This window comes from Cibotium barometz, chromosome 36, assembly GCF_041138505.1.
Source record: "Cibotium barometz isolate CiBa-2024 chromosome 36, ASM4113850v1, whole genome shotgun sequence".
NCBI lineage: Eukaryota > Viridiplantae > Streptophyta > Polypodiopsida > Cyatheales > Cibotiaceae > Cibotium > Cibotium barometz.
The window spans coordinates 17,365,718-17,503,605 of NC_141081.1; the positions used below are offsets into that span (position 1 = coordinate 17,365,718).

The window sequence follows — 137,888 nt, forward strand, 5'->3', positions numbered from 1 at the left end:
TCCACTCAAACACACAATTCAAATTCTAATGTCTAGAGGTTGCCACATGGTACACCTCTCTCCTTGCTATAATTATTATAATATTATAGAGATATAGAGAAGAGAAGACAGTTCTACCCTAAGCCCTTACAAATAGAAGAGAGGTGTACAAATTCTAATCTCTAGAGGTTGCCACATGGTACACCTCTCTCCTTGCTATAATTTATATAATATTATAGAGATATAGAGAAGAGAAGATAGTTCTACCCTAAGCCCTTACAAATACTTAACCTTGAGGCTTGAGATCTCTAAAACTTCAATGAAACACTCTCGTTAAGCGTAAAGGCTAATTTAAATTCAAAAGTGGACAAAGAAACGCTTTCGGTGATAAAGAAACGCTTTGCCATTTGTACCTGCCATAACATGCACAAGACTCCAGCTGGTTCCTTGCCATTGAGTCGCCCATGAAACTGAGGGTCTCGCCTTGCATCAATCGAAAGAAGGCGTGCATGGGTAGTTCACACCCATGTGGCCTCCACCTCCGTTTTTCGTAGCCTTTATATGACCGCCCATTGCCTTGGCAGTTTTGGGTCTCCATGAGAATAGGGCAAGAATTGTTCTTGTAGAACGTCTCCCCCATATCATCGGGCACCCATTGCCCCCCCTGAAAAGATCGCATTAGCCTGAAAAAGGGGGGGGGGGAATGGTCATGGATGGGAAGGAGAAAAAAAAGCAACCAAATTTCAGTCAAAAAATGTGGGAAAAAATGAAATCGAAAAAAATAAAACCTCTACCTAAACTATGAGAACTCTCATCTTCCTTAGATTTCTGAGCTATCTTAATCTAAGAAGGGCGATCATCACGACCATTCTTTGGCTCAATGTCGATGTTGAAGGGAAGCGCACTGAGATGATGAAGAGGCCCAAGGTGATCAGAGCAATCGACAAAGCAAAGGAAGGGGATGGAGCAACTACCCTTGGCCAAGAAAGGGAGGCCATTGGAAGGAGAACTGTAAACCATGATATCTTACATAGCTACCACAGAGACACACACATTATTTACTATGGAAGAAGTATACACTCTTTGTAAACATAACCAGAATACATACCAGTGGCCTTGAAAGGGTTGAGGCCAAATGAAATGATGGCATCTATGTGGGAGTATATTGAGAAGATGGAAGCACCCTATGTCTAGAAGACGAACTTAGGGAGCTTGGCTTGAGGAGGTTATGCCCAACGCAGTCACCCACAACTGGCCCTCGAGAGCCAGCATGTGAATGACTTCTATCGTGTGCCAAAGTTCATCGCTCCAAACGTTCCGATTGAAATCCGGTGGCAAGCCGTCTAGTATATACACCCACCTGTCTCACATGTGTAGCTTGGACACCTGATGGGATGTACGTTGATGTGAAGCTAGTGTAGGCGTTGTACGCTTATGAGGGATTAAAAAGTCATAGCGCGGACACCTAACGAGGAATGTATGTTGATGTGAAGCTAGTGTAGGAGTTATACACCTATGAGGGATGTATACGCATGTGGTGATGCGAGCATGTTGGAGTAAGGACAGTGAAGCGCAGGAGAGATGCCTGAGGCCGATGGAAAGCACTGGAGCAGTTTGAAGCATCCATAGTGAAGCGTAATAGGGATTGGGGACCACTGAGGCCGATGATGTGACGTCATAGAGTGGGTGTGCATTTTGAAATTGAAGCGTGAGCATCATGCTCACACCTAGGCTGCTGCCCACATGATGCTCCCAAAAATTACAAACGTGCACCTCAAGGCATTGTTATCTTTAAGAGATATAGTCTGCCCACCCGTGCTCAACACGTCTCTAAGTTCTAAAATTCAAAAATTACCCCAAGTTTCCCCAACCTCCTCGAACCTCCTCCTCCTCTTCCCAAACCTCCAAATTTGTGCCACCTCATAGCTTTGTGAAACTCTTAAGGTAATATATAAATTGTGTACTTGACCCAAGGCCAAATGCTTACTAATACCAGATTAAGAAGTTTGGAGTCCCCAAGAAGAGCGTGTTTCCATGTAAACTGGTGCTATGTGCCCTGACTTTCTAGCCACTTTCTTGTTCCTCTCCAAAGAGTGAACTATTGTGAAACTCTTCCTTAAGATAATATATAAATTGTGTACTTGACCCAAGGCCAAATGCTTACTAATACCGGATTAAGAAGTTTGGAGTCCCCAAGAAGAGCGTGTCTCCATGTAAACTGGTGCAATGTGCCCCGAGTTTCTAGCCACTTTCTTGTTCCTCTCCAAAGAGTTTGAACTATTGGGCATGCAACTGGACCCTTTAGCTTCGAGCTGCTGGATTGTGCTAAGCGACAACTCCTCAGTACTTAGCCTGTAGTTCACAGGCGACAGCCCACTTTTTTTTGTAATTAAATCATATTAATAATAAAGTATCCTTTCTTTAAAAAAAGGATAAAATATAGAGAAAAGCTTGACGAAAAATTGTTTGTGTTGAGCTGATATACATTGCAATTCGCTATGCCGAAGAAGAAATGACCGTGCATGTTTGTGTGACAAAATGTTGGGTGGGAAAAGGCAGTGTACGACTACTGTAAATATCAATGCAAACGGCCACATGTAGACAGATAAATGCTAAAGTGGCATTACATGCTCGGTTCGTCTCTCTGCGCCCCTCCCCGTTTTCCGTTCATCTTCAACCCCCCAAGTTCCACACACACTAACTAGGTTTATTATTATTATTATTATATTCCCATTCCTCCTCACCCAGGCCCCGGCGACCAGGATCAGCAGGAAAGTGCACACAAAACGCCTCTTTTCCTGGCAGAGCCCACCATCTCCCTGCCTCTTTGTCTATTTCGTGCGCACAACGCATTACCAACCTACCGCGCCATCGCCACGAAAGCAAGCCATCACCAGAGCTCCAAGCTTCAAAACTCAGGAACCCCCCCACATCACTACTACCGGTAGTAAGTACTGCTGTTAGTAGTTACTGGATCTACCCTCTTCCCCTGCCCTGCCCATATTGCGCGCAGTCTCTCTCTCTCTGTCTCTCACACACACGCACACACCCCACTCACTTCTGCTCCTCCCAATTCATTCTGTGATCTTGGCTCATCTCAGCAACGACCAAATCCAAAAGCGTATGATTTGAGCCCATCAGGTGCGCAGTTTTCCTCCAGTCTACAATGCGCTTTGTGTGTGCATTTGATCGTTGGTTGTTCATTGGAGCCCTTTTCTCTTTCCAACAGGGCTAATGCGTCTCTCTCGTCCACTGTTTATGAAATGCCATTTGAGGAATTGCTTTCTTGTTGATGGTGGCCCAGGCATTACAAAAGCTCAAGTCTGAGCCAGCTTGTAATAATGGGCCAGATTGCTGATGGGCTTGAGGGTAGACCACCACAGAATATCACAGCTTCTCAGGGATCCGCGAATAGAGATAGGATTTTATGTCTGGGGTGAGCCGCTGAGCTAATGTCTTTAGCTACTCGAATTTGTGAAAACCATTTGTTACAAAATGCCTGCCTCTGCTAATTGTCACTAGTGTATTGACATCCATTATTCGCCTCTACAAATTCCCTCTGGCCCCACCTGCACAGAATTTTAAATCTTCACAAAATAGAATTGTTTCCCCCTGATTTTAGAGCTGCGATGCTCACTTTGACTGGTTGCTGTTAAGCAAAAAAACAATTTTGTCAGGTATGGTTTTGGCAAACTGATCGACATTTAGATTTCAAACAGCTAATTTCGTGCCTTCACTGGTAAACTCCCTCGTGGATTAGAAGGAAAGTGTAAGCGGATCACAGAGCAATGTTGAACATGAGATTTCAGCTGTGTTCTGCTTGGAATTGATTCTGAATTCTGGGTACATGAATTTGTAGAGCCGTCACATGTATTTGAAATGCTGCTTAAAGTTTGATTCCCCCACTACTTGCGGTAGAAATAGAAACCCTTCTTTGCGGTTTAGATCCAGCTTCTGACAGGCTTCAGAATGCCAGTGGCATGCAAGCAGGCAGGCACATTTAGAAAGCTCGCGTGCACCTCCCCCCCCCCCCCCCCCCCCCCCCCCCCGCCCCCTGGCGATCCCCCCAAAAAAAACCCACTCCACACACACACGGGATACGCATGCATGAGGGTTAAGTCCAGGGTCTACATCTCAGCAGCCTGGTAACTAGGAGAAGTGCTCATCATCATTGCATTCTTCTCATGACTTTTAAACATGCTCCTTACACAGTATTGCGAGTGTTTCTTTTGTCTACTGAAAGGTCCACAAAATTGTGTTATGAATCAGACGGTTAGATTTCTGCTGCTTCTACTGGTTGAATACTTAGCAGCCAACCTTTTTTGAGAAAAGGGCTTCAGCTAGTGAATCAAAAGTCAAACATAGACGTTCTGGACAGAGAAACATGCACTCCCATGCATAAAAAGAGATTGTACAGAGACAAATTTCATTTTATTTTTGCAAATTGAGTTACGAGCTTAGCTTGTGAATTCAATGGTTATAGTTTGATTAAATCTATACTGGCAGGTCTCCCATACAGGACTCACTAACTGCTTCAGCCTATCAGTTGGTGAAAGATGGACAAGAGAAGTTGGCCTTGGAGGAAAAAGTCATCAGAGAAAATTATAGCTTCAAATGAGTCTTTTGAGTCAACACAATTTCATTCTACAAGGCATCTTGATGATCAAGTATGTGCAAAAATCTCTATCAAGGTGGTAGTATAAAACTGTTGCTTCATTGTATGACTGTATTTGCACCTCAATGAGGTTAGGTACTTGCACACCATACTGACATGGGGTATGCTTCTCATTCTCATGATTTTTATGGTTGAAAAAAATCCTAGGATGATTCTATTTGGCTGCCAAAAAGGCTCATCATTTGCTAATGCTTATTATCATCAAACTTCAAACACTGTTTTTGCAAGACTCTTCCTTAAAGTTTTAGTTTTAGTTTTAGCTTCTTTTTTTTTTTTTGTTTTTTTTGGGGGTGGGTTCCCCCCCCCCCCCCCCCCCCCCCCCCCCCCGGGAAAGAGATCCTTCTATTAGTTACCATGAAAAACAGCCATAATGGCTAAGTACAAACTTAGCTCCACAAAGGGGGGCAAGAATCAAGAAACAGAAAAAAGGGGAGGATGTTCTCCTCCTCCGGCTGGCCGCTCTAGGAGGAGAAGGTTATCTCATACAATGGGGGGAGGGGAGAACAACCACATAGGTGGTCTACAGTGCCAAGTGGGCTCACCACCACTATTAGTGAGAAAGGGACTGTGGCACCAAATCCTTAGGAAGGCCTCACGGTGCTTCCGCATGGGGTCAAAGCCACCTTGAAGCTTCCCCCACTCCACGGAGGGTATGAATGATATCAAACCAGATGCTCTGGATGGACTCCGTTGGTGGGGTGAGGGTGCCCTCGATGGCCTTGTTGCATCGAGCTCTCCAAATGTGCCAAGCAACAATACTGTTGCAAATCTCCCATCTCTAGCTAGAACTTGGACCCAATGACTAGTGGATGGAGCTGGGATTGGCACTATAGAAACATGAAGATGAGAGACCTGAAGGGCAAGTCCCCCACCCTCCTCGGCCTTAGTGGCCCAAGCAACTGTGCCCCAGGTAACTATGCGGGAGGGGGTCCAGTCCATAGTGAAGATGAGGAGAATCTGATGTCAAACCTACTGAGCATTCGGGCAATCCCAAAGACAATGTCGTTGGGATTCCTGAGGATGGCCACACCTCGAACAGGCTGCTGGCCAGCCAAGTGCCAAGTGCCGACTGCCAGGCTCCAATGTGATAGCTGCCGTAGAAAGAGAGTGATCTTTCACGGCCGAAAATTGTCCAGCATCCTCTTCCAGAAATCTGGGAGAAACTGAGGGGGGAGGCCTTGAGATTGCCTTTGTCCTGTTGTTGTTAAGAGTGCCCTCAACCTTTGGCATATGAATTTTGCGGTCGAGCCGTGTGTAGGCAAACAAGGGGGTACCAGGAGTCTCCTACCTGTCATCTGGATCGTGCCATGTCCACTCCCTCCGGTCCATTGGAGTCGCGTGTGAGGATGACCCTCCCAAAGCCACAAACGCCAAAATCTCTCTCTTGCCACCTTGGCCGGTGGAGGGTCTATGTGCCACTCATGCGCATGGAAACCAATCACCCTCACCTTCTCCAAGGTGCATCCACTGAAATCCACTATAGGGAGCTTTGCTCTCTCAAGTTTGCCATGAGGTCCAATAGAGAAGGTGAGTAAGGTGGAGCTCTCATCAGTGCCATGGACGACCAAAGATATGTCATGCTTGGTGAACACTCCCAACCATTAAAGGGAGGGGGAGTGTTTGGGATCGGGGTCAGCCACTTTGGGGGGGTGGAAAAATCAATGTTTGAGACTAAGTTTGTCCTTACTCGTATCCCGTGAGGCTCCTCTCCTGGGCCTTGGGGGGGAGTTGTTTGAAATAAGCCAATCTCCAAGCGTGACCAATCTCCAAGTGACCAAGCGGGACCTATACTCAAAGCTCCCCATGATACGCGTGGGTGAGCCCCCAACATTTGACCACCCCACCAGGGCAAACGGTCCATGGGTTCTAGATCAGAGGCTGTCAAAGATGTTCCTTCGATGCAATTGGAGCAGACTGTTGAAAGTGAAGATCCATCTTGTACTCTAGGACCAATAGCCTCCCAAAACCAGGGTGCGGGTAGAGATCCTAGCCAGGAGGAAGTCCCTCTAGGGCTCGCCACCCGGAAGAAGGCCACGAACTATTAACTTGCCGAAAAGAGCACGGCTCTGAAAGGAGGGGTTGATGATGCCTAGGTCCCTAGTGCATTGCAGTTGAATGATCACTTTCTAGGCCACCTTGGCCCGGGCAAGCCTCCCATCATTGCCAGTCCAAAGAAAGTTGCAGATCAATTGTTGAACCTGACCGATGCAAGCTCGGGAGAAGGCCCAACAGGAGGTGATGTCCCACATGGTGGTGAGGAACCTCGTTCGCCACCACGACTTGGCTAAGTAGAGCGTGGCTGAACTCTAGTATAACAGCATTCTTTCGAATGCTCAGAAGAAGAGGGGCTAGCTATTGTTCCGGGGAGATATTGATACCCACTTGGCATCCAAGATAACGAATTGGAGTGCCACTCAAGATCCACTGAAACGCCTCAATTGGACTCCAAGTCGGGCGGGCAATGAGCCAGCCCAGAATCCACACAACTTGTGCTAGTTGATGAACGCTCTAGATGCATGGCATAAGATCTCTATCGTCTTAGCCAATCTTTGGAGGTTCCCCTCATCTCCAGAAAGGTACGCTCTTGTGTCGTCGGCAAACTCTGAATCAAGCAACTCCTTGTGCTCGTGGATGCGAAGATGCAGTCCTTGGAGCCTTGTCTTGTGAGCGGAGAGAAAACTACTCATGGCCTTGGCAACAAACAAAATAAGGTGCCAGTGGACAGCCCTGTTGGACCGAGCGAGAAAGCGGAAATGTCTCGCCTTTGGCTCCTTGAATGAGAACCTGGCTGTGTGAAGACGAGTAAAGCCTAGAAACCCCTCGGACCCACTCCTTAGGGAATCCCATTCGGGTCATTGTCCCCTCCAAAAAGCCTCCGTCTATCTTGTCATAGGCTTTCTCAAAATCCAAAGGGGGAGAACAATAAGATCTTGCCGCCTCAATTTGGCCAAAGTGGTTGCCTCCCGAAAAGTGAGGATGTTGTCTAGGATGCTCCGATCTTGGACGAAACTTGTTCGTGTGTTGAGGATTAGAGAAGAGATTAGTCACAAATCATGACATTCCTTTATACTTAAAATAAGATCAAGTTTATATAAGTGATTGTTATCGTTGAAAGATCTCTTGAAGTAATTTTGGGTACTGTTGATGATCTTCATCACTTTGCCAAGCTGAATTGGAATCATCTAAATCTTTCCATTGTACTGAGAATTTTGTAAGAATCTTCTATTAGGTTTCTTTTTGTCAAACATCAAGAATCTTCCTTGGAATCAAAATCATGTGTTCAACTTCAACAACTTATGGAATATAAATTGGAACATTTGGTCTAGTCGAATCTTCAACAAATTTCTTGATCCATGATATGTGGAAAGTAGGATGGATTTTTTTCCATGAAGGTGGTAAATCCAACTTATAACTTAAAGGATAATCCTTCTTAAAACCAAAAAGGACCATAGTAACGTGGCCGTAACTTCAAAAAAATTGATTTCAATGTCTTATACCGATGAGGAGCTAGGAACAAAAGAACCGTATCACTTGGAAATTCATCATGTCAGCGATGCTTGTTAACTGTTCGTTGATACTGTTCTAGAACTTGAATCATCTGATCTCGAATCACATTCTTTAAACTATCTGATCTGCTAATGCCACCTTATGTTGAAGCACAAATTTGGATGTCACAAGTGGTGTATGACCATAAGCGGCCTGAAAAGGACTTATACCAATTGTTGTACGATGAGAATTGTTATAAGCAAATTCCACCAATGGTAAGTAATCTTTCCAAGATGCTAAGCGAGATTGAATATATTGTGTGAGGATTAATCCTTTTGCTTTGTCCATGAGTATGTGGATGGTCTGTTGAGCAAAATAGAAAATTTGTGTCAAGTGACTTGAAAAGTGAAGCTAAAAAATGTCTTGTAAACTTAGGATCTCGATTTGACATAATGGACTTTGGTAATCCATGTATCTTGAAAACATACTGAAGAAACAAGGGAGGCATATATGGAGCTTGAGCTGTCTTCTTGCATGGTATAAAATGTGTCCTTTTGGACAATCTGTCTACCACCACCATTATTTGTGTATTACCTTTCGAAGAGCAAGGTAAAGAAGTAATGAAATCGATACTTAAACTTTTCCATCATTCATTCGGCATGCGAAGTGATTGAAAAAGATCGGTTGGAACTTGTCTATTACCCTTCATTTGCTGTGACAAGAAAAACATGCTATAACGAACTTGATAACATCTTCATTTGTGGCCAATAATAGGAAGCTATTAGTAATCTATAAGATTTGTTGATACTAGGATGGGCCGCATAACGAAACTCATGTTCCTTGAGCAAAAGTGTACACATACTTGCTTTATGAGAGACATATGTGATCTTGATAATAATGTAATCCATCCATGAGAGAATAAGCTGCATAAATCTTCAAATCAGAAGGACTAGATTGCGGAGTCGTAATCATGTGAAAAGCATTTGCGAAGTCTCGATTATTTGCATATTGATCTTTAAAAGTTGCTCGAATGTCAATTTGAATTGTTGAAATTGTCATTGCTAAAGCGTGAGGCATTCTGCTTAGAGCATCGACAACCACATTAGAAAGACCAAGAACATAGTCAATAGTCATATGTAAGTTTGCCAAGTACTCCGCCAATCTTTCGTGTCTTGCATTCATAACCGGTTGAGTGAAAGTATACTTTAGAGAATGATGATCTATCTTCACACCAGAATCTACTCCTAAAAGATAATGTTTCCAGGCACGATAAGCATGAACAAATTATCATACATTGGATAACGTGATTGAATTGCTGAATGCTTATGACTGTCAAAGGCGATGGCTTGGCCTTGTTGCATGAGAACTACACCAGTTGCAATGTTAGAAGCATCAATCATGACCTCAAAAGGAAGATTTAGATCTGTGATTGCCATTACTAGAGTGTTGTCAAAGCAACCTTTAACTTATTAAAGACGTGAAAAGCAGTGTCTGTCACATGCAGCCATGCACTGAGGTGCTCTTTGCTACATTTGTACATCAGTATAACCTTTTTAGGGATTTATGTTGTGACCCCATTGTGAGCCCTAGTCCAAGGACATGTTAGGCACGAGCTACATAGGTCACATCTGAAGCCTTAGGTGTCGGTATGTGCCACTTAACCTACTTGGAGAACAAAGCATGTAGGTCATCTTAGGATAGATGCATATAGCAAGCAAAGCCTTACACTAACCTTGGGGCTAGTCATGAGTGGGTTCCCATAGGGCATATGCCCAAGAGCCACAAAAGGACCAGCCCTTTGAAGTTTGCATAGCATGGCTAGCATAGGGGAGGCTTGGCAGCCAATAGACAAAGGCCCGCAACACGTGTGAAAAAGTGATCACATACATGTCTATTTGTAGCGTGTCGTGGGCATTATCGATAGGCCGACAGTATCTGTCCTAGCCGACTTGCTGTAGGTGGTCATATATTAGAAGCCCCTCAGTCCCATTGATAAATCATCTCATTCTTACAACATTCAGCAATGAAACGAAGCAATTTCAATGTGTGCTTGAGTCTTTTGACTTGTGCATACATATTTTCAGCATAGCACCTTCATGTGCTTCAGTCCAAGGTTAGCCAAAAAGTTACCTTCAGCATTCAGCCATCAGTCTCGCATCCTCTCAGCAGATCTAGGTGTGCACATCGGCTCCCGAAGTGGCTTCTAAGTTGTCCTCTGATTGTTTGATGGTTTAGTTGATGTTTGGTCTACCTTGTCCTTGCGTTTGCCATTCCACAGACAGCCATCGTCAAGTAAGTTTCTTGTAATGTCTGCATTGTAAAGAAGTTCTCCAAAGCAATAAAAGTAAATACTCTTGCTTGCAGGAGGGGACCCTTAAGTGGGTAGTTGGGACTTATCTGGTGTTGACTCTCCATCTTCTATCTGTATAGCTCTATCTCCATGTTCAAGAATTAAAGTGGATTGCTTTAACTCACTCAAACATGAAGGTATAAAGAAGGCCTTGTTGTGTGTTATACGATCATACCAGTTGCATGCTACATTGATATCAGAGCTTTTGATCGTGACCCATCTTGGCTGCCTAAAGTGAAAGAAAGCATCTCGTGGATGGTAAAACTCAGGTCGGGAAAAACCCCAGCTGTCCACTATGTTAGGAGAAGAAGAAAGCTTCAAAGGAGAGAACACCAAAGAAAGTGTCCAAGAAGACACCACTAAAGAAGAAACAAAGCTTCCACAGATTTCATCCAAGGGCTGATGGAGCAAAACAGACTACTGAAGTTACAACTTCAACAAGCAAAAGAGGCAAAAAAGCCTAAAGAGCAAGGTCGCACGGAATTTTGAATGTATGCTCCTCTTGATGGAGTAACAAAGACATCGAGAACTTGTTGAGGAATAGGAGGCCGAGGAAGCCAAATGCAAGATTGAAGAAGAGCGGCACCATGTAGAACTCGCGGCTCTGGAGCATCAACACAAGGTGGATCGAGAAGCCATGCAACTCCAGCATCAGCAGACACAGGCAATCTTACAGGCCAGTTTGATAGCGACACTTCCCAAAATGGAACCTTGTTACAGTTCCTTTACCACCTCCAACCCATCCAACATCTATGCTCAATCTAACTTTAGTAAGTATGATGGTAACTGTGACCTTTCTGCAATTACTCAGTTTATTCATCAGTTTGTAACATATTTTCCATTGTCTAAGATTTTAGATACTCGAGACAAAGTCCACGTGGCGGCACCACATCTCATTGGGGAGGCCGTTACCTAGTGGCAGCATTGGTCGAGTCTTCATGTAGATCCAGCCAAAAGGGACACTGAATTATGCATGGGACACCTTTCTATCTGACCTCAAAACCAAATTCCTCCACCCCAATACATGACCAATCTTGAGGACGAGTTTTATTGATTCTTCCAAATTGGGTCACCTGTGCTACATACTGCAACAAGGTCATACATAGTGGGAAATTCGAGGAAAAAAAGTTGAAGCAGTTCCTCAAGGGGGTTGGATACTAACATCAGGTTTATCGTACGGAATTTCGAGTCTAATCTTATGATCGGGCTTTGACTCTAGCACAGAATCAGGTGATAATGTTGAATGGAGGCAAGCCCATGCAAGACCAGTCAAGCTCCAAATCCCAACACAGCAGCAGTAGTCATCATCTCAATAGGGTAAGGGAGCACAGAAGAACAAGGATAATAAGGACATCTCAATAGGGTAAGGGAGCACATAAGAACAAGGATAACAAGGACAATAAGGAAGATTCTCAGCACTCATCATCTCAGTAGGGTAAGGGAGCATAGAAGAACAAGATTCTCAGTAGTCATCATCTCAGTAGGGTAAGGGAGCATAGAAGAACAAGGATAATAGGGACAATAAGAAAGATTCTTCGAGCAACTTAAGTGACCAATAGAACAAAGGTTCAAAACCTAAGAAAACGCCTCAGGAGAAAGCCAAGGAGGGCATTATAGGAGGTTATCTCTAGCCAGAAGAGCAAAAGCAGTATCAAGCAGAGACCTGATGTTTTTTTTGTCATCATGAGGGGCATAGTAAGAAGGATTGTACCAAGTGGCAGGCTGAGAAGGCTGCCAAGGAACCATCTCTCTATTGCCGTTCAGCTTTTGCCCACTTTGAATCTAGTGCCTCCAGTGGTATTTGATGGTAAGGAGGAGGGAGATGGTGCGGGGTAGAAGAAAGCTTTGATCCATCCCTATGGCACAACAAAGGGATAACTGTTCATTGTCCTCTTTGACATGGGTGGCTCTGAGGATGCCATCTCTCCACAATTGGCCGCTAAGACGGGTTGTACCTTAGTGCCATACCATTTTCTTGTGGGCGGGTTTGCACTTGGTCTCCAGAGTCCACATGCATATCACTCAACAAACTCAGCAGTTTGAGTTCCAAGTTCAAAAGGCTATACTCCAACGAGACTTCATTGTTTCACCTCTCTTGGGGTTTTACATGCTTCTTGGCATCTAGTGGTCTAGGGAGTTTGCGCCCATTCCTAATTGGAGACAGGACTCTTGCACTATTGTTGAAGGTTTTCCTGAACGTTTTATGATTTGCAGGGATAGGAGCATTCCACTCATTTCTCATATCTAGGCCTGACGAGCAGTAAACAACAAATCAGGACATTAGGTTGAGGAATGACCTCCTGCCCAAGCTCCCACCCATTCATCCTGAGGATCATCGGATTGAGTTGGTCCCAGGGGCAATACCTTCTAGTAAGTTCCCCGGCTACTTGTCCAAGGCATTGGAGGGCAAGCTGGGACAAAAGTTCATCCAAAAGAAAGATACGACCGCATGTTTATGTGGACTACAGTGCATTTCATCCACCAATAGATGGTCAGACATAAGCACAAGAAGCCTACACCAGGCAAGCCAATGAGTCTAGAAGACATGTCAACTACAAAGAGGGGGATTGGGTATTTCTCGGAATCATCAACGGTTAAAGCAAGTGGGGAAGCGTTGTCCCAAGCTCTCTTTCCGAAGCTTTGGCCCATTATCCATTTTGAAGAAGATCTTTGATGTTTCCATAAAGTTGAAGTCACCTTGTCATGTGCATGACATGTACATGCTAATCCCTGGAGGGCAACACATAAAAATCAGATTTAGAACCAGATTCAGGAGCTACTGTAGCTGATATTGGCAGGGAAGTGGCTGTCATGAATTATTATCTTGCTGCCGGCAGCCTCTTGATAGGTCCTTCAACTGCTGGCCGACAGCAGGTCGGCTAGTCCATATATGCTTCCCAAGCCTACAGAAGGCGGCGCACAGTTCATTGTGATGGATCTTTCACCTATTTGGGTGTTAGGTCATAGACTAGGAACTAGATAGGCGTTACCACCTTTTCATGGGGCAGCCTAGGGCTTGCCAAGAGCATTTACCTTTTGGTACTAATTTGCTGAAACTCAGCTATCTCTCTCTCTTCACTCCATCTTTTGCTTGTGTTTTGCATCAGCGTGTTCCAGGAAGGTGTTTAGGGCTGAAAGAAGCTTGGAGCTTCCGCATGTGACACACTGAACAGTTGGACTATGCATGATTTCTCTCATGTCTCATGGTTTCTTAGAGCCAGAGCAATGACCATCGTTGTCTCTCCAGTGCGTGCTTTCCCTCCAGATTTGCCAAGCGGCGCCCCCACCTCCCCGAGTTCTCGGACAACCAATTGATTATAGCTTCATCCGATGCCTCCCCGTTGAGGGAGCCGGCATCTTCGAGAAAATGGTGGCCCCCATTTGTATATGTGTGGTTTTGCATCACTCCAGGCCTTCCACCCCAAAAAGTGGCATGATGATCTTCTCCTTCCCTCTGAGTGCAGTACCAAAGACGGATTGGAGCAGCGTCGGTGTCTGTTGTCGCTATTCATGGCTAGGAAATAGAGTTCTCACATCATCTGCATGATTTGCGTATCACTGACGTGCTCACTTACTTCTAGCCATTGGCACAGATGGAGGTGGGTGGCTTTGCCACAAGGACCCAGGAGGGGAGATGGTGTCCTCCAGCTTGGAGGTGCTTCTCTTTGTATTTCTTCATGTTTCGGTGGCAGCACCTCACCATCTCTCCTTGAGATACCTTCATTGTGACAGATGGAGCCCAGAGTATGCATATTCCAGGGCCCGAACAGAGTGGCTTCACATGGAGGGTAGGATTCGTGCCCATTTGGTGCGGCGTACCCCCACAACAGAGAGTGATTTTTCTCCATCGAAACCCATGCCTGAGGTTCTTCAAGTGGAGGGCAGTTTGGACAGTTTCGCCTCCCATCGCTCTTTAGTTATGCATATTGTCTCATGGAACATTCAAGGTTTGGGAGGACTGCAGTGTTTGTAGAAGTGCGGGATCTTCAAAGAGGAGCTTCACAGTTGGCGGGTCCATTGACATTCTCTTCCTCTAGGAGCATCATTTTTCCGAGGGTCGTATTTGACGTTGCCTGAAGATCCTTTAGGGTAGGAGTCACACCTTTTGGTCCCAGGCTTTTTGGCCCCTCCGAGGAACAGGGTGGGGTATGCATTTTTGTTAACGAGTTGCTCTTACCTGCATTGGTCGATTCAGGCACCATTATCACTGGGAGAGCTCAGTGGGTGGTCATCAGGATTGTAGAGGACAGTGGGCTTTTTGAACATATACGCACCAAATGCCGCAACAGGTAGAGCCACTTTCTGGAGTATGGTTTGGCAGTCCCTCCCACAGGCTGATTTTTGGTGCATGGGTGGTGATTTCAACATGTTAGAGTCGATAGAGGTGGCATGGTTGCAGTTTCAAGCACACGGAGTACTCGGCATGGGAGGAGTTGATTCTGGCTTTGAGGGGATAGGACCCTTGGCATTTACAAGAGTTCGGGAGCAGCCCCGGAAGTATGTGCTTCTCGCGATCCGAGTATGTGCTTCTCGCGATCCGACAGTAGTACAGGCCCCAACCTTTCTAGATTAGACCGGTTTTATGTGGATGAGTGGGGCTTGTGGACGAGGTGGCATGATTGGTATTGTGGAAGGCAAAACTTTCTCCGATTATGTACCTGGTTTTCTCTCCTTGGAGGACCCATGGAGGCAAGACAAACATTTTAGCACATGGATCCCAGGTAGCCTCATTCAAGATTCTGAGATTTGCAGCAGGATAGAGGAGATTTGGGAGAGTCTAGATTTTCACAAGTTGCAGGAGCTTTAGACGCAAGCCTTGGAGAGATCAACAATTTATTACAGGAGGGTGCACAGAGTAGAGTGGCTAGCTTCCGAGAGCAAGAGAGGAGGGATGGAGCCTAGCCTCATTGCAACGGCTTCAAGAGAGTACCCGGATGACCTGTGGATTGAGGCCTAGTTGGGTGCAATCGGTACAGAACTTACTTCCATCGAGGAGTGGAGGGTGGAGAATAGATAGTAGATACCATACTAGAGCCTCCTTTTGGACCCAAGCAGGGGACATGGTCACTTGAGATTTCGTTGAGATCACAGGCCCACATAGCCGGAGGGATGGTCTCCGCATATTACGTAGCCAGGATGGATCCATTGGTGAGGTGCGGGCCATTGCCACGGACTTCTTCTGTTCCCTTCTCACGGGTGCCCCCCCCCCTATCCTCTTAGGTGATGGAGGCACAAGTGGGTCTGGTGGCATTTGAGACAGGTGGTCCCCCCCGCTCTCTAGACTTTCTTGATTCAGTGAAGCTTGTGGAGGCCCTTGTTGGGATAAAGGCATTATGCCCACCCTTATAGTGTGTACAAGCCCATAAGTTTTATAGTACATAGTACACTTAGTACTTTTAATGTACTAAGTGCACTATGTGTACTAGAGCAAATAAACATGTGTGATAGGGGAGTCACACACTCATACTGTGAGTTGACTTATCCCCACATGTCTCTCTCTCTCTCTCTCTCTCCCTTCTTCTCTGTGTATGTCTCCCACATGAAACCTAACTCTCTTCCTTCAACTGGTATCAGAGCTTTGGTCCCAAGGCTAGAGTAGTCTTTTTTTTCTACATGTGTTTCACCTGGGCACTCTTAGGTGAGAGCAGGAAGTCGAGGGCGGCCGTAGCGCAAAGACACGTAGGTGGAGTGGGCGGCATCTAGTTCCTGAAAGCGAAGGGCCAGCACATTCTGAAGAACCCCCTTGTCGTGCAGAGCATCGTCCAGAAGGCCGGCCTCAAGAGCACGGACGTGGTTCTTGAGATCGGTCCCGGCACGGGTAACCTTACCCTCAAGCTGCTTGAGGTCGCCAAGAAGGTCATCGCCGTCGAGCTCGGCCCTCGCATGGTTCTCGAGCTCGAGCGCGGCGTGCAGGGCACAGCTTACGCTACCTGCCTTTAGCCACTGCACAAACTGCGCAGCCCGACTACACGGGTCTGGTCAGCCTCTCGACTACTGCACATGAGCCGCCTTGTTGCACCCGCCATAACTCTGCTGTCGCCACTACCTGCCAGCTCGTAGCCAGCCCCCCCTAATCAGCGCTGCCTGTCTACGCCAACCTGCACTAGTTGCTGCGCGCCTATCTACGCCAACTTCACATGCCTGACAATCAGCAGCATCTGTACCTGCACAGCAGCAGCAGCAGCACACGAGTCAGCAAGTACGACGCCCCCTCCTTTTCTGCAACAGAAATCAAAAATTCTTAGAGGTATTTGCTTCAATTTTGGGATTTACATGTCCATTATCATCAATTGAGCAGGTACAGGTTCTAATGGCTCACAATTGGCAACACTGGGTGACATTGGTCACATTCCGGGTCAATTGGCAGGAAATTGGGTGTCAACATTTGGGGCTTTTGATGTAATTGTGCCATTGGGCATTCATACATGCTGTATGATGTGAGCAATCTCACATTCGGGGCTAAATTGCAGGAAATTGGAGTGCAAATCAAAGGGCTTTTGTGCCAATTGGGTTGATTTGCATGCAGGCACTGGCATTTGATGCTTAGGGCAATGTGTTGATGCCTGTCAAGCACTCAATGTGCCAGTAAATCAAGGGGCTTTTATGTATTGGATGTATATGTAGCCAGGGGGAAGCATTGTGAAGACTCTGGATGCCTTCATTTGCATTAATGTACCATTCATGATCAGAAATTGATCTTGAATCAAAGGGCTTTTCAAGATTTTGTGCTTGTTGAGCTTGGCAAAGCAGCAGGGAAGACTTTTATGCCTTGAACCCTCAGTAATCCACTTGCAGTCAAGGGGCTTTTGTCCAATTTCTGTCCGGGACTGTTGTATGCAGTGGTGGGGATTGTCAAGGTCTGATTTTCACTCATTTGGACAGCCAGGAGAGCATTTATTGCTACTGTACTTGCTGGTACAGATTTAGCACAACTTTGTACAAGTTTTGGCATGGCTGCACATTGATTTGAGTGAGGAAAAGGCTTATTTTCAGCTGCTGTACTTGCCGGTACAGATTTGGTACATCATTGGTGAGCACTTAGTACTGTTGTACAATATTTTGGAAGGGGAATAAAGCACATCTAAGGTGCTGTCATAAATCTGCAGCAACCAGATTTTGGTGATTTTATCACATTCAGTGGGAGGAGAGTTGCATTCGTGCTTCTGCAGTGGGAGATAAACTTTGGGAGAACAACTGTGAGCACTTTGTGTGCTTTTGGTGCAGTGTTTGCACATCTTGCAGGGAGTCAGGCATTGACTCTGTCAAAGGTTGCATATTGCTATGGCAACCACAAGTGAGAGCTCTTCATTGCTTCACATCAAAAAGCTTGAAGGCTCACATAATTATGACATTTGGCAAACCCAGTGCTATAATGTGTTGCTCCAGAAGAAGCAGCACAAGCCCATCAAAGAAAGGGGTGTAATGCCCGCTTCTCTTACTGCTGAAGAATGGGAAGATATGGATGAGCTGGCAAGATCCACCATCATGTTGTCTGTGTTAGACACTTTACTTTTCAGCATACGTGAAGAGAAGACAGCTTGGGGAATGTGGCAAAGATTGCAGGACTTGTATGCCCAGCAAAGTGCCTCAAGCAAAGTGTATTGGTTGAAGAAACTCATAGGTCTTCAAATGAAGGAAGGGGCGTCTATGACAGCCCATCTAAATGAGTTTAATGGTGTTGTGAGCCAGGTCATCAATCAAAAGTTGGCAATGGACGATGAGTTCAAAGCCACCTTTCTCTTATGCACTTTGCCAGAGAGTTGGGACACATTCAGGATAGCCACTAGCAATTCAAATGCTATGCTGTCATATGCAGATGTGGAGGGTAGGAGATGAACAGGAAGAACAACTCTGTTGGAAAGTCCAATGCAATGAATGCATGTGGGAGATCCCAGCAAAGGGGTAAAAGCCAAGAACGGGGAAGGAGCAAGTCCCGCTCCAAAAAGGACTTGGAATGCCATTATTGTGGCAAGAAGGGACATTTCAAAAAGCAATGCTACAAATGGAAGAATGATCAAAAGGAAAAGGGCAAAGGCAAAGACAAAGACAAAGATGAAGCCAAAGATGCAAAGCCAAAGGGCAAAAGTGGAGTCAAGATTGAAGAAGTCAATGTGTCACATGTAGGTGACAGTGAGGATGAAGTCCTATTCATGTCTTCACTTGATGCCTATTCACTCCATGCAGGAGATGGTCATGGTATGCACTCATGGATCATTGATTCAGGTGCCTCCTTTCATGTCACAGGTTGCAGAGACTTGTTTGTCAGGTATACTGCTGGCAATGAAGGAGTAGTTTATTTGGGTGACAACCATGTATGCCAGATTCTTGGCAGAGGTGATGTGAGGCTTGTGTTTTCAGATGGCTCACAGCTTATGCTCCATGATGTCAGGCATGTGCTTGAGATCAAGAAGAACCTGTTTTCTACTGGACAGCTTGATGATGCTGGTTATGTTACCACATTTGGTAGTGGAAAGTGGAAGATTAGTAAGGGCTCATTGGTTGTTGCCAGAGGCTCTAAGGTGGACACTCTTTACTTCATGCATGCTGGTGTTTGTCACCATGCTCATGTAAATGCAACCGAGCTGCCGGAAATCTCTATGTGGCATAGTCGGTTGGGACACATGAGTGTCAAAGGAATGGAGCAATTGTCTCGTTTTGGTTACTTGCCTTCTCTAAAGTTCTCAAGTTTTCAGTTTTGTGAGCATTGTATATATGGCAGGCAACTCCAGTGCCCCCACAAGAAAGCTCTTGGACAGAAAGATGCTCAGTTAGAGCTTGTGCATACAGATGTATGTGAGATGCCTCAGCTTTCTTTGGGAGGGGAAAATATTTTCTCTTTTATTGATGATGCCACACGCAAGGTGTGGGTTTATCCTCTTCGTTTGAAGAGTGATACATTCTCAGTGTTTGAGAAGTTTATTGCTCATGTTGAGAATCAAACTGGCAAAACACTGAAGGCTTTGCGTTCCGACAATGGTGGAGAGTATATGTCCAAACAGTTTCAGGACTTTTGTGATGCTAAAGGCATCAAGAGGGAGCTCTCTGCTCCTTATGATCCTCCACAAAACGGGACAGCAGAGAGGATGAACAGGACCATTCAGGAGAAGGTTCGTTCCATGTTGTCACATTCTGCGTTACCTCATGGTTTTTGGGCTGAAGCTGTTATAACAGCCGTTCATCTTATAAACAGGTCACCTAACACGAGGCTTGGTGGGAAAGTGCCAGAGGAAGTATGGACAGGGAAGCCTCCGTCCTACAAGCACTTGAGAGTGTTTGGTTGCATTGCGTACGTGCACATACGCAAGGAAATACGCACCAAACTTGATCCTAAGTCTCACAAATGCATATTCCTAGGATATGGTGACAGAGGTGAAATGGGGTATAGACTTTGGGATCCAGTGAATAGAAAGATTATATGCAGCAATGATGTCATTTTTGATGAAACATGCATGTATAAGGAGCCTGCAAGGCAATAGGAGCCTGGCAGAGTCATCTTTGATGATGATGGACATCATGGACAACAACCAAGGGCTGTAAATCAGCCATTACAGCAACAAAATCAGCCCTTAAATGGTGCTGAAAATGGCCCAAATGGACAGCGAGAGATGGCAGAAGATATCCCTATGGATATCCCACAGTTAGAGGAGATGCCGGGCATGATCTTTCAACCTTATGGCATGGAATGTTGGGGTAAGCCCAACTTGTGGCAAGGCTTGCATAAATTGGCTAGACCGGAGGTCCCTAACACTTTAAGGTTTTGGGGTCTAGATGGCTAGACCAGTTTGTGTAACCTTGCAGTTAAGCGCACTTGCGCTGGAACACTACTAGGATGGGTGACCTCCTGGGAAGTTGTTGCCCCGCAATCCTACAAGTGGTATCAGAGCCATGGTTGAAAGTCCAACCTCTTGAGTCCATGGAAAGGGCCATGTTGAAGGTGACTTCAACCTCTGAGCCAGGGCAGAGGCCACGTTGAAGCTCTCAACTTCTGAGCCGATTGGACCATGTTGGTACTAAGAGGGACAGGTGAGTTCCAAGTTTGGCTTAAGGGGGTGATTGTTGGGGTAAGCCCAACTTGTGGCAAGGCTTGCATAAATTGGCTAGACTAGAGGTCCCTAACACCTTAAGGTTTTGGGGTCTAGATGGCTAGACCAGTTTGTGTAACCTTGCAGTTAAGCGCACTTGCGCTGGAACACTATTGGGATGGGTGACCTCCTGGAAAGTTGTTGCCCCGCGATCCTACATGGAACAGGAGCCACCAATAGGTGATATGCAGGCTGGATAGCAACCTGCAAATGATGATCATTGGGTACGGAGGTCCACAAGACCCTCCAGACCCCCTGACAGGTTTGTTCCAGGGGTTGACTACTTGATGCTCACTGACTGTGGGGAGCCCTCTTGTTATAAGGAGGCTTTACAGAGGGCAGACAAGGCTCTTTGGGAGCGTGCTATGAAGTCAGAGATGGATTCTCTGCACAAAAAATGGAACATGGAAGTTGGTGCATTTGCCTACAAGCAAGAAGGTTTTGCCATGCAAGTGGGTTTACAGGCTCAAAGTTGCACCTGATGCAAAGCCAAGATACAAAGCCAGGTTAGTGGCTAAGGGCTTCAAGCAGGAATATGGTGTGGACTTTGATGAGATCTTCTCTCCAGTGGTCAAAATGATCACACTTAGAGCTGTATTAGCTTTGGTTGCTCATGATGATCTGGATTTGATTCAGATGGATGTGAAGACTGCTTTTCTTCACGGTGATCTCCATGAGGAGATATATATGCAACAGCCAGAGGGTTATGCAGTGAATGGAAAGGAGAAGCTTGTATGCAAGCTGAAAAAGAGTCTTTATGGGCTCAAACAGGCACCAAGGCAATGGTATCATAAATTTGATACATTCATGAAATCCCAGGATTTCAGGAGGAGTGACATAGATCACTGCTTATACACCAAGAAAGCTTTGGATGGCAGTCTATTGATCCTCATCTTTTATGTTGATGATATGTTGATTGTCGGGAAATCTCGTAAAGAGATGGATGCCTTGAAGAAGAGGCTGCATCAGACCTTTGATATGAAGGATTTGGGTGATGCAAATCACATTTTGGGTATGCGGATACTTTGGGACAGAAATCAGCATGTGTTGTATTTGTCTCAGAAGGAATACATTGGCAAAGTTTTGCAGAGGTTCAATATGGAAGGGGGGAAGAAGACTAGTACTCCTTTGCCTCCATATGTGAAACTCAGTGCTATGGACAGCCCACAGTCGGATAGTGACAGGGCTGATATGGCCAAGATTTCGTATGCTTCAGCTTGTGGCAGTCTCATGTATGCCATGGTTGCTACCAGGTCGGACATTGCATTTGCAGTGGGAGTGGTTACTAGATACATGGCCAACCCTGGCAAGAAGCATTGGGAAGCAGTGAAAGGTGTCATGAGATACCTGAAGGGCACACAGGATATGTGCATTTGCTTTGGCAAACAGGATGCATTAGTGCATGGTTACACGGATTCGGATTATGCCGGTCATCCAGATAACCGGAAGTCTACTACCGGTTATGTGTTTACATTCACAGGAGGTGCTGTGTCATGGATATCCAAGATGCAGAAGTGCACTGCCTTATCTACTACAGAGGCCGAGTATATTGCAGCCACAGAGGCTTGCAAGGAGGCATTATGGCTATCTCGGTTAGTGGTTGATTTGGGTTATACAGGGGATATTCCATTGTTGCATTGTGATAGTCAGAGTGCCATCCAGTTGGCAAAGAACCCTGTCTTTCATGCAAAGACGAAGCATGTGGATGTGAAGTATCACTTCATCAGAGAGGTGATAGAGAACAAGCTGATTCAGCTTGTCAAGATTCATACGGATGACAACCCGGCTGATCTGTTGACAAAGAGTTTGCCTCCAGAGCGGTTTGCGCATTGCAGACACTTGATGGGCATTGGATGAGGCCAGTTTTAGCCTTGATATGGCCTTGTATATTATCATGTACATGCTGATTTTTCTTTTCCTTCATTTAAGGGCACTTTACCTTTAAGTGGGAGGCTGTTGGGGTAAAGGCATTATGCCTACCCTTATAGTGTGTACAAGCCCATAAGTTTTATAGTACATACATAGTACACTTAGTACTTTTAATGTACTAAGTGCACTATGTGTACTAGAGCAAATAAACATGTGTGATAGGGGAGTCACACACTCATACTGTGAGTTGACTTATCCCCACATGTCTCTCTCTCTCTCTCTCCCTTCTTCTTTGTGTATGTCTCCCACATGAAACCCTAACTCTCTCCCTTCAGCCCTGATGGCACTACCCACGGGTAAATGCCCAGGAGAGGATGGGCTTCCAGTTTCCTTATTTTTTCGTCATTGGGATATCATGGAAGGTGGTTTCATTGCTGCCTTCCATAAGATTATGACCATAGGCTCCATGTTGGAGAGGAGGTCAGAGGGGCTCATTCATTTGACTCCCAAGAAAGGTGGTGCCAGATTGGAGATTCGGCAGTGGAGACCCATCACCCTCCTAGGGATAGCTTACAAAATGTTAGCCAAAGCCATCAGCCAGAGACTCAGCCTTTCCTCCTCCATTTGATTCATGGCACGTTGACCGGTTTTGTCTAGGATCGGGGGTGGACTAGGGCTTTTTGGAGGGGACGATGTGCCGGATGGGATTCCTGAGTAGTGGGTTCGAGGTGCTTTTGGGCTCTGCTTAGCTTTGCACAACCAGGTGCTCATTCAAGGATCCAGAGGTGACAGATTTCCGCTTTCTCGCTCGGTTGTCCATTGGCACCTTATCTCTTCTTGTTTGTTGCTGAGGCCATGAGCACTTTTCTCTTCACTTAGGAGATAGGGCTTCAAGGGCTACGTCTTCCCATCCGTGCACAGGATGAGCTGCTTGACTCAGGGTTTGCGGACGACACAACAACATACTTATCCAGAGATGAGGGGAATCTTCAGAGATTCACTGATGCGATAGAGGTCTTCTGTTGTGCATCCGGTGCACATATCAACTCGTTTGGATTTTGGGTTGGCACATCAGCCGCTCTGACTTGTTGGCCAATTGAGGCTTTTTAGTGGATCCCAAGTGGCACTCTAGTTCGTTATCTTGGATGCCAGGTTGGTATCGATATTTCCTCAGAGTAGCAGCTAGCCCCTTCTTTTAAGAAGTTGCTATATTGGAGTTTCGTGAGGCTTTCCTTAGCAAGCCGGGTTGTGGTGGTGAACTAGGTTCTGGCCTTTTCTCGACTTGCATCGGTGAGGTTCAACGGTTGATCCACAACTTTCTTTGGGTTGGCAGTGATGGGTAGCCTGCCAGGGGGCTTGGGCATCATCGACTCCTCCCGTGTCCTTTTGGGCAAGTTGATAGTTCGTGGACTACTCTTGGTTGCCGAGCCTTGGAAGGACTTCCTCTGAGCCAAGATCTCCCTAGCTACCTCTAGCCTTCCAAATGTGCGAAGATGTGATGCTAGCGATGATCTCCCATGCAATGTCCAATCTCTGTGTTGGTGATACATTCATGGACTCTAGCATGTCGTGAAGACGGCCCCGCTACCCACTCCTTGGGTAATCCTTATGACCATATCTATGTCGTTCCCTTCATGCCTGAGTTGCAAGCCCAACTGTGTCAACCAAGCAATAGCACCAAAACAAATGAAGGCATCCTTCCTCATCCTTCCAAAAATGTGTGCTATTGCAATCCAAATCCTCTATGCCTCCGTGCACTCCCATGAGCAATGGAAGACTATCTTTGAACCTCCTGCACATCTTGGACAAGCAAGGCTAGCACCAACGATTGATCTCCCACTGGTTGGTGGGAAGACAACCATGTAGAGAAAGCCAAATAAAAGAGGAAATCTTCATTTCACTGTATGAGTGCCCCAACCTCTGCCCTCTCTGAATGTCAAGGGTGATCCCATAAGCCTCCCAATGAGGTATGAAAGTAGGGACTCACTGGATTTGTCCCAGAACTAGGTGTCTGGCATTCTGCATAGTGTAACTAAAGAAGGGCATGCTTTTCACGGGGTTAAAAGCATCCCTCCACACAACTCCTAGGGAATGCTTTCCTCTGCCTTTGTTTGCTGCCAACCACCTCATACATGCTATCCTGGCTGCATTCTTCCATGGCCAATTTTCAGTATATTGATATGGTACAAAAAGATGTATACTGCTGGCCAATTTCCATGGCCTTTGGCCTTCCAAACGAGGACAGAATTCTTGACCAAAAGATTATCTAAGGATTGACTATGACTTGAACCAATGTGGGGATCATATGAATAGGACTATCTTTGGGCCTAGCCTTTTATAGGCTCAATATTGCACAAATTGGCCAGAATAATAGTTGTCAGCCAGTTTTATTTGTCCACGGCCGAGACAGTATGCTAATAACCCTGAATGCTCATGTCGGCCAGCCTTGATGATGCCCATATATGAGTAGCTGCTGTCAGCCTGCTAGTGCCCTAAATCTACCCTAAGATTGCTGGATTAGCTAGGAGAGACTAGCAATGTCCACGTGTGTGCATGTGACATTCCCTCCTGCCAAACTTGATGATGGGTTGGAAACGTGTTATCCTTCCTCCCTGGACTACCGACTTTGTACTATGACTTTTGGCACTTAGACTGAAAACCCTTTTATTCCTCTGATTCCACTCCAAGTCTGGTTTCAAAACTGTGCATCTGTTCCACTTTGACCCATGCCTGTAATCCCTTTCCCTTAACATAGTTATGGTCTCCTGCTGAGAATGATTATGTTTGATGCTCCACCTTTGGAATTGATCTGAAAGCCAATGGTATGCTCCTTTGAGCGCACAACTCCTAGGGAATGCTTTCCTCTGGCTTTGCCTGCTGCCGACCACCTCATAAATGCTACCCTGGTTGCATTCTTCCATGGATCTATGCACCTTTCTTGGGACAACTTAGTGTTTACATGGCTGAGCCTGAATGCTCTGATACCAACGTTGCATGTGCGGAAGCCTTGCTGTAACACTAACTCAACAACAAAGAATAGATAGCAGAAAGAGATAGATGAGCTATATTTTCAGTATATTGATATGGTACAAAAAGATGTGTACTATTGTACAATTTCCATGGCCTTTGGCCTTCGAAAAAAGGACTGATTTCTTGACCAAAAGACTCTCTAAGGATTGAATAAGACTTGAACTATGGTGGGGACTAGATGATATGACTATCTATCTTTGGGCCTAGCCTTTTATAGGCTCAATATTGCACAAGTCGGCCAAATTTGATGATGCCCATATTTGAGTACTTGCTGTCGGCCAACTAGTACCCTAAATCTAGCCTAATATTGTTGCCTATTCAAGGATTGGCTAGGAGACTAGCCATGTCTGCATGTGTGCACGTGATACCTAGGGTATGATATAGAGTCAAAAGGGTTACTGACTATACGACCTTGAGGCGAGGAAGATCATAGTGAGCCGTGATGTGCTATTTGTGGAATGTCCCATAAGGTGAAGGAGGAGGCTCTGTTTATCCTTCAACAAAGATATAGCAATAACACAGTTACCCATTGTAGTACATTGGGCTCCCGCTTCAATGGCGAAGGGGAGGTCTGCACCTGTCCCACGAGGTGGAATCTAAAGATAAAGAAGACAGCTTGCTGACCCACATTGGAATATGCCATATCCAAAGTGGGTGAAGAACTTTTTGATGGGAAAGTTCTGTTGGATATAGAAGATGAGCCAGCAGTTGCTTGCAGATCAAAGAGAAAAAAGGAGCAGAAGAGGGCACATGCACACATTGTCAATATGGCCTTAATGGTTGAGATAATGAAGGTATAGGAGCCACCAAGTTTGGAGGAAGCACAACTGGTGGGAGGCCATGCAAAGTAACTATGACTTCATTATTAGAAACGGTGTTTGGGATCTCATGGATCGTCCAGAGAAATGCAAGTTCATTGACACCAAGTGGATTTGGAAGGCCACGTACAGATTGATGGTACATCGGAGCACGGTTCGTAGCAAAGGGCTCTACATAGGTCGAGGGATTCGACTTTCAAGAGGAGTTCGCTCCCACTGCTAGAGGAGACATTTGCTAGATTGACCACCAATTGCACGATACTAGTAAGCTTTGGCTGCTCATGAGAAGTGGCTAGTGGTGTAGATGGATGTGAAGTACAATCCGCAGAATTTGTGATATCCATTTCAAAAAGCAAGTCATGTAGATTCCGGAGGGCATTGTATGGGCTGAAAAAGGCCTCTTAGCTTGGTTCGAGTGAATCAACACATATTTTGTGAGTATTGGTCTTTCTAAATGCTTGTCAGATACACGTTTGTACATTTTCTCTGAGCAATGTAAGTACATGATCATAGTCTTTTATGTGGATGACCACTTTCTCCGAGGGAGAATTGTGCAAACTTTTGCATTCTGTTTGAGTGCTTTTGTGTTCCTGCAAACCAATCCGTTTGAGTTGCGTGCTTTTGCAAACCTTGAAGGTTGGACTGGCAAAAAAAGAAAGGCTATGACAATATGGAGGTCCTCTACCTCTAGTGTTTCCTTTTTGACAGGAACCATGAAGAGAAGATCCAACATATGAAGGAGATATTGAGTTCAGAGTTTGAAATGTCAGACCTTGGGCTTACGTATTTTTGTTTGGGGATTGAGGTTTGGCAGGAGCCGGATAGCTTCTTCATTCCATCAACAGATGGAGGAGAAATGTTAAAGGCATTTGGTATGGTCGAGTGCAAGTCAATTTGGACTCTTAATGGAGGTTGATGCAAACTTGTTCCCCATTGATGGATGTGAAGGAGTGCAAGAAGTTGATGGGATTGTGCAACACACGGCCGATCAACTTTGCAGTTGGCGTATTGAGTAGGTTCTCCAAATCAGCCTTGAGAGAACCATTGGAATTTGGAAGGTAGGGACGCTTGAAATACATCCACCGAGGTACACTGGAGTACTGCATCACCTATACCTCGGGCATGACCTTGACTGGAGATTGTGATAGTGGGATATCAGTTTCTGATCATTGTTTTTCACTTGGGGTTCGGAGATACCTCTTGAATCAGAGAGACTACCTATAATGATCCTTTCTTCTACAGAGATTGAGTACAAGGCAGCATGGTTTGCTTCATGTGAAGCAGTCTGGTTAAGGAGAATTTTGGGAGGGTGTTCCACACTCGCACAAAGCACATTGAGATACAGTATCACTTAATGCACGAGCTGGCATGGACGGAGAGATCCAGTTCAAAAACTGAGAATTTTGTGGATATCTTCACAATGGCTCTTGGGAGAAATCTCCTGGAGCAGCATCTTCATTGGCGGAGTAGTAGTTCACATATGCATGGATTTCTTTGTAAAATCTTAACCCTAACTTGTAGCCCTTGCATTACATACATGCATCTCAGTTATTACAATGAAAAGCTGTAGCAAAAAGAGGAAAGGAGAGTAAGGATGTAACCAGTTGGAAACTTTTGAATGCTTATTAAATGGAGATAACTTTGGGGTTGTCACAATATTCTGGTTATGTATTATACTCCTGTGGTTTTTGTAGGATGTTGCAATCATTTTGTCAGATCACACTCGCATGTGTGATGAAGGGACCACACATTGGCAAGAATACGAGGAAAGGATCAAGGAATTGAATGATAAACTGTCGGCAGCATTGTTGGATGCTGCAAGTAAAGAAGTTTTGGTCAAACAACATGCAAAAGTTGCAGAAGAAGCCGTTTCAGGTAAGAAAAGCATTTGCACCATTGTAAGGGAAGAGGGGAGAAGCTTGTAAGTAATCATGATGTGTATGACCAACCAGGGGTAACTCGGTTAACTTTTGTTTATTGATGTCTACAGGTTGGGAGAAGGTGGAAGCAGAAGCAGCAACATTAAAGCAGCAGTTAGATTCTGCAATCCAGCAGAAACTTGCCACAGAAGATAGAGTTTCCCACCTAGATGGTGCCCTGAAAGAATGCATGCGGCAACTTCGCCATGTACGAGAGGAGCAGGAGCAGAACATTCATGATGCCATTGTGAAGAAGACGAGAGACTGGGACAGAATGCATTCTGAGCTTGAACAAAAGTTGGCTGACGCAGAGCAAAGTTTTCTTGAGAGAGATGCAGAAAATAGGGCCATGTCAAAATATCTCCAAGAGCGAGCAAGAAGCATCTCCGAGATTAGTGAAGCCCGTTCGAAAGCTGAAGCTGAAGTGAATATGCTGCAGATTCGCCTTGAGTCCTTTGAGAAGGAAAACCTTGCATTCAAGTACGAACTCAATGTATTACACAAGGAACTAGAGATCAGAAATGAAGAGAAGGGGCTGATCAAACGAGCTGCAGATGCTGCAAGCAAACAACATTTGGAGGATATCAAGAAAATGTCCAAGCTTGAGGCAGAATGCCAGCGTCTGCGAGGCTTAGTTCGTAAAAAGCTACCTGGTCCTGGTGCACTAGCACAGATGAGGCTAGAAATTGAAGGGCCAGGAAAGGAGAAAAGTGATAACAGGAGGAAGAGTGGCAAAGGGGCTGTCTCACCAAGAGCCACCTCATCAGTTCAGCTAGTGCAGGATATTACACAGGAAGACGATCATCAAGAAAATGAAGGGGGCCTATGGTCAGAGCGATTTAGTGCACTGGAGGAAGAAACAAAAATGTTGAGAGAAGTTTTAACAAAAAGGAACAATGAGCTGCAGTCTGCCAGGCTCATGTGTGCCAGAACTGCTAGCAAGCTATCCACTGTCGAACAGCAACTGGATGCTTGGACCCACAATCAAGGGATACATAAAATGCCAGGCCTGTCAGGTTTGGATAGGCATGTGGAAACCACAAGGAGCCTCGCCAATAGTGTTGAACCTAGTCTTGCTTCAGTCTCTGAAGATGGAAATGATGGCGAGATCAGCTGTGCAGAATCATGGGCCTCGGCTTTGATTGTGGAGCTCGATCAGTTCAAGAAAGGGAAGCCCATTCATATCTCTAACAAGCCTGTGAATGTATCAAAAACAGAACTAGACGATTTTATGGAAATGGAACATTTGGCATCTTTGTCTCCCAAGTCTGCCAAGCCTGCTTTAGAAATAAGTAGATCATGGGATAACAAAGATGGAGCTTCCAGAAAAGAATCGATGAATAACACAAGTATGACTTTTGAAGACAGCATATTATCTCTAGAGCAAAGTCTGATAAAGAAGGAGGCAGAGCTTCAGGATGCCCACCGGCTTTGTGAAAAGGTAAGTGCCAAGCTAGCAGTTGCAGAAGAAGAACTAGCATCATGGCAGTCCAAAGATGCTGCTAATGAAGCAAACCTATTGAGTTTGAAAGAGAAACTGAATATGGTCCTTGGGGCTCAAGAAGAAAGTGCTGATGCAGGCAAAGTGTTGGATGAGATCAGAGTAGAAATGGGAGTACCGTGCCATTCCATAGCAAACTTGCGAAGCCAGATCAGGCGGCTCTCCAAGGGATCTCGTCCTAATGAAAGCCTAAGCAATGGATTGACAAGTCAACATGCCTTGCCTGCCACTGCTGACCCCTTGTTTGAAGAGGAAGCTTCATCTTTTTCTTCTGATGCTGATTTTAAACTTCAAGGAGTTGGACCAGAGTTGACTATGGCTGTTTGCAAAGTAGTCCGATTGGTTGAAGACCTTGCCGCAGCCAGTAGCACCGAGCACCATCTTCCAGCTCCTTCACATAGAGAGTCCAAAAACAATTTTGTTGATGCTTCTACTGACTGCTTCGGCACGTTCACTAAACATCCTGCAGATGTACAAGTTAAAACTTCTGAGCTTGATTCTAGGTGTCAGAAGTTTATTACAGTGAGCAATCAGTTTTTGCATGGAAAAGTAGATCTTATACAGCTTATGACAGAACTTTCCTCAGTTCTCAGACATCTATTGAAGGTCGCAACAGCAGAAAGCAATGGGTCTACACCTGTCACAAGGAAATCTTTGTCGTGGGGCAGCTCATTCCACGCCAGTGGAGAGATGGAGTTCAGTGGGGTAGGCAGTCCCATCTCTGACACTAGCAAGTCTGAGTGTTCAGAGGCTGCTGCAAAGATTGTACCTGCTGATGAAAGTAGTCCTCATGCTGTTAAAAAGGAATGCTTCTCAGCTCATGTTTCAAGAGTAGAAGAGGAGCTCAGGAAAGTTCGATCTGAGAAGGTTGCCCTGGAAACTCACATGAGAGCAGAGTTTACAAGGTTCAGTGGCATAGAACAAGAGCTTGCTCAGCTCAAAGTTGATAAAGTTGAGATGGAATGTACTTTGGCAGTAGACATGGAGAAACTTCAGCATTTGAGAGCACAACTTCAAGAAACAAAACAGCTTGTAGCCAACCTTCAGATTCAGCTTGCTTCTGTAGAATCTAGCAAGCAGCTTGTAGAGGAGCAACTCTTCAGAATGGCTGCTTCAAAAGAAGAATCCGATTCCCAACTCAAAGCAAGCAGATCTGAGCTGGATAAACTGCATGAGAGAATAGAAACCATTGGAAAAGAGATCTTGACTGAACAGAAAAAAAATTCAGATTTGGAGGCCAAGTGCAGGGAACTCCAAGACCAGCTTCAAGAGTAAGTCACTCTCTACCTTCCTACTGTCTCGAATCCACTACTGCAGTACGACGTCTTTGTTTTGGCTGCTAGTTTCAAACAATTGAGTAATATTTTTAAATAGTTTCAAACAATTGAGGAATTATTTTCAAACGTACGTGGGTCGGTTACTTATTGATCCAATTCTGCAGAAAATCTAATTTAAGCTGCCCACGATGTGCCATGGCTGATGAAGAGGCAGAGCAAGTGAGCAAGGTAAAGTTTCCTCCTCAAAAAAATCAGGATTTGTAAGGGTACTAACAAACCTTAAAAAGTAAAACTTAAGTTTGAGCTAGGCCAATGTGAGGAAGGGTAATTCTTCGACATATCTTCCTTTACAATGCTATTTCTTGTCTTAGAATATGCGGAGGTGATTCTCAACAGTTTTTCTGCTGATAATGCACTCTGCAGGAGCAGGAAATCGCTGCTGCAGCAGAGAAGCTAGCTGATTGTCAGCGGACTATACTAGTTCTAGGACAGCAGCTGAAGGCACTTGCGTCTCCAAAAGACTCAACCCCTCCTGATCAATCAGTTCAGCGATCTGTGTCTTTGGATCAAGTTCCATCAAAAAGATATGCTCCTTTGAGGAGTGACTCAGCAAGAATTGTCGACGACGCTAGTGAGGCAGGTGGTAGCGCACGTTTTCTCGAGCATGAAGAAACCTTTTCTGATGATAAAAAGAATGGAAGAAACAAGAAAGACTTATCATGGGATCCTCGGGATAGTATTGCCTCGGATATATTGGACTCGGAGTTGATCAGCTTGTCAATATGTGGACAGGCATCAGGAAGGAAGATGTTCGACATGTTTGGAGACAAAGTCCCTGTGCATGAGGACTACATAGAAGCTGTTGCACAAATGCCCAGCTCACCTGAGGCAGAGCCTCTTTCTCCTAAAAGGTCAACTTCCAAGCCTCCTCGCAGAAAGAAAAGGAGCCCACGATCATTTGCAGGAATTGATTTGTCAAAGTCCATGAATGATGCAGGTTCACCCTCTACTGAGAAGCATGGCAGTACATTCAGCAGATTTTTTTCAAGAACAAAGAGCAGCAATTAAAGCCATATTAATATATACCATCACTTAGAAGTCATAATATAGTCAATCAATTTCAGCATATAGACCCTTATTTTCTGTTCCAACGTGGACTCTTATGTATCATCCAAATTTTGTAAGAAAACTGTCTTAACTTTCAAGTTGCGAGGCAAGGTCCACAAACACATATTCCAATGCATGTATTCAAACGTTCTCCAGCCATATTAAGCTTCTTCAGCCAAATAATCAGTCTGAAATGACGGGAATCGTAAGAGTGACCTTTTCCTCTGCCTATTTTCAAGGATTTTGATGTCAGATAGCTTGATGGAAGCGGTTTATGTAGTATAACGATGCAAATAATTATAAACAACAGAACAAATTACAAGCATTCATATGCACAATTGACACTGCACTATTTCCTAATGGCCGGGATGCCCTCCCACCCACCAACCCACTCCACCCACGCTCTTATGGAGTACTTGCTTTATTCTATACAAGGGCTGAACTGTGTGATACCTCGTTGTGCTCACTTACCATCAAACTGGGGACTTTTTGAAGAGTTTCCTTGTGCTTTCATCCGGCTACTGTCTGTCAATCAACGTCTGTTTGGTTCCTGTTCCGTCCGTCTAATCCAGGAGTCTGCTGTTAAATTCCATACACTGGGCTGCTGTGTGGCCTTCGAAAATTGGTGGAGGAGGGATGATAATGGCCCTAGTCTTCTATTATTTAAGCATGATCTCATTATCCTTGGTACTATGCATGTGGTATGTAGATGGCCAGGCCATGACCTTCCAACATTGCTATCCCAAGGTTTCATTGACCATCAAGTGGTTCTTTTTTCTTCCTGTGGACGTTGTTTTGCACTGAAAGTTTACCATAAGACATGGTCTTTGGACTTGCTGGAGAAGGGCGTGTTGCAATGTAAGGTGATTCTATACGGGTAAGGGCTTCTTCACAATGTTTCTACTTGATTCCTCATGGGTCCCCAAGTTGCTTGCTACTCTTTTCTTTAGGTAAATATTTGTTCATGTGCTTCAATTGGATACCTGTTTCTGCTTGCTGTAAGTTTAATCATGGACACAAAAATATCAAAATAATGCTGACTCTTACCTGGCCTGCTTTAGGCTTCCACAGGGTGCTCTAAGGCTCCTGAAATCCTTGCAATTGTGGAATCTTAAGACCTGAAATGGGATGCTCTATGCACCTGTAGTGATTTGCAAGACAATCAGACTTAAGAACAAAAGCGAAGAAGACCAGCAGACCAGCAAATCCCGTCATGCACATGCTAGAAAATGGAGAAAACTGCAAGAAGTCTTCAGACTATCTTCTAGAGATCTTTGCTTGTCCATCTTCATATGGCCATGTGCCTCTAGGTGGCTTTTTTGTCTGTGGCGTGAATCTACACTATCCTGTTTGTGAGTCAGGTGCCTTGAATTATTGATGCATGTAACACTTTGTGTGATAACATTATATCGTTGCTTGAAATTGGTTGGGATTAAGCTTAACGAGGTATTTCTTTCCGTGCACTGGTCATTTGTTGAATTGGCTATTTACTTGTTGTTGAAGAAACAGGATACAAGAACAAGTGGGGGGTTTTGACTAGAGCTAACAAATTCCACGTGTAGTGGCTGTATGGATGGGGGACAAGGGGAAAAGGGTGTTGGAGTCGTTCATCGCTTCTCTCCCATGTGAGATTGAATGAACATGCATGAATATTGGCCAATCAGTAGCCGCACATGTGCGAGCATCCATCCAAAAGCTTGTCACCATCCATGTCCTGATTTCTGGCACAGAAGATGATGTACACGTCTGTTGTGCAATGCACAAGGGTGAATGTGGTCTCACTGAAGCTGGCTTCTGGCGTACTCAAGAAGCACATGTGCCATTGGTTGGAGACTACCAGGTTCAGAGTCCCCCTGCATTAAGCACGATTGGGGAAACGATCCTTTGCCCCGCGAGATTCCCACAGGGGTAGCATGCCAACATAGAGCCATAGGTGTGGTACTGGGTCGTACGACACATGCATTCAGAAAAAAGTGGCAGCGTTGCGAAAGTGCTACGAAGCTTTGCCTAAATTAAAGGCCTGCGGGACCTTAGCTATATGAATCTCAGGGTTCGGAGAAAGAAGACAGGCTCAACTCTCCCTGAGAAGGAATTGGATAAAGTTATGAAGAAAATGGACAAACATAGAGAGAGAGTCGAACATCCGCAACGGGCTTCGCTGAAAACTCTGGAGTCGAGAGACAGGCAGAGAAGTGAGATAATATGTTTCTCTGTGTGTGTGAATAGTACAATCCATCACAATGGTTTACATTCAGTTCTTCTTGCTGTTGTTGATTTGGGACAAAAAAAATAATCAATCAGCACATTCATGTCATCAGCAACAATGGAACTGTTATGAAAAACCAGCCCTGATGATTCATGTCATCAGCCACATTGGAACTATCATCATGTCATCAGCCACATTGGAATTGTTGTGAAAAACTAGCCCTGATAAGAAGGCTTTGAGACTACTGAAAATGGAGCATGTTTGCAACCCTAAAATGCATGGTGGATTGAATATTTTGAATGTGCATTACCATATACTGGCTCGAAAAAGTACAATGATAATAACTTCCGTAGAACAAGGAAAAAGTAAATTCATTTGGGCATTGGAATCTTTCCTACTAGGATATCTTGGTAGGTGATGTAAAAGGAAAAAATCCCAGGCTGCCCCTACTCTTCCAGATTGCTCCAAGACTGAAAGTTTGTGCGCATTGGGCACATAGGCCAATGCCTCTTGGAAACACATTGGTAGATGAAAATGTGCATTGGAGCAGAGCATTTGATATGTCATTGGCTCTGGCTGTGAGCCAAGAAAACCTTATTTTTTTAGCACGAAAAGGAATTTGCAAGGTGGGAGACGGAAGGCAGACCATTGCCATTTCCACAAGTACAAAGACGATGGCAAGAGCCCATTATCACCCTGTATGGAGACTTATCGTTGATCATCTAGTAGGATATGGGGATACGTCCTATATATCGGTTGGGCAAAGACGATGGAAGGAGCCCATTATCGCCTTGTATGGAGACTTATCATTGTCAACTAGTAGGACATGGAGATATGTCCTATATATATCGGTTGGGAAAAGACAAGATGATTGATTGACTGATAGCGGCAAGGGCATATCGATTATACTGCTTCCACAGCCATGGATGAAGTGGTAGTTGAAATTTCATGTTATACAAGTAAAAATCATGGAGAAATTTTCCCTTTGATGATGTGTGCCATGCATAAAGGTCTTTTGAAAATCAACCAACCTAAGGCGTACTGATGTTGTATGGCCCTTCGGCTACTTTCGGTGAGCCACCTATCGGAATGGTGTACATTGTCATGGTGGTTATCGAAAAACCATATCTATAGGTGAAAAACTATTGGGAAACTGAGTACGTTCCTCGCTGATCAACCATTGCTCATGTGGTTAACACCTCTCATCTTGAGAAAAGACATTGCAATGTTCATTCTTTAACGAGACGAAGACACACATTTGTAGCAGACTTTGCCTTTGCTGCATGACACACTAGGTTTTGTGACATTAGACTATGCGGTGGTATACCTCCAAGAATTGCTACTTGGCTAGGGAGATTTGCCCCTACACTACCCTGTTCCACTATGAAAAGACACGACACTATGCTTGATGTGCTCCCAAGAGACTGTTCCACTATGCACTTGACAAGACACTATGCTTGATGTGCACCCAAGAGACTGGTAACGTAACACTTCAGTAGAACATACTTGAAGGAAAGAGACACTCATAGACAATGAAGAATAAGAACAATTAAATTCATTCACCAAATTCATTCGTCCCTTGAAAGTCCAAGGATGGATGGATAGGAGATGAACAAATGAATAAAGTTGAGGAATCAATAATTCTTAATGTTGTAGAAGGTAATTAATCTCAGCAAGTAATATCTTGATAATTGACATTTTTTGCCTAAATTTCATGTATGACGTCTATATACTATACATTCTAGGTGTCCCAGCTTCTCATCTACAAAATATACCCATCAACGTAGAGGCAGGTGTAAGCATGTCGAACCAACCAGGTATAGTTGAGAATGTAATTGATATACAATGGATTCATACGACATATAGGAAATCCACCAAAAGTTAATTGTTCACAGAGAAAAGTCGGCATAAACTATACATTGGTAGTGAAACTGTTGCTACTAGGATGGTACATAAACATCCATCTCCTAATCCATTCTAAAAAATAAATAGTAAGCTTGCTTCTGATACACAATAGTATCTATTTTAATAATAATTCAATTTTCAGCAATTACAAAGTGCCTTTTCTTCACTTTAGAACTATGGTACATTTGAGAATGTTTATTGATGTATAATGGATTCACATGTATAGGAAATCCATAAAAGAGAGGAGGGCTGTAGCGCCCAACGTTACATTCAAGAGGAAGGCTAGCATACACTATACATTGTTAGTGAAACTGTTGCTAAGATGGTATAGAAATATCCATCTCTTAATCCATTCTAAGAAAGAAATAGTAAGCTTGCTTCTAAATACACAATAATATCTATTTTAATAACAATTGAGTTTTCACCAATTAATTATAAAGTGACTTTTCTTTACTTTAGAACTATGGACACACAGGGAAAACGAAAGATGTTGGTAGGCAAAACCTTGTGAAAATGGGACGGCCATTAGAAATATGGAAGTAAATGAAGAACACATTAACCTTCGTGAAACCCTTCAAGGTATTACTACTATTATAGGCACTTTTAGAATTTGAGGAATTGATTCAAACATAGGTTGCCACATGATGATCGTGAAGCTACCCACTAGTGGGCTCCTGTTTGGTATTGATATAGATGCAACCCCTACATGGAATAAGGTTGGTGTTGTACGTGCTTTTAAAGATAATATATTGCATTGGAAGAGTATTTTACCATACAAGTGTCAAACTACATTGCAGAGGGCAATGAGTAGTATTTATTTGACCTTGCATCCACGTACTTGATGACAATGGTACACTTGTTGTCATTAGGTCAATGTATCAAGTGAACAACAAGTTCTCTAAGGCATATGCAAAAAGATACAAAGTAGGGTGCCTCCTCAATGTATGTTGCAATATTGAAGGGGGGAGCATTCGTGGATCTATGGTGAGCTATAATATTTTCATATTGTTTACATGCTTTAATAATGTATGCTTGATTGCATTTATAATCACTACAACTGTGTCACTTGAGCAAGCCTATCGTTTCATGTATGTCCATTTGACAAGCCTCCTATAATCGTGTCACTTGAGTAGGTCTATAGTCTCATGTAGGTCCATTTTATAAGCCTCCTAGGAGAGCACACTTTTAAGCATCCTAAGCTAGAGTTTGTCTATGATACTAGCCATCCTACCCTTTGGAAGAAATCAATAGATGGAAGGGTTTGTGAGGTATGACTAGAAGGAATTTAGAAGTACCCATTGTAGGATGTATCATTTGTTGGCGCTACATTCACAATAACATGTGGCGATATTTGTAGGAGGAATGCAAGGAGTTACATTGATGCTAAATACCTTCGTAAGAGAAATGGATTTAGTGCTTGACCTATATGCTGGTGGTGAATATTTTGTATAGGAGGCTCATTCAAGAGGATTGCGTGTAGTTTGTGTAGATCCAGATGAAGAAGTAGTTAAATTTGCTCTATTTAAATTTTTGTAAGAGAGAATTTTTACTTAATTAAAATTTGACAGCAGTCAAAAGTTAAATGTTTTTGATTACGTAATTCCTTTTCTTTGTCTTGATCTCTCCAAATTAAGCGGTGTCATAGAATACTATTCCTCTGTCTCTCTGCATGGTGTAGTAGAAAAAAAGGCAAGTGTACAAAGATCATCCATAGTTGCGGATGTGTGGTGACCCTACTCCTTCCTTTTATGGACGCCTAGGGGGGAGGGCGGGGTAATAATCATTGTCAAAATTCGTGCGATTTTTGTAATGATGGTATTAATCACTCCTAGACACTCACTCTCTCTTTATCCTCTTTAATGCGAAAATCAGTTAAATTAATTTGCTTTGCCACAATAATGTGGTCACTTGAGGTGAGGGTTAAGAAGCAAAATTGCAACAAGAACAAATGTCATACATAACTTGTTTGCATAAATGAACGTAATATGTTGATCAGTGAGAGAAGAGATACATAGAGAGAGAGAGAGAGAGAGAGAGAGAGAGAGAGAGAGAGAGAGAGAGAGAGAGAGAGAGAGAGAGAGAGAGATGGTAATAGATAGAGAGAGAAAGGGAGGAGGTAGGTTAGAGGGGAGGAGTTAGGTTGGGCTGTGTTGGGAGGTGGTGGGAGGAGATGGTGGTGGAGAGAGTTGGAGAGAGTGTTCAAAGTAGAGAGAGAGAGAGAGGTAGCTAAGAAAAGCTCCCTCCACCAACCTCCTTCATTGATAACCCCTACAAGGCAGGCCACTGGTTTAGCTCTTTAAACCCACTTGAAAAGACCAACTATACCAGGTATTGAGACACATTCATTGTGGGATTCTCACTAGTGGTGCAGCGAAATGGAGCCCTATCACATAAATCTATAACCTTATGCAGGGGGAGGGCAAAACAATAATGCGGGACTACATTACTAGAACCAAGTATCTCCATATGAGATGTAACACCCTCAAAAGTTTGGATGACTTAGCGCTCATTGATCGATTTATAATTGGTCTTAAGAGCAAGATGTTGCACGACCATCTCTATAGGTCTAGGCACTACATCTTTAATGAGTGTTGCCACCCCACAAGTAATAGACCTAGAAGACAACCTGAAAGATAAGGATGTATACCTAGTAGATCTAGTTAACAACCTCCAAGATAAGGATATAGAAGTCATCCATGAACCCAGCTCGTTCCTCCAAGAATTGCACCAATATAATAGTACTTGGTGACTCTGTCTATAGAAATAGAAACCTAAGAACATCCAAGGCTACTACCAATATGTACGAAGCTCAGGATTTAACTTCGAAGCAAGTAGCTAAAGAGCCAGAGGAGCAAGCCCCAGAAGCTGCAGGCAGCTCCTAAAAGGGCTAATGAACTAGGATTGGTTGTCCAGAAGAAGAAGACCTCGAAGAGCCACGTAAACACAATGCACGATCTAATATTAAGGGTAACGACATTGTGACCGTTGAAAGCGGTTCTGACAAGAGCATTGAAGCTTTCTCCCTTATAGAGATAGCCAATGATACCCCACTCAAACTTGCTCTTCCCAAAGAAAAGAAACCCATAGACTATGAACACCTTCCAAAGAAAAGAAACCCATAGACTACAAAAACCTTCCAAAGAAACTAAAGGAGTGCCCCAACCTCGTGTTGGAGAAAGAGAGAACAAAATAAGCCCAAGAGCTTATGAGGAACATAAATGCTGAACTAGAGTTGGTGTTAGAGGGGTACAAACCGTGAATTACACTTGAGCATATCCTAGACCCTATCCTAGAGTTAATTATAGAACTAGTGTGATGAGGGATCCTCACAATTTTCCCAAGGCCTTAGGCAAACCTATATCCATTCTTAAGAGGCCACAAATAGAACCAATTTTGGAGTCTTTGCCTCTAGAACTAATCCAACCAAGCCCCACATTGCTAGATACAATGAGGGAGCGGGAGGTGATAGTTGGCCGTCCATGGGTTACCATAAACAATGCAGCATATTTTCTGAGTTGATCAATGATGACTTTATCCTATCACCTTTAGAGGCACCACCTCTCCTAGGGAAGGATCAGTGCATATACCTTACAAAGTAACAGTTCTGAGCCCACCTAAAAGTGAGTACAAGCCCAATGAGTGCTAGTATTGCACGTCATGGGATATAGTAGGCCTCCACAACCTTCTTGTCCTTAGAGGTCCGAGTTTCGATATCTTTTACAATGAAATTAACAAATTTGGAGACACTTATCCTAGACTAGATGAATGGGAATTTAGAAGCCCATCATAGCTAAACCTGAGCCAGAGGAGGAAGAAGACTAAACATGTCCCATTAAGCACCCTCTCTCCATAGCCAATACTAAAGGACAACCAAAAGTGCCCATGAACAAGCTCAGACACTGTTTTGAAAGAGACAAAATGAACGTAGTGTTACTTATCATTCACAAGGAACTTACGGTCCATAATCTTGGATGGTGGTGATGGTGTCGGCATAATCACCAAGGGTTTCTAGGAGGTGTGGGTGGGGTAGCCCACCACTTATAGGCAAAAGCCTCATTAGCAAAGCTTGCCGCCGATGGAAACATAGCCAAACCCATAGGAGTCCTACAAGATGCAAAAATCAAGACCTTTGGATTAAGTTTCCACCATACATTTGTGGGGTGATGGATTTTCAGAGAAGAGGGTCATACATAACGATCCTCAGAAGGATTCTTAGAGAAGAGGGTATACATAACGATCCTCAGAAGGCCTTAAATGAGAGGAGCAAGGTTGGTTCTTCATGATTAAAAAACCAATCACATCTATATACGCAAAGGCAACCAGTCCTTAAAGATAAACTTGAAGATAGGGAAGACTCATCCCATGGGCAGAGGCATTCTCACCAATGAGTTCGACACAATTGTCTAAAATGCTTTAGTCAACATCTGTAAATGTTGCAACCAATTATTGGATAGTGAAGATGAGAACTAGGATTATGAAGTAGGACTCTGAGGACTAGGTCCATGTCTTGGCAACCATGGACACTCTTCCACAAAAGCTTGGAACAAGGTTTCCATGATTAGACGACGGGACAAAAAACACCTCCTTGTTCATTCTTAATGTGGCACCCTTGTTAGGAGAATCAACAACGGTTTTGAGCCTAGGGTAGTTAGTGATTCACCTAGCGAGGTTTCCTTCAAGGAAGGACTCCTTTTGTGAGAGAATTCTTTGCAAATTGAATTGTTGAATTTGTCTTCCAATGGTTGGCCTTGATTCCATTCTCCAAGAATCTGCCATGCCGATATTTCTTTGATGCTCTTTTGATGCCATGCCGATATTTCTTTGATGCTATTTTGATGCTGAAAATTTTTGTTTGCGAGAGGCTTCCAAATTTTCGGAAAAGAGACAAAGACCTTTCTGTAAATTTTCTGTATTTTTTTTTGCACCTCTGAAAAATCTGGATTTTTCAGAATTGGGCCGCTTTTGTGGAGAGCCTCTTCTTTCTCTTCAACCCCTTTGAAGGCCTTTGAAAATAAGCTTTTTAAAGCTTAACCTTTAAAGCTTAAATATTAAAGCTTAGCTTTCTAAAGATTACAAAGCTTCTTTTTTTTTTAAAGAAACGCCCTTTTCTCTTCAACTAGAAATTGCCACGCAGCAGCACACAATAGAGGAGGGAAATCTCAGTCACCGCCACTGCAAGATGGAGAAAGAATTTATGGACGCTGTGAAGAGATTTTTTTTTAGCTCTTTCTTTTTTCTTTTTTTCTTTTGTAAAGCTTTATGCAAAGCTTATTAAGCTTTTAGAAGAAAAAAGGAAACGGCATTTTCTCTCCTATTAGTGCCGCGCAACTATGAAGAAGAAGGAAAAAAACTTCACCAATTGGAGAGAAGAATCCAATTGCTTTTTATTTGGCTCGATTGCAAGCTTGATTTTATTCCAATTAAATCAAGATCTTCTCTTTTTAAATTGAAAAAAGAAAGAAAAAGAACCCTACAACGTTTTCTCCATAAATTGATTTGTAGAAGGAGCATGAGCACCCTCCACTATAGATTTTTCTCTCCATCACTACCCTCCACTATAGATTTTTCTCTCATCACCGGTTTAGCAATTGGATTGAGGAACTCAAACCTTCTTCAAAATCTCATTCAATCCATATGGTTGGCTCATTAAGAGGGTTTGGATTGGGGAAACCACTTTTGAAGAAGAAGATGGTTTCATGGTTTTGTGCATAGTTCTTTATCCTTTGGTCTATGCCCCTTAGATAGTAGAGTGCAACCCCTCAAAAACCTTTGAATCAAGCCTTGAAGCCTTCAATTCTTGTCCCCATCTTCCTAGATACGAGCGTTGATACCACACTCATGGATCTAATTTTCTAGAAAAATAGGTTTTTAAAGAAACTTTGCAAGAATTGATTAAATCAAATAACTCATCAAATACCACATGCTCAACACATTCACTAATTGAGTGAAACACAAATAACGCTTAGCTCACAAAGCACAACTCCAAGATTGGGTGCAATCATCCCCCCTCATGTGTGTGGCCTCTCCCCACACATGAGTATTTACGAGATACTTTATTCCAAATTAGGCCACAGCCTCCAAAAATACAAAAAGGTGCTTTTCTTGCACAGCACTCTCTTATGTTCAAAATAGAGTGTCCATAAATTGAGGCTAGGGTTTAAAGCATATCACGCTTTTAAAAAATATTAAAGATCAAATCTATGCCTGATAAACTAAGGCTTTCCAAATAAATCAAAATGTGCACAAGCTAGCACATGTATAGACAAAGATTGTTTACAAAAATGGTGTGCCAAGTAATAAATTTGTATAATTTCTCCTCAATCTTCGGAATCCTCTTCACCTACAAAATAACCAACAATAAATTGGTGAAACAAATATTCCATAAGTATACAAACCATAACCACACACATGTTTGCCAGGCATAATAACCCAAGAATCACCTTTCTATATACAAACCAACTGAAACAAACATTGGAGGCCCCAAACATACGTCAATATCCAGCAAACGTATTAATATTTATGATGGCATTGCCCATGATATTAACATGATTTGGCTTGACGCAAAGATAATCCAAGCGTCCCCAAATTACCTAAGAGGGTATAATAATATTTTTAAGAGGGCTTAAAATATATTCCCATAACATGTGATTGCATTCCTTTGCCGATTCGACTTTCCAGATGATCCAATTGCAATCTGTGATTTTATTTCTAAGATTGAAATCTGACAATATCACCGATCTCACACATTTAATCAATCAATCTTTAGATCATGGTGATGTGACTCCCAGATGATCCCCTTTTTTAGACAATTCAATTTCCTTGATTTTGCTTCTAAAATCATGACTCAACCTAACTGATCATGTATCTTAAATCATAGATTCAAGCTTTACTAATCACAAATGTAGAATCACTAATTTGGCTTTACTGATCACACATCTTTAATCATTGATTATTCTTATCCAATTGCAATTCAGCTTTGTAAATTTCCAAAGCCTATAAATCATTTGTGACCCAACCTATGTCTATTCGACTTTAGATCACCACTTGGGCGATTGAAATTTTGAGATCGTCGATTTGTCTTTATATATATATATGGGTTTTTGTGTTTTTTATCATCCCCATAATGAAGGTAGTGACTGTCCACTTAGGGGAAGCTAGGTTACATATGCACATGTGAGTTAGGGTTCAATGCTTACCGTGTGTGCATGCTCAAAGGCAAGCGTCGGCAAAGACTTGCTTGCCCATCCATGCCACCGTGGTTAGCTTCGCTAGTGTGCTTGTTTGTACTTTGGCCTTCCAACTAGCAAGTTGATGTTGTGGCATGGCGCACATAGGTGTCATGGGGTCGTGGGGTGGTGAACTTTTTGAGCCTTGGAGTTTCTCCGATGCCACAAAAGTGTGTGCATGATTCTCTTTGGGGTTTGGCACCATGGGTGGATCTTTTTTTATAGGAACAAGGATGGGTAGGGCGACTGCACATGGGCAAGGTGCTACCTCTTGCTGCTCCGGGTCCACAAGCTCTTCTGACTTTTTTGAAGGTGGTGTCGGCAAGAGTCAAAGTGTGGAAGCCATTACTCTCCTTTCCTACTTAAGCTTTGGAGTTGGTGATGGTGGTGGAGACATGACTTTGAGTCTCTGCACCCACTTGGATTTGACATTCGAGGGTGTGTATTGCAAGGTTCTGAGCATAGGTATCTTTGATTTAGGCACCGAGATGTGGGGGTTTCCCTCTCGTAGAACCCTTGTGATTCTAGCAATTTAGTTAAGATCCAATAACACATCAATTTCTAGGATGGTACACAATACTGAGGCCGTCACCTAGATCTTTTTGGCTTTCAAGTTTGTCTAGACGGCCAAGTTTTTGGGACCTAAATAGACAAATTCCCCTTGTAGAAAACATGATAATGAATATTCATAATATTCAGTCCTCCATGCATCTTTGGCGAACAAATCCGTTCACATCCCAAGAGCCAAAGAGATTTCTTTTGATGTCTAGTTTTCCATAGTACTTCCCTAGTTTGAGACATGAAAGCAGTTATATGTTTCTTTGTCCATACCAATAGAGGCAAGAAAAAATGTACATAAGCCATCAAGATGGATTGTACTATCCTTAGTTGGCACAATTAAAGGCCAAGTAGGCAATTGCTAGTATTCCAAATTTTCTTTCATCTTTTGAAAGACTCAGCCTGTGGCATCAATAACAGTTACATTCCACCCTAATGGGTAACCCAAAGTCTAACAATATTTGTTTGGTGGAAAAATCTATCCAAGCCATACTAAATTGTGCCAATCCAATGCTATAAGTGGAGTAATTTGGATTTGCGAAAATTAATAAACAATCCTATAGCTTCCCCAAATAATTAGAGAGCCCTCATAAGGGTTTGCAAATCTTACAAAGTGATTTTGGAGAAGAAAAAGGAATCAATAGCATAAGCTTACGCCACTAAATTACGACCATTTGGCAATTGTAAACCATGCAGAAGTCCTTGGTCCGTGAGAAGCAAAGGGTGAGTGGCAAATTGCATATAGCAATACACTCAAAGGTCAACCCTCCCTAATGATTTACCCAATATGGACAATCCTTTACCTAATATACAACGTGTTGTACTATCTTGATAAAGCCAATAAATGACTCGCTGCATTTTAGGCCCCAAAACCAAGTTTTGTCATCAGCACTACAGTTATGAAATTCTAGTAAACTATATCAAAAGCCTTTGCAACATCTGCAGCACATCTTGTTGTGAGTATATGGCATATCCAATGCCCACATAAGCCTATTGGAGTAATAGGAATAGAATCAACTGTGGAGGCCTCAGCTTAGGAGTAGGACAGTCAAAAGTAAAATGTGAAAATTTATGACAAGTGTAGCATGCTCCTACAAATACTCCCCATTTCAATTCATAATATTTTCCACCCATACAAACATCATCAACCTCCAATGCAAAGGATGGTGGAGCGAGTTTATAAGTATCCCATAAAATACCAAATCTATTTACGTTACCCAATAGATGTGGGGGACACATGAAAGTGCCCAACATGGGAGCCAATCCTGGCGATGCATCACATCAGAGAAATAACCTCAAACTATACCAAACATTGACTCTTTAAGAGGGCTTGTGTCCATGGAAGCACATGCACCATTTGACAGCCATAAATAGAGGTGTTTTTCTAACAATTTCTACTTGTATATTGTTTTTGATAGTACCACTTCACAAAAGCCACATCAGCATCGACATAGCATCTACCAACTAAGTTGCATCTGTAGAAGGCATTTTCTCAAGGAAAACACATAATGCACCTGTTTCCAGGTAGTCTAATTTTTTTCAAAATCCTAATGCAATACATCAAACAGGTAAGGTTATCATGGTTCTTTCAATCCCTTGGGATCCATTTCCTGTGGAACCTTGTCCCCATGACTAGAGTAGACTTGTTGCTGTGACTCCATGAAGAAAACAAAGAAGGAAAAGAAAACACACACACTCACACAGAGAGACACACACAAGCCAAAAGGTTAAGAAGAAGCAGAGACAACTATGAACAAAAACTGGCGAAAAGGGAGGAGAAGAAGACGCCCAATAGGAAAACAAAAAGAGCTAGAAGAGGCGAGCAGGAATTGCAAGGAGAGGCGACAACCAAACTGACATCACTCCAAACGACACTCAGAAACTCAGGAACAGAAGAAGAAGCAGCGACCGCGGGCAAACAAAGCGAATTGAGGCTTACCCTAGAAACCGTGCAAAGACTAGAAGCGAGCACAGAAACCCTAAAACACAAAAATCAAGAAGGGCTGAAGAGGCGGAAGAGAAGGGGACTGGAAACAGCGCAAGCATCCCGAACAGCGCACACACTTTTTCTTTTGTAAAACCACACCACACTTTCTATTTAAAATGCAAAAAAAAACATGGTGGTCTGGCAAATGGCTTGAAGTATGTCCAGTGAAAAAGGTTTTGCCAATTCCTTCAACTGTATAAAGAGAAGAGTCCCTAAAATGAAGGCACTTCTTTTATACACTGTACAACTAAAAACATTTGAAAACAAGTCCAGATGCTGTTGTAGCTGAACACAATTATATAAAAATTGACACAATGATTGACGAAAGTAGGAATACTTTTCAATTTGAGGTGGCTGAAAAACCAACTGATTACGATCAATCTAGATTATCCAAAGTGCCCAAAATCTAGTCCATGCAAAGAAAGGAGCTTTGTCTGTCAATTTCCTTGCCAATTTGCCAAAGATTCAAAAAGTTTTTAAAAAAACTTACACCCGAAAATATGAGAGTTAAACACACTAATAGGCGATGTAAGAACTCCTTGGTATCTGTGCAATTCCATAATAGTCTCATTCAAGCATGAGCTTTGTATATGCACTTAGCTGTAGCAATATTTCTTTTTGCCAAATATGTGCCAACATGGACTACTTCTGCAATACATCTCCATAGGAATAATCTTTGTAATTCCTTTTAACCATGATTGATTGATTGATCCAAAACACCTTTACAGCTTCAATCATATGTGAAACACCTCTCGTGTTGTCATCTAGCGATGGCAAGTTATTAAAATCTCCACATAGAAATGCATTTGCCAACCATGGATACTGTAAGAGTTTCTGCCAGAGTCTAGCTCTTTGTTACTGAAACTAATGGAGCATAAACCGATCCAAATTTATAAACTAGTCCATTCAACATGCAATGTGCAATGATAAGACAAAAAGGATCATTATAAGCTGCCATTGGTTTCATTTTATATACATAGTGCAGGCCATATCAATAGCATCTTGCAAATCCTACAATTTCAACATTCTTCCTTTGACCACTTGAGCCCAAAACCTCCCCCCTCAGCACTTGTAAAAGTGAAAGCTCTACCCTCAGGTGTTGTGGATTGTGTCCATGTACGAGATTGCAATGGTCAAGGTTTAAAGTGAGTACTTTATGTGCATTTTGCCAGGAAAGAAAAGTATCACTGCTCTCTAGGACGGGCAAAATCATTTGCAGAGGAATTTCACACTTTAAAGTGGGTTTAGGCTTTATCCCATTTGCATGAAATGCCTTTTATACACATACGAAATTTGTGCAAACAGATCAACATGCTGAGTACCAAATTGTGGTCGAATATGAAGCATCACTTTTTCAGTTCTTCATGGTCGCGATAAACACAAACTTTCACCCACAGAGGCTTGGCAACTGGCGACGGGAAGGGGAAGACCAGTAGAAGAAGGAGACGGGCAGACGAGCAGGAAACGACTGCTGAGAGACGAGCAAGAACAGGCTACAACAAAGAGTCGAGCAGGAGTAGTTGATGGCGGCAGGGACAGACGACGACAGGCACAAGCGATGGCAGGTGCAGACGAAGGCAACTGGTGTCACCACAGTCCCTCAGTTACAAAACCAAACGTTCTGATTCACTAACACTACCGGTAACACCGTTGGCAAGATGGTATAAAATCAAGGACTCTTCTAGATTCACAGTTTGTCACCTTGTAAACTAGCTGAAGAGGGAGTTGCCACACGGTTAAGAAAAGACGGATCTTGAGACGAGAAGGAAAAATGCCACCTCCAACATGAAAGTATGAAGAAAATGCTTGTTGTTCAAAGTTACCTTTTCCTCTTAACCCATGGTGAGAAGGATTCATGCTAGGTTCACTCAATTTTTTTCCCCAAACACCTGAGTTCCCACATGGTGCTACGAAGCCCCATCGTGACAAGCAATAAATGCAGCAATGACAATTCTCTACTTGATAAAATCCAGGATGCAGTGTCGTTTTGAATGAGGAACTCTGCCAATTTTTGGAATAGTTGAAATCTAAGGACTCAATTGGAATCTTACACTGGGAACAATATTAAGTTTGCCTATTTTCAGCCATACATAGAAAGTCTTGCAATCACTGGTCAATGAGGGATGACTCATGAGCATTTAATTAGAGTCTTGAAGTCCTCAAGTCATCGCGTGTGGGACTGTGCATATATATGTAGAGGAGGTGAGCTGAGAGAGTTAAGTTGATTCCATCAAATGCCTACTTCATGTGTATGTCTTATGCCCACTGTGATACTGGGATTAAATGTGGAAGTTCAAGCACATATCATTATGCTGTGAAACTGCTCAAGAAAAGAACTGCAAGGGAGCTCAAGAAAAAAAACATGCATAGTTGCTGATGTGAAGAATCCAATGTGCAGAATTTCACCAGTTAATTTGTTGCACTCTGTTTGTATTCTTTACAAGCACATTAGTAGCCCTATTGCTATCAACTCCAGTTCAGAGAGCCAAGTTGTTATTGTGATTACTTTAGGTGCCAAACAAGTGGAGTGGGTTAATTAAACCTGAGGTTGTGTGTGAAATCTTCTTCACCAACATAAAGTGGTGTAGATGGAGTAAAGGTTAAGAGTCACTCTGGAATCTTTAGGAGGTTAGAATCACTGTAATATCAACATGCCTGCATTGTTTCACATGAGCGTGGTAGCTCAATCCTTTCTTCTCCTCTTGTTGGCAAGCGCACTCCAAGGGGCTTCTTCAATTTACTTCTCAACATCCATGAGTGCATTTACTGACAGCATTGCCTGACTTGATGGTGGCCGATGTAGCAGTCTGCTTTTTGTTGTTGTTGAAGGAGTGACTATTCGTCAGAAATTCTACTGGATTCTGTGAATGAACCATCCGATGACAGATAAGCATACCTCTCAATGGACGCCCCACCTTGAGGAGCAGTTTCAAAGAATCTCGTCTCTGCTTCTTCATGTTCTCTATTTGAAACATTTGAAAGATTAGATGCTCTCTCCTGAGATGCTTTGGAGACGGTCTTAGGAAGACAAGTTTTTTGTCTATCTTGGAAACCTCCCAATGAGATTGGAGCAGAAGCGGCATCACACTTTCCATCTCTCTCATCAACTTCAGATGAACTCTTCAAACTTGATCCCATTGATGAAATCGAGCTAAATGTGAAAATACCATAGGTTTCCTCATGGTCCTGTATGAATCTGCTATTCAATGGCTGGTGGGACTGCAACGAGTTTTCCTGTTTCTGACCACTTTCTGAGTATTGTATTGTTTGACATGCAAGGCTCAAGTCTTCTGTCATTTGTCTTCCATCAAATATTTTGCTACATGACATGACATGATTCCCTGCTTTTGAAGGTGCAGAAGACAGTTTATGGCTAGTGCTGTTTTCTTTGCTGGGTTTAACTGTCTTCTCTCCATGAGAGCTGTGGATTGGTCTTGCCGAGTTTTGTAAATGGGTATGCTGCTTTTGTTGAGAACCATGTAAAATTGCAAACCCATCCTTGGTTTGTTGGCATGCTTCAGTGTCTTTACCCTTTAACAAGGTTCTGTTTTCAGAGCATCTGAAGATGTTCACTCTGCGTAGTTTGTCATCGAGCTTCTTGACCTCATTCGACAGTGATGTAAGAATCGAATTCATGGAGTTGTCAAGGAGCTGTTCTTGTATATTTACAGCATGGTCGTCAGAATCTTTCAAGGAATTGTCAAGGAGCTCTTGTATATTTACAGCATGGTCCTCAGAATCTTTCAAGAATGACTTAGGGTTATCTGCACCTTCTTTATTCATGGATTTGTCAAGGAGCTGTTCTTGTATATTCACAGCATGTTCCTCAGAATCTTTCAAGAATGACTTAGAGTTGTCTGCACCTTCTTTATTCATTGGTGGTGGTGGGCTCTCGCCATGATGACCCTGCTGTGATTGGAGTGCTTGCATAGATGTACTAGACTTCTTTAGAGTTATCATATTCACCACCTGCTTAGCAAGCACTTGAATAGAACCCCATGAAGCTGATTGAGAACGTCTCATCTGATTTTCTTTAAGATTAAAATCACTTTGGGACATACTCCCTTTGGTTATCAAATTCTCACTGATATGTGCATGGCCATGCATATCTTGATTAACTGCGTTGGTAGGCCCCTTGAGGAAATGACTTTCTGACTGAGACTGAACAAATTCAGGTAGACCAAGGGTTTTTTGTGCAGGTATGGATGCCAGATGTGAATCCAGAGATGATGAAAGGGAATAATTCTCCAGTTTTGCAAGCTCCATTGCAACTGCCTTGACTTCAGTATTTGCACTCTCGTGTGTTTGAGCATCAGAGGAACACTTGAATTTAACTTTGTCATTTCTGCTTTCAAGAAAAGCCTTGAGTTCAGGCTTGTGATTCTTGGTGGTGGCAGATCGTCTTATGCCTAATATTTTGCACTTTCTGGATATGAGGGAGCTTCTCATCTTTGAACTAAGCCTTGAAGTCCTTGTAACGTCAGCCATGGTTACATTGCGTGAACCTACTTGAAGGTCTCCTTCCTTAGAACCTTTTGCAGCTTTATTTGTGTCTATGTGGTCAACACATTCATCCCTGTCCTGCAATCCCGCAGTTCCATAAGCAAGTCCTTCAGCAGACTGTGCTTGCCCTTTGCCACAACTTATTAAGGTCTTGCACTTTGTATCCTTTTCCAGAATTCTCTCTTGTTTTCCTGTGATTTCTCTTCCTCGTCTTTTTGGAGCAGTACTTCGTTCATTGAACTGTTGTGGTTTTGCTATTTTCTGTCTGTCACAGTGTCCACTAAACTCAGCCGTCATCTCCTGCTTTTCTGTGTCAACTTTTTTAATCGGGCTTACTTGCAGATTTACTGGATCACTAAGCTTATAGTTTTCATAAGGGTGTTGATTGAAGTTTACAGCAAGTTTTACTTTTTTCTTTACAGCTGAAGCTTGCCTTTCAGTTTTCTTCTCTCTAACTCTGTGCAAAAGTTTCTCATCGTGTGACTGTTGACTTGAAGGATTTCTCTCTGTGGCTTTTATCATCTCTTTCAATTTTAATTTCCTTGAACCCCTCATTATTGGTTTAAGTATACCACCTGATTGTGGATGATCCATGCACAATGATTTCTTGTTGTTGCTTTTAATAGTGTTGATCTTATCCGCAGAATAACATATTTTGACATGTTTTGAACTGGATACAAGAGATTCCTTCTCTGCAGATTGAAAAGAGCATATATAGTGCACACTTGGATAGTGTTGAGCCTCTCCTTTCTCTTTCAGTGTCTGTGGGATCTTGACTTTACCTGAGAGCGATCTAGATGCAACTTTTTCCTTTTTCTCTTGAAATCCTTCCTCCACCCTTTCTGTAAGTTTACCATTGTCAGTGATAGGAGATACTCTCATATTCTGTTTGTCGCTGCCAAAATTTTCTGAAGTTGAAAGTTTTTCTCCTCTATCTGTTGGCATTGAACTTGTTAGACTTAGCTTTTTCTTTACCGAGGACAAAAGTCTTGTACTGTGGTTGACTTTCTTCATTGTATTTCCCTCTAGAGCTGCATTGACAAGCTTCAATCCAATGTTTACATCCTCTATCACATCTTTTCGTGAAGTTGAGACTCGTGGAACTGTTTGCCTCTCGTCACTAGTGTCTTTGGAGGTAAACTTCAACTCCTCTGTGATGTCTTCATTGCTTTTGTGATCGATCTTCTGGTCTACTTTCCTTGAGGTTTTGTCTGACTCGTCATAGCTATTGGCATTCACCTCCGGTGGCAAGTCCAGTTGCAAGATCTCTGCTTGGGGTCCTTTCTGTACTTGTCCAACACCTGAAAACAATGAAAAAGCATCGGCTCTTTTTCTCAAGTTTGAGATTAAGCAAGTAGATTTTCATTGCAAGGCACTTTCACAAATAATGAGGGCTTACAACAACCTATTGGGAATTTTCAATATATCTTGTAAGGAGAGACCTTTCAAGTTTCAAGAAATCAAATAAGGAAACCAAGACACACAGATATGAAATTTCTTTTGCTTTACTATGGCTTAAAGACCCTGATTCTATTGTTTCATTTTTCCCCTTTGCAAAAAAGTTTACTTGTTTTGAATATAATATAGCACGCAGCCAGTGCCCTTGAATCTAGAAAGGAAGGAGTTAAACATTGACAATCTTTACCAGTGTAGCCAGGTCTTGGATGTAATAATTGCAATACCCAATACTGTGTTGGACTATCTCCTTGAATACGCATCAAAGCCTCTCGTCTAAAGTGTGCAGTCTTAGAAGGTCTAGGTGCCCTCAATAGCCTCTGTACAACGAGATCTCTTCACATACAGTAAGTATTACATTCCAAAGCCCAAGGCTGGTTAATAGGTATAACCCTGAGTTAGGTTAACTTGGGTGCAGGACGAGGTGTCTAAAGGGGAGGTTAGTGGTTACCGGAGGTATTAGGCTAAATATAGCTCTTGGTGTATAAAAGTCAATTATTGGGTTCAGTTTTAGAGGAGTGCATCCAAGTCTTGGGACTTGTGGCCTAGCTGAGACTACTACGTGCAGTGACACCACAGGTCCGTGTCCTTGTGGTATCGGATTTCATGGCTTACTGCACATGTGACTCTGACTCTGGCAGGTCTTGAAGACAGCACCACCGACCCACTCCCTGGCTAATCCTCATGACCATTGACTGTGCCAAACAAGCGATAGCACCAAAACAAATGTAGACATCCCTCCTCATCCTTCCAAAAATGTGTGCTATTTGCAATCCAAATTCTCTGTGCCTCCCTGCACTCCCATAAGCAATGGTAGACTGTCTGTGAAGCTCCTGTGCATTTTGGGCAGGTTGGGCTAGCACCAACGACCAATCTCCATTGGTTGGTGACCACCATGTAGAGAAAGCCAAATAAAAGAGGAAATCTTTGTTTCCCTGTACGAGTGCCACTATCTCCACCAAAAGCTCTCTGAATGTCAAGGGTGATCCCATAAGCCTCCCATTGAGGTCTAGGAGTAGGGACTCTCTAGACGTGTCGTAGAACCAAGTGTCTGGCGTTCCGCACAATATAACTAAAGAAGGGCATGCTTTTTATGGGATTAAAGTCTTCCCTGCACTCCCACTCATCGGGGTTCAGTGCAAGTATATGATAGGACACCCATCATATAACCAGAGGCTCCAAGAATTTGTAATCCTACCCAACACTCCTCTCCAAGAACCATCTATCCTGAATGGAGTAAAAAAACGGTACATTGTCCTCACCCAAAATGAGAAGGCACATGAGCTGAAGGGGTACCCCTAAAAACACCCCAAACCATGAGTGATGAGGCCCTTCCACGAAGTTCCCTGTGATCCCAAAATTGGCGCTATTCCATGTGCGAACCTTATGGTCCCTGTCCCCATGCCTTCTTCCACTTGTCTAGTGTTTGAGCAAGGGTTCCATCATGTGAATAGAGCTAGGAGGGCCAAATAGTTACACCATTTGTGTCCAAAATGCATGATTAGCATGAAATGTGAACTTAGCCATGGCCACCTGTAACTCAGCTCTAACAGTGGGATGAGATTTGGGATCCAAGGGGCTCAAGATGGTTCCGTGTTCCCTCTAAATGGCAGCCTTTTCTATCTTGACCAAAGCAACAAAGTGATAGTGCTGGCTAGTCCTCTCCAAGGCCAAGGCAAGTCTCTCCCGAGGGTCAGGATCACCACAAAGCCTCCAAATCTCTCTTACCTCTAGCGAGGCCTCTGCATCCAGATAGAGTCTGGGATGCAAACAGGAGGTGAAGCCTTGTCTCCCAAGTTCTCTGAGGCACAAGACAACTGGGTAGTGATCTAACTTGGTAGTACCAAGCAAGATGACAATAGCACCTCCCCTATCCAAGCCCCAGTCATTCACATAAAACCTATCCAACCGTGCAAAGATGCATTCACCCCTGCTTTTGCGGTTATACCAAGAGTAAGATAAAGAGTTAGGCCTCCTCTCGAAATCATCCTTCGTCCAACAATCCCTGCCATAGAAGGTGAATCTCTCCTAGGAGGCGCTCTCCAAAGACTGTGTTCCACCCTCACGGCGGCCACCCTTTTTGTCAGAGGGCTGTTTAACTATGTTGAAGTCTCCTCCAACAATCCAATGATCGACCTGGGGAAGTAGTTATGTGATGGTGTTCCAGAGGGCCACCCTCTTTCCCCTCACATTAGCTGCATAGACATTCAAGATACCCAACTTCTGTCCCTCTTGCATAACCATAATGTTGGCATTGGATTTCTTCGCCTGCCTCTCTCCTTGCCACATCAGCAACTGTTATTGCAGCTATATCCCACATAGTGGGTTTCGGCCTTCAAAGCACTCTATATGGGGAAGTTCGCCCCATGGTCTCCCTCATCCCCCACTTATGGTGGAGAATGGGATCGGGGGTGGGGAGACCATCTTTGGCCAGGCTAGGCCTCCGTCCTCTCCGCATTGCTGGCGGTTCTCTTGGGCGGCTCTTCCGCATTTCTTTCATGGTATCAGAGCCTGTTCCGCTCTTGGGCTTTGTCTCGGATTCACTCCTGCTCAGCATTGTTCAGGCATCTCTTTTTTTTTTTGGGGGGGGGGGGGGCTGTTGGCGTTGGATTTCGTCGCCTGCCTCTCTCCTCGTTGCCATGTCAGCAGGCTGCTATCGCAGCTATATCTCACATAGTGGGTTTCGGCCCTCACAACCCTCCTATATGGGGCAGTTCGCCCCATGGTCTCCCTCATCCCCCACTTATAGTGGACAATGAGATCGTGGGTGTGGAGACCATCTTTGGCCAAGCTAGGCCTCTGTCCTCTTCGCGTTGCTGGCGGTTCTCCTGGGTGGCTCTTCTGCATTTCTTTCACATAACCCATTGTACTCTAGTAGGTATGATAACACCATGACAAGGGCGAGGATGAGGGCCAAATATATCCAGCTTGGAGTAACTAGGAAAGCTATGGCTCCAGGTTGCCCTACAATGCCTTAGAATGAGGGCCATATATATCCAGCTCGGAGTAACTGGGAAAGCTGCTAGGGCCATATATCCAGCTCCAAGTCGCTCTCCAATGCCTTAGAAAGGCGATAGGGGAACTACTGAGCGGTTCTATCACAGGGACCAACTCAACGCGATGATCCTTAGGGCGACTAGGAGGGAGTTAAGGCAAGAGATCATCCTTTAGCATAATACCATGACAAGGGTGAGGATGAGGGCCATATATATCCAGCTTGGAGTAACTGGGAAAGCTGCTACTCAAGGTCGCCCTCCAATGCCTTAGAAAGGCGACAGGGGACTATTGGGCAGTTCTATCCCGGGGACCAACTCAATGCGATGATCCTTAGGGTGACTAGGTGGGAGGTGAGGTGGGAGATCATCCTTTAGCATAATATCTTGAAACTGTGCAAGGAGACCATTGTTGGGAAATCGGAGTTAAGTGTGGGAACACCCTCTTAGCCTAGGAATCTTCCCTTGAGGTAAGCAGTGATGTCACACTTCATTCAATAACATCAAATAGGAGATTGTAACTTTAGCCCATAAAAAGGGCATCATTGTACTTGTTTTCTCAATCAACCTAACTAGTACTTTGTGTCCAGCCACTGTACTTCACTCTTCATCATTATCATCTCTCCCTCTCTCGTACAGCTTCATCACGCCATGACATTCTTCTTGCCACAACCTCCATAGCTTTCACAGCTAGGAGTAGTTTGCTCCAACATTGGTATCAGAGTTGTGGGATCTCACGCGCAGGTTCTGCTGCTGTCGCCACCAATCCTCTGCCACAGTCGCCGCCAAGGTTCTGCTGTTGTCACTTCCACTCCTCCGCCACACTCACCCGTTCAATGTTTGACCAGGCGGTGGTGGGCACCAACTTCTCTTACCTGGCTGCCCCTGATTTTGGGCCAGTCTGGTGATTTTTTTTGCCACGCCTCCCTCGCCTTGGATTTTTCACTACTCGACTCCGTTTTTTGCTGCCTCGTTCACTCTAGCTGAGCTGCGCGCCACACATCTACATCTCAGTGGTCCACCTGTGCAATGGCTGTCCACGACTGCCAAGTCGACTCAATCCAGCCATTCAGCTCACCAGTACTTCTTTAACCAAAGAAGGTATGCCACGTGTGATTTTGCAATGATTGCAACCCTAATTTCACTTGCATACTCTATCTTGAGCTGAAACCCTAAATCAGTTAAAATCCTAGTTTCTTGGCCACATTCTCTTAAGTGCTCATCATGGTATCTCCTACATCGGGTCTCATCCCACTAACGGAATGCTTCGACAACACCAACAGCTTTCCAACTTGGCAAACAAAAGTGTAACTCCTTCTCATGAAGGATGATTTATGGGTAGTAGTCTCTAGTGGTGAAGAGCAACCTATGGCAATGGCTATTGAATACAGATAAGCAAAAAAACAAAAAAGCTATTGGCGTCATTGGTTTAAATCTTCAGAGCAACTTGGTTCATCACATTGACTTTACCACTACAGCACGCCAAAACTGAGAAAATCTAGAATGTACTTTTCGTAACAAAATAACAAACTCTAAGGCCTTTCTCAAGTTAAAGTTTTATGATTTAAAGATGTGTGAAGACCAGGAGCTTAGTGAGCATCTTGCTAGTTTTTATTCACTAGTGCAACAACTTGGCAATCTAAAATGTGCACCTAGTGATGAAGACAAGATGGCGTTGCAACAAAGAGGCAACTTCAAGCAGCAGCAACATCTATGAAGACAAAACTTTTGCTTGAGAGCACAAGAAACCACCGCAACTCCACCATGGAAGACCAACAAGCATATAAAATGTCAATATTGTGGCCGTATGGGGCACAAAGCCTCTCAATTCTACAAAAAACTTGAAAAAGAACAAATGCAGCACTATGCCAGCTTGGAAACTCTTGAAGACCCTGAAGAAGATGAAGAAGTTGACATCTCCATTGACACAGTTACAACAAATCTTGCGCACGTCTCTTTTCCTACAGAAAAGTACTCGCTAGATGATGATTATGCCCTCTAGAATCTTTTCTTTTAAGTCAATAAGGGTCCTCTACCCGGCTCGTCCCCCAAAATGTGTATTTTCATTTTATTTTGTATGTTCCAAACTCATAAATCCTAGCCAAGAGTAAGGAGGGGTAGCAAAGATTAGTTTCTATACTCTTCCTAGGTTTACTTGGGATTTTGTTACCACAACACGGGAGGTGTTGAGTGGTGAATAAGCGAGGGGGGACTGGACATGTCTCTTTTCCTACGGAAGAGTACTCGCTAGATGATGATTATGCCCTCTAGAATCTTTTCTTTTAAGTCAATAAGGGTCCTCTACCCGGCTCGTCCCCCAAAATGTGTATTTTCATTTTATTTTGTATGTTCCAAACTCTAAGATTTCATAAATCCTAGCCAAGAGTAAGGGGGGGTAATAAAGATTAGTTTCTATACTCTGCCTAGGTTTACTTGGGATTTGGTTACCACAACACGGGAGGTGTTGAGTGGTGAATCAGCGAGGGGGGACTGGAAAGCACAGTAGGTGATGAAACTTTTTTTGCATAAGGGTCTCACCAGTCCTTCACTCCGAAGGGGGGTTTGTTGGGAAATCGAAGTTAAGTGTGGGAACACCCTCTTAGCCTAGGAATCTTCCCTTGAGGTAAGCAGTGATATCACACCTCATTAAATAACGTCAAAGAGGAGGTTGTAACTTCAACCCATAAAAAGGGCATCATTATACTTGTTTTCTCAATCAAGCTAACTAGTACTTCGTGTCCAGCCACTGTACTTCACTCTTCATCATTATCATCTCTCCCTCTCGTACAGCTTCATCACGACATGGCATTCTTCTTGCCACAACCTCCATAGCTTTCACAGTTAGGAGTAGTCTGCTCCAACAACCATTCAGCCTTTGTGTCAAAGGGGTTGCTGGTTGAATAGTAGACTGCTGGCTACATACATAAATCCAAGCACATTTGGCTCCTTTTCTGATGGCTCTTTGGACCTGGATATGGGAGATGAGTGGAATGCTGGGAATGCTCCTATCCCCGTGAATAAAGACAGGCTCTGGAACACCATCAACAATTGTGAAAGTGTCTTGCCTCCAATCAAGAATGGGTGCATACTCCCTAAACCACTGAATGCCGAGAATCGTATTTGTAGCCGGCCTGAGTGGCCCAGGTTCCCTACTCACACTGGACCCTCTCTCAGATGACAATATGACAAGCTAGGGAGTCTACTCGCCAAGACTAATCAAATCCCTACCACGTGCTAGTGCATAGTGCGAATATGCCTAAGATGAGGAAAAGGTATGCAAGGTGCTCATGTGCAGGTGCTCAGTGAACATAACAACACAAGTACAATAACAATGAACTGCAACAACCATGAACAATAGCAAGAGATGAGAATAGCCAAGCCAAGACAATCCACTATATAATCCCAAAGAGTACAAGAAGGGAAACCGAGGGGTACACAAGGAGTGCACAGGGCTAGACTACCTGTAAGGGAAACAGTGCTGCTATAGAGGAAGACTAGAGGGCTAAGTGCTCCAAGGTGTGATACCAAACTGATGATGAAGATGTGATATATATTGGCTCTCCACCAAGAACAACATGTGTAGTAGCCCTTGGTAGAGGTTGCCAAAAATAGCCTATGGTAGATGAGTAGCCACCTCCAGTAGTTCACTGTTCACTAGGTAGATAGTCTAAGCGCGTCGCCATCAATGGCCGACTATTTGCCAAGTCCAGGTCGGCACCTGGCCAGCTGTCCCGTGGCTACTATCCACCAAGTCCAAGTCACACCAAGTCACTTCTACATTTACCATGTCATTTGGAGCTGTTCCCACGACAAGGGTGCCGGCCCACCACTAGAGAACTCAGCGTCCTCGGGGAGAGCAATGAGAAAAAAAACATGCTGATATGTGAAAGACAAGAAACTGAAGTATAGAGAACTTAAAAGCCCGTATGTACAACTGGGCTGAAGTGGCGGATGATGAGAAGTTAAGAGCGAGGAGTGGTGGTGGGAGTGAAGTGATGACTGGCGGAGGATGGTGTAGGTGCAGCGAAGGTAGAAGGTGCAGAAGGAGGGGGATGTAGAGGTTGGAGTAGAGCAGCCAAGCTGGCTTTCCACTGGCGAAGTTGATTGGCTTTAGCTCTATCCTGGGTAAGAGTGGCTTTGGCGACTTGAAGTCGCATTTCCAAAGTAGTGATATGAGAGCGGAGCTCAGAGATGGTGGCAACGTTAGCAGCTGCGTCGTGTTGTTGAGTGGTCATGGAGGCAATCTATGAGCGGACGTCGGAGATGATAGTGTCGCAGGTGTCGATGTCGAGAAGAGCGAGACGAAGATTTTTGCAAAGATCACGGAGAGTCCATATGTTGTCGTTGTATGCTCGGGTGAGCCTCAAAAAACCATGATCCAGGTTGGTTATAGCTGCATTGAATTCGAAAGCGGCTATCTCAGCACTTGGAAACCTGCGGTTTGGATCAGGAGGCGGCATTTGACCTGCAGTGTAGCCATGGACGGGCAGGAGCCTGTACCCAGCAATTGAAGAACATCCTCATACCAATCAGGGGCAGCATCTACCTTAAATAAGACACTATCCAGAAGATCATCAGAAATATTTGAAGCAGATTCATCAGAGTCGATGCATGAAAGATGGTCAGCCATGACATGATGTTTCCTAGGGCGTAGAAGGATATCGAAATCAAACTCCTGGAAGAGAAGTAGCCAGCGCCATACATGACCAACAACTGAGGTTTGTTGAGGAGATACTTTAGGGAATGGTGGTCAGTTATGACAATGAAATGGGCACCCAAGAGATAATGGCGAAACTTCTGAAGCGCATAGACTATTGCTAGTCCTCTCTTTCTAGTGCTGTAATTCTATTCTATTGAAGTCAGAAAGCGACTGCATAGTAGACGGGCCAATCCAAATTGTGCTCCTTGTCCGGCTGAGCGAGTATAGCTCCCATGGTTGTTAGGCTAGCATCAATGTGTACATGAAAGATGAGGGACCAACCCGAGGACACTAGGATAGGGGCTTCTATGAGACAACGCTTGAGATAAGAAAATGCATGGGAGGCGGAAGGGGACCAGATAAAAGGAGTCGCTAGAGGGGCTAGTGAGCTTGGTGACAGGAAAGGCTATGTCGGCGTACATGCGGATGGAGCGGCAATGGTAGCCGGTGTGGCCAACAAAGCTGTGTGCCCTTGGGATTGATTGGGGGTGAAAGACGAAGAATAGCCACGATCTTCTCTGGGTCCGGAGCAAGACCATCAGCTGAAATGGCATGACCAAGAAACGTACCTTGAACGATGAGAAAGTGGCATTTGTTGGGATTGAGGCGTAGCCGAGAGGCTCTGCATTTGTTGAAGATGAGCGCCAGCTGAGAGAGATGCTTGCTGAAGGCCTCTATGTGAGAAAGAGAGGTGTGTGCCATTGAAGTTAGTAAAATCATCCATGAAAATCCACAAGAAGCTAGGGAGATAATCCTTGAAGATGCTTGTGACAATGCGCTGAAAAGTAGCCGGGGCATTGCAAAGCTCGAATGGCATTTTGTGGTATCTATAGGTGCCCCACGGAGTGATGAAAGCAGTTTTGGCCTTATCTGCCGGGTCAATGGCTACTTGATTGTAGCCGCTGAAGCCATCCATGATGCTATACAGAGTGTAACCGGCAACATCCTCCAAGACCCTATCCATGAAGGGGGTAGGAAAGCCATCCTTAATGGTGGTTTTGTTAAGAGCGTGGAAGTCCACACAAACTCTGATCTTGTTGGTCTTCTTCTTGGGCGAGATGACCATAGGGGAAAGCCACTTGGAATGCTCTACCAAGGAGATGATGCCGGCCGCATCCATTTTGTCAAGCTCTATTTTGGGTCTCGACTACCGGATCTCCAATCTGTCACCACCCTCCTTGGGAATCAAGTGAATCAAGCCCTTTGAGAGCCTCTCTGGCATGGCCCCTGTGACCATAATCTCATTGAAGGCAGCTCGAGGCCACCTTCCATGAGGTCCCAATGACGAAGAAAGAGAGAGACTAGAAGCTCGTCCGCCCTCATGCATTTGCCCCTGGGAAGTGCCGTCAATGCCTCCAACTCCTCAATAGTGAATGGTGACAATAAGCATGACTAAAGAGAAGGGGAACCACCTCCCTCGTGTGCCGCCAGACCCTCTCACGCATGTCCACCACCTCTGGAGATGGCTCTCACATGAGGGGGATCTGAAACAATAGCTCCATCCTGGCCACGCAACCTGCGAATGTCGTCTCTCCTCCTGTGGGGGCCAACTATCTTAAAGAAATCACCTGTTACTCTGTCGCTGGCTGCCTAAGTCCAGAAAGAGGCCTTGGCATGATACCTGTACTCACCAAGTCACTTCTACTTTTGCCATGTCATTTGGAGGTGTTCCCACAACGAGGGTGCCGGCTACAATATCACACCCCAAAAGAGGAAGTCTCGCTGAAATGTGGCCTTTTGAAGCTTGAATTCAAACTTCTGAGTCTTAAGGGAAAAGTGAGTGCGAAGATCGGGTGTGAATCCGTCTACGTTTAGATGATGGGATACAAGTGTACAACTCATCTTTTTAGCCAACCGAGGAGAAATGTCATCCTCAGAGCTGCCCATATCGAAGAGGCCAATGAACTGTTGTCCCTTCGCTGTGCCACAAGCACGAATGAGGGCTTTCTTTTGGCCTTCAACCTCACCCTCCTACTTATTGTCAAATACCACTGTGAGTACTAAATTTAAGGCAGGTAAGAGTTGGACAGCATTAGTGGTCGATGTTGGGGGTGTGGATGCAGCTGTTGGGGGGATACTATGGAGGCAGAGGTCTTGGAGGCTTGTGTAGCCTACCACTTGATACAATCTTTCTTATCATGCCCCACAGTGTGGCAGAAGAAACATTGGTTCTCCCCCTTGTACGTGTTTGCTCGTTTGGTTGGACACATACACTCGTAATGTCCTCCTTGGCCTTTTTTTTCCTCAGGTGTCTTCTTAGACTTGAATTCCCTATATTTCTTGTCTCTTGAGGTGCTCTGGGAGTCTTTCTTTATCTTTGTATCCTTGCTATTCTAAGCTCCCTTCCCCGACTAGGATGATGACTACTAGGTGGTGGATGACTGTTGTTTGGGGTTTGGGACTTTCCTCTGTTTCACATCATTTCCTAATTCTGAGCGAGAATAAGAGCCCTATCATATGATTGTGGCTCAAAATTATGCACGATGAACCTAATGTTAGTATCCAACCCCCTAATGAACTGTTTCAATTTATCTCCTTGAATATCCCCGGACCCCAACTGCTGCCCTGACGTGATACCTTTGTTAGAGTATGTCAGTACTGGAGACCTATTTTGGGGGAGTGTATAGAACTTGTCCCCAAGGTTGGTCATGTATTGGGAAGGAAGAAACCGTTTTTTGAGGTCAGACACGAAGGTGTCCCGTACATACTAAGGAGCCCCTATGATCAGGTCTACATGTAGATTGAACCAATGTTGCCACCAGGTAACTGAGTCGCCGGAGAGGTGAGGTGCTGCCAGGTGGACTCGGTCTTGTGAGGATCTGAAAGCTTAAGGTATGCCACAAATTGATGAATAAATTGCATAATTGCAGCATGATCGTACTTACTAAAATTTGGTTGAGCTCGTATGACGGTGGTGGTTGGGGCGGTGGAGAAACTCAGACATTGTTGCACCAGGGTAGGAAGAATTGACAGCATGTTTGCTTGCATAGATGTTGCTATCAACTACTGGTTCTGGAGTTGCACAGCGTCTCGTTCAAGCGTTTGTTGGTGTTCTATAGCTACTTGGTCTGCCCATCATTGGTCTTCTTTAGCCCTGCATTTGGCGTGCTTGGCCCTTCGTTCATCATCACGTCGGGCTTCTTTGGCCCTTAATTCTTCAATCTTTTTGGCTTCTTCTTTTTGCCTTTGTTGCTCCATAATGAGGAAGAATCTTTCAAGTTCTAAGAGTTCTTTTGGCTTTTCAACTGCTTCCTTGGTTTTTCAACCTCCTCTTTAGCTTTGGCTTTTTCTGCTGCTTCTTCTTTAGCCTCAATATGTTGCCTAAGCAATTTGTTTGTTCCAAGATTGCTTTGACGAAATCTTCACTGAATTGTGGAAGCGTTTCTGTTGTGGTGTCTTATTTGTTGATCTCTCCTTTCATGTCTTCTTTGTAGCTTTCTGAAGAAGTCTCTCCTGACATTGTGGATGCCTAGGTGGGTTTTCTTGACCACAATTTTACCATCCCCCACGGAATGCTCCCACTTTTGGGTAGCTAAGTTGGGTCACAACCTGCACAATAGGTTGACCATCGTAACGCGCAACAAAGCCTTCTTTAAACCTATGAGTTTATGCAATCTACTTTACTTTAAGCGAGAAGAGTAGAGAGAGAAGATGAGAGTCAACATGAGATTGGGTCCAAGGTCCCCCCCCTGCAAGCAAGCAGGAGTCTTTGCTTGTATTTCTTTGGAGAACTTTGTACAATGATAATGAATGATGATTGAAAACTGCCCAGCGCAAGGACAAGGAAGACCGAACACAGGCTGAACCATATGTTGAACCAATAGCATTGTCTAAGACTCTATGAAGCCACTTATGCAGATCTAGAACTGATGCAGATAAGCACATATGCTGGCTGAAGATGAGATGATCTTCTATGCTGCCTTGGACTGAAGCATAAGCATGGAGTGCTTGAGGCTGTTTGTATGCTCGAAGAGCCCGGGGGGATCTCAAGCACACATGTTCTCTTGAATTGCTTTGCTGAATTCTGAATGAATGAAGTGATTTATGCAATGTACCATGGGCTGCTTATATATGATTTATTTGCTGTTGGTCAGTGGAGGAAAAGGGCTGTCGGCTAGTTGCAAATGCCCACAACTTGTGAAAAAAGAGGCATTAAATGCCATTGCTTAGCATTAAATGCTATGATGGGCATTTTATGTTGGCCGACTTTATACATGCTGCCATGGCCGACTGTTATGTGATGCTGGCCGACTGTTTATATGCTGACCGACTGTTGTTTAGTGGGTGTATGGTGTGTGAACACCATGCACAAGGCATCCCCCAATGTGGGGAGAGCCTTATGGGCTGGCCCATGCCCTAGATAATGCTTACATGCCTTCTCTATGCTTCTAGGTGTCTGACCTAATGCTATGCTGACTTCTACATGCTTTTACATGATGAATGGTAAGAGGAATGACACATGCAGACTCTCTAAGGCTTGGAAGACTAACCTACATAGCTCGTGCCTGACATGTCCAGGACTGGGGCTTACAATGGGGCCACGACATACGATAAATAATCCTAAAAAAGGTATTAATATTGTATGATGTTACATATAATGCTGACCTAGTGTGTCACATAGCACCATAGTGCAAGGTGCATGTGACACCAAAATAGGAAAGAGTTTTTTAACACACATGGACAAGTAGTGCCATATGGGATAACATCTTTCCTCACCTCCTTTATTTGGATAACTTATGGCCAACAAGATAGGAGATTGCATTCCAAGAAAGACACTCAGAGTGGGGATAAGGGGAAGCATGGCTTACAAGTTACCAATCTCTCCAAACCAGAGTTAACCCTTTACTAGAGACTCTAGTAAGCAAACTAAATGAAAAAAATAATGTTTTGCCAACAAAGAGTTTCTCTTCTCTCACAGAGTACCCCGAGCTATACCTCTCTCTCTCTCTCTCTCTCTCTCTCTCTCTCTCTCTCTCTGCCTGCATACTTGTGGGCTACCAAGCTACCCGCTCCTTCGCCCCTTCTCCGCCTGACCATGTGCTCACCACGCCCGCCTACTCCCCATCTCTGCCTTCTACACCCTTGCGCCCCTTCTGCCCTGCTTCATCTTTGCCTTCTACGCCCCCTTCATTGCCTGCTTTCCCACCATCCGCTCCTTCCTCCGCCTCCTGGGTGCTCCCACCCCCACCTTTTTTCTTATTCTGCGACCTTGTTTTCTTCACCCACTCAGCTTTTTGCTCACCCTTGTCTTCTTCGCCTCACCAACTTTTTGCTCGACTTTTTTCCTCCCATTCCTTCGTTTAGTCAATTCAGCTCCCCATCTTCTCCACCTCATCCCTTTCCCCTTTCCTCTGCCAACCCTCCTCCTCACGTCACCCTCCCATCCTTTCACCCGTCTTCTGCCCTTTCCCTCCTTCAGTGTTTTCGCGTGTGGGTTTTTGTTCATTCAACGAGGTTCGGTTCTCTCTATTCTTCATACCTAGATGAATCCAAGAACATGCCCAAATTCACCTTTTAGGAAAGTGCATGTTATATACTCATGGTAGTCAACCCACAAGACTGTATAACTATCAACTCCATTATGCTTAGTATGGACTAGATACTACGACATCCCCACTAACGTCATCGGTGCCCAATAGTGGGTGTAGAACTCTGTATCAAGATATGCTCTCTCTCACACACACACACACATAAGAGCATATATTCACACAAAGCCCTTCGTACTTAGTTTCTTTCAACCTCCGGAGATGCAGGGCAAACTCAGCCATAATGAAGCCCAGCACTAAGGGAAGTAGCAAATAGAAAGAATTAGTACAACAAATAAGTAGTTTATAGGGAAAATGCAGAAAGAATTAGCACAATATCAACTGGCCGCAACTCGGACGAAAACTTCACAATGTGAAATCTGCATGTCCACTAATACGGCTGAATTATATACCTAGATGAATCCACTCCATGGCATCCGCTCCATCATCCCTGATTGAGGCCACTGCGTGTTGCTTATTCTCCAAAGTGGACCTCCATCTCTTGACAGCCTCCTCCCTCGTGTCCACTTCATTGATTTGCAAGCTCCTGGGCAGCCGCCCAACACGTGGTCAAATTTGGGAGCCGGGAAAAATCACTGATATTCATTTCCTTGGGCACAGCTACACCTAGGTGGAGTTTGACTCCAACGGCTAACATGGTGCTTCAACAAAGTCCCTTCGCGTGGTACGCATAGATGAGGCATTCTTTGCTCAATGGCACCACAGCTTCAACGAAGTCCCTTCGCGGTACGCATAGATGAGGCATTCTTTGCTCAATGGCCCCACAGCTTCGACCTAGCATCCAACCCCCTTACAAGACTGTCGGGCTTCCCCATCACAGTTTGCTCCCAAACCTCTGAAGGGAGTATATCCACCTCCTGCAGTTGAGTGGTTGAGATTGATTGGACAGATCTTGGAATCCCCCCAGAGTGTTACCTCTGTGGTGGCCAAGGCAAGTGGCATTCCCTCCATCAGAGTATGCACTGCCTTTGCAAAGGCTCTCCCCCAAGTCATCGCATTGCCTAGCCTCCTCTAGGAGAGGCCGATTCCGCAACGCGTGGAGTATTGAGGTCTCCCTAGGTAGTGCTTCATTTGTGGACAGATGGGACACCTAGTCGGCCAACCGAGGACACTAGCACCCAAACCCACTCAGAGTGCCCCTGACACGAGAGTGGAGTCGTCCAAAGGCTAGCCCTACCTCTCTCCTCAACCAAATAGACAGGTGCCTGGCCAAGAAGACCTAGTGTGCCACCACTAGCCTTCCCAACAACGATAGGTCCAACACACAAAGGGCACAAGCCGCCGCTGGCAACCAACAGCCTAGTGTCTCGTTGGTGGAGTCTCACCACCCCCCCCCCCCCTTTTTCGGCCCCCCGACAACCAAAGGGCTAGACTTGTAAGACTCCAGCAGAAACGGCCAGAGGAAACTATACTACCTAACCGTTATGAGCCTTTCCCTCAGGACTAGGCTTTTGACGGGCAAGGCGGCCCCACCTACCCCACATGAGGTTCAGGATTCCTTTGTCCAAATGCCGCTCCACAAGGTTGTTGATCACGCCACCCCCCCCCCAACCCCCTCCCCCTAGACTACCTCCCAACCCCCCCTCTCTTGGGTCTCAGGTACCCCCCTCCTCCCTCCTCGCCACTCCCCGCCTCCCTCCCTCCTTGTAAGGACTTCTTAGTCTATGATCGCCCCCTCTTGGGTCTCAAGTACCCCCCTTCTCCACTGCTGTTGTGGTCCCCCCTCCCACTCCTTGTAAGGACTTCTTAGTCTATGATCGCCCCCTCTTAGGTCTCAGGTACCCCCCTTCTCCACTACTGTTGTGATCCCCCCTCCCACTCCTTGTAAGGACTTCTTAGTCTATGATATTTTACAAGACATGATAAGAGACTTAATACTGAAAGTTAAGACAAGTAGAGCGGAAACCATGTTGTTTGCATTGAGACACAAGGCTTTCTTAAACAGGCCCGAAGCGGTATAAGGGAAGAGTCACCTCCCGAATGCAAGGGTTGTCTTTAGACAAACAGTTGTGTCTCTTGAATGAGACATGTTCTTTCTCAATAACCCTCATGACGGGTTGTGACCTTTCAATGATACCCTTTCACTGTTAATCAATGATTAGGCTGTAATTAAGCGAAATTAGTCACTCCCACTTAAATAGGTGAGAAAAAATGACTGATTGTTGCTGTATCATCTTGTTCGAAATGTGTAGTCCCATGTTGTAGAATTATTTCTTCTGTCTCTGATCAAAATCCATGGTCTTTTGTGGAACTTTGTATTGAATAGTCGCATATCTTTTGTTTTTTAAAAGTCTTCATGACAAGATATGAAGTTACGTGCCATATAATAATTTCATTGTGACATAGTCTTCCATAAGAATTTGAGGTTAAGTTTAAAAGCTTGTTCATCAGTGTTGAGAACAGTATCCATCTGCATACTGGATAAGACTGCTTGTGCTTGTGAGCATTGCAAAGAAATTCCTTCTTATGTACTTTGAACAACTACGTGTCATCTTTGCGTCTTCAATCAAGTCAAGCTTTGTCAAATCCTGGAAGGGCATGTCAAAGCTAACGGAGAATAAGGTCGGGGCGAGGCTATCAATGGAGGAGGAGCAATAGACCCCTTAGTATAGTGTGGGAGATAGGCAAGACCCATGGTCAAGCTAGGACTCGGGGGTACTGGAGAGGGTGTGAATGTCCGAGGAGAATAGTCAGGTGTCGGATCATGCACTGTAAAATTTGCAGCTGCAGAAGGAAAGTGTAATGTGAAGATACTCCGTAGTAGTCACTGCAAAGATTCACACATCGAACTGGCGAGGTGGGAGGTAGGTGTAGCTACCTGAACTCAAAAATTTAGGGTACGGGAGAAGGCACTCGAGTAATCGCCCGGAGAAGGTTCTTGAGGAGAATCATGGAGACAACTAAGCTCATAAATTTCCTCAGCCATAAGCCACCTCAGCAAAGGAATTACTGAAAGATGGTGAGGCATGTACAGCAAATGCAGGTTCCCTGGCACCTACTAGAGTTTGGAGACGCTGCACCCAAAGGAGCCTATAGTTTTCGAGGTTAGACAGGAGGACGATAGAAGAATGCACGGACCGAACCTCTCTTGGCATTGAGAGATTTTATGTGGATCAGTGGGCTTGCAGTCAGGGGAAAAGAGGGGGGGGCGGGGGGAGGGGGGTGCGCATGATTGGCATCATTGCAGGTACCAAGTTGTCGGACCACACCCATGTTCTCCTCCACTTACCCCTAGTGGCCATAGAGACTACAGAGTGTCCGCATCCCAAAGAGCTTGGTCCAGGACACCAAGATTCACACACAGATTGTGATCAATTCGCTCTTACAGAGGGTAGCCAACGATAGACTCATTGCATTTTGAGAGCAGGAGAGTAGCCTTCGTAGGAGCCTAGCCTCTCTTCAGAGGCTGTAGGAGCAGACGCCAAATAGCCCATGGTTGGAGTCATAGCTGGAGACATCCCACACAGAGATACATTCAATTGTTCGATTAAGGAGAGGGGGTGGAGTTTAGGTATCATACATGTGCATCTTTATGGACCCAAGCAAGTGACAAGGTCACGTGACATGGTCCTCACCACCACCGAGATGGGGTCCACAAGAGGCTGAGGAGTCTGGACGACTCTATTGAGTCAGGACTCAGATCCCAACAGGTGTGGGCCATTGCCACAGATTTCTACAGAGGGCTTCTCTTTGTCAGTCCCCTCACCCCTCAAATCAAGGGGGCGAGAGAGTGTGATGGCAAATGACGACGTGGTATCCCCCTTTCTTGAGCTCCTTCCCCCTTTCAAGTGAGGAGGTAAGTGACGCCCTTCAGACCTTGCCTCGTGATGAGCAAGTGCCCCAAAGCAGACGGCCTACCAGTCTCCCTCGTCCTTCTTCATTGGGACCTCATGCAGGATGGTTTTTAGGCAGCCTTCAATGAGATCATGATCACTAGCCACATGCTGGAGGGGCTCTCAGAGGGGCTCATTCACTTGATTACCAAGGAGGTTGGTGATAATTTGGAGGTACATAAGTGATTGTTTGGAGGTACGTAAGTGGTGCCCCATCACCCTCCTTGTCAGTGCCTTCAAGATCCTCACCAAAGCTATTAGCCAGATCTGGAGGTATGTAAGTGACTGTTTGGATGTATGTAAGTGGTGTCCCATCACCCTCCTTGGCAATGCCTTCAAAATCCTCACCAAAGCCATTAGCCAGATCTGATTCATGGCACACAGACAGGGTTCATCCAGGATAGAAGCATCCCCGGATCCATCCTGTCAGGGATCCCATCTAAAGCACGGTGCTAAGAAAGCCCAATCCACTATGTCGTAGGCTTTCTCAAAGTCCAAGAGCACCACTGCTATATCCTCCTGTTGGAAGAGGGCCGTGGCGGTCGCCTCCAAAAGTGGAGATGTTATCGAGGAGTCTTTGTTCCGCCGCCCACGACCAGGTCCTTATTTAGAGGGCCACAAGAGACAGATTTCTGATCACCAGATCATTTTCTTAGGTTGTCCTCTCGCCCCCTTCCTCTTCCTCTTTGTTGCAGAGGTGATGAAAAGTTCTTTGTCTGCTCAGGGGACAAGACTACAGGGCCTTCGTCTGCCCATCAAATCTCAAGAGGAGCTTCTAGAGTTTGTGGATGATATAGCCGCCGACCTCACAGGAGAAGAGCGGAATCTTCAGAGATTTGCACAGGCAATTGAGAACTTCTGTTTGGCCTTAAGCGCTCAGATCAACTGGCACAAGGCATTTGGTTTCTGGGTTGGATCCTAGCCCACCCCAGCTTGGCATCTAGTTGAATCTTTTCAGTGGATACCCAGCGGCACACCCGTCAAATATTTGGGTTGTCAGGTGGGGATCGATATCCTACCAGAGCAACAGCTTTCCCCTCTACTTCTGAGCATTTGAAAGAAGCTCCTTTACTGGAGCACTACGTGGATCTCCCTCACTACACGTGTGGTAGTGGCCAAAAAGGTGCTCATGGCCACCATGTGGTACGTTACTTCCTATTGGGCATTTTCCGGGCATGCCTCCGGTAGGTGCAGAGGCTGATCCGGGATTTCCTTGGGCAAGGACAAACAGTTAGCCCGAATGGTCCAAGGTGGCCTGGCGGGTTATTATCATCTAGCCTCATCATCGTAGAGCCCTTCTAGGCAAGCTGATCGTTTGAGGCCTTCCACCAAGGGGTGAGCCATGGGAAAGCTTTTCTATGTGCTTGGATTTGAGCCCGCACCCTGTCTCTTAGTGGACCTTGGGCCCTCAGTGTGAGGTGGATCTTCACAAAGTCCCATGCATGTCGCCTCTGCTCCTCCTTCGAGGAATGATTTACAGCCAATTTAATCAGAGCTTGGGATCACCTCAAGCCTATAGCCAACAAGGGTACCCACACTAGACCGTCCCGATTGGACCATCCTGGTGGATCATCCAGCAATGGATCTCCTCAAGTGCACCACCAATGGATACATGGGAGCCAAGACCACCAATGAATGATATATGCATGGGTAGATGGCAGTCAAGATCTTCTTGATGTGACATGATATTATACCCAGACCTCATAGCGTGATAGTTAGCAAGTGGGCTTCTTCATAATTAATATGACGGCTAGGGCGAGATTGGGTTGTGTTGAATCGGAATCGAAGCAGAGGTTGCATGTATTGAAGCTCTTTATGGGTATTTACAGATCGATGATTATCTAGGTGATGGGTCGTACCATGGGCCAAGCTTGTGCTCATCAGGTCTGATTTTAAATAATTACACAAATTGATGTTAAATTTAGGTTTGACACTCGGCATTGAAGGGACCACATTGCCACCCCGATTGGCATCTGCCAAAGATAGGAGTGCACGACTCCGCCTCCTCCACAAGAACCATTAAAATTATTCCTCAGCTCATCCCTCAACGGGTCGTCATTGTCATCTCGTCTTCTGCATTGAGTCGTGTAGTCACAGTGTTGTTCCGTCTTGTGTGTTGTCCATGTCACTGTGACCACTGATGGGTATGCACGCTGCAGTGAGGGGCATGTAACAGCTTCCTGTCAGTAATACATTTTTACAATATTCTTGTACTATGCTTAAATTCAAATCTGTTTAAACTATCACATTTTGTCGGACTTTGGACATATTGTCCAGAGAAGAACCACCACTTATAGTGTGCCGGGCAACCAACCTTGCTATTGGTACACTAAAATTTAGCATGCCTAGTGGGACTCTTAAAACTTGGAGTCCTCTTACCTCACCTTGTGTTCTCTTATCCTCGTGCCCTCTTTTCTTTGTTTCCTCAATACACGCTCCCATGCTAGCCCAGTCTCAGCCTAGACTTTATGTTGTGCAACATCTCTATCCAAAGAGTGGGCCTCTGCAGAGAACAAGACCTAATAAAAGTCTGAGGCAATCCTCCTCACCTTATCTGGCTTAGTGTGGAATTCTCCCTAAGAATGCTCCAAGCATCTCAAACTGTCCCTACTGTGCATAGGTCCATGAGCTGAGAAGAACGGTTTGTTGCATTTGCCACCCATCTGTGTCCAAAATGCATGATTAGCATGAAATGCGATCTCAGCCCACCTATCAATGGCCACCTGTAACTTACCTCTAAGAGTGGACAAGAGATCTGGGACCCACAGGCGACTCGGGATGCTTCTCATGTTCCCTCTGAAGCGCAGCCAACCTCGCAGCCAACCTGTTTGCATCTGATAGCTCGCTCCTTGTCCAAAGCCTCTTCTTTCTTGGCCAAAGCGACAAAGTGATAGTGCTGGCTAGTCCTCTTCAAGGCCAAAGCAAGTCTCTCCCAGGGGTCAGGATCATCACAAAACCTCCAAATATCTCTTACCTCCAGTGATAAGGTGAAGCCTTATGTCTCCCAAGTTCCCTGAGGCACAAGACAACCGGGCAGCAGTGATCTAACTTGGTAGCACCATGAAAGATGGCTATAGAACCTCCCCTATCTAGGCCCTAGTCATCCACATAGAAGTTATCCAACCGTGCAAAGATGCATCCATCCCCGCTTCTATGGTTATGCCATGAGTAAGATAAAGAGTTAGGCCTCCTCTAGAAATCCTCCTATGTCTAACAATCCCTGCCATAGAGAGTTTGAATCTCTCCCAAGAGGCTCTCTCCAAAGAGTGTGATCTACCCTCACGGCCACCCTTTTTGTCAGAGGGCTGCTCAACCATGTTAAAGTCACCTCCAAGAATCCAATGGTCAACCTGGGGAAGCAGTTCTGTGATGGTGTCCCAGAGGGCCACCCTCTCTCCCCTCACATTAGGTGCATAGATATTCAAGATACCCAACTTCTATCCCTCTTGCATAACCATAATCCATAGTACTCTAGCAGGTATGATAATACTATGACCAATAACATGAGGCAAAAGTGACGATGACAATGAAATGTTTACCCCACCTTTGGTCCCCTTTGCATAGGACCAAATAGTGTGTCCAGAAAGGATCTTGTCAGTTTTACCACACTGAGGCATATCTGATTACTGCTCCCGCAGGACTAACACATCCATAGGTCCACCTGTAATAAACTCTTGACCTCCTCATAAGGTTGTTCTGTCTACCTCTCATGAGAATTGTAGTTTACTTCGTGCGGACACCTTTTTTCAACTAACTGAAGGATCTTTGAAACAGGCTCGTTTTTATCCATTTATCTATGTACATTTTAGACAATACAAGTAAATGTTTGAGGCCAGCTGTCACAAAACACTAAATGAACTTTCGAAGTTTCGAATTTATCCCGAGACACACCAAGCTAATCTACAAAAAATGATACGTACCTTGATAAGGGTCCTTAGATGGGATTTCAGCTGTTTGTTGGGGTGTTGTGTTCCTTTTCTTTTCCTTGTCGGCTGTTTCAATTATGATTTGTTCTTGTTCTAGTAGTAGTAATTTCTGAAGTGCCAAAACACCCTTAAGTAAGAGAAATATAAATGAAACCAAATGCTTGTACCTACCTTTTTTCACAAGCCTCTAGGAGCTTTGGCCAGACCTTGATAGGAGATCTACTAACATAGTCAGCTTTTATCTGTAAAAAGTAACACTACCTGCTCTATCATCATCTGTGATCCAGCCAATTGACCTCGAAGAACTTTACGCTTGTCCATAATGTCTTTAATTTCCATTTGCATAAGCTTGTAGTGATTCATTATTTGTCTTTGTACCTCAGCAGCTTTCCATGCATCTATTTCATTGTACTTAAAAGAACTATTCGCATTGTCTTCGGCCATGAATAACCGAGAGTGCAGAAACGTGTGCTTGTAGTCACTTGGCCGAAGAAGAAACAACTTTTCCCTATGTTCTGCAAACCAACCACTGCATCATAACTTATTACATTTTGAAATTTAAAACTCGATTTAACATCAAGAACAAAGCAATCTTCCTATGTAAGAAAGTTTCTTCCTACAATGGGTGGGCAGAATTGTAAATGAAGACTATATCGAGAATGGGGCATGCAACATTCAAATCCAGATGGCAATGCACTAACACATTCTGTGAATAATTCAGTTGTGTTAGGATGCGTGCAAAATGTTTGGAAGTATGATAAGTATGAAAACGTTTCAAATTTCAAGGCTTGCCAATCTTGAATTATCACACGTTCATTTTTTAGCACAAATGCCACATGGTTGGTGAGTGACCTGCTCAAGTACCCTGCTGCTATGGCTGAGTTCATTTTACATATTTAGCCACCAAGGGTGCCCACACTGAACAGACCACCGTAACAGTGTCACATTGCCACACTGTTAACACCATCACACCATCACAGTGGGTCAACCTAGAGTACCACCCCGGGGCCTGGCGCATTCGGAGACCATCAAAAGAGGAGGCGTGCCACAACGGACACAAAGAGCGGTGCATGCACCGGCATTGAAGGCACCGACTGACACTCCAACGGGCATCTCCCAAAGATAGAAGATCCTACCAAAGGCTGCCACTTCACGGGCATCTAACAAAGATAGGAGATGCCACCTACTCCACTGACTCAACCCGTCTCGCCGGATTGATTAAATGGTCCCTCGACTCATCCTGAAGGACATCCTTGATGCTTCATCCTTCATACCACTTTGTAGCCTGAGCCTAGGTGTGCTGCAGTCATTTGTCATCAACTTGAGCTGTGTGTCGTCCTCTTCACTGTGACCTCTGCTGAGTGTGCACGGTACAGTGAAGGACATGTAAAAATGTTCTTGGAGTAGTGCAAGTTTTCTTGTTCCTCTTGCAGTCTTGTCGCTTGTGTTGTGTTCCGCTCCATAGTGTCTACTGTGTCGCATTGTGAGCATCGAGGACTCTGGACATACTGTCCACAGAGAAGAGCCACCAATTAGTGTGCCAGGCAATCAACCCTGCTCTACAGGTACACTAAAATTTGGCATGTCCGGTGGGACTCTCAAAACTCGGAGTCCTATTAGCTCACCCTTATCTCTGCATTGCGTCCTCTCTGCATGCCCAATACACGCTCCCATGATAGTCCCATCAGCCCATCCAAAAGTCGTCTCTCAATACGCTGCTATAGTCGGAAGAGGTTCAATTACGTACCACCTAGGGACCCTCTTCCACCTCTCCTTGCAAACTAGACCACTCTCTGAAGAATACCTTCCTCTGCACCTTCTTTCCGTCTTGGTAACTATGAGGACCATATTCTCCAGCAGCTCGGGAGGCTACAACTGCTACCAGGGGAGAGGGTGTCGGAACTCATGACATGGACCACAGTGCTGGTGGCCCGCTTACCGACTTACCTTGGCGACTTCATAGTGCGTCAGTGGGCGACACAAGCCGTACCCAGGTCCACCCAACAGAAGATTCGGGAGAGTTGGTCCCCACCAACTACATTGTTCAAATTCCAGGAGCTAGCCTCTCAACTTGAAAATGCACAACTCATGTTTGAATGTGATGTGGGCTTTGTACATCCAACGGTGACATCACTGGATGACCCGGTGGCTCAACTGAAGCGGCAACTGGAGGCACTCAAAGTGAGCCAGAAACCTAAAAGCGAGGAAAGTACCTTGCTCCAACTCAAAAGGGAGATTGAGTAATTGAAGACTCAACAAGAAGCCAAGAAGGGCCTTCGGTGTGCTATATGCTAGTCACTTGGACACACCGTCCAAGAATGCTCCTTTTGTGAAAAAGGACATGAACACAAAGATTGCTACTACTTGAAGGGGTTCCGTCAATTTCATCAGCAACAAGCTCATCACCCCGCCTCGACAACCCCCAACCTAGTCCATTATGCTACAGCGGCCTTGCTGTTCCACAAACCTTTGACATTGCTACACCTTTCCCTTGCCAACCTACTCCTCAGGTGACCTACCTCCCACCACTCATTTCTAATCCTCCTGCACCAGCCACCATCGCAGCAGCTCCCATGAACCGTCCTACTCATCCCCCCCAACCCCGCAATCGTCCCGTCCTCTGCTACCATAGTCACATGGGACACGAAATGGGGACGGGGAACGGGGACGGGAAAGACCTCAAAATGGCTATTCCCTGTGACTATAGAGTGACATGGGACGGGAATGGGAACGGCGACGGGAAAGACCTCAAAATGGCCATTCCCTGTGACTATAGAGTGACATGGGACGGGAATGGGAATGGGAAGATGCTGCCATCCCCAACATTCCCGAGTCTGAAAATGCCCATTCCCTATGACTATGTCTGCTACATAAGCAGGGAATATTGTCATTACCAAAACCGATGCCCCCTTCCTGAAGGTTTTCCGCCTTGCATGCAGTGTCCAGAATCCAAGGATGTTTATACCCGGGATTGCCCCAAGCAAAGGGCATCCACTTCCTCTGATTTCACATGCCCTACTCGTACCACCCACTTAGTCTCAGTAGGACATCCACCATCCACTTGTCCCCCTTCCTCTCCCACCCTTGGTGTGTTCGTCACATCCACACCACCCACTCATGAGGATCCGCCATAGTGGTCACCCAATCACAAAGGAAGGCCATGCCTAGAGAGCAAATGGGGGATGAGCCCAATGATAACACTCCTCCACTCCCCCGCATAGTCATCGATCAGTCCTTCTTGCAAGCCGTCAAGGACCTCGCCAACCAACTCTCCGTGTCGGACAAACCACCTACACCCTCCCTCCCACATTCCAAACCACAGCTTGCACCTTTCTCCGTGGAGGATCTACTCAAGGAAAATACAATGTCAGTGAACCTCTTTGATCTTCTCTAGATTAGCCCCAGTGTCCGACAATATCTCAATGCACTACCGAAGCAACTCAATGAAACGCCAACCAATTCTAGTGGTGGGCAGTATGGTGGGCCGTATGGTGGGTTTCCACTCCCTTTAGGGATTGCCGGTTGCATGGGTATCAGCCGTATCAATCCCTCCCTTACTAACTACCGGAGCCCCCGCCTCTCTGTGGAGATTCATGGTACCCCACTTTCCAGGGCAATTGTTGATGGTGGCTCTGGCATAAATCTCATGCCAGAATTCACACTCCATGCAATAGGTCTCAAGGTGACACGACCACCCAACTTCTGTGTTCGGATGGCCGACCAACGAGAGGTGACCCCATCGGCCTGGTAGGTGTCACTGTAGTTATCCAGGAGATTTCATTCCTACTTGACTTTATGGTGATCTGGCTTCCTGAAGTCAGAGGGGCCTACTCATTACTCATTGGTCGACCATGGCTTCGGAGTACAGGTGTTCTGCACGATTGGGGTTTTGACCGATTTTGGAGTCCTCAAGAGCATGGCCCATTGGAGCTAAAATTGGAGGAAGGTCTGGACCAGGGGATCCGTGGTACCACAATAGCCCCCACTTCATCTTCCAACTCTCCGAAGACCACCTCTTGGCCTACGAAAGAAGGCCTTGTTCTCCACGATGATGAGTCGGAACTCCTTGACTGGCTCCAAGCGGCGGAAGGCCTGACATCCTACATTGTGGACACACAGAGGTACCAAGCGACTCCACCAACCCTTCCTCCGAGCACTATGAGGCTGCATGCCTAGGAGAACCCATCACGGGTCGCCACAGAGGGCTCCAAGCCGACACGCCCCCAACCACAAATCTGACCATTTTCCCACTGACCCACCAACCCTTCCTCCGAGCACTATGAGGTTGTAGGCCTAGGAGAACCCATCACGGGTTGCCACAAAGGGCTCCAAGCCGACACGCCCCCAACCACAAACCTGACCATTTCCCCACTAACCCAATAGAGAGAACCACCACAAGTGCCTGTGGAAGCACCAACTTTTCCAGTGGGGGAGTGTCCTAGGTCCTGGATGGAAGACCACTACAACACCTTCCCAATTTACCACCAGCTGGCCCGCAACCCCACTCTCCTCTCCGAAGCAACTGAGACAAGGGAACCAGTTAACCTTCCATCTTGCCAAGATCCCGTCCACAACTTCAATCTAGGCACTTCAAAGAAGCCTCGTCCCATCCTATTAGCCTCTTTGAGCAAGCTGTCGCCTTCTTCCAATCTTATAAAGATGTCTTCGCCTGGACATACACGGACATGGAAGGTGTTCCAAGTCCGTGTTGTCCAAGATGTCTTCGCCTGGACATACACGGACTTGGAAGGTGTTCCAAGTCCAGTTAACCTTCCATCTTGCCAAGATCCCGTCCACAACTTCAATCTAGGCACTTCAAAGAAGCCTCGTCCCATCCTATTAGCCTCTTTGAGCAAGCTGCCGCCTTCTTCCAATCTTATAAAGATGTCTTCGCCTGGACATACACGGACTTGGAAGGTGTTCCAATCTTATAAAGATGTCTTCACCTGGACATACACGGACTTGGAAGGTGTTCCAACCGACATTGGTGTTCACACCATACCTCTCCAGGAGGGAACTCGACCTGTTCTTGGGCGGGCCTACACCCAAAGTATGCAAAGGTTGTCAAGGTGGAGCTGGAAAAGATGGAGGACGCCCAAATCATCTCCCCAATGGAACACTCCGAATGGCTTTACCCCATCATCATCTCTCCCAAGAAGAAGACCAACAAAATCCGTGTTTGTGTGTACTTCCGGTCTCTCAACAAAGCAACCATCAATGATGGATTTCCCCTTCCATTCATGGATCGGGTTTTAGAGGATGTTGTCGGGCATGCCCTGTACAGCTTTAAAGTCGCTATCAACCCGGACGATTGCGCCAAGATGGCTTTCGTCACAAAATGGGATACCTACGTCTACAACAAGATGCCCTTTGGGCTGTGTAACGCTCCGGCCACCTTTCAACAGCTCGTCACCAATATCTTGAGGGAGTACCTCCTCATCTTTCTCCGCACTTTCATTGACGATTTTTCTCATTTCACAGGCACTCACCTTGTCTCTCGACTAGAGGTCTTTTGAGAACTCTAGTTTTTGCCTAGTGTCACTCCTCGCTATGCCTCAACCCCTTTAAGTGTCATTTCTTGGTGGTCCAGGGCACCCTCTCTTAGGTCACATCATCTCTTCCGAAGGCTTGGCTCCAGACCCTGATAAAACTATTGCAATCCCAGGAGTTAAAGAGATGATCCTATGAGGAAAACGTACTTTGCTTGCGCTGATCTAGAAGGTCCCTATATATGGGCCCACGTGGCCATAAGGGTATGAATAATATCTCCCCAAATGGTGCAAATGCACCGAGTGTCATAAATTTGGGTGCCCTCGATCGCCTCGTGTTATGTACCTGAACACTAATCTACTGAATAGGACCTACTCTAGCAGGGTTATTTGTACAGGCAAACATCGTGCGCTCCTTGGGCTCCCAGCACCCCCCGCCCCCCCCCCCGGTTTGATTTTTCCTGCACACCCCCTCCTCCCCTTCACGCATTTCTGCGCTCCCCTCCCCTCTTCGCATTTCTGCACCCACACCCCCTCTTTTCGATTTTGCTTCAGCCTACCCTCTTCTCCGCCTTCCCCCCCTTTTTTCTTCTTTTTTCTCCCACATCAGCCCCCCCTCCCTCCCCTTTTCCTTCCCGATTCCTTGTTTCCCCTTCCTCGCGGGTTGATTCTTAGGCTCTTCAGGGTGTCTCTCATTTCGGCAAGCCTCAGTATTTTCTAGTCTTCACCCTCCGGAGGACTTCATGATGGCAGCCGCTCCATCATCCCCGACTGAGGCCGTCGTTGCTTGCATCTCCTTTTCCGAAGCAGCCCTTCAGGTTCTCGCAACAACTGTTGCAACATTAGAGGCTTCCACACTGATTTGCGAAATTGTTGGTAGCCGCCTTGCGCGCTGACAACTCAGGGATCTTTTATAGGCGAGCCTCATTGGTGAGCCTGCAAAGATCAAAGACATTCACCCTCTGGGGCATGGATACTACTAGGTGGAGTTCAACTCGTCAACGGCATCGAACCAAGTCATGCAGCTAAGCTCCCTTGCATTGCGTATGGCGCATGACTTCTTTGCGCGGTGGCAGCACGGCTTCGATCCTGCATCTGACCCTCTGGCTGGCTGGCGTGTTGGGCTTCCCCGTGACAGTTTGCTTCCCATGTCTTAGGAAGGAATACCTTCCTCTTCTCCCGGGGATCGGTGGTGCCATTGGGAGAGTGATGGAATCCCCTCCACTGTTGCCTCGGCCCTCACACAAGCAGCCGGGATTCCATCCCTCCGCATTTGTGTGGCCTCACCGGATTCACTGCCTCATTGTATATCTATTCCTAGCCTCCGGGCAACCCCATCCAACAGCGCGTGGAGTATTCAGACCTTCCAGGTCAATGATTCATTTGCAAACAGATGGGACATTTAGCCAGAGCTTGCCCTCGGTAGCAATCCAAGAGACCGCCTCCGATTGGTTTCCCCCCCGTTTCACGTTTAGATCCTCCCCAGGAGAGAGAGAGAGAGAGAGAGAGAGAGAGAGAGAGAGAGAGAGAGAGAGAGAGAGAGAGGCAAGTCCCAATTGCAAGTGACACATACGCCACAGAGGCGTACGGTTGGCTCGTGCTCGGGCCGTCAACCAATCACCAGAGCTTAGCACCGCCGCCACATGTACCAAGCTTGCAGAGCTCAGGAGGATTCGGTTCTATCAGAGAAACGTTTTGAGCATTTATCTCAGCACATACCCATTGGTGACGGGCCCCCTCGAGTCACGGAGAGAGCCCCCTCAGCCCCACCGGTTTGGCAACCGATCCCTCGCCATGATTCCCCCCCTGGCCCTCAGTGCCCAATGAGGTTGGCAAACCCCACCGAGCCCCCGGTGAGCCTCTCCCTGCAGCCTCCCTTTCCTTTGGATCTTTCCCAACACCACCCCTCTCCAACCTCTCCACCGCCTCTCCAGAGCACTCCCGTCGCCCCCCAGCAACCCCCAACCCGGGCAAACCCCACCGAGCCCCCGGTGAGCCTCTCCCTGCAGCCTCCCTTTCCTTTGGATCTTTCCCAACACCACCCCTCTCCAACCTCTCCACCGCCTCTCCAGAGCACTCCCGTCGCCCCCCAGCAACCCCCAACCCGGAGCGGAGACAGCTCGGTGAGCTCCGTTCACCGCTTGATTCACCGTTTCTCAGAGCCTATTGAGATGACCATTGCCGCCTCCCCGGTGATGGCTCTCCTGCCAGAGTCCCCAGGTGGGCCCCCCCAGGATATTGGGGCAGCTTGTGGATTACATTTTCTTCCGATGTCTGCCGAAAGGGACATATATTTGAGGAGACAGTAGCCCCTATTCGGGTACGTGTGGTTTTCGACCACTCCCGATAATGGCACAATGATCTTCTCTTTCCCCTTGAGTGCAGCCCAGGGACGGAGTGGGACCTAGAGTTGGTCGCCCTGCACGGAGTGGGACCCAGAGTCAGTCGCCCAGGGACGGAGTGGGACCCAGAGTCGGTCGCCCTGGACATATATTTGAGGAGACAGTAGCCCCTGTTCGGGTATGTGTGGTTTTCCACCACTCCCGATAATGGCACAATGATCTTCTCTTTCCCCTTGAGTACCGCCATCCAAGGACAGGAAATTGAGCTCTCCCACCATCTTCACGATCTTCGCATCACCGACGTCCTCACCCAGCCACCATGGCCTTTGACTAGGATGGAGCTTGGAGGCTCAACCCAAAGAGACCAGGATGGGGATATGGTGGCCTCCAGCTTGGAGGTGTTGCACTTTGTGTTCATGCATACTTCTGCGGCAATACCTCTTCCCCCCTCTTCCAGATACCTCCATTGTGATCGATGGAGTCCGGAGTATGCATATGCTCGCGCTCGGACAGAGTGGTGTCACATGGAGGACAAGATCCGTGCCCACTTGGCGCGCCTTCGTCCCAGGACCGATTGTGATTATTCCCTATCTAAACCCTCACCCAAGACTCTTCGAGTGGAGGGCAGTTCCGCTAGTGCCACCTCACATAGAGAATGAAATGCAGGTAGTCTCATGGAACATTCAAGGTTTAGGGGGAGCTCAGTGCTTTCAAAGACGAGGCGTCCTCATAGGAGAGCTTCAGAGAGCCACAGTTGGGGGAGCCATCGACTTTCTAGTCCTCCATGAGCATCACCTTTCTGAGGGGCCCACCCGCCGATGTGGGAAGATTCTACTAGGCATGAGTCACACTTTCTGGTCTCCATCCTTCAACCCTTCAGGGATGCAGGGAGGAGAGTCTCTCTCTATCAGTGAGCAGTTTCTGTCAGCAATGGAAGGCTTAGGAGTCATCGTCCGGGGTGTGCACAATGGGTTACCATCTTGATTGGAGAGGATAGCGTTGGCTTCCTCAATGTTTATGCTCCGAATGCCACTACAAGTAGAGCCATCTTTTGGAGAACAGTCCGGGAGGCCCTCCCCCAGGGTAACTTCTGATGCATGGGCGGTGACTTCAACATGATAGAGGCAACAGAGGACAAACTTTGAGGTGGCACGGCCACAGTCTCAAGAGCAGAGTACTCGGCCTAGGAGGAGATGATATTGGTACTTAGGGGGCAGGACCCTTGGCATCTTCTTGAGTTTGGGTGCAGCCCTAAGAGCCTTTGCTTCTCGCAATCGGATAGGAGGAGCACCGGCCCTAACCTCTCTAGACTTGACAGGTTTTATGTTGATGAGTGGGCTTGCAACCGTGGGGGCATGGTAGGTATCTTGGCAGGCACTACTTTTTCAAATCACGCCTCGGTTATTTTGTCCCTAGAGGACCCCTGGAGGCATGACACGCATGCGAGCTCTAGGATTCCGGGCAGCCTCATTCAGGACCCCGAGATCTGCAACAACATAGAGCAGATATGGGCAGGTCTGGACTTTATCTCACGCTTTGTAGCGTGTACATTGGATGTGGGCCTAGGGGAGATCAGTGGTTTCTTGCAGGAGGTTGCCCAGAGCAGGTGGGAGGGATTCTAAGAGTAGGAGAGGAGTCTCAAGAGGGGTCTAGCCTCTTTACAACGACTACAGGAGAGATCCCCAGGTAGCCAATGGATTGAGAGTCAGCTAGCTGCCGCCCGCACGGAGATTATATCCATTGAGGAGAGGAGGGTGGAGTACAAGTATCATGCCAGAGCTTCATTCTGGACTCAAGCCGCTTACAGAGTCACAGGGGATTTCTTTGAGGTAGTCGGCCCCCACAGGAGGAGAGACGGCATTCGCAAGTTGCGTGGCTAGGATGGAGCTATTGTTTCTGATCCCCCCCCCTTGAGAGCTGTCGACACAGACTTCTTCAGATCTCTTCTCACTGTTGCCCCATTATCTCCACAGGTGATGGACGCGTGCGAGAGGGGTCTGGCAACACACGAGAGTGGTGGTCCCCCCCCCTTCTTCAATCTCTCTTATTGACACCATTCACTGTTGAGGAGTTGGCAGAGGCAGTGACTGCACTTCCCAGGGGCAAATGCTCGGGGAAAGACGGGCTTCTTGCACAAGCACATCTTGCATCTCTTGAACCAACTGATCTGCCAACGCCACTTTGTGTTGTAAAACAAAGTTTGTAGGCACAAGAGGAGTATGCCCATATGCTGCTTGAAATGGAGTTAATCCAATTGCTGAATGATGGGAATTATTATAAGCAAATTCCACCAGTGGCAAATAATCTTCCCATGATGCCAAACGGAATTGAATGTAATGTTGAATCATTTCTTCCAAAATTTGATTGACTCTTTCAGTCTATCCATCTGTTTGAGGATGATAGGCTGAACTGAACAACAAATTCGTGCCAAGAGATTTGAACAAAGACGTCCAAAAATGTCCAGTGAACTTTGGATCTCTGTCAGAGATGATGGTCTTTGGCAAACCATGCAATTTGAAGACATGTTGCACAAACAATGACGCCACATCTGGGACTGAAGCAGCTTTCTTGCAAGGAATGAAATGCGCCATTTTGGAAAATCGATCAACCACCACAAGAATCTGAGCATTCCCTTTGGATGAACGAGGCAAAGTGGTGATAAAATCCATACTGATACTTTCCCATCTCTCATTGGGAACTGGCAACAGTTGAAGTAACCCTTGAGGAAGTTGTCGAGAGGCTTTCATTATCTGACATGAATGACAAGCTTTGACAAATTTGATAACATCTTGCTGCATCTGAGGCCAGAAGTATGTAGCAGACAAAAGTCGATATGTCTTGTTGATACCAGGGTGAGCAGCATAAGGAACTTCATGATGCTCTTGAATAAGAATCTTCCGCAATGAAGTATTGTGAGGCACACAAATGCGATCAAAAAAGAACAGCAACTCATCCATGATAATGTAGGCTACAAACATGTTCATTTCTGCAGGACTGGGATTAGAAGATTTGAGAGCACGGAACGCATCTCCAAAATCTCTATCAGTCAAATACTCATTTTTGAAACAAGCACGGATTTCCATTTGCACATCTGTGATGGCAAAATTAATGGCTCGAGGCATGCGGCTTAAAGCATCTGCAACCACATTCTGAAGACCAGGAACATACTGAATAATCATGTGGAAATTAGCCAAGAATTCAACCCATCTGCCTTGTCGAGAGTTCATAACAGGCTAAGTGAAAATGTACGTCAGAGATTGATGATCTGTACGTACAATTGAATCTGCTCCAAGAAGATAATGTCTCCAAGTTCGATAAGCATGCACGATTGCCAAAAACTCCTTATCATACACAGGATACCTGCTTTGAATGGCTGAAAACTTCCTGCTGTCAAAAGCAATGACACGATCATTCTGCATCAAAACTCCACCAGAAGCACGATCTGAGGCATCTGTCATTACATCAAAGGGCTGGGTGGGATCTGCAATGGCCAAGACCGGGGTTGTCGTCAAGGCATGCTTGAGATCATTGAAGGATTGCTCAGCTTCCGAAGACCACTGAAGTTTGTCCAACTTTGTCAATTCTGTCAAAGGGGCAGCAATCTCTGAAAATTTATGCACCTTGTTGTGATAAAAGTTAGCAAGTTCCAAGAAAGATCGAACATCTGAAATGGTGAGCGGCAAAGGCCCATCCACAATCGCCTGAATCTTCTTAGGATCTACTGCAATCCCATTAGCAGAAATGATGTGCCCAAGATATTCTACATGGTTCTTAAAGAATTCGCTCTTCTTTTTGTTGATGTACAGCACATTGGTGCGTAGTACTTCAAAGACAATCTGTAAATGCTCTTTGTGATCGACCATAGATTGGCTAAAAACCAGAATATCATCGAGATAAACAATCACAAACTTGTCCAAGTACGGCCCAAAAATTTCATTCATCAGGGTCATGAAAGTGGCCGGGGCATTGGTTAACCCAAAAGGTATGACCAAGAATTCATAATGGCCATATTTTGTCCGAAAGGCTCTCTTGTATTCATCACCATTACGGATACGAATTTGATGACAGCCGGACTTCAAATCAATCTTGGAAAACACCTTAGCACCAAGCAGTTGGTCGAACAACTCATCGATGCGAGGCAAAGGGAATTTGTTCTTGATTGTCAGCTTGTTGAGAGCACGGTAATCAATGCAAAGCCGCATTGATCCATTCTTCTTTTTGACAAGCAAAACCGGGGCTCCGAAGGGACTTTTGCTGGGACGGATGTGACCTTTGTCCAGCAACTCCTGCAATTGCTTTTGTATCTCCTGAGATTCAGAGTAAGAAACACGGTATGGAGCTCGGGTTGGAGGAGGTTGACCTGGGATAAGATCAATCGGGTGATCCACAAGACGACGAGGAGGCAATGTCGTCGGAAGATCATTCGGAAACAAATCCTGAAAAGGCCTAAAGAAGGGTTGCTCCAAGTAAGCAGTTGTTGATGACGAGGCTTGAGATTGCTCACTGGTTTCTGCTTCAATCTCCCGTAACAAGACCAGGGATGTTGTACAGTCACGTTTGCGGACGAGGCGTTTGACTTGCAGGGCAGACACAACACTGATGGGTTTGGCACTAAAAAGGCCACGAAGTTCCAGCTCTCGACCATCATGATATAACTGGATTGAATGAGAACGAAAGCTGATCACCGGATCATATCGATACAGCCAAGATTGTCCGAGTATCATGTCATAATGTGACAAAGGCATCACTGAAAAATTAAGGTGATCTTGGTAATCTTGAATCTGGAACTGAAGCTGTTGCACCTTTTTGTTACAATTAAGGAAGGAACCATCAGCAAGCTCCACTTGAAAAGCATCCACAAAATGTCAGGTCTGTAGGCGAAGCTTGTGAACCAAAGAAGTGCCCACAAAATTAGTGGAACAGCCGCTGTGGAACCGGCCTCTGGTAGTAACCAAAGTGCGATAGACTAGCAGTCACCCTTCCACTTGTAGTCCAGATTTAAAAACAAATTTAATTGGAGCTAGAGTGCCCCAAAACTGTAATGAGAACGACACCTGTTGGCCCCAAAGCTTGGCGCCCCTTTCGGTATTTCTTTATTCAAATTCAAAATGATGTAAAGCTGAGTACAACAAAACCAGCCAGGAGAATACACCTGTATGTCCAATCTAGCAGCCCACAAGACCTCTCAGCACAGAGGATTCATACACAGATCTGTGTCCCACAAAAGCAGCACTCTGTGTTTCCCTCTGATCAGCCAAGACCATTCAGCAGGGCAGCCTTGAGCACATATCTGGCATATCCCAAGTACATGGTTCCACAATTCAGCACAAACATACATCCACTCTCCAATCTCTGTTTCCACCCTTTCAATCTGCCATACCCCTCCTCTCACAAGGGGCCAGATAACACAACTCTGCAGCAGCAGACATAAGCCAATGGAAAGAAAGAAAGATGGACAAGTTCAGAGCTTACCAAATCAGCACGTGGTTTTGCACTCGTGGGACAGTTCGTACCAGTCTGTACTTGACAACGACTGTCTGTACTCTTTCCCCTGCAACCACCTAACTGTTGCACCAAATAAACTCTGATAAAATCCCACGTGCAGCTAGAGATGCGCCGCCCTACTGTTCAGAACTGACAGGTCGGTACCTTACTGTACTTGTTCGTGCAGGACAGCAGAGTTTGACTGTACCTGTCCGTATAGAACTGTACGGACTATACCTACTGACTGGACTCTATTCGCCTGTTGTACCCGACTGTACCAGCTGGTACAGTTCTGCACCTGCAACCAGCCGCCTGTGTCAACAGTCGTACAGCCGCCTGTACTTGCTGTACGGTTCTCTTATGGCTTCACCTGCACCAGCCAACAACAGAGCAGTAGCCGCCTGTACCTGCAGCCACCGTACTCTGTACCTGCTGTCCGTACAGAGCTGTACGGCCTGTTCTTCAAAAACTCACAGCAAAACAGCAACCACACCCTATGCAGCAGTTGACCAGCTTCTCTCCCACGCATGAAGCTTGCACGACTCCCAAAAAGCTAGAGAGAGAGAGAGAGAGAGAGAGAGAGAGAGAGAGAGAGAGAAACATGTAACTCCAAAAGTGGAGTTCTCTCTCTCCAAAAAATATCCTTGGGCCCCAACTTTAAAAATTATTAAAGTTCCCTAGGGGCCACTAAGACCTGGGCCACCCATGCATAAAACATTAAAATATATTAATGTTCTTCTTCCCCTTCACACCTGGAGATGTCCACACATCATTCTCTTTGTCCGGGCACCCCAAATGTGAATCATTTAATATTTTTGCTCAGCAACCACCATGCCCACACTTGTGCTGTTCCATTTTCACAAGGTCATGACACACTGTCCACCAGCACATTGATGGGATGGTCGCCAATGAAACCTAGAAGACTAAGGACCTGCTTGGAAAGATTCACTAGAACAGGGCTGGTACTTTGGCCAGTAAGCATCAGGGTACTGACAATCTCAGAAACGCGAACAGAACAAGCTATCTGTTTGTTCTTGTCTTTCACAGGAGGCGGGTCATGATCAGTATGGTGGCAACTGTCCACCTGAGAATTGCACCGAGTGTTGGAGGGTTTAGGGCGCTGAGGACATTCATACCACCGGTGATCGCCAGAACAAATTGTACAGAGGCTTGGGCGACTAGGTTGGGATGAAGTGGCAATTGAAGAGGTTTGCTGTCCTGAAGAGGTTTCCCGCTTGAAATTGCGCCGATCATTGCTGCGACGGTCTTGTCGAGACCGATCTCGGTTCTGCTGCCAGAGGATTCGGTCTGAGAGGATCCTGCGTTTGACGCGGGAGCTTGCCCGGAAAAGCGCGGCCGGAAGTACTGTTGTCCAGAATATGGTCGCCGAGAGTTGGGTTGTCCAGAATTGGGACGTTGGGGTTGGCTAGTCCCATTGGGTCGATTCCGCTGGTAAGAACGGGCACCGGAGGAAAAGTTCCTGGGAGGACGCCGGTAATCACTAATGCGCTCTTAATCCCTCATATTGTGTACTAATTACTACTTAAGTACTTAACTTAAAGAACAAGAGACTTCAGGAGAACACTTAAGAGAAGATTGAATTGACTTGTTGTATTAAACTGAGTACAATAGGTCTCTTATATAGGAGATGAAGAGACACATTTGAAGAGGCATGTCCTTTGACGAAAGCACATGACCATAGACGAAAGGATACAACTTTAGGCTAAGGGATGTGTCTATTCGATGTAGAGGCACAACCATTCATCAAGGGATAAGGGATGTGGCTATTCGATGAAGAGGTACATCCTTTGGCGAAGAGTCGCAACCAGTCGAGGGTAGGGGTTCCCTTGGCTGGTTACTCTTTGCATCTGCAACAGGAATCAGCAATGAAGAGAGAATCTGATACATACATACGTCACAATCGTGACATCATCACTAGGACCTCATGGAAGGTGGCCTTCGAACTGCCTTCAATGAGATTATACTCACACGTGCCATGCCAAAGAGGCTCTTAGAGAGCTTGATTCACTTGATTCCCAAGCAGGGTGGTGACACATTGCAGTTCCAGCAGTGGAGACCCATCACTCTTCTAGGGACCGCCTATAAGATCTTGCCTTCAACCTTTTCACCCGGACTTGATTCACGACACTTAGACTGGCTTTGTTCAGGATCGGAGCATCCTGGACAACATCTTTACCTTCTGGGAGGCGATAGCTTCGGCCAAGATGCGATAGCACGACCTCAATGTGCTTCTCATAAACTTTGAGAAAGCCTATGATAGAGTGGATTGGAGCTGTTTGGAGGGCATGATATGCCGGATTTGATTCCCCACAAAGTAGATTCATGGGGTTTAGAAAAGCCTTGCACAACCAGGTCCTCATTCAGGGAGCCCGTGGCGATAGATTTCCCCTTTCCCTCTTGGTATCGCAAGGCTGTCCTTTGGCACCTTACCTTTTCCAATCCGTCGCTGAGGCCACGAGCAATTTTCTCTTAGCCCAAGAGACCGGGCTCCAAGGATTGTGTCCCCCCTCCGCACGCAAGAGGAGCTGATTGATTCAGAGTTTGCAGATGAAACAGCAGTCTTCCTTTCAAGAGATGAGGGGAATCTCCAGAGATTCGCGGAGGCGATCAAGGTTTTTTGCCGTGCATCAAGAGCATAGATCAACTGGCCCAAGTCATGTGGTTTTTGGGTAGGCTCTACACCCCCCCCCCCGACTTGGCAGGCAATTGAGGCTTTCCAGTGGAACCCGAGAGGCACCACTCCAGTTCGCTACCTTGGATGCCATGTGGGCATTGATATCTCTCCAGAGCAGCAACTCGCCCCTCTTCTTTTGAGTATTCAAAAGAAGATTTTATATTGGAGTTCTACGAGACTCTCCTTGGCAGGTAGAGTGGTAGTGGCGAACCATGTTCTTCTTGCCACCATGTGGTATATCACTTTGTGTTGGGCCTTCTCTCAAGCATGTATTGGCCAGATTCAGCGATTGATCCAGAACTTCTTATGGGCCAGCAATGAGACGGAAGGTCCGCCAAGGCCAAGGTGGCATGGAGAGTGATTAGTCAACCACGTAATCGAGGGGGGCTAGGCCTCATTGACCCTCCTTTTCAAAGTCCTGCCCTGCTAGGCAAACTAATCGTTAGAGGACTCCTACCTAGTGGTGAGCCATGGAAGGATTTCCTCTTGGCCCGGATTTCAGCCCACCCCTCGAGTCTAGGGGGCCCTTGGCCGCAGAGCACCAGATGGATCTTTACAAAGATGCGGGCCTATGGCTTTAGTTCAGCTTGTGAGGACAGATTTGCAGCCAGCTTACTTCGAGCTTGGGATCACCTTAGGCCCGCCCTTAGGCAGATAGCTCCGACAGCCTCAGAGGAGCGGATGCGGCAGCCTATGGTCTGGAACCCCCTGATTCGTTTACCCGGTGGCCACATGTTGGGGGCCTAACCTCATGTGTCATGGGTGCTTTGAGCATAGGACCAGCCAGGTCCCTTGGAGATTGGATAGCAAACACGCAGTTACCCCCGGAGATGCAAGAGAGAGACCTGTCAAGAGTCCGAGGTAGAGACGGGCTTAGCATTGACATCAACTCAGCTATCTCTCAGGAGTGGCTTACTCCTATCCGAGACCCGACTCCCCCAAAGTGGCTGGATTGAAGCGATCCGGGCTTCCCTTAGACGATTTCAATGGTTGCATCTTGCAGAGGGTGAGGGTGATTGGTTTTCAAGCACAAGAGAGGCACATAGACCCATCACCTGCCAAGGTGGCCAGGGAGAGATTCTAGTGACTATGGATATGGGAGTGCCGACCTCTCACGCGTCTACAATGAGACCCGGGAGAGTGGACTTGGCATGACTCCACTGATCAGGAGAAGTCTCTGGATGCCCCGTTCTTTGCATACACAGCGCGGCTAGGCCGCAAGATCCAGACGCCAGAGATTGATGGCACCCCAGCAACAACAACACATTGGCAGTCATAGGGCCTCTAACAACGTTTCCTCTCAAATTTTTGGAAGAGGCTCTGGGATAGTTTTTGGCCTATAAATATCACCCTCGTTCTTTGGCTGATGGCACACAAGAGCTTGGCGGTCGGCACTTGGTTGGCCATTGGAGGTCAGCCAGCAGCTTGCCCGAGGTGCAGCCACCCTCGAGAGTCTCAGCATCATTGTCTTTGGGATTGCCCGAAGGCTCAGCAAATTTAGCGGCGGATTCTCCGCATTTTCCGCATTTTCACTATTGACAGGGCCTCGACCCGGATCATTACATGGGGCAATGTTGCTTGGGCCACGGAGGATGGGGGAGGGTTAGCCCTTCAGCTCTCTCACCACCGCATTTTGGCAGTACCAGTCACAACCCCAACTATACATACCGCTGGCAACTAGGCTCATGCCAAAGATGGGAGATTTGCAGTAGCATTGCAGCCTGGCACATTTGGCGAGCTAGATGCAGCGAGGCCATTGAGGGTACCCACACTCCGCTTGCTGAGTCCATCACGAGTGTTTGGCTCGACATTATTCATACCCTCCGCAGTCAGTGGGGGAAGTTATAGGGAGGTTCTGACCGCATGCAGAAGCGACGGGAAGCTTTCTTGAGACTCTGGAGGCCTAGCCCTTTCCTCACAAATCGAGGTGGTGACCCCACTTAGCATTACAGACCACCTCTGTGTTTCTCCCCCCCCTCTGTATGCAATAGCCTTCTCCTTGTAGAGCGGCCAGCCAGAGAAGTGTCTCTTCCCTCATGATCATTTGATTCCCGCCCCATACATGAGGCGAGTTTGTATCTAGCCCTACGGGGTTGTATCTGGCCCATTGTGGCTGTTTTTTCATTAACTAATAGAAGGATCTTTTCCTAGAAAAAAAAATCTAGCGGGGTTAGGAGGTGATTAGCAGAATGATACAAGGCTACGGTTCTAAGAGTAATAAAATAGGCTTAATGGCTATTTATAGGAGGACATCTATTTATGGCGTGGTTATCATTGTAAAAGTGAGACCTAGGTCATTATTGAGACACAGTTGTGGGGATGCACCATTGAAGGTCTAGCTTGGACCAAGAGAGTAGATCTCTCCTGCCAGAGACATGGCAGACCCGGACACACTTGCCGAAGTCCTAACTGCGGGATCTGGTGGTAGAACTATGGCATGGATCCGTGGTAGTTGTTAGAGCAAAACCTCCGGTTGGGAGGTGAGCTAGTCTCCACCCGATTTTGTTTGTGCTAACCTTGGTTGTCAATGTGATTAGAGCAGATCTTGTCGGAGGATTATTACAGCTGGTATCAAAGTGACTCTCCTGTTTTAGGCATCAGATGTCGGGATTCCACGTATTCCTCTCATCGAAATTTATCTTTCCTAAGAGTGCATGATGAAGTATGCTTTTTCAAGGATCTTTTGGGATCAAGTAAAGGTGTGGACGGCGAGAGTGATTGTGCTTTTCAAAGTCCTCTTAGAAATTTCCCCTTGTCTCCTAAGCTTTTACCTAGGTTGCAGGAACCCTAGTAGGGTGGCAATGGGATCAATGGGACGAAGGGGAGGTCCCCTTGGCCTAGTCCCAAGCTAACCCATGAGATAGGCCAGCCAAGGATAAGTGGGCTAAGGCCTTGGTCATGGCGACCAAGGGCCAGCCATGCAAGCCTGAGTTGGCCAGCCCGGTAGGCGACCAGAGCTGAGGCTTGTCGACTGTAGGCAGAGTAGACCATAGGCGGCTGGAGGCGACAGAGAAAGAGGAGTCAGCTGGTAGAAAGTGGCGCAGGACAACTATGGTGCAACACAGACAGAGTGGTTGGCCAAGCACAAGGACAGTGCACAGAGCTAGTCGACGTTGCCAACCAAATAATTTCAAAAAGAAAAAGGCTTACGTTATTTTTGGAGTAAAAAAGACCATTTTTAAAAGGTCAAACAACACGTAAGTTTTCCAAAAAAAAAATCATTTTTTGGGTAGAAATCGCTTGCTTTTGTCAAGGACTAAAATACATGGCTATAGATTTTTTAGAGGGAAAGCAAAAGCATAGTCCAAAAGCAAATAGAAGTCCCTGTTTTTTTTCCCCTAGAAAAGAGAGAACGCCCTGTTTTAGGTATAAATAGGAGCCTATTCCTCCATAGTTTCCACACAAAGCTTGTGAAGCGCTCTCGGGCCGACGACAAACAGTCAATTTAAGCAGGGAGAAAATAAAAAAACAGTCATGCACAGTAACAAAGGGATAAGGAAGCCACATGCAAGTATGAGGAAGACTAGCGCCATTGGGAAGAAGCCAACCAAGAGTTCTAGCAAAGACTCAACTGGGAGGCTATGCAAATCCAGCATTAACAAACGATTGCATAAATTTTGGCATCCCTCCCTAGGATGGCTACGAATCCTTCGTCCTCCACTGCCCCAACCACCATCGTCATCCGAACTTCACCAAACTTTAGTAAGTATGATGGTAAGTGCAATAATGCTGTTGTTACTCGTTTGAAGCACGTTTTCTTTTAGCTAAAATCACAGATCCACAAGACCGAGTCTATGGGGCAGCACCTCAACTCACTGGGGAAGCTATTACTTGGTGGCAACATTGGTCACACAGACCCCTTAACATGCCAATTTCAAGTTGATTGGGCTACTTTTATGGCTAACCTCAAGGCTCGGTTTCTTCCTCCAGAGTATTATGGCTGACCTCAAGGCTCGTTTTCTTCCTCCACAATATATGACCGATTAAATTTGAGGACGAGTTTTGCAAACTCACTCGGAATGGTTCCCATGTTTTGACCTATTCCAACAAGGTCATTACCATGGCCCAACAGTTGGGTATATCGGAAGAAGACAAGCTAAAACAGTTCATTAGAGGTTTAGACAAACATTAGGTACCCAATCCGGAATTTTGAGCCTCAGACTTATGCATAAGAATTTCCCATTGCTCAAAATCAAGAAGTGATGCTGAACAGAGGTAAGCCCAAGCAAGTGAGGTCTAGTCCTAAGCCCCAGTAGCAGTCATCTACCCTAATGTCATCTACCCAGGGTAAGGGGGCTCAGCTCAGAATAGCAAAAACCAAAAGGACCAAAAGAAAAATTCTCAAGGTCAATCGGAAATAAGAAAGATTCCACACCCAAGAAGACTCCAAAGCAAAAATCTAAGGAGGGCATCACTAGAGGTTACCTCCAACTAGATGAACAAACACGTTACAAGGCAGAGAACTGTTGTTTCTTTTGCCATATTGTGGGACATAGGAAGAAGGATATCACTAAGAGGCATGCCGAAAAGTCTGCCAAGGCACCCACTTCCACAGTAGCGACCATAGCCTCCACAACAATACCTCCAACGTCACCCTCTAATGCCGTTCATCTATTGCATGCTTTGAATTCGGTGCCACTAGTGGTATTTGATGATAAGCAAGAGGGTGATGCTAAGGGACAAAAGAAGGCTCTCATCCGTGCCTATGGCACTATGAGGGGACAACAGTTCATTGTCATCTTCGACATGGGTAGTTATGAGGATGCCATCTCTCCACGTTGGCAAACCAAATGAGCTATACCTTGGTTCCTTATCATTTAGATGTGGACGGGCTTACACCTGGTCTACGTACACATCTCTCTTAGAGAGCTCAGCAGTTTGAGTTTCACGTTTAGAAGGCAACATTCCACCGGGATTTCATTGTCTCCCCTCTTTTAGGGTGTGACATGATCCTCGGTATCCATGGTTCAAACAGTATCCACCCATTCTTGATTATTGGAGGCAAGACACTTTCACTATTATTGAAGGTTTTCCTGAGCCCATCATGATTCGTGGGGATCGGAGCATTCCTGGAAAACCACTCATTTCCCACATTCATGCCCAACGAGCCCCTACCCAATTGCAGACTGTACACAGCTCACTTACATGGGTAGTAGGGTTGAGGGGATGCACTCATATGTCTATCTCGGAGCTACCTTCATGAGCCCACGATTCTATATGAGACAAGCAGAGGATAGACTCACTAGACGATATGCAGCTCTGGCCTTATTGGAGAGGCAATGTTTCCAGACACATTTTCAGGAGCCGAGGATCAAGAGTTGGCTTTTTGACACCCTAGTCACCCTGGCATGCATCTCCCGTCTGGGCACCAGATTTATCCTCGGCAGATTGGCAATGCATAGAGCGTTCTCAAAACACGATGTTATCACGGATGATACGCAGCAGGGCATCCGTTCCCAACCAGATCATCCAGGCAGAGATTGTTGCGGGTCCTATGTTGAAGGAGGCCCAGTTACTTATATACTCTTAGCTTCCGGATGTGATTTCTCCGCTGATGATGCCCTGTCCGCTCGAAGAAGTCCCATGTGCCTCTGTCTCCAGCCTTAATCCAAAAAGACGTGCAGGCATGTCATCTGCACTCCACTCTCCTCTCCTCTAAGGAGCTAATCTCAGTGCCAGGCCATCCAAACATCAATCGAAGGGCTCTGGGGTGAGCTCCTACAGGCGCTGAGGGCAGCAAGGCTCCGGCGCTGATCTCATTGAGCCCAGTATCAAAAGTCGCCGCTGTTGTGTCCTCATGAAAGGCCAAGCTGCCCCAAAGCTCGTCAATCCTCCCGCAAATCTCCGGGTCCTGTATCAAGCTCTCAAGTATGTGGAGGCTGTGATGACTATATTATTGCCAGGGGTCCTCTAGAGAGAGGATGATGGGCAAATGGTCGGAAAAGGTGGTGCCGGCTAAAATACCAACCAAACTGCGGCGCGCTCATCAATATAGAAAGGTTGGGGCCTGCGCTCCGCCTGTTGGATCTGGAGAATCTTAGACTCCCCTGACTATGCCCAAATTCCGGAAGATACCAAGGGTCCTATCCCCTAATGGTGAAGACAAGCTCCTCCCAAGACACAAGCTCTGCTCCAGGGGGAATGTCCTGTCTTTCTGTCCTCCGTGGTCTCCAGCATATTGAAGTCTCCCTCTATACACCAAAAATCAGCCTTTAGGGGAGATCTGTCTAAGCTACCCTTCACTCTACGAGACTTGGGTGAGGGTTTGGGTGACGGTCTGTCCCGGGGTGCAGACAACCAAGGTCTTCCTCCATCCTATGCTCCATGTCGACCCATTCCGCTCTAGCTCGGCTTTATGCATAAACTGGGCTCCATCTATCACAATAAAGGTATCTGTAGGAGGGGGGGAGGGGGACCGCCAGTGAGTGATACATGAAGGTAGATGAGGAGGATCACCTCCAAGCTCGAGCTCAGGACCACCTACTCCAGGAGCTAGGGCAACTGCAACTACTACCAGGGAAGGGTGGAAACTGTTGGTGGTGCTGGTGGAATCCCTTACATAACAGGATCTTTTGTCCTCATGACCACCTTTCTCGCAGAAGGAGCAGTACCGCCTTTCTTGCGTGGCCAGAACTTTGACATGGGATACACCACATCCCCTTCTTAGCCTCTTCCTAGGATTTCAGCTCCTCTCTCCCTCTTGAGTTGAGCAAGGGTGCCTTCCTCATTCTGAGTCTTTTTCCGTTTCTGAGCTTCCAGACTGACCGCTTGCCATGGGGAGGTGTGGAGGAGGTTTATGCGGAGGGACGAAATTGAAGTGCTTCCTTCTAGTGTAGCAGTGGAAGGTAAGTGGATGCTTGGTTTGGCGAGAACTTGTGGTGGTTCAAACTACCACGAGAACAAGTGTGAGCATGCAGGGGTGATCTTGAACAAAGAGTGCTCGAAGGTAGAAAACTTGGTTGCCGAGGCACACTAAGTTGCAGACCTAAACATCACAAATATGGGATCTTCTACTCTAGGGAAGAATACCCTCAGGAGTAGTTATACAAGCTAGGGAGATGCAGGACTTCTCTGTCCTGCTCCATTAGGCACACACGACAATCAACAGACACACCAAAATTGCGAACACCACTTGACAAGACATGAAGACACCACAATACCAGATAAATACCAATGCACAGTCGTGTAGAAAACCCATACAGTTCCCTACGAAAGATGTTACAACCAAGCTCACAGTGTGGCAACAATAATCAATAACCAATCCCCTGGGAAGTACCAAGGGTGCCCTTTGTGTCAGCCATCCAATTGTGCGTCGGCGGTGGTCACTGTCAGAGGTAGCCATTGGTTAGGTAGCCACCCTTCTTGGTCTTTATGGATGGGTGTCATGTCTGAGATGACTGTCGAGGTGTACCACATGGTTGTCCTGGTTGTCCTAAAAATGCCACTTTACCACGGGTGGCTACAAATGTGGCACGGCATGAAAAATGGAGACTAGAACTACATCCATAAGGCAAAACTCAATAGAATGACCAAGATTCCTGATGGCTAGAGATAATCAGAGCTCTCAAGAAAACAAGCGGTCTGCATATTTAGTAAGCCACATGGCAGATCTCCAGCTTATATAACCAATTCAGCGGGACAATCTACCAAAACAACAAAGAAATGGCAGAGCAAACAATCCTGACCTGTCTGTAGTCCTATAAAAAATGTTGAAAGGATGATAGAGCATGACAGCAGCATAGCGTGGGCATGAGGGAACGTGTGACGGGCATGCAGAGCTTACCTTGAACAAACAGTGCTCGATGGTTTCCTGGACATCCCAACTCAGATTGGCTTGATAACTAATCAGGGACCCTTCTGTCCATGAGAGTCCCACCCGGAGTGCCAAAAGTTTAGTATACCTGTAGCAGACTTGGTTTCCGAGGCACACTAAGACCAAAGCATCACACAATAATGTTAGAAACATGCTGTAGCAAACCTTGCTGCCCGGCACACTAAGGTTTATGACACTGACTGTGTCACGGGTGGTTCACTCTATGGCAATATGCCTCCCGGAGTTGCTACTTGGCTAGGGAGACGTGCAGCTACACTACCCCGCTCCACTACACACTCACACACACTGGGAAGATACTATGCTCAGCGTGCACCCAAGAGACAGTGACAGGAGGCAATTTGCAAGATGACACTTTTTGGCAAGATGACAGTTCAGTAGAAGACACTTCTTGAAGGAAAGAGACACGCACACAGACAATGAAGAACAAGAACAATTGCATTCATTCACTAAACTAATTGATTGATCCCTTGGCAGTCCCAAGGTTGCTCATTTATACTAGTGGTTCAACCGCCGTGCAAGTAGGTGCAGGTTGGGTGGGTGCACAGTTTGTGCCATGAAGTGCCACTGAACGTGGAGTGGGATTCCTTGTGCAACCTATCAATATTAGAGACACACCGCTGTAACCTGCCACTTGATTGCCAATATTAGGAACTTGCCACCGATTGCCAATGTTAGGAACACCCCACCCACTCGTTCATGGTGTGCAAGTGGACGCGCCGTGCAACTTGCAACCAATTGCAAATGTTAGGAACACGGCACACGCTCGTTGATGGTGTGAGAGCGGCAGCCCTCCAAGGTAAGACATGGACCTGGTAAATGCCATGGAGCACACATGGCCGATGAAGACGTTAGTTGTGGGTTGTACTTTCATCGATGAATCACCAGCTTGGAGTGCCACTTGTCACTTGTCATGACAGTTGGACGGCCATTATTTGTTAATTGGATGGTCGTCGGCAATTGTCAGCTGGACAGTCGGCACTTGTCAGTGAACATATGTTGGGCAATCTCACCAGCTACAGGTCGCCCACCATAAATGGATTCACCGTCCCGGTGAATGCACCTAGAAGAGATGGACGACAATTTGTAGGCCATGCACGCACATTCTCTTCCACCGTATGCAATTATGTGGTACAGAATGTAAAAAGAAATAAGAACTGAATATGAAGGAAGCTGCATTATAATGATGGTATGTACAATGATGAAATTGTCCCATGAAACAAAACTAAAATGAAACTAAATACTGCATGTGTGATCAGATGTCTGCCTAGAGCCCTGTAGATGGAGGGGGTGCGCCGGAACCAGACTATTCATCAGTATAGCTTGGACTCCCCTTTCTCCTCCAGCTCTCCCTAAGGACGTCAACCAGACTATCAAGTTCGACCTCTTTAGCCTCCACATACACAACGCATGGATTGCACCTACAATGCACTTCTACAGAGATCATTTCCTCACGAGCATAGAGGATGGCTTCATCGAGCAGCCAGGCTACTTGGGTATTCACATGTCACATGCCATGCAGATCGCAATTGGCCAGCTACGGGTATCCTCCCACCACCTACGGGTGCAGACAAGGTGGGCAGAGCGCATATTCAGAGATGGAAAGCTCATACGAAGACCTTGGGAGGAGAGGATCTGCACATTATGCCACACGAGGTTCAAGACACCACATGAGAGTCAAGAAAGAGGAGGACATACCTATCACTGCCCAATGTACTATAGATCCGCGGGAGGTACCAATGTCTCTACGGTGAGGTTTTTGGCCCATTATCCAAGATCATGGACTTCCCGGCCTGGGACTCTTCCTACTGGAGCATCACAGATACACACATACACTCCTAAGAGAGTGTCGGCCATAGCCACTGCCCCTCCTCCCTCACTGTCCGACCATCACCAGTTTCTTCCAGGCTTAGGGAGAGGATATCGACATAGTGGACCCTGCGGGTGGTCCATCACATGATACCTCAGCTCTGTCCTGTCCCCGAGGAGCCACTTTGGCATGGGCTTGTGTACTTCGACGTACCCAACGTCCTAAGCAAGCCATTCACTCCAGGAATTGGGGATGCCCTCGATGGCAAGTAGACATCTCTCTTTCCAACCATGCAGCTACCTATTATAATCTCCCACACTGTCCCCCTGCAATGAGGCATGGGATAAGGTGATGGGATGATCACACCCTGCCTAGCCTGAAGCCGTGCCCTCTACCATGACCTCATAGAACATTATGCTTGAAATTTTGGACTACTAGTAGCCCGTGCTCAAAGCTCCCCATGATATGTGCGGGCAAGCCCCAAGCATGTGACTGCTAGGCAAGCATAACATGGGGTTCTAGATCAGAGGCTGTCGGAGATGCTCCTCAGAGCTAACTGCTGAAGGCTCCCATGTACCGTGATAGAAGGGGACCTCTCAGCCATACTCAGGATCCCCGTGCTCAACATACTTGAAAGAGGTGTACCCTTGATGTGCCCCACATGCTTCATATTCTCATGTACTCCATGATGAGACTCTCTTGTCCATGGTGATCATTGTATCAGACTCTACTCTCAGAGAGCTATGTTATTTGTACTCGTTTTGGTTTTCTTTTCCATTATGAGACATACCATGGATAGCATTGTATCACTTTGGTCTCAAAGACCCATTGGGTCTTTAGGAGACGTTTAATATAACTTTCTTTCTTTCTTGGCATCAGCAAGGAGAGGCTCTATGACAACCGAATCCGGTATAATTCATCTCTGTCTAGCAATGGGAGGGTGGGCAATATCCTAGATATCAACCATAAAATGGTTCCTTTTCTTCTTATTACGACACTTCTTTTTCCTGGGGCACTCTTTGGCAGTGCCCATAGAGTCTACACATGCAGCACTGATCCTGTCTGCCTGCAATCTCCATCCTCTATCTGACTAGTGAGCCATTGTAACATTGGAGTATAATATGTTCTTGAATGTTGGGCTCCGAGACAATAACCCTAACAAAAGGCACCCCATATGCTCTAACAGCCTCAAGGCATGCCTGGTAATGGAGAACTTTAATGACTAAACAAAGGCTGTTCCAATGGTCAAATGCAGCTGGTGGTAAACCTGAGGTAGCCCAAGGAAGTGGAGAAAAATAGGAAAATTCCTCCACTAGGTCAAATCCCAAGGAGAAAAGAACCACAGAGATCTTCTTGGAACTAAGAGCAAGCGGACTCACTGCTAACACAAATGATGCGCTCTCAATCGGATAAAATACAACCTGAAAAAAACACTGGCTGAGTCAAACATTTGAAATGTGAGCAGATAGTTCATGAGGAAGGAACCATGAGCATCCAATCTCTAGTTTGACTTCTTGATAGATAAGATCCAGGAACGCGGCTAATGTGAGTAGTGGCAATCTCTAGTCAACATCTCTCTTGAGCTGGAGCAAGTCATATCTTCCACGAATAAAATGGTTCTCCCAGCCAGTGGGGAAGGGGAAGATGATGGGCCATCAACTGGATCAGATACAACCTGAAAAAAACACTGCCTGAAACTCGGACATTTGAAATGTGAGCAGATAGTTCATGAGGAAGAGCTATGAGCATCCAAGCTCTAGTTTGACTTCTTGACAGATGAGATCCAGGAATGCGGGCAAGAGTGGTGGAAATCTCTGGTCAACATCTCTCTTGAGCTGGAGCAACTCATATCTTCCAAAAAAAAAATGGTTCTCCTCCCAGCCGGTGGGAAATGGGAGGAGGGCTGGCTGACATGGAAGCCATGTCGCCTACCAAAAAATGGAAGGCTGATTTGCACTTCCACAGAGGTTTTTCCGTGTGCTCGCAGGGGACAACAAGGACACAAACAAGAAAGGGCAGGCAAGAAAAGGTCGCAAGAGAGGACGGACAATCAAACTGGCAGCTAGAGGAAGGTGGGCTGGAGGGAAACGGGGAGGAGGGAAAATTGCACCAGGGGGAATGCAGGCTGGAGAGAAAACGGGCAGGAGGGAAAAGTGCCACGGCAGAGAAAGGCAGACAGAAGAAGTAGATGTCGAGGGAAATGGAAGGTAGAAGAGAAACAGGCAGCAGGGCTGGCAGAGGAAGACAGGCTGGAGGGAAATGGGCAAAGGAAGGGGAGGAGGAGGGAAGCAGGGTGGGGCAGGTGAAGGCAGAGATGTTGCTGCATGCACAGGGAGCTGCACAACCAGAATTTTCTCCACAAAGACACTTTTCTTGAAATCCAGTGATGTCCAAACCAAATCACTTAAATCCTCAAAGCTCTCTTACTCTAGCTTGCCAAGAACAGAATGTACTGATTGTTTCCTTAAGAAATTCATCAACAAGGAGACAACTTTGGTAAAAAAATTATGATGTCTGTTTCTTTCAGAGGTCCGTCATTTGTTTATCTCAGAAGGCATGACAGGGCAGGCTCTCCATCTATCACACTGCAGGATTGATACAGTTCCAACTCCTGACCTATCTTCTTCTGAGACCTGGTCTCTCCAGCCATGCATCAGAGATGCGAGATCAGTAGCAGCATTGTTGTGTGGCATATATGGTGGGCCCGTTGCAAAGCAAGGCCTCCCCCCCCCCCCCCCCCCCCCACCCACCCCCAGCTGAGTCCATTATCACTGCTATTTGGACTGACATCATTCACACCCTCCTGGCTAGTGGTGGGGTAAGCTCCAGCGAAATTCAGATCGCATGTGCGAAGGTGGCGAGAGGCTTTCTTACACACATGGCACCAGGGACTCTTTCATTCTGATGGGGATGGCGAGATCATTTGGTACTACAAGCTGCCTGTTTGCACACACACACACACACACACACCCCTTCCCCCCCCCCCTCCATTGTATGAGGTAGTTGTCACCAACCTGGACATTTCCCAGTCTGAAAGGGGTTTGGTGGACTCCAAGATGTTTAAATATTTGGAAAGTACAAGCTTTGGGAATGGGGGATTATCCTAGAATACAAAGGACCACACTCCTAAAATTTAGGAGAGTTGCTATTTTTGGCCCGACTCCGATGGAAATTCTGTTCGCGTCATTACATCTGGAATTGAGCAGATACCAAGAGTTGGCAAAGTGCCTATGACAGAATGTCTACCAGTTGGGATATTTTTAGAGGTAAAGATTATGGAAGGAGATTGGGACATGTGGCAAGAAAGTGGACCAAAGTGAGACAAGTGGCCTGACACTTGTTAGAAAAAGGGATCAAAGTGAGACAAGTGGCCTCACACTTGTCACTTCAGCTATTGTGTAGCTCTCCACTTGTCATCGTAACCTTCTCTTGCCATTTTAGCTCATGGGAGACCCAAATATATAAATTGGAGCCCTCTCTCTTCATTAATAGAGGCTCTCTTGCTGCACACTAGCCTCTACCACCGTTCCAGGTTGCCCTAATGATGGCTACTCTCTTTCTCTCTCACTTGAAGGCTGCCCATGAAGAATACCGACTGTTGGGGACTGTTTTGGAGGCTTCCATCGCGAAGAAATACTGAAGGCAAGGGTATTTAATCATTTATTATGATTTCTAGCCATTGTACTTGTTGTACCAGCATTTTGTACTTGCTGTACTTGCTGTACCAGCCCTTGTACTGGCTGTACCAACTTTTGTACTTGTACCACCCATTGTACCAGCTATACCAGCTTCTGTACTTGCTGTACCAACCACCGTACCGGATATACCAGCCACTGTACCTACTGTACCAACCCTTGCTATACCACCCATTGTACCGGTTGTACCAGCTTTTGTACTTGTTGTACCTGCTGACCAGCCACCGTACCGGCTGTACCAACCACTGTACCTACTGTACCAGCCACTATACCGGCTGTACCAGCCATTGTACCTATTGTTCCGGCTGAATGGAGAGCTGAACCTGTTGTACCAGCTCTATTGCATGAAGACCCATGGTTTTTGGGGAAGAATCAGTACCCACACGGAGGTATATGGATTATATTGTTGGCTCGGCATTTCTACAGCCTATGTTCCGGCTTGGTTGCCTCGTGTTGGGCTGTGTTATGGCATTTGTATATGGATAATCCGGCATCTCCCGTGGGGGGAGTAAGGCCCTCAAAGCTTGTACATGAAATTATTCTCCTTGGGTAATAAAATACTCCAAGGGGGGGGTCAGCCCATTCCGGCCTCTATGCGTGTCACACGTGCAAGCTCCATTTTCAGCATTTGTGGATGTTTTGTCCAGCTTTTATGTTTTATGCAAAGTGATGATGGATATGTGTTAAGGCTGTGGCTATGTTTAAATGTTTTAATATGCTTTGATGGTATCAACAAGTGTGTCAAAGACCCTAGTCCCCCGGGCACCCACCGCGAGTTACATTGGTATCAGAGCATAGGCTTTCTTGGAAGCGGAGGCTTCCTTCTATCAATAAGGAAGAGAAAAGATCTCAAGTGGGGACCACACTTATCATCATTGCTGTTAAGCATGGCCAGCCGCTTCATAGCCTATGAAGCAAGAGCATGAGCAGTAGACAGCTTGTTGATCTAAGGATTTATGAATTCACAGAATTTTATCGTGGAAGTGTGAAGTTGGCTTTATGTGCACACGTTTAGCACTCTTTCCATATGGATATTGTGGATTATATTATCAAGCTTACAAGCAAGCTATATGGAGATATATCTCAGGATATCTTAAGGATATGGTGACGAGATATTTCTTTTGGCTTCATGACCAACCTGGCAAAGAAAAGCTAAGTATACTTTGAGTTTGCAAAGTTGGTACTTTGGCTATTTACTATGAAGTGTTTTTGATGTTCACTAACCCTTGTATAGCTATGCAAGGAGAAAGGTGTTGTTGTTTGCCTTGAGATGGTTTCAGGGAAACATTGTTTATGGCTCCCTTTAATGGGATGAATTCTTTTCATGGCTCCCTTTATTGGGATGGATTATATCCATGGAGATTTCTTTCTTGGATGAGATTTATATAGATATTGGGCTTCACAAGCAATTTCTATGGACGAATCTGTCCGAGTTTATAGAGAAGAAATCTTTGGATATCTCATGGATATGATGCTTTTATGGATAAAGTCCACCTCTACTCCAAGGTGTGTGGTTAGCACGGAGTATGTGGTAAGAGTTATGGTATACAAGGATTATGGTATACAGGTCTATGGATTCCTGGACTTCTTTTCTAGGGATTTGGATCCATCCTCAGGTTTATGGATTATGTTTAAATGTTTTAATATGCATTGATGGTATCAACAAGTGTGTCAAAGGCCCTAATCCCCCGGGCATTGCCGCCGCGAGTTACAGTAGTTCCTTCCGAGAGCAGCCAGCCACGGAGGGAATACCCTCCCCCAGATTAGCTCCACCTCTTTTAAGGGTTCGAGCACGTACATGTAGCCTATGGCTGTTTGATTGTAGCTAATAGAAGGATCTTTTCTCCATAACTTTTTCTTTTTTAAATGCATGACAACAGACTCAAAACTATTGCACACCTAAGAGTCTTTTTAGACTTACTAAAACATTGACATCAGTATTCTGTACGATGTGTAGCTATATGCTAAACGATAAATGAGCTTGCTTAAGGAATATTTTAGGCGCTGAAGACATTTGCGTTCATGACTTCTTTAAGATCTTTAAAATCAAAGTTTGTTGTTAATACAAGAGAAGACGTCTGCAAACAAATTCATCACGGCTATGCTAAATCCATATGAGGCTTGAGCAGAGCAGCCTGTGACAAGTATACAACCATGGGACAAGACAGATGATAAGTGTGAACTACCTTCCTGAGCCAAATGTGAATCTTCTTGAATCTTCTCTCAGTGCATGTGAGAGGTTGATGAAGTTTTCCCAAAAATAAGCAAGCCATTCACCCAAGGAATTGGGGATGCCCTCAATGGCATGTAGACATCTCTCTTTCCAACCATGCAGCTAGCTATTATAATCTCCCACGCTGTCCCCCTGCAATGAGGCATGGGCCAAGGTGATGGATGATCACACCCTGGCTAGCCTTTACCATGGCCTCATAGAACATTATGCTTGATATTTTGGACTACTATCTTGCAAACCCAATCAGGTACCATATGACCCAAATCTATTGCTACTACTCCCAGTTTTTTGGAGAAAAGAGTTCCATTAGATATATACTAATTTCCAGTTTCCTATGACAAGTTATTTTGCATGTTGTGTCTCGGACACATACACGCGTGCACCCATTCCCATAGCTACAATTAGAAATTGCATGAATTACCAGGGCATGTCACTGAATAATGGCCTTGTTGATAACACTTTGAAGTTTGCATTGTGTGAAGCAAATCTTCCAAGGCTTCTTTCCCAATGTGCAGCAGATTCTTTTGCCTTTTTCCGCCTTTTGGCTATCGTTTTCTGTTCTGACTCTTGTTTTCTTCTTAAACGCTCCTGCAAAATGTAGTAAAATTGAAAGTTTCGCTGTTGAAAAAGATTTATTCTATATCTAGACAAAGAAACGTGAAAATTTACCTTTTTGATTTACAAATATCAAAGAATTTGTTTCCATTTCAGAAAAAATCAAATGTCACAACGCACGTGACGATGCTTTAAAAGAAACAAAGTTTGTCTGATTCTTACATATTAGGTTAATCATCACACACTTTTTTTTTGTGAAACCACTGTTTTATCTTATTCTTGAGAACCCTCAAAGTGAGAGGCTCTCATTAAAGTACATCTAAAAACAGTGGAAAAACACTTCATAGTTCTACTAATCAATCTCCTACAACTCAAAACTGTCATGCAATGACTAACATAATGATCAATGAAAGTATACGTACTTGTCGATCTGAGGTTGTGCAAACACCTCATAATTACAATCCAACCATATTGTCCATATAGCCCAATAGCTTGCGCAGACAAAGAAAAGAGCATATTCGTGCAGTCCAGAAACATATTTCCAAACATCCAAAACATTTTCCCAAATGTCACCCCAAGGAATCTTGTTCACATATCCGAGGATAGACAATTCGGAAAATCCCTTGTGTCAGTGCATGCCCATAGCAAATGATAAATACTCTCCATCTGATGATTGCACACCAAATAATTTGGAGCCGCAATTTTCCACTTTGCCAAATACTCTCCTACCAGGAGCATTCCTGCCGTGAGGCATCTCCATAGAAAAACCTTATGTTTTAAAGGCAATTTGCTTTGCCATATGTTCCCAAATTACCTTTCCACCAGCCTAAGGACTTGTTCATATGCCACACCCAATCCACATGGTTGTGGAAGTAATCTATATGCCCTTGTTGTTGTCACTCTACAAAGAGGAAACTCTGTAATATAACCTAATCAGCTATTCTTTATTAACTAATCATCCTCTCGTTGCCCAATTGATATATATGACATACTCCCATATCCTGCTAGCTGAGAAACAACAAGTCTCCATACAAGGCAGTAATGGGCTCCCAATTGCCACCATCGTCCGTCTTGCTTGTGGAAATGATAATGGTCTTTGCCTTCGGTCGATATGACATCTCCCACTGTGCAAATTCTTTTTGTGCTAAAAAATAAGCTTTCCTTTGCTTAGCTAGCCACTGCCAATGGCGTATCAAATGTTCTACTTCAATGCACATTTTGAGCTACCAGTGTGTTTCCAGGAGGCACTGGCCTGTGTGCCCAATGCAAATGTATGAGAACAAACTTCCAGTCCTTCAACAATCTAGAAGAGTAGGAGCAGCTTGGGATTTTTCCATGTACCTGACCTACCAAGATATCCCGAAAGCACGGCAAGTTTGGAAGCCGATCCTTCCGGAGGCCTTCTGGAGGATCTAGTGGCATGGTCCCTTTCTAACTGATAGCGATGGCAAGCCCACTTGGCATTATCGACCACCTGTGTGGTTGTTTCCCCCTCCCCATTGTACGAGATAGCCTTCTCCTCCTAGAGCAGCTAGCCAGGGGCGAAGAGCATCCTTCCCCCTTTTGTACATCTTGACTATCGTTCCCCATATGAGGACCAGTTTGAATTTAGCCATTTTGGATGTTTTCTCGATAACTAATAGGAGAGATTCCAATGCCCAAAAGAATTAACCTTGTAACGTGCACACACTGCAGCCAGCATCCATGCCCATGGCTGTCCTTGTTCAACGATAGTTATTATCATGGTACTTTTCCAAGCCACTACATGGTAATGCACATTCAAGATATTCAGCCCACCATGCATTTTAGGGCTGCATACATGCTCGATTTTCAATAGCCTTAAAGCCTTCCTATTAGTGCTTGTGACATGAATGTCTCGAGCGATTTTTTGTCCCAAATCAGCAACGTATGTAAGTCATTACAATGGATTGTACTATTCGCAGTCTGACATGCAAAGGCCATGATTGTACTATTCGCAGTCTGACATGCAAAGGCCATGTGAACACGTGCCAGTAATCAACCTTTTGTTTGCACCCATGCAACTGCTTCTTTGAAAGAAATGTTCCAACCCAATGGATATCCCAAATGCCTAGTGATTTGGCTTGGAGGTGGTACTGTGCAGAAAGCCCTGTGGGTTCTTTTAATTGAAAAAGAGAGGGAGGCGATAAGGTGAGTGACAAAGTGAACAGGCTGTACAGAGGGAGGAAAGATAGCTATATTAAGCGTCTACTGAAGACCCAATGGGCCTATGAGACCTAAGTGATACAATAATGTCTAGGCATATCTCACCATGGAACTAAAAATAAAATAGAACAAATCAAAACTATCTCACTGGAGTGATACAAAACTATCCGTGGAAATCTCATCATATGGAATACAAGGAACATGAAACATGAGAGGAGCATCAGCCCCCAAAATAGATTGTAAACCACTATCCAAAATATCAAGCATGGGACAAATGAGTATGGCCGAGAGGTCTCCCTCAGCTCCGTCACATGGAAAGGTAGCTCAATGGGCGATGGAGCATGTCGGGGATCGTGGTTAATGTCCAAGGGGGGCGGGGACACCGGGCATGCTCAAATGTAGAGATCCGGTCCAAGGTAACTCCTCTCAGGCGTGGTGGGTCCATAGCACCCCGAGGTGGGTCCACGGGATCCACTCTCGTGGATGCATTGGCCAACTATGGAGATTGGTCCCCAACTTTCTCTAGTCAATTTTGGATGGTACACTTGATACTCGGGCCATAGTTGCCTAGGAGACTGTCATACGTCAAATGAGCAACAAGCGTACACCATGAGGTCCTGTTGAATTTGAAATCTTAGTACAATGCCAAAAGTCATATGGTTGGCACAAAATAACATGGCATCATACATGTTTGATCATAAATCATGAAAGTACAAGGCTAGCCGCTAGTAGCTACAAGCTGAATATGTGACTAGTCAGTGGTCACTACTGAAAGAAATACTGATATGCTAACTACTAACTAGTAAGAGCGACCAGTCACCACATGGCCACTGGCTAATAAATCAAGTCTCATGAGTCACCACTCACTCATCATCATCCAAGCCTAAAGATGAAGATGATGAGCAATCTCCATCTGTGAAGAGATTCCCATTAAAATCATATAGTGACTCCCTCTCCACCATGTATCTCATGTATCTCCTCAACAATGGTAGAGGGTCCAAGTCCCTCCATTGGAAAAGTCTACATCTGGTTCTTTGGATCACCTCTACCGCAACCTGTGTGCATGTTTAGCTACTAACATCGTCTCTTGAAAGAATTCTATGAGAAAATACTCTGCTCCTTCGTAAAGGGTGTAGACTGCACTTCTCCGCCACCTCAATCCAAGTGACCATTGATCACAAACCTCTCTTAGAAGTCTATGAAATTGTAAATCAATGGGATTTGATGCTTGAGGTAAACTCTATAAATTGAGGCATACTCCTAATGAGAATTTGCTGGTTTTTGAGTATCCATGCCTACATTAATCTATTTGCTAATTATTCACTAATTACGTCTTAATCATTTGCTAATCACTTTGTTAATGATGTTGATTCTAGTGTATGATCCACCATAGCTCATCATTATGCTCAAATTTCAACATGGTATCAGAGCCATGCCTAGAATCAATCAGGCTCTCCCTCTAGAATGTGCATGAATGTATACACCCTGGTGCCTTTAGAGGAGAAAGGATGACTCTGTTGAGTTGAAGAAGTGAGAAAAGTGATCGTGAGAGCTCAAGACTGAGCTTAAGTGTCTCGTCTATCAATACTCTCAAGTTCTCTGTGAAGCTGTATGTATATCTCCTCCTACTCATCATGTACTATGTCACTCTCCTCAACATGCTATTGATTGTGACGCTCGAGCTCCTCAACATCAATCTACATAGCATGTATTCACTAGTAGTTATTAGTAACTAGTCACTTTAAACTTTTTTTGAAGTATGGGTACGGAACACATGGCATCGGTGCGGTACGTATTGAAAGTACCCAAACGATGAGTACGAGTATGGAATGCAACTATGGTGTCGTGTTATACCACTCCATGTCATCCACCCCAAAGAGTGGAGCGATGATCTTCTCCTTCCCCCTAAGTTCAGCACAAGGGACGGACTGGAGCACGAAGTCAATATCCACCGCTATAGGGGGGGGTGGGGGGGGGGGGGCATTGAGCTTTTGCATCATCTGCATGACCTACACATCACAGATGTGCTTACCCATTTCTTCTTTCAGTACCAGGTGGGCTTTGATCCAGTGGCGGAGATCAACGCCTTACCTCGGTCTAACTGCAGTTCCCTGCTCTTCCTCCATCCTATTGGAAGCTTTTAGCTTCCATAGGGGCATCCTTTGGCCAGGTTCTAGAGATACCAGTCCTTCCCTCAGCTTCCACCGCTGTTACCACCACTCTTGATGGTGTACCCCAGGTCTTTGTGCTTGTTCCTGATCCATCGATTATTGATGATCATGTTATGCTTCAGAGACCTGACGGATCTCATTTCCGCCAGAGGATGGAGATTGCAGGCAGACCTAACCAGTGTCGGATTTGTCATCGACAGGGCCACGTTGCTAGAGATTGTCCCAGATCGAGGGGCCATGCTAGGAGGCGGCAACCCATCAAATGCCTTCTACAGTTGCCAAGACTCCAGTTGCTCCTTTGCCACAGCAGACCACACAACGTTGGGTTGTAATTAGGGATGGCATGCACCCTCGGACCCCCGTATCTGCCCCTTCACCCACACCCCTTGTGGAGCACCCTAACCCTTATGCAGCTCTTGCCTCACAGGATGTTGATCCTTCTTTGGAGGATGAGGCTTTGCAGGCACATGATTTGGATCCTTCACAAGAGGATGCTGCATTACAGTTAAAGGATAATTGTACCCTTGAGGATGATGTTCCGCATTTGCATTGTCATGGTACCTCTCCAGTTATGAGGACTAGCCCTGGCTTTTCCCTGGAGTGGGAGAGAGAGGTAAGGTTTACATCGTCAGATTTTCCCTCCCTTACCTATGCGAGACATACTTCCACCTCTAAAGGGGGTCCTTTGTCGACCACGAGATCTGGTCGTTCCTACTCTGAGTCCGTAAGAGGATTGTCTCTTGGAACATTCAGGGTCTTGGGCGTTTTTTTCCGCATCGCCGAAATTGTAAAAACCCAGCTTCATTGTGCAGTCACAGGTGGACCTATGGATGTATTGCTCTTGCAAGAGCATAAACTGGATGCTAGCCAGTGTGGGAGATCAGGCAAGCTTCTCTCGGGACACACCTTTTGGTCACCAGCTGTTGGTACCAAGGGTGGTGGCTGTATCTCGATTTCAGCTTTGATCTTGCCTTGCATCATTGGACATGGTGTCATTTTGCCTGTGAGAGCGCAGTGGATCCTTCTTATGAAGGGTACTACACGCATTGGTATTCTCAACCTCTATGCTCCTAACCATTGAGGTTGCCTCTTGCCGATCATTGCAAGATCAAAGCTGAAACCGAGATACAAACACCACCCTTGCATCATTGGACATGGTGTCATTTTGCCTGCGAGAGCGCAGTGGATCCTTCTTATGCAGGGTACTACACGCATTGGTATTCTCAACCTCTATGCTCCTAACCATAGAGGTGAGAGGATTACCTTTTGGAAATCTCTCACTACACTAATGCCTCTTGCTGATCATTGCATTATTGGTGGGGATTTTAACATGGTTGAGATGCCAACGGATAAAAGAGGTGGACATGAGGGCTTGGTGCATCCTCTTGAAAGAGCGTCTTGGGAGAGGTTCATACTCTCCATTCATGGCAGAGATTGTTGGCATGAGGATGACATTTCAAGGAGACCATCAACTCTTCTTTATTCATGGTCTAACAAGAGAAGAGATGCAGGATGTATTTATGCACGGTTAGACAGATTTTATGTGGATGATTGGGTGCTTGACAGAGGTGGACATACTTTTATTGCTACAGGCACCTCTAAATCGGATCATTGCCCAATGGTTTTATGTATTAGAGATCCGAATTGCCATGGATCAGCACCCCATGTACGCATCCCTGATCATTTGTTTTCAAATGCAGAGCTATCACGTCGTATGCTTGATATTTGGAGATCTCATGATTTCTCACAGGCCTCTCAAAGCCTGGCCTCTGCTCTTTGTGATATTAGTGACTTTTATCACACATGTGCCTCTCTGAGAGGCAAGAGGCCTTGGATTTAGAAAGGGCTATTAGACGTAGATTGGCTACCTTACAGAAAGAGCACAAGAAACATCCTCATGCTCAATGGGTTGCAGATTCTTTATGTATTGTTAGGGGCCAGCGTAGAACTTCATCACTCTCTTGAGCAACGCACAGAGTACCGTTTCCATGCCCGGAATCCTTTTGGACACAAATGGGTGGCAAATGTAACAAACATTTCTTTGCTACTCACAGCCCATCTCATGCCACACATAGTGTCAGGCAGTTGCAAGATTCACATGGCACTCTTCACTCAAATCCTCTTATGGTTATACAGATTGCCACTAATTTCTATCACCAGCGTCTTAGTACTAAGCCGCACTCTGATTTGAGACACAGGGCACAGAGAAGGCCTGGAATGCATTGCCACATTTGATCACTGAGGAGGTGTGTGCCGCTCTCGATGCCCCTTTTTCTATTCAGGAGTTCAGTCATGCTCTTCATGCCTTACCTCATGGTAAGTGTCCAGGGGAGGATGGCCTCTCCCCTGTTTTTTTCATTACTTTTTGGGATGAGATTGGGGCTGAGATCACATCGGCTCTCCAGGAGATGTGGGACACAGGTTCTATGCCTCCTTCTCTCACTGAGGGGCTTATTTATCTTATTCCTAAGAGTGGGGATAAGACATTGATTGGCCAGTGGAGACCTATCACCTTACTTGGGACTGCATATAAGATTCTTGTTAAGGCAGTGAGCATCAGATTGCAGCCAATTTTGCAGGATGTCACTAATGATACTCAGAATGGATTCTTACATGGTAGGAGCATCAAGAGCGAGCAATCAACCCTTAGCCATTCTGCTCTTGGATTTTGAGAAGGCCTAAGACAAAGTGGATTGGGACTTCCTTGAGGGTACTCTTAGCCATATGGGCTTCTCTCATAGATGGATCAAGGGAGTTTCATGCATGTATCGTGATGCCCACAATAGAGTGCTCACTTGCAGTGATAGAGGAGAGTGGGTTCAGATTTCTCGCTCAGTACGGCAGGGTTGCCGTTGAGCCCCATTATTATATATCATAGTTGCAGAGGCCATGAGCATCTTTCTCCGCTCCACTGCTGGAATTTCTCGATTGAGGTTGCCTCTTCGTAGTCAAGAGGAATTGGTTGACTCTGAGTTAGCTGGTGACACAGCCATGTTCTTGGAGGCTTCACATATATGCTTATGTTCCTTCCGAGTAGCACTAGAGGAGTTCTGTTTGGTAGCAGGGGCACTCATTAATTGGCACAAATCTGTTGGTTTTTGGGTTAGTGATTCACTAAGAGTTGCTTGGAGTGCAAAGCTTAGTTTTGCTTGGATCAGCAAAGGATGCATTGCTAGATATTTGGGATGCCAAGTTGGGATTGATATTTCTCTTGCAGAGCAGTTTGCTCCGGTACTTATGAGTATCCGGAAGAAGCTCCTCCATTGGAGCTCCAAGAGATTAGATTTAGCTTCCAAAGCTTTGGTGGCTAGTTAGGTATTGCTTGCCTCAGCTTGGTTTATTGCCTCTTGTTGGTGCTTCTCTCGTGCGTGCATTGGTCAATTGCGGAGATTAATCTGCAATTTTCTCTGGTCGGGTTTGGATGGCATCTCAGACACTCGTACCAGGGTAGCTTGGCTCACAGTTATTCAGCCCAAACGAGAGGGGGACTTGAACATTATTGATCCAGATGTTCAGCTTGGAAGGATTTTTTCTTGTCTCAGATTTCCAGATGTACACCCCGGGTCAGGAGAGACTGGATGCCCAGCACACGATTTTTGTTCACAGAGGCTGATATCAGGGCACCATCTTGCCCTCTTATAGCAGCCATCGTCAGAGCATGGAGAAGCATGAGATCTTTTTTGCGACGAAGGCTTCCTAGGTCTTTGGATGAGGCTGACCGACAACCTATTATGTGGAACGAGCTCATCAGGGATGAGGCCGGTCGGCCACTTGGTGCATCTCGTTATATGCAGTGATCAGGATGGGAGAGATGTGCATACACAATTCTTGCTTAGAAGACCTTTAAGAGTCTTCCAGAGGATCGGAGAGCTGCATCCATTCAGCATCTTAGGGGCTCTTACATTCATATTGATCAGAATGATGCAGCTATTCCGCATGAGTGGCTCTCTGGGACCTTTCATGGAGACTATCATCCGAGTTGGCCGGGAGTTTTTTCGAGGATAGGCATACCTCTGCAAGTCATTGCTCTCTCGGGCCAGGAGGCTACAGATTGCATCATTTACTCTATCATGTCTGAAGGGAGATTGGGGAGACGTAGTATGGAGGAGATCATCCCAGATACTAGGCTTAGTCCAGTGAGGATTGTTGGTCGTTCGGGAAAGCATTGGTTCATTGACCCTTCTCCTCAGATAGTGACTCATGGCTCTTGGTGTTTGTGGTTATATGGTGGCAGTCCTATCAGATATCTTCAGTGGGATCCAAGAGAGTGGGAGTGGATTGATGCCTTCGATCCTTTGAAAAGCCTTCCTTTTTTCAGTTTCACCGTCCGGGATGCCAGGCTTCTCCTCACTCGACAGATGCATAGGATCCCTACTCTCAGGCCTCATTGGGAGAGCTATGATATTTCTCCAGTGATACAGCGCACATATTGGCATAGACTTTGGCACTCATACAGAAGGAGCCAGATCTCTCATTTCTTTTGGTTATTCTTACATGGTGGTCTCCCCACCAATCAGTGGAGATCGGTTTTCAGTGTAGCACCTTCCTATCCTAGGTGTGCGGCAAATTCTGAGATTGTACAACATTGTTTATGGGGATGTAGCACTACACAACAGATTTGGGGTTCTGTAGCCCAAATTGAGTGGCCGAGCCATGCATGTGACTTTGGGGGTAGTTGCTTGGCTCTCCTAGTCCGGTCCGCAACTTTTTTATGAGGACAGTGGTACAGATTCTGCTATTTTCATTCGTAGAGGAATTGCCCAGCATGGTTTATTGCAGGATGTCCCTCACTTTGATTATACACCCCCCAAACGGAGGATTGACACCAATTAGGAGATTGTTGCCAGTATTACAACATGGCAGATCTGGAGAGCCAGATGCACGGAGGCTATTGAGGGTGTCCAGATTTTTGGGTCTCAATGCATTAGTACTATATGGGGTGATATCATCTATACTCTTATGGCTACTTGGGCTTGCATTCAGGGGCCCTCTTGTTCTGCGCAGGCAAAGAGCGTGATATTTATGCGGGAGTGGGACCATGGCATCTTCTTTTCCTCTAGTACCACAGGTCTTACATGGCATCATGATGCTCCTCAATGGTTGAAATCACCTTACATATTGGGGTGATTCTATTCTTTTGCGGCTTATAGCTGTGATTGTTGTATGTTTTTTCATACTTAATAGAAGTCTCTTTTTGAAAGAAAGAAAAAAATTTCCGAGAAAAAGAGCTTTTTGTTTTGGCATCGCCTCCATGCCTCTCGAATACCTCTGCAAGTTTGTTTATTATGGCTTGCGGCCAGGAAATTCTGTCTACATAAAGCTCCTTGAATTTTTTTTTTTGTGATTTCTTCTGATAACACTTTCCGATACTCCTCCTTTCATGACTGTCTAATGCAGAAAATCAAATACAAATAGGAAGCTATTCATTTCTAGCCCTCAAAAAAGGTGAGAAAAGATGCAACCATGGAACAAGAAAGGTGAAAAAGATGCCAAGTGGGGACAAAATGGTATCATAAGCAAAGAAAATTTTGCCAAACAGTGAAATGGTGAAAATCAGACATTTACATACATCATTAAAATGATGCAGTTTGTGATATAGCTGTCTTGTTTAACTTTTGGTGATGCCATCCATACAGCTCCATAAATGATGTTTTCTCAGTCTCAATCATACCATGAACTTCAAGGATTGATGCAGTTGAGACTTTCTCAACATTTGAACCCAAAATTGGCTAACCTTTTGCAATGCGGTTTTATATCTAAGACCCTCTAGATGCCGATTGACCTCAGCCTGTTTTGCTAGCTCCACATTTCTTGCTTCCTACATGAAAGATCAAGGATTCTTAGATCTTCTCAAAAAGCAGGAAATTTACTTATGCGAGATGCATGTCATGATTAAACTGCTTGCCTTTCTGAATGAAACACATAGCTTACTATTGTTTTTCAGGGTCTGCAAAAGAACAACTAAGTTCATGGTTTCAAAAGGACTTGTTTCCTAGGTATAGAAAATTGACAGTCAGCAAGTACATGCTTAATTCTGGAATCCTTAAATGACAGTAATGATTTAATCTCTGTGTAAGTGCCTATAATGTGAGCTCTTAGAGCTGTTTGCAGGCAAGAAAATAGCTCCTTTTCCACATCTTTAAGAATCTTGATAATAAGAGTCATAAGAATCGACCTTGATAATAAAGGTCATTCAAACAACAATAATTTTCCCTCACAACTAAAAAGAAACTAGTACACCTAAATACAATTATCCTTTGACTAAAAGAGAAATTAGCATAATGTCTGCCCCAACAGCATATTGTTCTCAGTTGATGCTGTGAAAAAGAGTGCAGGATTGCTTTCATCTTTACTTCTATAACACTGCACTCAAAAAAAAAAGTATAATGTGTCTTGATACATTTGCCAAAAAAAAGAGTGCAGTCTCAAGAGACTTTTAAACACAACGCTCTCAGTATCATCACCAATCAACAAACGCCTTGATTCCCTTATAGTCAAGTCTATGAAAATCTGTATTCTATGAGAGGGGGAGAACTGAGACAAACAGCTGAGTGACACAGAAAAACCATGACTATATTGAGGCTTTTTTTTTTAATGTGTAGCACACATCTTATTTTGTCTTGCTATCTGCCTTGACTCAAGAAGAAACTTAAGCCTGTAACAAAATGCAAACAAAGGACTGTTGCTGGTTAATGGCTCATATAGCAGGCTTGGTTGCCCGGTACCGGCTCTAAGAGGTGACACAGTAGGGCAGTTTACCCTCAGGAGTTATCATACGGCTAGGGAGACGTGCAGCTTCTCTGCCCCCTCCACCACGCACTCACATGACAACTCAGGCGAGACACAGCATAGAGATTACTACCATCACACACAGACTAGAGACTATGCACACAGTACACAATTACACTGTACTGGTCACAGAGAGAAAAGAGAATAAGAGCGCACAGTCAGAATTGGACCAACTTGACATAATCTTATCTCATACCTCTGGAATACAAAAGAGTCCCTTCTATACATCCGAGCCGACCACACAGCCTAAGGGTAAGCTCCAGAAAGTGAATACAGCCAGTAGATGCCGCGCCTCTGAATGCGCCGGCATTGGTGCAATGACCTCCATAGTAGGTGACCACCGCTGCTTCTTTACGATTCCTTGGCGCTTGATTCCAAAGTGTTCCCATTACTTCTTGTTCTATTGGGCATTCCCGGTGGTTACCAGTACTTCCTGGGAGTTACTGGGAGTGCTACACGCACATTACCAGTAGTTCCTGAGAGTTACCAGGAGTGCTACATGCCCATTACTTCTTGTTCTACTGGGAGTTACCAGGAGTGCTACACGCCCATTGTACCGAGAGTTCCTGCTGCTGCACACTGCGCCGCATGCTGGACATATGCACAGTGGGCACCCTTGGTGGCTACAGATCACCCACTTCAAATCGATTCACTGTTCTGGAGTGCTATATGCCCACTATACCAGGAGTTACTACGAGTGCTACATTGTTTTGAAGATTGGGATTATTTAGGTCATCCGACCATCAAGAATACATTGAAACAAGGCCTTCCGTTGATAATTTGCCGCTGATTTGCAGTTGTGTTGGTGAATTTGAATTTCATACGGTAGCAGAGATCAGCCTACCTGATTCTGCATGACAAGAATGGCAGCATCATGGCCGTGGCCCATGCAGCGGAGCGCATACTCGCATTCTTCCTCGAGTATCGCAACTTGCCTTTCTTGTTGCTCTCTCCATAGCTCCTGCACAAAGCAAGCTGTGTTAGCCCCGGAATTATAATAGCGCCTGATCAAAATAAAATATGATGGATCGAACCTTGAAAAGCTGCACTAGCTTCTGCTTCCTCTTCTCCTTCTTTTCCCTCAGCTTGTGAGCCTGCTCCGTTTCGAACTCCATCTCTCTCGCTCGCACCTGAAGCAAAAGCAACAGTACGGACGCAATCTTGTGCACTTTACGTTACGTCGCACCAAAAATCGTCCACAAATGGTCGACGAAAGCTGCTTGCCTGTTGTTGGAGGGTGTGATGAATCGTCATGGCCCGCACGTCAAGAATGGCACTTTGGGTTTCCGTTAGCTTGTCAACCTTATATACGCAAGGTGTTTCAAAGTCTATTTGTGCATCATGCGAAAGAAATGACATTCTAAACTAGCACCTTGCAAGTAAGCTTGTGAAGCTTGCGTTCTTGGCATTCTCTTTTATCTTACGCCAGCAAAATCTTGAAATCTTTGAGAACGTTGGAAAGGGGATTTAAACTCGAGGGGCATAACTAACGTTGACCCTTAGTGCAACTCAACTTAACTAAGGTATCACATACGGTGCATAATTAATTAATGAAAAAAATTTGGGTGCTTATTTCACATAACATTATCATGTATAAATTAAATGCCTACTAATGGATGCAATTTAATTATTCCACGTCACATTCACATTCAATGAGGCAATTCTCCCCGATCCCTTTGCCTTTCTTTTATGCAGTGTCCATTGCCATCCTACCATCATAGTATTTTTGTTGTTGAAGCACATGCACAGGCACCCATCTTTGATGAACACTGTAATTTGGTGGGCCGATGTGCTTGGTGTTGAGGCTTCCTTCTTTGTGCAAGCTTAGGGAACTTTGTGATGCGCTTGGGGACCTAAGCTTTGGTATTTCTTTGGTAGTACCCTTGTACTTGCAAGGTGTTTTTGGTACCCACACTTGTTGCATTAGTGGAGCTCGTTGAGGAACTCGCATAGGCTTTTATGGACGGTATTGTGGAGTACTCTTCTTCTTCCTTGGCTTTCGAGTACTTCGTAGAGGAAGAGGTTTTGACTGTCGAGGTACCCAAATTTGATTGGCATCTTCATAGTAGCCTTGAGCTACAAGTAGATGCTTCTCCACCCATATTTTGATACTATTAAGATATCTTGATTGTGATTATCGTGGTGGAGTTTTATTTTGGGGTGATGTGGAAGGTTTGGGGCCCTCTGTGACTTTGATTGGCGCTAAGGCTGTAGGTTTGAGACTCATTGGCATTGTTGATGATGAGGTTAGAGTCTCTTGTGGAGTGGTTGTCGATGAGACGAGGCCTTTGAATATGTGGCTGTCTCCTTTGGTGAGGTTTGTTGATGAAGATGCATAGGAGCCGAGGTCTTTCCTTTAAGTTCCCTGTTAGAGATAGATGGTTGGGGCTCTGGGTCTTCAGGAATAGCTGCTGATTGCGAGGTTTTGGAATCGAACTTCGTAGGTGAGGATGGGGTTGAAGGAGTAAAGGCTTTATCGGAGTTGGTTGTTGAAGTAGATGGTAGGTCATTGTGTGGAGGGGCTGTTGGAAGAGGCTTGTATCCTTTTGCGTTCAGCATCATGGATATCCATTAAAGTTGGATCCTCTTCCTCGCAATATGGTATTGTCAACTTTTTGTCATTGACCATCATGATGACTCTATCGCTAACAAAGCACAGTGGTGCTTGGGCAAGCACAACAGTCCATGTATGCCCCAAGATCAACAACACATACTCAACTACAAAAAACTTGCAAGTGAGGGGGGTTAGTTTCAATATACATTGTATGTTCAAAGTACCCCAAACATGGCATATTCAAGTCTTGTGTAAAGGTAATCCTTTTAGGATGTGCCGTGAGTGTTGGTTGACCTAACAAATCCCATAGCTCGAGAGAGTCATGAGATTGTATTCTCAGAGCTCTGGTGATTTTATTTGCAATTTCCAATCCAAACAAAATCTTAGGGGTCTTTTCAATGTAAGATATTTTGGAAGTTTCAGCTCCTGCAAAGCTTCTTCCTCCCGTAATATAATAGTAATTGTACATTGCATGCAGGAGTGTTTAAGGTGATTGTTTGCATGGATTCCTCTAGTGAATACAATGATTCACTTATCCAAGGTCCACCAAGGATGACATCATACTCAAGGGAATCTAGGGTGACATGAAATGTAAATTCCATACTCAAGGGAATCTAGGGTGACATGAAATGTAAATTCCATATCGCCATCGATTGTTCGAGTAGTGTATCTAAAGTAGTCTAGAACTTCAATGTTTTTTCATTGGTTCCTTTTGCAAGACTATTGCTTGTCGGGGTGAGTTTAGGTTGTCCCAATGACACCCAAGTGTCTATTGTCATGATGTTATGACTTGCTCGAGGACTAATCAATGCGCATTTGCACTAAACATCATTTCGTGTAGGGAAATCCAACCATACCATGATAGAATCTTCCAAAGGAACCATGGGTGTTTCGGTTATTGTTTCAGCTTCATATCTTATGTCTGTTTCATATTCCCATTTACTTTCATCCTTTGTTTGGGTCTCATCTTTTTCAAGAGTACCCAATGCGTACAATGGCACACTTGGCCCTCTGACAATTCTTAATGATGAGGACTGTTTGGAAACTTGCGAATCCTGACATTCTTGGTTTATGTAGTTTGTTATGTCCTTGTATAACTCAGGTTGAGCCATTAAAGGTGCAAGTGTTGATATGATGCTGGCTTTATCATGAGATAAGGGCATTCCTCTGAATGAGGTTTTGAGAGACTATTTTAATCTTGTAAGGGAATTATCGAATTCCTTACGTGCTTTCTCAAGCCTATAGTTCGTACAATCTGTCTCAAATGACTCTTCTATATAGAATATGTCTTCCTCTTGAAAGGGAAAGCGGTACTCCTCTAGGCTTTGTATCTTGGTTGTTTGCTAGTGTAGGTTTGGCATTATGAAGCTCAATCACAACCGGTGACCCTGTAAGACATTCAACCAGGCTAAGCATGCACTCTTGAGCTCGTTTTTTGTGTTATACATATGTCATGTGATCATTATTATCCATTTGGGGTGGTTGGGTGGGTTCTAGTTTCTTGATTGGTCTATGTGGTGCAATGAGCAAGAGTAAGAACTTGTCTCATCCTCACTTAGTGATGTACTAGAACTTGTTTTGTTCTCTAACTTTCTTTGGTTTGTCAAATTTTCACTATGTTTACCCATGCGACGGTATCGAATTTTCTTTTGGGTTTTTGTATCCTGTGTCGCACATATGGGTGTTGAGGTTTGTGTGGTGGTCTTTGAGGTGGATGCATCTGCATCATATATAGCTTTTGACTCTTTTGTGTTTATGTCCCCTTTTGGGTTTATGTCCTCTACAGACTCCTTTTCCCTGTCTTGTACTTTGACCTTGGTTTCGATAGTTTTTTGTCCCTTGTCTTTCTTGAGTTTAGGTTTTGTTTTCTCTTTTGGGTTCTGTTTTAAAGCATGTTCTTCTACCCATGTTGAGGTATTGTCTTTTACGTTCTTTTTGACTGTTTGTCATGCCTTGGCTTGTAAGCATGTAAGCACATTCAAGGGTACCGTGGACAATTGCCCATTTTGTACACTTAAGATGTTAAGAGTTGTATTTTGTGAGACAAGTTACATTGAAGCAACTCGTCTTGGGCAATCTTGGAACATGTGATCAATGCCACATCGTTCACACATTGGTCGTCGTCGCAAGGTGTCAGTGACTATGGGCATGGAAGTATTCCAAACTGTGTAGTCTGCCACCTTGTGAGGTCCACGACAATAGAAACACTGAAGTGTCTGATTAACTACTTCCTGAGTAGTTTCTACCCTTTTTGGACAGTTTCTGTTTGGTGCACGGAAGATGGAGGTTTTGAGTCCATTGCAGATGAAATGGGACACTTTTTAGTATCACGGTCAAAGGTTTTACAATATATGCAGTATAGAAAAACACGTACTTTATATGCATAATGAGGATTGGGATGGTCGTAGTGATTGCATTCAACACAAGGCATTTCACTCGTCACTTTTATAGGCATTAAGGATGTTCGGTTTTGAAGGTTTACATCCTCTCTTACAGATGTTGGCTGTAAGGTTTTAAACAAGACTCCATAAAATTCTGGGAATGTCAATTCTGAGATCGATCTTTCTTTTGCCATTGCTTCACTTGGTTTAGATGAGGAACACCTCATAGCATAATCATCTTCTAGCATGTTGTCATCTAAATGTATTGCTTCTTTACAACATTGATCGAATGTTTTCGGATTGGGTGCATCTAGGAAAGGGTTGGTACTTATAGGATTTTCGGGAATGTTAGGCAAAGGGACCAAAAGCCTGGTTGAATCGAAGTAATAGGGGGTGTAAAACCCGATGACACGCTTATTATAGGCATGGCCAATGGCATGGGGAGGTGAATTGGTGGCATAGATCTCAATGGCTCGAAGATGTCAGCCATTGGGTTTAGTCCTTGTGTGACTCCTGGCCATCCCTCCATCGTGGCCATGTCAAAGTGCCTAAATGCTCCTAAATGAGTAATTATAGTTTTTTTTGTTAATAATTTAGTGTTAGTATGTTAATCTGTGAGTGTATAGTATGTTAGTGAGTTACTAGGCGTGAAAATGACGTGAAAGTCCAAGACGTGAAAGTCTAAGATGTGAAAGTCTAAGACGTGAGTGAGCAGACGTGAGTGAGCAGACGTGAATTATCAGACGTGAAAGTCTAAGATGTGAATTAGCAGATGTGAGAGTCTAAGACGTGAAATATATGACATGAAAGTGAGCAGATGTGAAAGTCTAAGACGTGAATTAGCAGACGTGAGAGTCTAAGACGTGAAAGTCTAAGATGTGAAAATCCAGGACGTGAATTAGCAGACGGTTTTTTTTTTTGGGAGTCTAGTGGGAAATACGAATTTTCCTTTTTGGGGGGAATATTTTTTGAATTTATAATGAAAGGGATATGGGCATTTTCCCAAAAAAGGTAAGTGGAATAAAAAAAGTCAACCTTTTCATGACACACCTTACATCCTTCATAAATGACCCCTAAAATGGACAAATTGACAACTCATGAGCATCTTCTCATTAGCCTCATTAGCCTTAATGAGTTATATAAAAAAGTGATTAAAGATTAATCTAAGATTAATTCTTTTACTAATCTTTTCCTCTTTTATACTAATCAAGGACTCTAATTAACCACTAATCTCTAATTACTTCACACAATTGAGCACACCATTGGATAGAGCAAGGAAAAACTAATCTTTGTGCATCAACAATTGTGTAAATTAATCTAAATTAGAGGATTAATTAGACTCTTAAGTATAGTCTCCTCTTTAAGGTAAAATTAAGCAAAGAGAGTCAAATTTTTTCAATTGATCAAAAAATTGATGTGATTAGGTGTTTTAATGCATCTTGATACTCTCAAAACACTAAAAAACCCCAATTTCAACTACTCATATGATCAATTTAGACCCTAATTTCAACTACTCATATTATCAATTTAGACCCCAATTAATACATTTTCTAAATTTTCAGCCTCTTGAACAAGATTAATCGCCCTTAATGACAAAAACCAATCCATTAAGAGAAATTAGTTAAATTCAAGGATTTTTTAATGGTTTTATGAAAATTTTTGAAAGATTAAGCTACTCCTAATGCTTGCTAACTTTCTAATCTAAACAATTTCCACAAAAAACACACAATTAAACTAAAATTAATGATCTTAGATCTATGTTTAAACTAAAGAGAGTTAACATTCACTAAGAAATGTATTTTCTTGCATTGTTTGATGCAATGGATGCAAACTAAGCCTAATACAAACTATGTGCAAGCCCTAAGAACATGAAAAATCACAAAAACAACAAATTAATCTAAAAATTAAGTAAAAAGTATTCTTTTTAAAAACAAAAAAGAGAGCTATTCTACACCAAATCTCACATAAATCACCATCAAATCCATATCTTTTTCATGAGAAACCACTAATCAAGATAATGGGCAATGGGTTATGCGTAGATTAGAGACAAAACGATGGAAAAAGCCAAGGGATGGCTCCCCGGCAGCGGCGCCAAAAATGTTAAGGCTCTCCCTAACCCACCTTGAAACACATCCAAAAGAGCTTACTTGGTGAACCGCAATGGTCGTGAGGATCTTTCCAATGGCCAAGCTCATAACCCTTGAGGTCTCCAAGCTCTACAACTCCTTGAGAAGCAATTCCACCGTGTCTCCCGGCGAGTGTTGTCACACCGTCGCGTTGCACTACGGGTCCTCGCCCCTCCTCTCACCTCACTTCACTCACACACACTCACTAGCATGCATTAGGGATAGAGATTAGCAAGAGCAAGACTCAATTGTACAATGGGAGAGTATCTTGTATTATGAGAGAAATTCACTTATATACAATTTTTCACACTCACTTAAACTGTGGCCAGAGCCGGGCACTTTAGGCTTATAAGAGGCCTAGTGCTATTATAATGACTACTCTCATAATATATCCATGAAGTACATCACTTAGGACTTCATCCTATCTTGCTACCACACGCTCTTGAAGCGGGAATTGCTATAAATACTTCGTCACACCATTACAGGCACCTGTCTAAGTTGTAGCTTCGGACACTATTGCTTGATATCTTGAATGTATGACCCTTGTGACTCCTTGATGTAAGATAATGGCGGTAGCTCTTGTTAATCCTAGAATTGGATTAACACCCGTCTTCAAAAATCCTTCACCACCACGAATGTGTTAATTCGAAGGTCTTAATCTTTGCATCTTTTATAGAATGCCTATGGGTTTGCATGTGTTCCTATTGACAAGCTTCACTATGAGGCTTGTGCCTATGTGAGTGACGAGCTACTATCCTAGGTCTCCCAGCAATCCTTCGTGATTACGTTGACACCAACACTATCATCCAAGATTGCGGAGACCTCTACATGGTAGGAAACACTACGTTCATTTTGTTGATTTCAAAATAGTGTCTTAGCTTATTCATGGGCACTTTTGGTTGTCCTAGGTCTCCCAGCAATCCTTCGTGAGGGTGATTATGTTGACACCAACACCATCATCCAAGATTGCGGAGACCTCTACATGGTAGGAAACACTACGTTCATTTTGTTGATTTCAAAATAGTGTCTTAGCTTATTCATGGGCACTTTTGGTTGTCCTTTGGTTTGGTTTTGGCTTATGGAGGGAGGTTACTCAATGGGGCATGGCTTGTTCTCCTTCTTCTCTAGTTCAGGTTCACCTGTGTGGGCTCTTAAACTCCCATTCATCCAATCTGATAAGTCTCTCCAAAGTTATAAATTTCCTTGCAAAAGAGAACTTATCGGCACTCAAACCTTTGAGGATAAGAAGGCTGTGAGGCCTGCTATGTCCTGTGTGGGCATGATACTCGCACCAGATTTATACTCACTCTAATGTGGGCTAGGACCTGCTAATGTGTAAGGTATGTGCATTGCCTTCCCTAGGAGGCAAGGCCTCTGAATAGGATGAGATAAAGTCACTATCAAGCCACTGAGTCCTAAGTGCATCTAGAAATGTGGCTCTTGTTTAGATTACTTCTTAGAGCTCGAGGCTTAGGAACAAGTTCTATTTACAGCTCTTAAGAATGGATACAAGTATGTCTGAGGCCTTGGGAAAACTATGAGGTTCCCTCATCGTACTAGTTCTATGATTGACTCTCTTAGATAAGGTTTGAGATACACTCAAGCGGGGTTAGTGGTTCTTACTTGACCACTTAATCTTACATTGGCTCTAGTTTAGCTTGTACCTTCCTCACAGAAGCTCTTGGGCTTGATTCATTCTCTCATTTTCTGACACAGAATTGGGGTACTCCTTGAGTTTCTTTAGAAGATTTTTGAAGGCTATGGGTTTCTTTTCTTTGGGAAGGAGCGGGTTTGAGTGGGAGATCGCTAGTTGTTTCCTCAACAAGTGAGGTAGTTTTGGAGATCTCTTTCCCCAACCACTTTCGCAACTACTTTCAATGGTCACAATTTCATTGCCCTTGAAAAAACTGATTGTGCATTGCATTTACATGTGCTCTTCAAGGTCTTCTTCTTTTGGACCTCTAGTTGTTTTAGTTCATTAGCCTTTTTAGGGGATTTGGCAGCCTTTGGGGCTTGTGCCACTAGATCTTTAACTACTTGCTTCAAAGTTAACGCTGGTGTTTTTTGCTTATTTGTAGCCTTGGATGTTCCCCCTTGTCTTGGCTTCTTGGAGCCCTGTGATGGCATTAAGGGGGATTGTGTGAATGAGACCTCCTTGTACACTTAACAAGTTAAGGCTTGTTGAAGTGGAAGTAGTTACTTTTGCCACGAGGGTGATTGTCACTTTGTTTTGGGACAATTCTTGCAAGCATGGTCGAATTTGCACTTATAGCATATGCCTCCATAAGGATTTACATTGGAGTTGGGCACAAGATCTGGAGTGCTTGGAATATGGTGTGGGCATTTGCATCAAAAGCATTGCATCGGTGGCCTACCTACCATATTGCTGAGGTCTCTCACTCTTTGTTATACCATGGCTTTGAACAAAGAGGAAGCCTAGTCAAGGATTATATCATATGGGTCTTTGTTGTACAATGACTTTGAACTCTGGTAGATCTCCTATTTGAGACATTACTAGCACAATTAGTATCTCTATACCCATGTAGTGGTATCTCTTTGCCAGCCTCATACAAAAGTTGCTAATTAACATTGGACTTTATATATCTAAGAATCCATCTAGCCACATCTTATTGTGGCTTATTGGGGGCTCTTATAAATTAACTCACAAGTCCAAAAACATAGCTCAAACAAGGCCTACTAATAATGGTCTTGTAGATCAAGCTACCCACTAAGCGCCTGTACATAGTGGGGTCCTCCAAAAGCTCAAGTGTATTTGTGAAAAGCTTAGTGTTTTTTTCCAATGGCATTGAAATAGGCTTACAACCTACCATACCGTACAACATGTCTAAGCCACATTGCCTCTACCGTTAATAGCAAGATGCTATCAGGTGATCTCACGACCTCTATACTAAGAAAATGCCGCAGCTCAACCAAATCTTTTATCTCAAACTTTTTCTTTAAAAGCATCATCACATGATGTATATCAACATCACTATCGATGATGATCAAGTCATCCACACAAATGACGAACACCATGATCCCTCTATTTATCTATTTCACATAAAGTGAAAAATTTACATTGGATATCTAAAATTGATGGTAACAAGATACTCTTGATCTTGTTTGACTATGCTTCTTTTGCTTCCCTCACCACTTCCTCTACCTCTACCTCAACCTCTAGTCCTAGTGCTAAATCCTCACCTTCTCTGCCGCCTAGACTAGGGTGACCCCTATTTGAGAGCTTAGATGGATCACTTACTTATAGCCTAGCTTTGACTTGAAGTTGATGCATTGTAGGGTGTGTGGAAGACTCCCAAACTCCAAGAGAAAAAATCACCCACTTCCCCTTAATTTCATTGCCCAAGACAAGCTTTCATAGGGTATAAATGGCCAATATAACAAGCTAGAGTGGTACACTAGGGTATAAGGGCTATAAGGTACAGAGGTGTAGGTGAAGCCTGGTCAAGGATTATATCATATGGGTCTTGTTGGTCATAATAATCATAGCTCCCTTATTCTTATGGTTTTTATTTCTACAATAAGGGTGACCGAGTACTATTGTACTGGTATGGTTATATTGGAGGAACTGGCTAGGGTGGTGGTGGTACGAGAGGTGGATATGGCAATTGGGGAGGTCTATATATACCTCTCTATACATACCTCGCGCGATAAAGGGTTTTGGTATGTAGGCATTGTAGCTTGTGCTTGGTTAAGGAGTGACTAGTGGGGCTGGTAAGGGCAATGGTTTGCGTTGGCATGGAGAGCATGTGCTTAGTCGAGGAGTGGCTGTTGGGGCTGGTAAGGGAAATGGTTTGCGTTGGCATGGAGAGCATCTTGTTAATGGTCTGCCTTAGCGTCGATCTTGTTAATGGTCTGCCTTAGCGTCGATCTTGTTATGGTGCAAGAGTCCAACCTACTGGGTTTCCTTGCCTTGGCATGGAGAGCATCTTGTCATGGTGCTAGAGTCCACCTTATTGGGTTTCCTTGCTATCAACAACGAGTCATGTCATGTTTCTCACATGTCGCTATAGTAATGAATAGCACAAAAGTGCAGTGTTGCCTAGGCCTTAGCATTGGAAACTCTGTATGCAATATGTCTTTAAATCCTCCTGTGATCCTTGTAATGTGTCTTTAAATCCTTAAAAATTTGATGAGCCTAGTCCACAATTGTGTGGGCCATGACATACAACTAGCGAGGTACTATCCTATTATGCCTATCCATATACTTGACTTGTGTCAATATAGTTTATGCTCGACTGGCATTCTATATGGTTTGTCCTCGATTGGTAATCTTAGAGTTTCCACCACCAACTCCCTTGTGAGCATTAACTTCACCATTGGTCTTCCCACTTACCTTTCTTACATCAATTTCTAGATCAAACGAATTAAGCAAATTTATGATGGTGAATGGATTATAGTTAAAGTCCACGGTGGTCGACCACCACCATTGTTCCCAGTCTTGTCCTATTAAACTTTTCCACCATTGTTCCCAGTCTTGTCCTATTAAACTTTTCCATCTTGGTTTAGTAAAATTTGATAACATTCACGAGCATGATAAATAAACACACCCAAGTTTCTTCCCTTTGACCTAATTATTTGACCACCCTGACATTTATCCTTTCCCTATTATCTCTAGCCTCTTCAATCCAAGTTTTGGTATATTTGTGAAATGTGGCCCACCCATTCGTATCCACAAGGCTATCATCTAGAACCTCTGGTCTTCTTCTTTTGGGCTCTAGTTTACTACTTTTTGGCAATGTTGGTCTGTGATTTGGATGATATTTTATACACTCCCCATCACATGTTAGACTATGACTTTATGGTATGGGTAAAGAAGCATGTGTCGTGCAAGAACTTGTATGATTTGGGACTGGCAGCCTTGCCCTGCCAGCACTGTTGGCCTAAACAATTGAGCATATTCTTTGCCAACTCATCCATGCTCATGTCCTTAACTAGGACTCTAGTTGGTGCTGTTTGGGTGCACCAACTAGTGCCGATGAGATGAGGCTTTGGATGATGCGTCCCCTATCTCTTGGTTTGGGTGGATGACTTCTACATCCTTGACTTGTAGATTATCTACCAGATCTATCACCTCGTGACACACTTATAGAAAATTTAGTGCCTAGACCTGTAGACATGGTCATGCAACTTCTTGCTCTTAAGAGAGATTATAAATCGATCAATGAGTGTGATAGATCTTTCCTGAGTGCTACATCTCCTGTGGGCATACTTGGTTCTAGAAATGTAGTCCTACATGGTTTCTCCCTCCTCCTGCTTGAGGTTATAGATCTATGCAATATTGCCCCATTCCATTATGAATGTGTGTCTCAAAAGACCTCATTTGCTGCCCTTTTCAAGTGGTGGGTTTAGTGACCTAAACCACTAGCCTACTTTATCTTTAAGGAAAATTCTGAATGAGCAGATGTTGGTGGGATCATCAATTTATCCCAAGGCCTTGTAGATTTGATCAAACTTTCTAGGTATTAACCATAAAAAACAAGCAAAAAATGGTGAATTAATTGTATAACAACCATTAAATATAAATAAACCATTTATCACACCTTTTGAAGTCTTCAAAATGTCAAAAACCATTAGAAATGAAGCCAAACCAATTCTTAGGTACGAGACATGAGTCCACAGTCCTACACAAAAAGACATGAGTCTAACACGTGAGACAAACGTGAGCTTGGACACTTGAGATGTGATTTTGGACACGCGATCATGATCCTACATACGTGAACCTATAGACGTGAACCTATAGACGTGAGCCTAGAGATGTGAGTAGAGGTATGTATACTTAATATAGTATGGACTAATTATTACTACCATAAAGACTCGTACGAACACACCTACCCATGTCCTTGGAAGAATTTATTGTTATACAATCTATACTAGCTACAAATTTCAATAAAAATTCTTGTCCTTCATAATTATTAAAAAATTAAAGTACAATTAGCTAGTAGAAATAGTGAGCAATTATGTTACACATTTTATCAATGAAGTGGTGAGAGTTCTTCCTCAAGGGTTCCTTGTGGTACATAAAAAGTTAACACGTTACTACCCCACAAGTGAACGGCTAGGCCAAGAGCACAAACAGACCTTGTGCACTATTCTCACCAAGACAGTAGAAGCATCGAGGAGCGATTAGGAGAACAACACCATGCCTTTTCAGCTTGCATTTGGGCTTGATGTAGTCATGCCAATGGAACACTTGGTTCCAAGCATGTGGCTAGACATGAATTCAAGAAACCCTCTTACAAAGAGGTTAGTTGCCTTAGAGCAACTTAGTGAGCAAAGACCAAAATGATGGTTGAAAAACTATGGTGCCAGTAGTGGTTTGACAACTACCTCAAGAATAAGTGTATGGAGGTAGAGTACATGGTGCTAATGTATAGTGTTAAGAATACCAAATGAAAACTTAAGTACAAAGGCCAAGGTCCCTACTATCGAGTGTGACATAGATTGCTCCTCAAGGTACTATAAAGATAGAGACCCTAGATGGGATTGAGATATGGAAGGATACTTCAATGGTAGCAAGCTAAAGCGCTACTATGGACTCTCACCCAGGATATGCTCTTCCAAATCCACAAGAAAAAAGAGGAGAAACAGGAGGCTCATAATGAAAAAAGAGGACACACCTTGAGGCAACCATCTGACAAAATAAAACCCAAAGAAACCATAGACCCTTCAGTGTAAAGATCTCTATACATGTAGTTGATCTTCTTGATGCGACCTCGATCGAGAAAGATTTTTAAGGTACAAGTTAGTTTACGGATAGAACAATAAAGTAAACCGCTTAGAGGATGGTCAATTCAGTTCGGAGCCTTATTTATCTATTTCAATGCTTCTTAAAATATTTTGATATGTTATACGACCTAATTTTGGTCCCAATTGACCATCCTCTAAGTGGTTTACTTGGCTCATGTGAAGCAATTGACCATCCTCTAAACGTAAAGTAAACCACTTAGAGGATGGTCAATATTTTTTTAAGTGAGTTTTTTTTATAAAATTTGTGGGCTGACTCACATTTCATGTCTCACATCAAACTGATTATACTCAAGTCTAGTAGCTCACGTGAAGTTATGGGCTTCTCAAATCTGGTGAGCTCGACTCATGGTTTCACATTGTGTGGTGGTTGGTGATGGCCTCTACTACACCACCAATAGACACACAAAAAGAATACACAATGGGATCAAAACTGGGGGACAATGAAATCCCAGCTCCAAGGGTACCAATTAGACTTGTAACTGTCCTCAGTCCTCCAATTGAATCAATCCAAACCCCTCAACACCCTCCCTTTCCCCTATCAGTCTTAGTTGCCTCCTCAAACTCTCCTCTCATGTCAACCATGATCTCCAAAGGCTCTAATCATTCACCAAAATAGATCAGCTAGCCTCAACTAACATCCAACTAACCAAAACATTCCCCAATTGACACAAAAGAGTCTAATTCTGCCTCCGAATGCCTGATGCTGACTCCAGTCTCCAAAACAAGTCATCTAGACTCCTATATTGTCCTCCAGCATTAGATACACTCAATCCCACAACCTTAAGACCTTCACGAACACTATGTGGATCCTCTTATGACTACTGAAAACTACTTCAGTAGTCTCAGACTGACCCGATTGACTCAGATGCTTCAATTGAATCTGAAACTCATAAATGTTTCCTCTGACACACACAGGCCCACATGCAGCTCTAAACTCGATCACACTCAAGACTCTAAGCTAATTGTAGTTGACTCCATTCTAACTCAAATCTGACTATTCTTGACCAAAACTGACACCCAGAGGGATTCACCTCTTCAAACTCTATCAAATTGAACTCAATTGCACTGAGTTCAATTGCACGGAACTCCACTTTTGTAACTCTCGAAAACTGGAAGGCCCTCTGTCTGAGCTAGACTCTTCACTCACACTTCTTTCTTGTCCCCCCTATCCCCCTCGAAAGTCTTATCCATTTTCTTTCATAGGGCCGTCGCCGCCTCCATTCTTCTGGAGTGTTGTGTTGCCAACCTCCTCCTTTGACTGCCCATACACCTTTTATTTTTGTTTTTTGCAGATGCTCTTATCTATTTTGGTTGCCATGCATCTTTTTTACCATTTGGATTGTTTTCATTCTATTTTATGTACACTATATCTATCTACGGTCCATGTTTTGATCGAGCTCTAGATTCCTCTCACAACGTCTCCCATGTCATGGCTAGTTGGGCTCATGTCTCATGGCTAGTTAGGCTCATGGATTGTTTATGGCTCACGTGGGCCTAGTGAACTAGACTCATGGCTTACGTGTAGTTGGACACATATTTTTTTATAAAATAGGTTTACATTTGTTAAAAAAATAATTATATATTTATATTAGGTTATCAGTCATCCCATAACACACATCTGTCATTAGCATTAACATACCCAAGGAAGAAACTCTCTTCCTTTTACATTACCATAGACCATACAAGATAGTTAGCAAAAAAAAGGGGGGGTGGACCATCCATAGACTTTCAACAACACACTAGTCTTCATCAGATGAGATATTTATCTCCCAAAGAAGAAGAAGCCCGGTCCATGGGCACATCCAAGTCCTTGTTATTGCCAACTTTAACAATATCCATAACACTAATACCCAGTGAAGTGTGGTCAGTGTATTTCCATTTCTTACGCTTGAACCATTAGTCTTCCATTAAGCTCCATCCCCAAGGCCACGCGCCAATCATCAAGCATAGCTTCCTCATCCACATCAATGAGCCAAAAGCCCTTCAAACAAGGGTCATAATCTTATGCAGGCCACTCTTTATCTAGATCTTGCCAAAATTTCTAATAAATGACCATATAACCAATATCCTTTTTAGTATACACATATGATTGACAATAAAATTTACACAACATCAATATTAGTTAACATATGGACTCTATTTCCATCTCCTTTCCCATACAAGAGGTCACACTATACTTCCCATAATACTGTGAATCTCATTAGACCAAATAGAGTTTGAATGGGATTTGTAAGCCCCAAAAAGCACCCCATCTCTTTCTCTCCAAAATTTCCAACCCCAATTCAGTCTCCAAATTTTATTCACATTATTACACAAAGAATAAACCATCTCCTTATAAAGTTATTTGTGTTACATCTATGCAAGGCTGACCCCCCTTTCAAACACCAATCTTTAACCTAGTGCTTACCCATTAGAGGCATTATACACCTCGGCCCTTTCTAACTTTGTCGGAACCATTCTTGTTAGACTCAAATCTCTATTACTCACTCTATACTCCACTTTCATGTGTTCAAGGTCCCTCCATCCTCCCACTCTAAAATCCCACAGTCCTTTACATGAGAAATGCCTTTATTGTTAAGCCCCTCAGTAGTTCTCCTCCTAGTTTTTTTTTTCAACTTCAGCTAGAGGCAGTTTGAACAAATGTGACCACCAAATAGGGTACCCAAGTAGGGAGTTACCTAGGAATTTCCAACAACCATTCTGTTCAGTGAGTCCAATGCTCCACTTCCATATCAACCCTAAGGCAACATAAGGTGAGCCCTCAACCTTCAAAGGGGATTGTGAGAAAATTTTATCCATCAAATCCAAATATTTCCACTTACCCTTGTCCTTAACCAAGGACACCTTGACAATCTCTTGTAACATTATAGAGCCCAATCCAAGGTCAAGAAAAGAGCATCCCCTAACCCACAACTTAGTAGCAATCACAGCTATGGCATTTCCTGCATGTTTAAGATCCATAACACCCCCAACATTTTAGTGGCATTATGAATTTGTTGTTGAGGTTTATTTATAATTTTATTCCTCCAAAGAAAAGCTTTAATAGGTCTTAGGATCTTTAACCAACAACATTTTTTGAAATTCACCTATTAAATTCACAATAGGTGTCTAGAAGTGAAATTAAGACAACATGATGGAATTAATCTTTGTGTTTTTGGCATGAAAAGAAAGGAGCACATATTCCCACTTCTCTAGTTTGCTCTATATTTTTAAAAGGTCCAATACTTATTTAGTGGTTGTTTCAACCCCCACTAGAAAACCCAGGTATCTAAAACTTATCATTGTGCACCACCTTGACAGCTCCACCTATGTAACCTAAATGATTCATCTTCTGTCACACAAACTAATGATCCTTGATTTAGCAATATTCCATTTAGAGCTATAAGCATTGGCAAAACATTGAACAATATTCAACGCTCTCCTCACATTTTCACTGAACAAAAAGCAGAGACTCATCTGCAAAGTATTGAATAACTAGCTGACCATGCTCTCCCACTTTTAGCCCAATAACTATTCCAACTTGAGCTATCTTCTCTAAGGTAAGGATCAGAGGGTGAGTTGTCACCACGTCAAACAACATAAAGGAGCAAGAGAGCAACCTTGCCTCACAATTGGTGGGAACCAACCAACCAAGGATCCATTGATTATAAGTTGAGAGTAGTCACCTCTTCCTAATGTGAACACACACAATGCGACACTAGTCTTCCAAATCCTAATTTTTACAAGACCTTGCTAACAAAGGGCCAGTGAACTTTATTTCAAGCTTTTTCAAGGTCCAATTATACCATGATACATCTTTGCTCAAATATTGCATCTAATTCCTTCCCAATGGAACATTTATAATATTATCATAAATAAATCTACCCTTTATGAAATCAAATTTTCTCTTACTCATGTAGTCCCGTAGAAGTGCAAAGATTTTGATGTCAATAACCTTGGCCAAGATTTTGTATATAACATTCTGCAATGGGTCTCCAACATGCCAGTTGTTTGCTTTGGAATTAGCTTGAATTCTCTTCTCCGATTCCCTTTCTTTAAAAGCCTTGGTCATATTTCTTGAGCTTCTCTCATAACTCAAATAAGATTTCTACTAATAGCTCATCCCACCTACCCCTTCTATCATTCAATTTTCAGCCTCAAATCTAGCATGTGATATATCTTCGTGCATAATCAATATATTGCCCAAACAGCTTACCCATTTTTTGGTCGTGACCCTGACCCCATCATCTTGATCTTTCACAAGACTAATAGAGACTCTCAATTGCTTGTCTTTTAGGGATCTAAAGAAGAATTTAGAGGGCCAATGTGTGAAGCAAATAGAACCGGTTTCTTGGAAAGAATCCTTCCCCTTTGGGTATCATTATATTTTGAGATCTCCATCTACCTTTTGCATTCATCTAACTTAAGCCATTCTTCCTTTTTAAAGACTCCCTCGTGTCTTTTCTTCATTAACAACTCCTAGCTCATCCTCACTTCCAATTGCTTCCCTCTTCTCTCTTCAACCCTTTTTTTCCCCAAGATGTCTTATCACATCATATCCCAAACAAAAGCAACCCATTGCTCCTGCCATCCTCCTCTATTTTATGGGTTTTTGGATGGCTTTATATGTTAGCTTAACAAAAGGTCAATCCTTCAAAACAGACTATTAACCATCAACAACCTCTTGTGGAAGGCTTTTCTATCCCAACAATTAATGTCTTCCCATTCCCATCTAAGGGGGAAATGATTAGAAAGCAAAGAAAATGTATCCACCCACACAAGGAATGTTGGATGCCTCGTCACCCAAATACACTCTATCAAGTCTAGCCAAGGTTTCCTTATATTGAAGGCTAAAATAAGTATGAACTCTTTCATCTCTCTAGTCTCCAAGTTTCTATTTTTCAAAAAGGCTTGTCCTATTAACTAGCTCACCCATCCTTTTTTTAAAGAGTTAGTCTCATAGAAGACCCTTCCCCCCTCCCCCCCCACACTTTTCTATCCCTCTTATCCCCCTTTTTTTAAAGAGTTAGTCATAGAAAACCCTTTCCCCCCATTTTCTATCCCTCTTATCTCCCATTGAAATCCAAACATGGTTGCCTCAAAGTCTGGCCTGCCACTTCCATATCTGCTTCCGTTGTTTAGCAATGTGTCAACCATACACATTTACAATCCATCGTATCTCCCCCAAAATATGTACTTTAGCAACCAGAGCTCTCCCATTGGGAAGATTTTCCATAATAAAAGGATGAAGTCTCCTATGAATGACATTCATCACCCCACTTAAGCCTTTCTCCACCCCCCCATAGAACTCTAGCCATTTTCCCTTTAGCATTGTAGCCATGTAGGTTATGCTCTTGAACAACCCAAATATCATTACCCTTATTCTTCACTTGCTCCTAGAAAGTATCCTACTGTGTTGTCATCTTCCTCATCACCGCCCTCAAATTCCTCACTTTGTCCCATAAATCTTCCACTTAATGACCTTTAGCCTCAAAAGAATTTTCTGTTTAGGCTTTAAGACCTTCTTCATTCATGAGCCTTCTTCATTCAAGAGGTTATTAATTAGCCTCCTTCTTTAATGGTTCATAAGGATTAAACCCATCCTCCAATACCGCTCAAATTTTTTTGAGACTCCTCCTTCTTTGAATTATTATTCATTATGTTCTCTTTTTTTCTTTTTCTTTTTTCACCACGATATTTCCTTTCTCTTTCACTTTTTCCCCTATTTCTTTCTCCTCAGTTTTAATCTTCTCAACAAACCCTTCATTTTTACCTACTCTAAACTATTTGGTGGCTATATGAATAAACCTTCCACATAAAAACCTTGCCCCAGAGGAGACGTGGTAAATTTTAGCCCAATTTCCATGATACCTATCCCTCCTAAATCCACTTTAGCTACCTTAGGAGTTTCAACAAAGGTATCCCAGATAATGCATACTTTATTAGAAGCCCTTCCAAAAGAAGGTCAGCTGGGACACACTAAATAGGGTTTATCTAACTTGTAATATTATCTATAGCATGCCAAAACCAAGGAGGTAACCCTAACAACTCTATCCACACATGGCATTTATTCAAAAGGCTTTTATTGACATCAAATAACATATCAAAGGGAATCACATGCATAAAGTTTTGACCCATGAACATAGGGGATTTGATAAGGATCTCAGACACACCTTGGATGATTAAACGTAACATTGTTAAAAAAAATTACTTACCCAAATAAAAGATATTTCTTACTACTTTATCCTTAAATATCTCCTTTTTAAGCCAAAGTTGAATCTTTAATTTAATGGGCACTCTACTTGTGCTCAACAACACTGCATCCAACAAAAAGGGCTAGTTGATTATTAACTAAATCAAGAGGAATAGAGGCACATTTTCCCATTCATTGGGTTGTTCCAAGTTGAATGCTCCACCCCTACCTTCATATTATGCATGGCTTGAACTATGGTAGATTTCCTAAGCCGAGAGATGGCCACCTTGATGTCTACAATAATGAAACTGAGATAATGTCCATAATCCCTAAAGCTTTAAGTGTAAGAGAAGCTTCTAAATCAAAATAGATAAAGACAAAAAGCAAAGCATTGAAAAAAAACGTTAACAAGGCAAACAACGATTTCCAAGTTGTTGGTTCCATTTAAAATCTACAAAAGAAAGATGCATACTAGTTAGATTTAAATAATCACATAAATAGGAATGTTCAAGTTTTATACTTGGAACTAGTTATGGCCTTAGCATAGAGTAGGGTGCCAATAAGCGCTTATAAATGTGCTCATCCTTGTCCAACAATATCACATTACAATCCACATACATCGCTTTGCAAGAACCAAGTGTCTTAGTTCTAAGAACAAATCCATTATAGTATCCCTAGGCATGCTGAATAATGAAACAATATACTTGCTGCAAGAACCAAGTGTCTCAGTTCCAAAGAACAAATCCATTATAGTATTCCTAGGCATGCTAAATACTAAAACAATATACTTGCATAACTTATGGCCTCTCTAGCAACCACCTCTCCAAGTAGAACCCTTTCTAGCAATCACGTGTCCAAGTAGAACCCTTTCTTTTGGCCCAATCTTAGGAGGAACTCTAGTGATTCAATAAATTGTTATTAAAAATCAAGTAAGCATATGATGAAGCTAAAGATAATGAAAACTAATTGCGTACATGTCATGAATAAGATCAAACTCCATATCAAGTTACTCTCAAAGGTTGAAGTCTTCAACTTGATTACCATGAGTTGAGAATACATTTTCCAGTGAAGAAGAACATATGAATGCAGTTAAGATAAGACAAGTTGAGCTCGAGGCGGAGTGTTGAGATATCAAGCTCAATTAGTGTGGATATGGACACTAAGATAACACGATAGGTGCGTACTTATGCCATTGGCATGGTTGTGAGATTATGGGTAATATGCCACCAGTTTACAAGCTATTGGCATAGTTATAGCGCCACACAGAAGGTTCAAGGGGAGGGGAAAAAAAGATGCTACATGTAGGACTACAAAGTGTTCACATAGTGTATGTAGTACTATAAGTGTGACAAAGTGTTCACATAGTGCATGCAATACTACAAAGTGTTCACATAGTGTATGCAATACTACAAAGTGTTCACATAGTGCATGTAGTACTATAAAATGTTTACATAGTGCATGCAGTATTGTAAATGGTTCACATAGTGCATGCAGCACTATAAAGTGTTCACCTAGTGCATGCAGCACTATAAAGTGTTCATTGTTCGCATTCAATACTACAAAGTGTTCACATAGTGTATGTAGTACTATAAGTGTGAAAGTGTTCACATAGTGCATGTAGTACTATAAAATGTTTACGTAGTGCATGTAGTATTGTAAAGGGTTCACATAGTGCATGC

At 44.6% G+C, this 137,888-nt stretch overlaps 2 protein-coding genes across 7 annotated transcripts; one reads left to right on the plus strand and one right to left on the minus strand.

Moving 5' to 3' along the window:
- Positions 1 to 2,732: 2,732 nt before the first annotated feature.
- On the plus strand, positions 2,733 to 32,273 carry LOC147617549 (filament-like plant protein 4). 3 transcript variants are annotated; one of them, XM_086775818.1, is made up of 7 exons: positions 2,772 to 3,120; positions 3,209 to 3,415; positions 4,486 to 4,646; positions 27,984 to 28,164; positions 28,280 to 30,980; positions 31,151 to 31,214; positions 31,410 to 32,273. In XM_086775818.1, exons 3-7 carry the CDS (start codon positions 4,536 to 4,538, stop codon positions 32,052 to 32,054), a joined length of 3,702 nt encoding a protein of 1,233 aa, XP_086631944.1. In that variant the 5' UTR covers positions 2,772 to 3,120; positions 3,209 to 3,415; positions 4,486 to 4,535; the 3' UTR covers positions 32,055 to 32,273. The 3 variants fall into 3 exon arrangements, with proteins under 3 accessions (XP_086631943.1, XP_086631944.1, XP_086631942.1); XM_086775817.1 differs by lacking the exon at positions 3,209 to 3,415 and having other exon boundaries at positions 2,733 to 3,120; XM_086775816.1 differs by lacking the exon at positions 2,772 to 3,120 and having other exon boundaries at positions 3,318 to 3,656.
- A 16,050-nt stretch (positions 32,274 to 48,323) lies between these two features.
- On the minus strand, positions 48,324 to 117,533 carry LOC147617550 (uncharacterized). 4 transcript variants are annotated; one of them, XM_086775819.1, is made up of 8 exons: positions 117,433 to 117,533; positions 117,243 to 117,338; positions 117,053 to 117,169; positions 115,154 to 115,237; positions 104,931 to 105,097; positions 73,192 to 73,459; positions 72,925 to 73,039; positions 48,324 to 51,779 (listed from the first exon to the last, which is right to left on the minus strand). In XM_086775819.1, exons 1-8 carry the CDS (start codon positions 117,460 to 117,462, stop codon positions 48,811 to 48,813), a joined length of 3,846 nt encoding a protein of 1,281 aa, XP_086631945.1. In that variant the 5' UTR covers positions 117,463 to 117,533; the 3' UTR covers positions 48,324 to 48,810. The 4 variants fall into 4 exon arrangements, with proteins under 4 accessions (XP_086631945.1, XP_086631947.1, XP_086631946.1 ...); XM_086775821.1 differs by lacking the exon at positions 117,433 to 117,533 and having other exon boundaries at positions 73,192 to 73,445; positions 117,243 to 117,315; XM_086775820.1 differs by lacking the exon at positions 117,433 to 117,533 and having other exon boundaries at positions 72,925 to 73,057; positions 73,192 to 73,445; positions 117,243 to 117,298.
- Between the last annotated feature and the right edge of the window lie 20,355 nt (positions 117,534 to 137,888).

Excerpts from the sequence above, each read along its gene's own strand:
- LOC147617549 (XM_086775817.1), top strand. The coding sequence starts at position 4,536 with ATGGACAAGAGAAGTTGGCCTTGGAGGAAAAAGTCATCAGAGAAAATT. Across the intron at positions 30,981-31,150 it reads CTCCAAGACCAGCTTCAAGA|AAAATCTAATTTAAGCTGCC; the intron begins GTAAGTCACTCT and ends CCAATTCTGCAG. Across the intron at positions 31,215-31,409 it reads AGGCAGAGCAAGTGAGCAAG|GAGCAGGAAATCGCTGCTGC; the intron begins GTAAAGTTTCCT and ends TGCACTCTGCAG.
- LOC147617550 (XM_086775819.1), bottom strand. The coding sequence starts at position 117,462 with ATGACGATTCATCACACCCTCCAACAACAG. Across the intron at positions 105,098-115,153 it reads ATAAAACCGCATTGCAAAAG|GAGCGTTTAAGAAGAAAACA; the intron begins GTTAGCCAATTT and ends TACATTTTGCAG. Across the intron at positions 73,460-104,930 it reads TTATTCAGTGACATGCCCTG|TGGTTGGTTTGCAGAACATA; the intron begins GTAATTCATGCA and ends GTTATGATGCAG.